The sequence below is a fragment of the Oncorhynchus gorbuscha genome, linkage group LG06, assembly GCF_021184085.1.
Source record: "Oncorhynchus gorbuscha isolate QuinsamMale2020 ecotype Even-year linkage group LG06, OgorEven_v1.0, whole genome shotgun sequence".
Taxonomy (NCBI): Eukaryota; Metazoa; Chordata; class Actinopteri; order Salmoniformes; family Salmonidae; genus Oncorhynchus; species Oncorhynchus gorbuscha.
This window is the reverse complement of record NC_060178.1, coordinates 66692004-66836182: the sequence shown is the minus strand read 5'-3', so window position 1 is coordinate 66836182 and position 144179 is coordinate 66692004. Positions and strand designations below refer to the sequence as shown.

The 144179-nt window shown below is 43.0% G+C and overlaps 2 protein-coding genes across 2 annotated transcripts; one reads left to right on the top strand and one right to left on the bottom strand.

Annotated features, from left to right (window-relative positions):
• Nucleotides 1-35913: 35913 nt before the first annotated feature.
• LOC124037225 (zinc finger protein 436-like) lies at nucleotides 35914-40567 on the top strand. The gene is made up of 2 exons (XM_046351892.1): nucleotides 35914-36637; nucleotides 38901-40567. The coding sequence occupies exons 1-2, from the start codon at nucleotides 36262-36264 to the stop codon at nucleotides 39725-39727; spliced, it is 1203 nt and encodes a 400-aa protein (XP_046207848.1). The 5' UTR covers nucleotides 35914-36261; the 3' UTR covers nucleotides 39728-40567.
• Nucleotides 40568-46772: 6205 nt separating this feature from the next.
• On the bottom strand, nucleotides 46773-107565 carry LOC124038250 (apoptosis-stimulating of p53 protein 2-like). The gene is given in 22 exon segments (XM_046353875.1): nucleotides 46773-48651; nucleotides 48782-48981; nucleotides 49147-49313; nucleotides 49524-49657; nucleotides 49995-50132; nucleotides 51225-51326; nucleotides 51328-51527; nucleotides 51640-52065; nucleotides 54492-54897; nucleotides 55110-55234; nucleotides 55470-55580; nucleotides 60515-60710; nucleotides 61352-61399; nucleotides 71374-71415; nucleotides 71656-71820; nucleotides 73296-73477; nucleotides 73612-73774; nucleotides 75566-75667; nucleotides 76373-76443; nucleotides 79317-79430; nucleotides 84077-84224; nucleotides 107052-107565. Coding segments are annotated over 22 exon segments (3309 nt in total). The 5' UTR covers nucleotides 107079-107565; the 3' UTR covers nucleotides 46773-48609.
• Between the last annotated feature and the right edge of the window lie 36614 nt (nucleotides 107566-144179).

Genomic DNA, 144179 nt, shown 5'->3' with positions numbered 1-144179 from the left:
GAACTGGGATTCCTGGGAGTGCATTCCCATGAAGATCATCAAAGGTAAGTGACTATTTATAACTCTATTTCTAACTGTTGTTGACTCCACAACATGGCTGGTATCTGTATGGCTTGTTTCTATGGTATCTGTGGCTGAGCGCTGTACTCAGATAATCTCATGGTGTGCTTTTGCCATAAAGCTTTTTTGAAATCTGACACAGCGGTTGCATTAAGGAGAAGAGTACCTATCATCAACGTTTATGATGAGTATTTCTGTAAATTGATGTGGCTCTCTGCAAAATCACAGGATGTTTTGGAGGCAGAACATTACTGAACATAACGCTCCAATGTAAACTGAGATTTTTGGATATAGATATGAACTTTATCAAACAAAACATCCATGTATTGTGTAACATGAAGTCCTATGAGTGCCATCTGATGAAGATCATCAAAGTTTAGTGATTCATTTTATCTCTATTTCTGCTTTTTGTGACTCCTCTCTTTGGCTGGAAAATGGCTGTATGGATTTGTGACTAGGCGCTGTCCTCAGATAATCGCAATGTATGCTTTCGCCGTAAAGCCTTTTTGAAATCGGACACTGTGGTTGGATTAACAAGAAGTTTATCTTTAAAATTGTGTATAATACTTGGATTTTTGAGGAATTTTAATTATGACATTTCTGTTGTTTGAATTTGGCACCCTGCACTTTCACTGGATGTTGGTCAGGTGGGACGGTAGCGTCCCATCTAGCCCAGAGAGATTTTAATAGCGGGAAGTACCAGATTTTCTCGCATAGTCTGTATTCCAAGTAAGGCTTCTCTCAGAAACATGTTTTCTTTTTTAAGTTCTTTAACGTCCGTTTCAATGGTTTCAATGTTATTGACTACCTTTCCAGCTTGTTTATTTCTTTTTCCATTGTCATGGCTGGAGCTGTCACTACTTTCTTTTCACACACGCCTTGAAAGCTCTTGCGTTATTTAAAAAATAATAATTTAACTAGGCAAGTCAGTTAAGAACAAGTTCTTATTTACAATGACGGCCTATGCCGGCCAAATGCGGACGATGCTGGGCCAATCATGTGTCACCGTATGGGACTCCCAATCACGGCCGGATGTGATGCAGCCTGGTGTGTGTGTGCACCTGTGTTTTTTTCAATGGCATGATGTCCCCTGGCTTTCTCAGATTCTACATGGCCTCATTGTGGGTTTACCCTTCAGACACCACCCTCTGTCCATCTGTCTGTGGGTCTGATGGAAATGAGATACAGAAGGTGCACTAACAGAAGAGGCTCTTACTGGTCACTGTCTCTCTGTGACTCAGGGCCTACCTGACCATGGCACGGGCTAGCACTGGATGGTAGCAAACACTATAAGCTCTCCAATGTACACTGAGCGTGAAAAACATGAGGAACTCCATCCTAATATTGAGTTGCACCCCTTTTTTCCCGCAGAACATATTTAATTCGTCGGGGCATGGACTCTACAAGGAGTCGAAAGCGTTCGACAGGGATGCTGGCCCCTGTTGATTCCAATGCTTTCCACAGGTATGTCAAGTTGGCTGGATGTACTTTGGGTAGTGGACCATTCTTGATATACAGGGAAATGTTGAGCATGAAAAAACCAGCAGCATTGCAATTCTTGACATGCTCAAACCGGTGCACCTGGCACCTACTACCATACCCCTTTCAAAGGCACTTAAATATTTTGTCTTGCCCATTCACTCTCTGAATGGCACACATACACAATCTGGTCTCAATTGTCTCAAGACTTAAAAATCCTTATTTAACCTGTCTCCTCCCCTTCATCTGCACTGAATGAAGTGGATTGAACAGGTGACATCAATAAGAGATCATAGCTTTCACCTGGATTCACCTAGTCAGTCTGGTCATGTCATAGAAAGAACATGTTTTGTACACTCAGTGTTTATAGTGGCTTTATACAAAACATTAGGACAAAACATTAGGAATATTTGCTCTTTCCATGACACAGACTGACCAGGTGAATATAGGTGAAAGCTATGATCACTTATTGATTTTAAGAAATTGTAAAGCATGCCCTGACGAATTGAGGCTGTTCTGAGGGCAAAACAGAGTGCAACTCAATATTTAAAAAGTGTTCCTAATGTTTTGTACACTCAGTGTATATTACTTTGCACTTTTTTGCTATTCTTGCTATTGAACACCACTGTAAACATTTTACCTATCAAACAAAGGTATTTTCGTTTTCAAGTGACTTATAGTGTTACATTTCAGGCTGTGTAGAGGTTTCTTACCAACCTCCCAGTCTGCAATTTTTAGGCCTTTCATATTGGCTCCTCAATTTAAATCCTTAAGTGTCTATTGACGCACCCGTGTGTCAATCTAAATAACATAATACAAAAATCCCTATCAAAATCCGTAAATTTGAGCTAGCTATATCTGTTTTTTTGTTTTGCATAGGCTTTGTCTCATTCTACCACATCCGCTAAGTCAGACTTCCGCACTGTTTGTCTGCCCAGGAGACGTCCCGAAAAGCCAACGGTTTGGCCTACTAACTAATATGACCCCACTATGGAAAGATGAGACTGAATGGAAGTATGGAGGTAGTTTTGTGCCAACAAAAAAGGGTTTAAATATGTGTCCAAAAAAATAAAATATTTTTTAGCTTTCTTTTTTCTCTTAAATATAGGACAGACAATTAAAAACCTTATTCCTTATTATTTATTTTTTCACTCTTTAAAAAAACATTTATGAATGTGTTATGTGATGCTTTTCTATGGTCTATAGTTGTAGTAAAGGCCAAATCGAATATTTTATCAAATAATAATCGCTAAATGATCCATGGTATGACCATCTTAAAAAATGCAATATGTTAGGGTAGTAGAACCCCGCCCCCTAAAGGCTTAGACTTTTGGAGTTAATTTAGTAGACCCTGCATTGTCCAGAAATACAAGCAAAAAGAAAAGAAACCGACAATGAACTGTATTGTATTGGCTACATTCAGTCCAATTTTTGTTTGTGCAGACACTGTATAATCTATCCAATATTTCATTTAAAGATGCATCCTCCCCTTGTGGACACAAACACAGAGGGATGTAATGTCACTTCAAATAAACCATACATTATCCATGAGGAGGCCAATAAAACTAAGGGCTGGGTTGTGTCTGGAGATGTTGAACAAGGATCCCATTTCTCACTCCCTGGCTGAGATGGGGAAGGACACACAAACCAATCAATACAAGGACCATTAGGCTTAACAAACCCAGCTCCCCCACAAACTGCCATGCAAAAGAGTCTGTAAATGAACATCAGATTACCCAGGGACAAAAGGTTTACTCATACAGCTGGAACATGAAGAGCTTGGTGCTGTAACAGTGTAACAAATCAAATCCAATTTTATTTGTCACATACACATGGTTAGCAGATGTTAATGCGAGTGTAGCGAAATGCTTGTGCTTCTAGTTCCGACAATGCAGTAATAACCAACGAGTAATCTAACCTAACAATTCCACAACTACTACAGTATTCACACAAGTGTAGAGGGACAAATACTATGTACATAAAGATATATGAATGAGTGATGGTACAGAACGGCATAGGCAAGATGCAGTAGATGGTATAGAGTACAGTATATACATATGCGATGAGTAATGTAGGGTATATAAACATAAAGTGGCATAGTTTAAAGTGGCTAGTGATACATGTATTACATAAAGATGGCAAGATGCAGTAGATGGTATAGAGTACAGTATATACATATGGGATGAGTAATGTAGGGTATATAAACATAAAGTGGCATTGTTTAATGTGGCTAGTGATACATTTTTTAAATCAATTTCCATCAATTTCCATTATTAAAGTGGCTGGAGTTGAGTCAGAATGTTGGCAGCAGCCACTCAATGTTAGTGGTGGCTGTTTAACAGTCTGATGGCCTTGAGATAGAAGATGTTTTTCAGTCTCTCGGTCCCTGCTTTGATGCACCTGTACTGACCTCGCCTTCTGGATGATAGCGGGGTGAACAGGCAGTGGCTCGGGTGGTTGTTGTCCTTGATGATCTTCATGGCCTTCCTGTGACATCGGATGGTGTCGGTGTCCTTGGAGGGCAGGTAGTTTGCCCCCGGTGATGCGTTGTGCAGACCTCACTACCATCTGGAGAGCCTTACGGTTGTGGGCGGAGCAGTTGCCATACCAGGCGGTGATACAGCCCGACAGGATGCTCTTGATTGTGCATCTGTAGAAGTTTATGAGTGCTTTTGGTGACACGCTGAATTTCTTCAGCCTCCTGAGGTTGAAGAGGCGCTGCTGTGTCTTCTTCACAACGCTGTCTGTGTGGGTGGACCAATTCAGTTCGTCTGTGATGTGCACGCCGAGGAACTTAAAACTTACTACCCTCTCCACTACCGTCCCGTCGATGTGGATAGGGGGTGCTCCCTCTGCTGTTTCCTGAAGTCCACAATCATCTCCTTTGCTTTGTTGATGTTGAGTGTAAGGTTATTTTCCTGACACCACACTCCGAGGGCCCTCACCTCCTCCCTGTAGGCCGTCTCGTCGTTGTTGGTTATCAAGCCTACCACTGTAGTGTCGTCCGCGAACTTGTTGATTGAGTTGGAGGCATGCATGGCCACGCAGTTATGGGTGACCAGGGAGTACAGGAGAGGGCTAAGAACGCACCCTCGTGGGGCCCCAGTGTTGAGGATCAGCGGGGTGGAGATGTTGTTACCTACCCTCACCACCTGGGGGCGGCCCATCAGGAAGTCCAGTACCAAGATGCACAGGATTCTATAGGATTCTATAGGGCACTTTAACACCTAGATTGTTGGAGGTGTTTTAGCGTAGTTTGCAGGTATTATTTAGTTCATTTGGAAGCCTATGTGAATTATGTAGTGATTATGTAACATGCATTATGGGGCAGATCAAAAACACTAATCATTGTCTAGATGTTCTCTCTGCGTGTGTGTGTGCGCTGTATTGTATTGTATTTGTTGTGCCTGTTTGTCAGTGCATGCCTAGCTGTCACCCAGGATGTGACATTAGATGAGGGCATGTTTCTCCTAATGAGTAGCTGTACTGGACCTCAGTATTATCAGCAGCAGCCTGGCAACAAGCTCTCTGTACGACAGAGATATGAGGCTAATGGAACATATTAATTGATTTTGAAGAAAAATGCACTTAAATTAAACCACCCTGGCTTCTGTTTAGGACTCCTACACTGTACATCATGTTCCACGGTTCAGAGGAGTAGTAATTGTGTACCAGCTAATCTAATTATGGATTCTATAGAAAGAACACATGCAGGGTGCAACCATGTTTAAATAAGAATGTAGTCAGTTCAGAGTTTTTACAATTAAAATATCCATTGCAACAAGCACAGCATTGAATTTGAATGTTCATTTTATTTTGTATTTATCTAGCCCTTATTTTACCAGGTAAATTGACTGAGAACACATTTTAATTTACAGCCACACCATGATGGGTAGTTACAGGAGAGAGGAAGGGGATGAATGAGCCAATTGGAAGCTGGGGATGATTAGGTGGCATGTTGGTATGCCAGATTGGGAATTTAGCCAGAGCATTGGGCTTAGGCTCATTATATAATATGTAGTTAAGTTATGGTGCACTATACTGACCGTACAGGCTACACTACCTCTACAAGTAGGCTGGGAAATTAAATATAAGTCACAGCTACATAAGCACACACTTTGGCACACACACGAGCACCTACACACACCACACTCAATCTGTCTTTCTCTCACAGACAGAGGCATAGTCACATGCACAATTTTGTTTCACCCCGTAATTGCCTTAATTAGCATCACTGCTTTTGCAATGGATAAATGGTTGTCATGACAAATACTAGCCGACACTGAGCCGAGACACAGAGCGCTGCAAAACCACAGTGGCCACAAAGGAACTAAAATACCATTGGAGTGACAGGGCCAATTTCTGATGGAAACATGCCACGTCCCCACAGCTAAGTGGATGGAAATAATGAACTATTTCTTTCTGCTCTCCCGTCTCCCCGGTAATCTGTAAATCCATTTAAGGGGAGGCATGGCGAAAATGAAGGGTAAAACCAAAGCAGTACCATAGCCTTTCCGCTCTGCACACAATGAAACAGTCCTTGACTAACAGCCATATCGCTTGACATTAAGACTCAATTCAGACTAGATTCAGCGGGAGAGGAGAGTCCTCACACTAGAGAAACTTCCACCTGATGCTTAGGAAAGTGCCAATGCTATCATGCATATTCATGGGAAATTATCCCACTTGAAAAATAACTCCTAAATTGAACTCCATTTTGGGTTCAGTGAGATGTCAGGGTATTGGTGTGAAGAAAATGCCTGGTGGATCATTATACTTCTCATTGCTCAGTGCATAGTATCTTGAATTGAACAGTATATCTAAAACCTGAAGAAAAACCTGCCGATGAAAATGACATGTTGTGACACATCAATTTGCTTAGATACTATACATCAACTCTATTTATCTCAGGGCTCCCGAGTGGCGCAGCTGCCTAAGGAACTGCATTTCAGTGCTGGAGGCATCACTACAGACCCTGGTTCCATTCCAGGCTGTATCACAACCGGCCGTGATTGGGAGTCCCATAGGGAGGCGCACAATTGTCCCAGCGCCGTCCGGGTTAGCGTTTGGCCGGGGTAGGCCGTCATTGTAAATAAGAATTTGTTCTTAACTAACTTGACTTGTTAAATAAATGTTAAATAAATACATTAAATTAAACATTCTCTCTCTTACACACTCCCATCAAGGATCTGGAAGGATTCTTTATGGAGGAATGGTTTAAAATCCCCCCCAACATGTTTTCCAAAAATGTAAAGGCTCAGTGCTCTTTTCCACCCAAGGTGAGGTATTAAAAGGTATTGAAAACAGGGGTGTCAATAATTTTGACCTCTACCTTTTTGAGAAACAAAATATTACTTGTATTATTATAAAATGATACAATTTCCCACTTTTTATGAGCAATATACAATATAGCTCAGTATTTGAATTATTAAGGTTATACAGTCACTTCAAATCAAAGTTTATTTGTTACATGCGCTGAATACAACAGTGAAATGCTTACTTACAGGCTCTAACCAATAGTGCAAAAAAAGGTATTAGGTGAACAATTGATAGGTCAAGAAATAAAACAACAGTAATATATATATATATCTCTACTGTATATATACAGTAGAGAGACTATAAAAGTAGCTTGGCTACATACAGACACCGGTTAGTCAGGCTGATTGAGGTAGTATGTACATGTAGATATGATTAAAGTGACTCTGGGTAGCCATTTGATTACCTGTTCAGGAGTCTTATGGCTTGGGGGTAAAAACTGTTGAGAAGCCTTTTTGTCCTAGACTTGGCACTCCTGTACCGCTTGCCATGCGGTAGTAGAGAGAACAGTCTATGACTGGGGTGGCTGGGGTCTTTGACAATTTTTAGGGCCTTCCTCTGACACCGCCTGGGGTGGAGGTCCTGGATAGCAGGCAGCTTAGCCCCAGTGATGTACTGGGCGGTACGCACTATCCTCTGTAGTGCCTTGCAGTCCGAGGCAGAGCAATTGACATACAAGGCAATGAAGGGTACTTTTGCTCATCTTTATCAACCAAATGATCAATATTCTGAGCGGGCTGTCCCACTGGGCACAATCTGGTTGAATCAACTTTGAATTGACATCTGTGCCCAGTGGGGTGTGTCACATGCTGACCAAACCGCTTGTGTGCGTGCAACAGTGCGTGCCATCACATACATGTTGATTTTGTAACCCCATACCAGACACAATCAGGACACGCAGGTTGAAATATCAAAACAAACTCTGAACCAATTATATTAAAAGGTCTAAAAGCATTAAACATTTATGGCAATTTAGCTAGCTAACTTGCTGTTGCTAGCTCATTTGTCCTGGGATATAAAAATTGGGTTGTTATTTTACCTGAATTGCACAAGGTCCTCTGACAATTAATCCACAGATAATACATTAAACCAAATTAGTCTCTTGTCATCCTCTTTTTCTTCTTTGGACTTAATATGGTGGTTGGCAACCAACTTTACAGTGCATTACTACAAACGACTGGAGTGTGGACGTCAGTTCATCTTCAATCAACCACGTGGGTATATTCTCCTAAAAACCAAAGAGGAGATTTGAGAGGCAGGACATACAGCGCGTTTAGCATAACAAATAGAACCAAGCTCTATTTTAGCACCTGGCCACGCAGATGCTCAATGTTGATCACAAGTAGAGTGGGTGCAATTATTGAATAACATGTATGTGTACATTTATTTTGCAACACTTGCGTACACGACGTGTCCAGTATGGTTAGCGTGTCAAGGTTGTGAGATGTTACCTGTTGTGCAGTCAGATTCGGTGTGTGATGTGTGTGCTACCTTGGGTGGACAGAGCCTCGCTCCTTCAACACACTCCTTATTGACCGACAGGTGCAGTAATTTCTCCTCACCTGTCACACACACACTGTCCTTCAGGAGAGAGACCGATTACAACAGATCATGATTACCTCAAACAGCCAAAGCACTGAGACTGAGGCCAGTTCTGTTTGCCTCTTTATACAGTGCCTTGCAGTATTCAACCCTGTCACGCCCCGACCACAGTGAGCCTTGGTTAGGTCGGGGTGTGACAAAGGGGGGTGTTCCTATCTAGGTTGTTTGTATTTCTATGATGGCCTGGTATGGATCCCAATCAGAGACAGCTGTTTATCGTTGTCTCTGATTGGGGATCATATTTAGGCATTGTGCTTTGTGGGATCTTGTTTTTGTGTAGTACCTGTGAGCAGTCCATTACTTCACGTTTCATTTGTTTCTGTATTGTTTTGGTGAGTATCAATAATTAAACATGTGGAACTCTATGCACACCGTGCCTTGGTCCATTTATTCATTAAACGATCATGACAAATCCCCATTGACGTTTTTCCTATTTTGTTGCATTACAGCTTGTAATTTAAATTCATTTTTATTTGGATTTAATATAATCGATATACACAAATAGTTTAAATTGGTGAAGTGAAATGGACAAAATAACTTGCTTCAAAAAAATAAATACTTGTTTTAAATGAAAATTGATGTGTGCATATGTATTCACCCCCTTTTCTATGAAGCCCCTAAATAAGATATGGTGGAACCAATTACTTTCAGAAGTCGCAAAATTAATTAAATAAAGTCCACCTGTGTGCAATCTAAGTGTCACATGATCTGCCACATGATCTCAGTATATATACACCTGATATGAAAGGCCCCAGAGTCTGCAACACCACTAAGCAAGGGGCACCACCAAGCAAGTGACACCATGAAGACCAAGGAGCAGTCCAAACAGATCAGGGACAAAGTTGTGGAGAAGTACAGATCAGGGTTGGGTTATTTTTTTTTAAATCCTGAAACTTTGAACATCCCACAGAGCACCATTAAATACATTATTTAAATAATGAAAGAATATCGTGCCACAAAAAACCTGTCAAGAGAGGGCCAACCACCAAACGCACAGACCAGGCAAGGAGGGCATTAATCAGATAGGCAACAAAGAGACCAAAGATAACCCTGGAGGAGCTGCAAAGCTCCACAGCGAAGATTGGAGTATCTGTCCATAGGACCACTTTAAACCATACACTCCACAGACCATGTCTTTACAGAAGAGTGGCCAGAAAAAAGCCATTGCTTAAAGAAAAAATAAGCAAACACGTTTGGTGTTCATGTGGGAGACTCCCCAAACATATGGACAAAGTTAATCTGGTCAGATTAGACTAAAATTAAGCTTTTTGGCCATCAACGGAAACACTAATTTTGGTATGAACCCAACACCTCTCATCACCCCAAGAACACAATCCCACAGTGAGGCATGGTGGTGGCAGCATCATGCTGTGGGGATGTTTTTCATTGGCAAGGACTGGGAAACTGGTCAGAATTGAAGGAATGATGGATGGCGCTAAATCCTGTGAAATTCTTGAGGGAAACCTGTTTCAGTCTTCCAGAGATTTGAGACTGGGATGGAGGTTCACCTTCCAGCAGGACAATGACCCTAAGCAAACTGCAAAAGCAACACTTGAATGGTTTAAGGGTAAACATTTAAATGTCTTGGAATGGCCTAGTCAAAGCCCAGACCTCAATCCAAATCAAATCAAATCAAATGTTATTTGTCACATATACATGGTTAGCAGATGTTAATGCGAGTGTAGCGAAATGCTTGTGCTTCTAGTTCCGACAATGCAGTAATAACCAACAAGTAATCTAGCTAACAATTCCAAAACTACTACCTTATAGACACAAATGTAAGGGGATAAAGAATATGTACATAAAGATATATGAATGAGTGATGGTACAGAGCGGCATAGGCAAGATACAGTAGATGGTATTGAGTGCAGTATGTACATATGAGATGAGTATGTAAACAAAGTGGCATAGTTAAAGTGGCTAGTGATACATGTATTACATAAAGATGCAGTAGATATAGAGTACAGTATATACATATACATATGAGATGAATAATGTAGGGTATGTAAACATTATATTAGGTAGCGTTGTTTAAAGTGGCTAGTGATACATTTGACATAATTTCCCATCAATTCCCATTATTAAAGTGGCTGGAGTTGAGTCAGTGTGTTGGCAGCAGCCACTCAATGTTAGTGGTGGCTGTTTAACAGTATGATGGCCTTGAGATAGAAGCTGTTTTTCAGTCTCTCGGTCCCAGCTTTGATGCACCTGTACTGACCTCGCCTTCTGGATGATAGCGGGGTGAACAGGCAGTGGCTCGGGTGGTTGTTGTCCTTGATGATCTTTATGGCCTTCCTGTGACATCGGGTGGTGTAGGTGTCCTGGAGGGCAGGTCGTTTGCCCCCGGTGATGCGTTGTGCAGACCTCACTACCCTCTGGAGAGCCTTACGGTTGTGGGTGGAGCAGTTGCCGTACCAGGCGGTGATACAGCCCGACAGGATGCTCTTGATTGTGCATCTGTAGAAGTTTGTGAGTGCTTTTGGTGACACACTGAATTTCTTCAGCCTCCTGAGGTTGAAGAGGCGCTGCTGCTCCTTCTTCACGATGCTGTCTGTGTGGGTGGACCAATTCAGTGTGTCTGTGATGTGTACACCGAGGAACATAAAACTTACTACCCTCTCCACTACTGTTCCATCGATGTGGAGATTACAACAGGGGGGTGTTCCCTCTGCTGTTTCCTGAAATCCACAATCATCTCCTTAGTTTTGTTGACGTTGAGTGTGAGGTTATTTTCCTGACACCACACTCCGAGGACCCTCACCTCCTCCCTGTAGGCCATCTCATCGTTGTTGGTAATCATCAAGCCTACCATTGTTGTGTCGTCCGCAAACTTGATGATTGAGTTGGAGGCGTGCGTGGCCACGCAGTCGTGGGTGAACAGGGAGTACAGGAGAGGGCTCAGAACGCACCCTTGTGGGGCCCCAGTGTTGAGGATCAGCGTGGTGGAAATGTTGTTGCCTACCCTCACCACCTGGGGGCTGCCCGTCAGGAAGTCCAGTACCCAGTTGCACAGGGTGGGGTCGAGACCCAGGGTCTCAAGCTTGATGACAAGCTTGGAGGGCACTATGGTGTTAAATGCCGAGCTGTAGTCGATGAACAGCATTCTCACATAGGTATTCCTCTTGTCCAGATGGGTTAGGGCAGTGTGCAGTGTGGTTGAGATTGCATCGTCTGTGGACCTATTTGGGCGGTAACCAAATTGGAGTGGGTCTAGGGTGTCAGGTAGGGTGGAGGTGATATGGTCCTTGACTAGTCTCTCAAAGCACTTCATGATGATGGAAGTGAGTGCTACGGGGCGGTAGTCGTTTAGCTCAGTTACCTTAGCTTTCTTGGGAACAGGAACAATGGTGGCCCTCTTGAAGCATGTGGGAACAACAGACTGGGATAGGGATTGATTGAATATGTCCGTAAACACACCAGCCAGCTGGTCTGCGCATGCTCTAAGGGCGCGGCTGGGGATGCCGTCTGGGCCTGCAGCCTAGCGAGGGTTGACACGTTTAAATGTTTTCCTCATGTCGGCTGCAGTGAAGGAGAGTCCGCATGTTTAAATTGAGAATCTGTGTCAGTGGCACTGTCCATTGTCCTCAAGTTGGTAGAGCGGGCAAAAAGGTTGAGAATTGAGAATCTGTGGTATGACTTAAAAGATTGCTGTACATCAGTGGAACCCATATTAACTTGAAGGAGCTGAAGCTGTTTTTTTCCCTTGAAGAATGGGCAAAAATCCCAGTGGCAAGGTGTGCCAAGCTTATAGAGACATACCCCAAGAGACATGCAGTTGTAATTGCTGCAAAAGGTGGCTCTACAAAGAATTGACATTGGGGGGGCTGAATAGTTATGCACGCTCAAGTTTTCTGTCTTTTTGTCTTATTTCTTGTTTGTTTCACAATTAAAAAATATTTTCCATCTTCAAAGTGGTATGCATGTTGTGTAAATCAAATGATACAAACCCCCCCAAAATTTGAATTCCACGTTGTAAGGCATCAAAATAGTAAAATGCCAAGTGGGTGAATACTTTCGCATGTCACTGTAGCTTTTCTGATTGATGTGCTGTTATACACCTGAACTTTACATGATTTTATGAAATACTTTTTCATGTCTTATCTATTTAAAATAATTTATTCTCTATGGTTTCCCATTGAATGCGTTATTCTATTGCTCCAGGCAAATGTGTGGCCAAATAGCCTCTCGTTTTCATTCCATTGTTCTTAAGGTCTTATATTTTCAGCACATGACTTTTAACCTTTCACTCTTGGTGACCTCATTACCACAGGCAAAGACAAATGTTGCTGCATCTCTGAGTTAAAGACTGAATGGCCAGCATTGTTAATGGCTGTAAATGGAAAGCAGGAGAGCCTTCCATTATTGGTCTCTGGCCCATTTCCTTTCCACAAAGCACTCACCTTAAACCACACCCCCTGCTGCCAATGCATTGAATCATTATGGTAACCATGGGGATGATTCATAACAGAAAGACTTGGTTGGGAGCCGGGGGTTCATGTCTGATGCAGTTTCATCAGGTGTGAAATAGTTTACTGTTCATCAAGAAACCCATTTGATAGATGAGTAAGAGAAATGGCCACGACACAATTTAAACCCTTACACTGACATATGGACACACACTCACTCAATCACTTCATAGATGCACTCTACGCTCTTAGAATTTGTGGTAACTCGAGGAACACCGGAGTTCCTCAAGGAAACATTGCTAGTCATACAGTTGAAGTCAGAAGTTTACATACACTTAGGTTGGAGTCATTAAAACTTGTTTTTCAACCACAAATTTCTTATTAATTAAGAAACTGTAGTTTTGAGAGGTTGGTTAGGACATCTACTTTGTGCATGACATAAGTCATTTTTCCAGCAATTGTTTACAGACAGATTATTCCACTTATAATTCACTGTATCACAATACCAGTGGATCAGAAGTTTACATACACTAAGTTGACTGTGCCTTTAAACAGCTGGTGCACTTCACAAAATAGATGGCATCATGAGGGTGGAATATGATGTGGATATATTGAAGCAACATCTCAAGATATCAGTCAGGAAATTAAAGCTTGGTCGGAAATGGGTCTTCCAAATGGACAATGACCCCAAGCACACTTCCAAAGTTTTGGCAAAAGTTCTTAAGGACAACAAAGTCAAGTAATTGGAGTGGCCATCACAAAGCCCTGACCTCAATCCTACAGAAAATGTGTGGGAAGAACTGAAAAAGCGTGTGTGAGCAAGGAGGCCTACAAACCTGACTCAGTTACACCAGCTCTGTCAGGAGGAATGGGCCAAAATGTATCCAACTTATTGTGGGAAGATTGTGGAAGGCTACCCGAAACATTTCACCCAAGTCAAACAATTTAAAGGCAGTGCTACCAAATACTAATTGAGTGTATGTAAACTTCTAACGCACTGGGAATGTGATGAAAAAAATAAAAGCTGAAAGAAATAATTCTCTCTACTATTATTCTGACATTTCACATTCTTCCAATGAAGTGGTGATCCAAACTGACCTAAGACAGGGAATGTTTTACTAGGATTAAATGTCAGGAATTGTGAAAAAAACTGAGTTTAAATGTATTTGGCTAATGTATATGTAAACTTCCGACTTCAACTGTATATATATATATATATATATATATATATACAGTATGTTTATTTGGCCACTGTTAGAGTAAATGTTATTCCTCTGCTCTGTTGTATTGTCATCACATGTTAAGGTTGAACACTGACAGCTTTGGGGCTTGAATGAGACTGACAGGTGTATGAATTCCTCAATAGTCTATGCAAATCCCAAAAGTTGGAATAGTTATCACATTTTTACTGTATGTAATCAGCAATGGTTCATGTTAAATTAGAATATGTAATATACGTAAATACTGAAGGAACACAGTGAACAAACTTAACATCATGAACAAGAATGACATTTAACCTAACGTGTGACCAAAAATAACTATCTCAAAGCCACACCTCCAATAAGCTACATCTCAAATCTGATAGGCTATCTCTACAATATACAGGATATTCAAAAGCTTCAAAATGTAACACCTCTCGTTACATACATTTTTTTATACAGGAAGGTTTCTGCTGGTGTGGCAACCCAAAAGGTTCTTCCAGAGGCACCTTTACTTCTAAGAATCTAGGTGAGAAATCATTATCGTCATGGTGACAGCTATGCCGTTTCCAAACACTGGAAAAGGAAAGTTGATGTCACGTTAGGTGGTGATTTTCAGATATCTAGTTGCCATTTTACATCAACAAGGGAAAACTCTAAAGGTCTTCACTCCAGACAGCAAATGGCTCACAAGAATTGCAAGGAAAAGTATGTATAATGCTTTATGGAAGTGTTGGAAGTGGATAATAAACTATAATTTTCCATAGAGAGGCTCCTGAAAGCAGCAGGCTTATGTTCATTTTCACAGTCAATTTATCTAATGTTGACCACAGTCAATTTCATCTTATTAAACTGCAGTTCATGGTAATAACATGACAGCATCAACAATGCCTTCTTTGTGTGTTTCCAAAATGAGTGTGAAAAGACCAACGAAACATCAGCCAACACACTTGTGAGTCAGTCTACTACACCACACAGTCTACTACACAGAGCATTCTATCATTTCAAACTGACCTGTCTCATAACCTCTGTAAACATCCCACTCTCCTACACCAGATAATTGTCAGTGAGCCTACAAAGCTACTGTGAAGTGCCTGATTTTTCCTCAGGGAGCTCTGATCTGTTTACTCTATTAGTTTTGTGTGGCTGACTTATTGTCTTGTATCTATGAGCACATAATAGCATTATGTTGCTCAGGGAATAGCTATTAACTGTTGAGCTAGCTGTGCACATTGTCTTACGGCAGCTAGCGCGACGAATACGCCTGCCGGGTGAGGGAAGGGAGTGACTGCCACATGCAGGAAGACAATGAGCTGTGCCATCAAAGAAGAGGCGATGAAAGAGGCTTGACTCCGCCCCAAAATCTGTTGCACAAAAATACAGCGTTGAAGATGTGTTAAGGTTTGGTAGAATTTGGCCAGTAGTATTGAAAGTGGCACTCACGAGTCAAAACTGGTCCCCCAAAATTGTGCACAATTGTGTACAACATCATCCATTTCATATAACATGTTACATCCTGCCCCCCAAAAATTCATAATAATAAACCTGAATTCGTATAATACATTATGAATTCCAATTTGTACAATATGTTGTGAATTTGTAAGTGCTTAAGATCTTGTTCAATCTCTTGAACCAGAGGAAGTCGGGATTTTTTTATGGAGGTCAATGAAAGTGTCGAACTTGGTTAACATTGCTAATTTGAAGCTTATTTGATCAAACAGAAGTTTAGTAATGCTTAGATTGAGAAAAAATATTATATATCGGAACTGTATCTGCCCTCTCATTGGCTAGAATGTTCCTGCCTGATCATGCCTCCTCCTGCCAGCCACATTTGCGTAAATGTATTCCATTTGGTTAGTCAGTAAATAGATCATGTTTGGCTGCAGTACTTCCATGAAGATGATTCTGTGATAATCATCGAAGTTCAATGTTACAGCGCGATTAAAATTTAAAGCCAATGTTCGTGGAGGCTGCAGTAAATGCTGCATATGTCGGCTCAAACGGAAATGACCTTTACATTTCGATAGCGCTATAGCTATGAACATTCATGATACGGATTGAATCGAAACCTTTGGCTATTTACCAGCAAACTGGGAACATTCCCTGGACATTAGCTAACATTCCCATTAAGTCAGGGTTTGAGCTAACATGAAGATGAGAACATCCCACTGTAATAATGGAGCTGTGAGTCAGGAAGCAGGTGCAGGTGAAACATTTAATAAAAGAACAAAACCAGTAACGAGACATTTACATAAGGCTACACGCCGGTACAAAAGAACAATACTAACTGGTGAGAAAACATAAGGGAGTGACATATGAAGGGGAGGGAATGATGAAGGTAATGAAGTCCAGGTGTGAATCATAATCATTAACAGGTGCGCGAGTGATGAGTGCCAGGTGTGCATAATGATAATCCCAGGATCGGTGGTTAGTATTCTGGCGACGTCGTACACCGGAGGGGAGGAGCAGGAGAAGATGTGACAGTACCCCCCCCCTGATGCGAGGCTCCAGCTGCAGGACGAAACCGGCCAGAGGGACGACCCCGAGGACTAGGAGCGGGTCGGTCCGGGTGGCAAAGTTGGAAATCACAAATGATGTTGGGGTCCAGAATGTCCTCCACCGCAACCCAACACCGCTCCTCTGGGCCATACCCCTCCCAGTACACCAGATACTAGAGCCGGACCCACGACATCGGGAGTCCAGGAGGGATATGACAGCGTATGCCGGACCCCCCTCGATGTCCAGGGGGGTGGGGGACAGTATCAGCTAGGGGACCAGGAACCACCAGCCAGAAGGGAGATGCGATAGTGACTGGGTAGTTGTAACATGTATATCACCTAGCTGTTGACCCTCCGGAGAACATTGAACGGCCCCTTAAACCGGGGGCTCAGTTTTTTGCAGGGCAGGTGGAGTGGGAGATTCCTGGTAGAGAGCTAGATAGGTGCCCAGGATGGAAACACAGGGGTCTCTGGTTCCTTCTGACAATGGACAGCGCACTAGAGTCTCACGTGCACATCTCTCCACAGCTCCTCCTCGCTCCCGAACTGCTCATCTACCGCAGGTGCAGCGGTCTGGCCCATGGTCTACGGCAATTCCCTCATTCTTCTGACATTACACATTCTTAAAATAAATTGGTGATCCTAACTGACCTAACTAGGATTAAATGTCAGAAATTGTGAAAAACTGAGTTTAAATGTATTTGGCCAAGGTTTATGTGAACTTTGTACTTCAACTGTATATATATGTTTATAGGTATGTTTTGTGTATTTGATGTATTGATGTATTGCTCACGCCCTTCTAAAATAAAGGTTAAATAAGTTGAATTGTAAACTTGAGTTTTAATCATTTAAAAAAAGTCCTCAGTAATGGTAGAGAGTAAGATGACCTGTGGGAGCCAACTTCAAAGACACCACATTTTTGTCCTCAGTCCCCCACTCATTCAAATGTAGGAACTGGCTTCTCCAGTCTGAACCCTCTGCTGTTTCTGGCTCCACACCCACCCCCCACCCGGCCATCTAAAGGTGTGAAGGTTAGCACCTTTTATGTAGGGAAGATAATGATCCATCATGTATGACATTCCTGGGAGTGTGTAAACTTAAATGTTTTATCATAGCATTTTTGTAGGTTCTCTGTAGTTATGTACTTTGGCCACTTGGGTACATTTAGGCAAACTCGTGAGGGACACATGGGAAACATGATACACAATTTTATGTAGAGCTTTGGACACACACTGCTGCCCTCTTGTGGACATATAAATTACACCCAGCTTTCTTAGTCAATGTATGGCCTTTCTTTTGGATTTCAAAGACAATGCAACAACAAAAAATACAAAGAAAACGCATGTTTTTTTGTTTGTTTTATATTTTACCAGATCTAATGTGTTATATTCTCCTACATTCATTTCACATTTCCACAAAGTTCAAAGTGTTTCCTTTCAAATAGTATCAAGAATATGCATATCCTTGCTTCAGTTCCTGATTTACAGGCATTTGAATTTGGGTATTGCATTTTAGGCAGAAATTGAGATGAAGGTTCCGATCCTTAAGAGGTTGATATATACCCACAGATTTTTGAACAATATAACTTGTGAATACCTCATGAGCTTAATGCAACTGTCGTACCCCATCGGAACCCAAAAGCTTTTTTCCTCCATTGTTTTTTAAGAATGTAATTGTAATTATAGAACTCGTGGGTCTAATCCTGAATGTTGACTGGTTAAAACCGCATTCCAAATGGTGTCTATTTCATAAGTTTCCACTGACTAAATATATGAAGTTGAAATGCCTATTTACTCTGCTCCATATCACTGCGTAATCCACTGTCTCAAGAACCCTGCCAGGAAATGTATAAACTTGATCTCCACTATAAAAATCATCTAGACATTATCTCCTATTTCTTTTAGACTAGCATTTGGTTTTCACCAGCAGAGATTAGTATAAAACCTGCTATCTTTCTCTCCGACCTTTTCAATATTGTTTCAGTATTGAATTGCGATCTCCGCTGAACGACACTGACAGCAAATTGAGCTAGTTGTCATAGTAACATACAAAACTTATTTTCAGTTGACTGGCTAAATCGCTACTTTGTTGCGTAAACTCAAATGGATGAGTGGAACATTTATTTTTATATTTTTGACGGCATGACTATGTATAAATGGACAAAAGAGATGGCGATAATACACGGGCATGCAGATTTGGGGAATACTGCATTGAATGACCTTGAGAAAAACAGTGACAACTAAAAACACAGTTAAGAATACAACGGGGCTGTGCGTTGCATCGAGGGCTGGCTATAGTGAGAAGAAAAAAGTTGTTGACTTCAAAACTGTCACTTAAGAAGAGTTTAAAATCCTTCTCTGACTGTTTTATGGAAATGTATGAAATGGGAAAGGGGAGCAGCATAAGTAGCTACCTGGCATTCCATAGTGAGCTCAACCGGTTTCTAAATGATCCACCCATCGGTCGCAGCTGGTGCCTTATGAAGGACACTGAATTTACCATCTCAAATCATGTATTTCTGGGCAACATCAAACAGCTAAGAAGGCAAGGAAAAAATATCACAAACAGCCACCCTCCTATCAACGATAAGGAAATGGTCCAGCTCCAAAACTCCCAGGCTCTGAATCCTGGTACACCAAGGGGTCTGCACTTGTGAAGGTGGTAAATGACATTTTAATGGCATCGGACCGAGGCTCTGCATCTGTCCTCGTGCTCCTAGACCTTAGTGCTGCTTTTGATACCATCGATCACCACATTCTTTTGGAGAGATTGGAAACCCAAATTGGTCTACACGGACATGTTCTGGCCTGGTTTAGATCTTATCTGTCGGAAAGATATCAGTTTGTCTCTGTGAATGGTTTGTCCTCTGACAAATCAACTGTAAATTTCGGTGTTCCTCAAGGTTCCGTTTTAGGACCACTATTGTTTTCACTATACATTTTACCTCTTGGGGATGTTATTCGAAAACATAATGTTAACTTTCACTGCTATGCGGATGACACACAGCTGTACATTTCAATGAAAGTTTATTTAGTGCTTTATCCGGGTAGCCGTAAAGTAGAGCATTGCAGTAGTCTAACCTAGAAGTAACAAAAGCATGGATTAATTTTTCTGCATCATTTTTGGACAGAAATTTCTGATTTTTGCAATGTTACGTAGATGGAAAAAAGCTGTCCTTGAAACAGTCTTGATATGTTCGTCAAAAGAGAGATCAGGGTCCAGAGTAACACCGAGGTCCTTCACAGTTTTATTTGAGACAACTGTACAACCATTAAGATTAATTGTCAGATTCAACAGAAGATTTATTTGTTTCTTGGGACCTAGAACAAGCATCTCTGTTTTGTCCGAGTTTAAAAGTAGAAAGTTTGCAGCCATCCACTTCCTTATGTCTGAAACACAGGCTTATAGTGAGGGCAATTTTGGGGCTTTAGCCATGTTTCATTGAAATTTACAGCTGTGTGTCATCCGCATAGCAGTGAAAGTTAGCATTATGTTTTCGAATGACATCAAAGAGGTGGTATGACCTCTTTCAGAAGGTATGTATTATGATGAGATCATGGTAAAACATGCATTCATCTAAAAAACATACTGTATTACGAGAAATACCTGTCATTCAATTTAGGCCTTTACTACTAATGAACATAAACTTTATTATAATATTTGGCCATCAAGTTGTCATTGCATATTGTAAGAAAGAGTATGTATACACATTGTCAAAGTCCTAAGCTGTGATCTTGTCAACCAATCACAACAGTTTAGGGAAAGTTCCAGAGAGAGTTAGAGTTCATAAGCCCTAGAGTCACAGTGTCAGGAATAGATAGTGGGGTGAGCTTCTTGAGAGTGGTGTGAAATGGCAAGGTCAACGGCAGGGGACTTCCTAACACAGGCCTCCTTATGCATTGTTACAGATAGAGAATTGTCTCATGCAGGTCCGTGGACAACTCTGCTCGGGATAAGATACCATACTCTTTTGTTTTCTGTATTTTCCACCTTATATTTTAAGCAGGTCTCTACCAGGGCTCCACCAACACCTGCCTCTGTGTCTGCTGTTCAGAATCCTCCATTGAGGACTGCATTGAACTTGTTAATGGTAAATAGATCATTATTCTCAACTACTATGGTTTTGCTGCTATGATGGAACACTGATTCAGATCATCCTTTTGACAGGTGACTTGGTTCCCTACTCTGTTCATTCTGACTATTTGGTTTTTAACTCTCTTTTGCAGTTCAAATAGAAAAGGTTTTGGAGGCTCGTGTGTCTGCAGCAAGAATAAACCTTAACTTGTCATGTTTTGTCATTGATATTCATGTCTTGTCTCTGTGCTTCCCTTCTATTCGTTTCCCTCTGCTGGTCTTATTAGGTTCTTTCCCTCTTTCTATCCCTCTCTCTCCCCCTCCCTCTCTCCCTCTCTCGCTCTCTCTCTCTATCGTTCCATTCCTGCTCCCAGCTGTTCCTCATTCTCCTAACTACCTCATTTACTCTTTTCACACCTGTCCCCTATTTTGCCCTCTGATTAGAGTCCCTATTTCTCCCTCTGTTTTCCGCTTCTGTCCTTGTCGGATCCTTGTTTGATGTTCGCTGTTCTGTGTCCTTGTTCCGCCCTGTCGTGTTTTTACCTTCTTCAGATGCTGCGTGTGAGCAGGTGTCAATGTCAGCTACGGCCGGTGCCTTCCCGAAGCGACCTGCAGTCTGTGGTCGCGTCTCCAGTCGTTCCTCTCTACTGACGAGTGGATTTCAGTTTTCCTGTTTTTGCATTTACCTAGATAATATCCAGGATTATCGCTTTTGTTTAAGACTGGAATAAAGACTCTGTTTCCGTTAAGTCGCTTTTGGGTCCTCATTCACCTGCATAACATAACTTGGCAAGGAAGCGTGCTCCAGTAAATACAATACAGGCTAACCTGTCAGAAGGTTGGTTTGTATTGATCTGTTTTAATAACAGTATTATATCATCTTAAAGCAACTACAGATTTTTTTACAGACACAACATGTCCATTGCCCATCTGTGAGTGCCCCAACCCGCTGTCTGTAAGTGGCATTTTACCTACTACATCATGCATCATGTTTTCATTTTAGAACTAATATCTAGAACTTACATCAATCAAAACACGGAGAAAAAACTATTGAGTGTCATGTTTTAAATATCACGTGATCGTATTGTCAGTATTCATATTCATTTTTGTCTTTATGTCCTTAATCATTTCAGCATGATGTGCCTAAGAATCCTGTTCAGGTAAATATTATATAACTTAACCTGTCAAGAGCTTTGTTTGATTACATATTTGTTTTTAATACGGTTTGCCCTAAAATAATTTTCATATTAGGTCATCTTTTACCATTTCCCCTTTCTCCGGGCCTCTCTCCAGCCCTGCTACTGGCCTCTGTGAAGACCACCTCAACTTTCTCCCAGACCCCCGCTGCTACAGATTTTGTGAAAACCACCACTGCCTTTGCTGTCTCTCAGAGCACCGCTAGCTTTGCTCGAGCCTCTAAGTACTCTCCTATTGCTATAGCCTCGAAGAGGAACCTCATTACCTAAAACTGTCATGCAGGTGAAAGAGGACCCAAAAGCGACTTGGCGAAAACAGAGTCTTTAATCCAGTAAAGTAAATACAAACAAAAAACACAACTTTCACTCGAAATGACGAGGACAAACTGGAGACTCGATCTTGAACAGCAGGTGAACAGCAGGTTGCCTCGGGAAGGCACTTGAACCAGACAGACTCAGACACCTGCTCACCACGCAGCATCTGAGGAAAACACGACACGACAGGGCGATACACAAACACAGCACGGTGAATTCTAGACAAGGAACCGACAGGACAGGAACGGAACACAAAGGAAGAAATAGGGACTCTAATCAGGGGAAAGGATCGGGAACAGGTGTGGGAAGACTAAATGATTGATTAGGGGAATAGGAACAGCTGGGAGCAGGAACGGAACGATAGAGAGAAGAGAGAGCGAGAGAGTGAGAGAGGGAGGGGGAGAGAGAGGGATAGAAAGAGGGAAAGAACCTAATAAGACCAGCAGAGGGAAACGAATAGAATGGGAAGCACAGGGACAAGACAAGATAATAAATGACAAAACATGACAGTACCCCCCCCACTCACCGAGCGCCTCCTGGCGCACTCGAGGAGGAATCCTGGCGGCAACGGAGGAAATCATCAATGAGTGAACGGTCCAGCACGTCCCGAGACGGAACCCAACTCCTCTCCTCAGGACCGTAACCCTCCCAATCCACTAAGTATTGGTGACCCCGTCCCCGAGAACGCATGTCCATGATCTTATGTACCTTGTAAATAGGTGCGCTCTCGACAAGGACGGGAGGGGGAGGGAAGACGAACGGGGGTGCGAAGAAAGGGCTTGACACAGGAGACATGGAAGACAGGATGGACGCGACGAAGATGTCGCGGAAGAAGCAGTCGCACAGCGACAGGATTGACGACCTGGGAGACACGGAACGGACCAATGAACCGCGGAGTCAACTTACGAGAAGCTGTCGTAAGAGGAAGGTTGCGAGTGGAAAGCCACACTCTCTGGCCGCAACAATACCTTGGACTCTTAATCCTGCGTTTATTGGCGGCTCTCACAGTCTGTGCCCTGTAACGGCAAAGTGCAGACCTCACCCTCCTCCAGGTGCGCTCACAACGTTGGACAAACGCTTGAGCGGAGGGAACGCTGGACTCGGCAAGCTGGGATGAGAACAGAGGAGGCTGGTAACCCAGACTACTCTGAAACGGAGATAACCCGGTAGCAGACGAAGGAAGCGAATTGTGAGCGTATTCTGCCCAGGGGAGCTGTTCTGCCCAAGACGCAGGGTTTCTGAAAGAAAGGCTGCGTAGTATGCGACCAATCGTCTGATTGGCCCTCTCTGCTTGACCGTTAGACTGGGGATGAAACCCGGAAGAGAGACTGACGGACGCACCAATCAAACGACAGAACTCCCTCCAAAACTGTGACGTGAATTGCGGGCCTCTGTCTGAAACGGCGTCTAACGGGAGGCCATGAATTCTGAATACATTCTCGATAATGATTTGTGCCGTCTCCTTAGCGGAAGGAAGTTTAGCGAGGGGAATGAAATGTGCCGCCTTAGAGAACCTATCGACAACCGTAAGAATCACAGTCTTCCCCGCAGACAAAGGCAGACCGGTAATGAAGTCTAGGGCGATGTGAGACCATGGTCGAGAAGGAATGGGGAGCGGTCTGAGACGACCGGCAGGAGGAGAGTTACCCGACTTAGTCTGCGCGCAGTCCGAACAAGCAGCCACGAAACGGCGCGTGTCACGCTCCTGAGTCGGCCACCAAAAGCGCTGGCGAATAGACGCAAGAGTGCCTCGAACACCGGGATGACCAGCTAACTTGGCAGAGTGAGCCCACTGAAGAACAGCCAGACGAGTGGAAACAGGAACGAAAAGGAGGTTACTAGGACAAGCGCGCGGCGACGCAGTGTGCGTGAGTGCTTGCTTAACCTGTCTTTCAATTCCCCAGACTGTTAACCCGACAACACGCCCATAAGGAAGAATCCCCTCGGGATCAGTAGAAGCCACAGAAGAACTAAACAGACGGGATAAGGCATCAGGCTTGGTGTTCTTGCTACCCGGACGGTAAGAAATCACAAACTCGAAACGAGCGAAAAACAACGCCCAACGAGCTTGACGGGCATTAAGTCGTTTGGCAGAACGGATGTACTCAAGGTTCTTATGGTCTGTCCAAACGACAAAAGGAACGGTCGCCCCCTCCAACCACTGTCGCCATTCGCCTAGGGCTAAGCGGATGGCGAGCAGTTCACGGTTACCCACATCATAGTTGCGCTCAGATGGCGACAGGCGATGAGAAAAATAAGCGCAAGGATGAACCTTATCGTCAGACTGGAAGCGCTGGGATAGAATGGCTCCCACGCCTACCTCTGAAGCGTCAACCTCGACAATGAATTGTCTAGTGACGTCAGGAGTAACGAGGATAGGAGCGGACGTAAAACGTTCTTTTAGAAGATCAAAAGCTCCCTGGGCGGAACCGGACCACTTAAAACACGTCTTGACAGAAGTAAGAGCTGTGAGAGGGGCAGCAACTTGACCGAAATTACGAATGAAACGCCGATAGAAATTAGCGAAACCTAAAAAGCGCTGCAACTCGACACGTGACCTTGGAACGGGCCAATCACTGACAGCTTGGACCTTAGCGGAATCCATCTGAATGCCTTCAGCGGAAATAACGGAACCGAGAAAAGTAACGGAGGAGACATGAAAAGAGCACTTCTCAGACTTTACGTAGAGACAATTCTCTAAAAGGCGCTGTAGAACACGTCGAACGTGCTGAACATGAATCTCGAGTGATGGAGAAAAAATCAGGATATCGTCAAGATAGACAAAAACAAAGATGTTCAGCATGTCTCTCAGAACATCATTAACTAATGCCTGAAAAACAGCTGGCGCATTGGCGAGACCAAACGGCAGAACCCGGTACTCAAAATGCCCTAACGGAGTGTTAAACGCCGTTTTCCACTCGTCCCCCTCTCTGATGCGCACGAGATGGTAAGCGTTACGAAGGTCCAACTTAGTAAAGCACCTGGCTCCCTGCAGAATCTCGAAGGCTGATGACATAAGGGGAAGCGGATAACGATTCTTAACCGTTATGTCATTCAGCCCTCGATAATCCACGCAGGGGCGCAGAGTACCGTCCTTCTTCTTAACAAAAAGAACCCCGCCCCGGCCGGAGAGGAAGAAGGCACTATGGTACCGGCGTCAAGAGACACAGACAAATAATCCTCGAGAGCCTTACGTTCGGGAGCCGACAGAGAGTATAGTCTACCCCGAGGAGGAGTGGTCCCCGGAAGGAGATCAATACTACAATCATACGACCGGTGAGGAGGAAGGGAGTTGGCTCGGGACCGACTGAAGACCGTGCGCAGATCATGATATTCCTCCGGCACTCCTGTCAAATCGCCAGGTTCCTCCTGAGAAGTAGGGACAGAAGAAACGGGAGGGATGGCAGACATTAAACACTTCACATGACAAGAAACGTTCCAGGATAGGATAGAATTACTAGACCAATTAATAGAAGGATTATGACCTACTAGCCAGGGATGACCCAAAACAACAGGTGTAAACGGTGAACGAAAAATCAAAAAAGAAATAGTCTCACTGTGGTTACCAGATACTGTGAGGGTTAAAGGTAGTGTCTCAAATCTGATACTGGGAAGATGACTACCATCTAAGGAGAACATGGGCGTAGGCTTCTCTAACTCTCTGAAAGGAATGTCATGTTTCCGAACCCATGCTTCGTCCATGAAACAACCCTCAGCCCCAGAGTCTATCAAGGCACTACATGTAGCACCCGAACCGGTCCAGCGTAGATGGACCGACAAAGTAGTACAGGATTTTGATGGAGAGACTTGAGTAGTTGCGCTCACCTGTAGCCCTCCGCTTACAGATGAGCTCTGGCTTTTACTGGACATGAATTAACAAAATGTCCAGCAACTCCGCAATAGAGGCACAGGCGGTTGGTGATCCTCCGTTCCCTCTCCTTAGTCGAGATGCGAATCCCTCCCAGCTGCATGGGCTCAGACTCTGAGCCAGAGGAGGGAGATGGTTGCGATGCGGAGCAGGGAAACACCGTTGATGCGAGCTCTCTTCCACGAGCCCGGTGACGAAGATCTACCCGTCGTTCTATGCGGATGGCGAGAGCAATCAAAGAGTCCACATCTGAAGGAACCTCCCGGGAGAGAATCTCATCCTTAACCACTGCGTGGAGTCCCTCCAGAAAACGAGCGAGCAGCGCCGGCTCGTTCCACTCACTAGAGGCAGCAAGAGTGCGAAACTCAATAGAATAATCCGTTATGGACCGTTCACCTTGGCATAAGGAAGCCAGGGCCCTAGAAGCCTCCCTACCAAAAACTGAACGGTCAAAAACCCGAATCATCTCCTCTTTAAAGTTCTGGAACTTGTTAGAGCAATCAGCCCTAGCCTCCCAGATAGCTGTGCCCCATTCTCGAGCCCGGCCAGTAAGGAGTGAAATGACGTAAGCAACCCGAGCTCTCTCTCTAGAGTATGTGTTGGGTTGGAGAGAGAACACAATCTCACACTGCGTGAGAAAGGAGCGGCACTCAGTGGGCTGCCCGGAGTAGCAAGGTGGGTTATTAACCCTAGGTTCTGGAGGCTCGGCAGGCCAGGAAGTAACAGGTGGCACGAGACGTAGACTCTGGAACTGTCCAGAGAGGTCGGAAACCTGAGCGGCCAGGTTCTCCACGGCATGGCGAGCAGCAGACAATTCCTGCTCGTGTCTGCCGAGCATGGCTCCTTGGATCTCGACGGCAGTGTAACGAGCGTCTGAAGTCGCTGGGTCCATTCCTTGGTCGGTTCCTTCTGTCATGCAGGTGAAAGAGGACCCAAAAGCGACTTGGCGAAAACAGAGTCTTTAATCCAGTAAAGTAAATACAAACAAAAAACACAACTTTCACTCGAAATGACGAGGACAAACTGGAGACTCGATCTTGAACAGCAGGTGAACAGCAGGTTGCCTCGGGAAGGCACTTGAACCAGACAGACTCAGACACCTGCTCACCACGCAGCATCTGAGGAAAACACGACACGACAGGGCGATACACAAACACAGCACGGTGAATTCTAGACAAGGAACCGACAGGACAGGAACGGAACACAAAGGAAGAAATAGGGACTCTAATCAGGGGAAAGGATCGGGAACAGGTGTGGGAAGACTAAATGATTGATTAGGGGAATAGGAACAGCTGGGAGCAGGAACGGAACGATAGAGAGAAGAGAGAGCGAGAGAGTGAGAGAGGGAGGGGGAGAGAGAGGGGATAGAAAGAGGGAAAGAACCTAATAAGACCAGCAGAGGGAAACGAATAGAATGGGAAGCACAGGGACAAGACAAGATAATAAATGACAAAACATGACAAAAACACTGTCATTTCTAAACTAATATCATTATGTCCATTAAAACATGGCAGAAACAAAACGGTCAGTGTTTTGATTTGATGAAGACATTGTGAGTAATCATATCTATTTCTGTCTTGTTTTGCATTCTGTTTGTTTAAAAAAAAAAAATTGTATTTGTCACATGTGCCGAATACAACAGGTGTACAGTCGTGGCCAAAAGTTTTGAGAATGACACAAATATTACATTTCACAAAGTCTGATGCCTCAGTTTGTATGATGGCAATTTGCATATACTCCAGAATGTTATGAAGAGTGATCAGATGAATTACAATTAATTGCAAAGTCCCTCTTTGCCATGCAAATGAACTGAATCCCAAAAAACATTTCCACTGCATTTGAGACCTGCCACAAAAGGACCTGCTGACATCATGTCAGTGATTCTCTCATTAACCTCTTGCTCCTACCTGACACGCAGGCGTCCCATCTAGACATCTGTAAATGCAAATGCGCTATGCTAAATGCTAACAGTACTAGTTAAAACTCAAGTTTCATTAAAATACACATGCAGGGTATTGAATTAAAGCTACACTCGTTGTGAATCCAGGCAACAAGTTAGATTTTTTTAAATGTTTTTCGGCGAAAGCATGAGAAGCTATTATCTGATAGCATGTAACACCCCAAATAATTAGCATAGTCGGCGCTACACAAACCGTACAAATAAAATATAAAACATTCATTACCTTTCACCATCTTCTTTGTTGGCATTCCTAGATGTCCCATAATCACTATTGGGTCTTTTTTTCGATTAAATCGGTCCATATATAGCCTAGATATCGATCTATGAAGACTGTGTGATAAACAAAAAAAATAGCGTCTTATAACGTAACTTAATATTTTTTAAATCAAAAAAGTAGACGATAAACTTTCACAAAACACTTCGAAATACTTTTGTAATGCAACTTTAGGTATTAGTAAACGTTAATAAGCGATCAAATTGATAACGAGGCGATGTGTATTCTATAGGGGTACGTCTGGAAATAATGTCCGGGTAAATCTCAACCAAAATATCCGGTCCGAGACCTGAAGAAATGGGCTGTCTCTTCTTTGTTTGACCAAGAAACAAAGCCTAGGGCAAATGACAAGACTGTTGACATCGTGTGGAAGCTGTAGGAATTGCAATCCCGGCTCCAGGTAATTTGCTTTCCCATAGACAATACATGCAAGTGGCGCATTGATATATTTTCCCATTTTCAGTGATCAGATTTTCCTGCGCTTTTTGATGAAACACACGTTTTGTTATAGTCACAGCTGTGATTTAACCAGTTTTATAAACGTCTGAGTGTTTTCTATCCACATATACTAATCATATGCATATACTATATTCCTGGCATGAGCAGCAGGGCACTGAAATGTTGCGCAATTTTTAACAGAATGTTCGAAAAAGTAGGGGGTAGGAGTAACAGGTTAACACAGGTGTGAGTGTTGATGAGGACAAGGCTGGAGATCATTCTGTCATGCTGATTGAGTTTGAATAACTGACTGGAAGCTTCAAAAGGAGGTTGGTGCATGGAATCATTGGTCTTCCTCTGTCAACCATGGTTTCCTGCAAGGAAACACGTGCCGTCATCATTGCTTTGCACAAAAAGGGCTTTACAGACAAGGATATTGCTGCCAGTAAGATTGTACCTAAACCAACCATTCATCGGATCATCAAGAACTTCAAGGAGAGATGTTCAATTGTTGTGATGAAGGCTTCAGGGCACCCAAGAAAGTCCAGCAAGCGCCAGGACCATCTCCTAAAGTTGATTCAGCTGCGGGATTGGGGCACCACCAGTACATAGCTTGCTCAGGAATGGCAGCAGGCAGGTGTGCGTGCATCTGCACGCACAGTGACTTTTGGAGGATGGCCTGGTGTCAAGAAGGGCAGCAAAGAAACCACTTCTCTCCAGGAAAAATATCAGCGACAGACTGATATTCTGCAAAAGGTATAAAGATTGGATTGCTGAGGACTGGGGTAAAGTCATTTTCTCTGATGAATCCCACTTCCGATTATTTGGAGCATCCGGAAAAAAACTTGTCCGGAGAAGACAAGGTGAGCGCTACCATCAGTCCTGTGTCATGCCAACAGTAAAGCATCCTGAGACCATTCATGTGTGGGGTTGCTTCTCAGCCAAGGGAGTGGGCTCACTCACAATTTTGCCTAAGAACACAGCCATGAATAAAGAATGGTACCAACACATCCTCTGAGAGCAACTTCTCCCAACCATCCTGGAACCGTTTGGTGATGAACAATGCAATTTTCCAGCACGGTGGAGCACCTTGCCATAAGGCAAAAGTGATAACTAAGTGGCTCGGGAAACAAAACATCGATATTTTGGGTCCATGGCCAGGAAACTCCCCAGACCTTAATCCAATTGAGAATTTGTGGTCAATCCTCAAGAGGTGGGTGGACAAACAAAATCCCACAAATTCTGACAAACTCCAAGCATTGACTATGCAAGAATGTGCTGCCATCAGTCAGGATGTTTCCCATAAGTTAATTGACAGCATGCCAGGGCAGATTGCAGACGTCTTGAAAAATAAGAGTCAACACTGCAAATATTGACTCTTTGCATCAACTTCATGTAATTGTCAATAACAGCCTTGACACTTATGAAATGCTTGTAATTATACTTCAGTATTCCATAGTAACATCTGTCAAAAATATCTAAAGACACTGATGCAGCAAACTTTGTGGAAATTAATATTTGTGTCGTTCTCAAAACTTTTGGCCAGGACTGTAGACTTTACAGTGAAATGCTTACTTACGAGCCCTTTCCCAGCAATGTAGAGTTGAAAAGTAAGAAAAGATTTGCAAAAATAAAAGAATTGTGACACAGTAAAATAACAAAAACTACGTTATATACAAGGAGTACCGGTACCGAGTCATTGTGCAGAGGTACGAGGTAATTGAGGTAATATCTACATGTAGGTCGGGGGTTAAAAGTTTCAAAGCAATCAGGATAGATCATAAACAGAGTAGCAGTAGTGTATGTGAAAAGTGTGGAAGTGTGTGTTGGTGTGTCACCAGCCCTTTTTATCTTCTTTCAAAAAAATTAGGGGCTTGATTAATTCAGATTGAGCATTAACCCGCAGTTGTGCTTGTGTCACAATCCACTCCTTTCCTCCCCACTGGGCACTGGCTGAATCAACGTTGTTTCCACATCCATTCAATTAAATTATGTTAAACCATCGTGGAATAAACGTTGAATTGATGTCTGTGCCCAGTGGGTTGTTTTCCTTTTAAAGTTCAAAACGGATATAGAAAATGGCGGCTATTGCATAGTAGTTATATTAATTTGGATCAGGGGATTTAAAGCCTATCAGTCGAATTTAGAGTAAGGTCTATAGCCTACAATAGAACGTCACGCATTCAAGTGTTTGTACTTGTAACGCGTGTGCAGAAACTTCTGACATGGCTGCATGGGATGTATTGGATATAAAGTCGTGTGGTTTCGTTGCATCCAATGGCAGTGTAGGTGATAAGGTAACACAAGGAGCTGCATGTAGATTTGAACGCAGTTTCGACAGCGACAAAACAACCGCTATGCATGCTGGTGTCGACCGATGTTAATTTGATTGAATCGAGCCCTAGAACGTTCCGATGGAATTTTTTCCTCTGTTTGCATGGATGTTTAATGTTTGGATCCTGTTGTGTTATTGTCTCAGAATCAGTCAGTTGCCATAGCCACTTATTAGCTTGGGCCCCTAGGGGCTGTGTGTGTACGTGCCGTAACATTTCACATTTGTCATTAATAAACATGTTTCTATATTTCGCGCCCTGGCCTTATCTTTGTTTTCTTTATTATTTTGGTTAGGCCAGGGTGTGACATGTGTGATGTATGGTTTTAGTCTCATCAAGGGTGTTTGTACTGTCTAGGGTTTTTTGTAGATTTATGGGGTTGTGTTTGTGTAAGTCTATGGTTGCCAAGATTGGTTCTCAATCACAGGCAGGTGTTTATCGTTGTCTCTGATTGGGAACCATATTTAGGCTGCCATATTCTGTGGGTACTTGGTGGGTGATTGTTTCCTGTCTTTGTGTTCTCTGCAGCAGATAGGACTGTTTCGGTTTTGCCACGTTTGTTATTTTGTAATTGTGTTCATGTTTAGTTTCACTTATTAAACACCATGAACTCTAACTGTATTTTGGTCCTCCTCTCCTTCCCAGGAAGAAAGCCGTGACAGAATCACCCACCAAAACAGGACCAAGCAGAGTGGTGACAGGCAGAGGCAGGAGGAGCAGTGATGTCAGGATTATTGGACTTGGGAGCAGTATCTGGACTATACAACTTGGGAAGAGATAGACAGGTGAGCGGTCGACCCAGGGAGAGTGCCGGAGCCCGTCTGGGATTCGCTGGAGCAGTGCGAGGAGGGTTACAAGAGAATGGAGTTGGAGAAACGAGCACGGCGGCGCGGTAGGAAGCCTGAGAATCAGCCCCAAAAATGTATTGGGAGAGGAACACAGGGAGTATGGCGAAGCCAGGTAGGAGACCTGCGCCAACTTCCTGTGCTTACCGGAGAGCGAGAGGGACCGGGCAGGCACAGTGTTATGCTGTGGAGCGCACAATGTCTCCAGTGCGGGTACATAGCCCGGTGCGGTACATTACAGCTCCTCGTATCAGCCGGGCTAGAGTGGGCATCAAGCCAGGTAAGGTTGGGCAGGCTCGGGGCTCAAGAGCTCCAGTGCACCTGCACGGTCCGGTCTATCCAGTGCCACCTACACGCACCAGCCCTCCGGTGGCAGCCCCCCGCACCAGGCTTTCTGTGCGTGTCCAGAGCCCAGTACTCCCTGTTCCTCCTCCCCGCACTCGCCATGAGGTGCGTGTCCTTGGCCCAGTACCACCAGCGCCAGCACCACGCACCAGGCCTACAGTGTTTAACGCCTGTCCAGAGTCTCCCGCCTGTCCAGAGCCGCTAGAGTCTCCCGCCTGTCCAGGGCAGCTAGAGTCTCCCGCCTGTCCAGAGCCGCTAGAGTCTCCCGCCTGTCCAGAGCCGCTAGAGTCTCCCGCCTGTCCAGAGCCGCTAGAGTCTCCCGCCGGTCCAGAGCCGCTAGAGCCGCCAGACTGCCAGGAGACGCCAGAGCCGCCAGTCTGCCAAGAGACGCCAGAGCCGCCAGTCTGCCAGGATCCGCCAGAGCCGCCAGTCTGCCAGGATCCGCCAGAGCCGCCTGTCTGCCAGGATCCTCCAGAGCCGCCAGTCTGCCAGGATCCGCCAGAGCCGCCAGTCTACCAGTATTTTGTGGGTGATTGTTTCCTGTGTCAGTGTTTGTGCCACACTGGACTGTTTCGCTGCCAGTTCACTTTATTATTTTGTATTTGTGTTCATGTTTAGTTTTTCTTACTAAAAACCATGGACACCTACCATGCTGCGTATTGGTCCTCCGATCCTTCTCGCCTCTCCTCTTCAGAGGAAGAGGAGGAAATCTGCCGTGACAATTTCAATCAACCCTTTGAATGACTTTTGATTGTAGTTCAATCATTCTTCACTTTTAATTACTAAAATGTGAATCAGAGTAAATTGTCATAGATTTTTAATTTCTATTAAATTAAATGTTTTATTTCAATGAAATTACATTGAACCAATGTGGAATAGACGTTGAATTGACATCTAAGCCCAGTGGGATGTGATTTATTAATAATCATATCAAGTAATATGCTGTCCACAAGAAACCGCAAGAGAACATTTCTTCCCCCTTAACATGCTGTTTTTCTCCAACTTTGCCACTTGCAATTATGGCGCTTGTGATTATGATGACTTATATTTGAGAGGGCGAAACAGGCAAAAATGCTTGGACCCCAGGTCATTGCTGCTTGCAGCTATATTTATTATCATTTTGATGGCCTCCAAGTTTTTTTTAAATGTTGTGAAAACTGACTTCTGGTGATTGAGGAATCTCGTTCTAGATTAAACCTCATACAAAAGGTTTTATTATGTGGAGGTTGTCACGACCATTGTAAGGAGGAGACCAAGGTGCAGCATCGTATGTGTACATTCCTCTTTAACAAAGAAAGAATCACTGAACAAACTAACAAAATGATACGTGAAGCTAATATGGATGGTGCAGACAGGCAACTAAATATAGAACAAGAACCCACAAATATCCAAGGGAAATGCCTACCTAAATGTGGTCCCCAATCAGAGACAACGATAAACAGCTGCATCTGATTGGGAACCATAATCAGGCCAACATAGACATACAAATACCTAGCCCTACTAAACCCCTAGACTTACAAAAACCCTAGACAATACAAAACTTGCATACCCACCCTCGTCACACCCTGACCTAACCAAAAATAATAAAGAAGACAGGGATAACTAAGGTCAGGGTGTGACAGAGGTTTTATTCAGGTATCTCTGGTTATCTAAATACTCTGTTTGTGTTCAGTAGGAGAGAGACCAGGCTCTTGCTCTGACAGCTGGAGGAGTCCTTCAAAGGATCCAGACCCAGAGACATCCAAACCAGCAAAACCACACCACTGCTCCCACTGTGGAAAGAGTTTTACTAAGATATGGAACCTAAAAGAGCATGATAGGCCATACACAAAGGAGAAAAGCCTTTCCAAAGGTCCCAGTATGGAAATAGTTTAATCTGGTTAAGAGCCCTAACTGGACATGACAGGACACACACAGGAGGGGATAAGACCAACCACTGCTCTCAGTGTAGAAAGAGGTTTACAACATTAGGGAGCCTGAAAATACATAAAGGCATACATTTACATTACATTTAAGTCATTTAGCAGACGCTCTTAACCAGTCCAGAGAGAAGCCTTACCCCTGCTCACTGTATGGAATTACTTTTTACCTGGTTAGGGAGGATGAAAATGCACAAGGTCACACATACAAGAAAAGCCCTACCATTGTTCCCACTATTCAAAGAGTTCTACCTGGTTAGGTGGCCTGAATGAGCACGAGTGAATACCCTGCGGAGTGAAGCCTTACCACTGTTACCATTGTAAAAAAATGGTTTTAAGTCATTAGGGACCCTAAAAAGGCATGAGAGGATACATACAAGAAAAACTCTACCAACATACAAACACAACACATTTTCCAAGTCAGAGGACCTGCAATCACATGCGATTAGAGAGGCTGTGTCCTGACTTGTGTTTTAGACTGAGAATGTGTTTTTGTTTGTGCCACAAGAAATCAAATTGTATGTATGAAAGCTTACTCAAAAATAGGTCTACTTCACTGGTGTACCAGACATCTCTGGGTGCTGTGCTCCTGTCATCCATGTCTATTTTGATTTATTTAATAAATCATTGACAGTAATCCTCCAAAAAGGCATTCATAAAGTTTTTAATTTCCACATGTACTTGGGCTTCAGGACTGTGATTGAAAAGGTGAAAAATAAACTGATTGAAAGTATGAGGGGCTATAAGTGAACAAATGCCTGTGGTTCAGGCTATGCCAGCGCCAGTGCAAAGAGTGGAGCATATTCTGGTATTTTAAAGCGCAGCCCGAGAGCCTAATGCTTATTATGGTAGTTCTGTATGAGTTTTAGCTTAGAAAACAATCTCTCCAATGAAGCCACGGTTACAGGGATGGGAAAAAAAACAGTTTGATTGCCGTAGCAACATCAGGGAAATTGGGCAGAAGTGAGTTGTGCTTAAAATACAACAGTTCTCCTTAATTGCCGGCCTCAACACCTTATGGACAGATAAACTGTATAAGAAGCTGTAGGTTCGTCTGGATACTGGACAGCTAATAAATTGGCAGATTTGAACAAAAAATGCCGTTTGCGATTTCGTTTATACATGGTGAACCCGGGTTTGAGTTGAGTGGTTGCATATCAACAGTCCTTTATCGCTGGTGTAGTTAAAATGTTGTGCAGCGCAATAGTCGGACCCACAACCTGGACCTTTACAGGTAGTGGTGAAAACATTTGAAGCCTATTTGTGTAGGTTACTAGCCAGACAAAACCCGCTGAGTTCAACAGTAAATTGTGGCAATAAATATCCACAAGACAACATTTTTTTCCCCCTTATTGCTAGGCTATTTGATGTCCTTTTATTTAAAAAAGTGATGTTCTGTTTTATAAAAAGTGTATAAATAGTAGCCAAATACTGTATACTGTAGGTAGAAGATCCTCCCGTGTATGATAGTTTTGAATTAAATAGTGTGTGATAATGACATACAGGTGTGTGAACAGGTGATTAGAATTCAGGTGATTTGGGATCTGGAGAGTGAGCTGCGTTCAGGGGATCTACGTGTTTGAGAGAGTGAGTTGGAAGCAGACGTTACAATATAGGAAAAAATTATAATCCGCTACTGCTGGCTGGGTATTCCTGTTGTTCACCTCAATAGTCTGAATTGTCTTACTCTTCTCGTCGTTGCATCCATAACTCAGGACTGATTAACACTTGCTTCATTTTGTACGTTTCCAAATAATAATTTTATTTAATGAAACACTTTTTGTCAGAAAATAAATACATATAAATTACCTACTGCGTTACCCACTCTAGTCAGCAGATGGCAATGTGCGTCTTTCAGGCGATGCTGATAGTCTGACGTATAATCTAGTGGACGGGACGATTCTTCAACAACAACTAAATCTGGTCAACCATCTAGGTAGCTTGCTAGCCAACATACCCGAAATATTGGAGCTATTTAGACGCTTTCGATGATTATTAGCCACTGTGTTTGAAACATTTCCGTTTTATCTACTAGTTGCCCCATTTGATTGCAATTGTTGTTGTTAGTCAGCTAATTTAACTGTCGGATTAAAGTAGAACTAGGCTAGTCGCTAGCTAACTAACATCATCGACCATGAGCTCACTAATGTACTACCCGCCTGCTAAAGAAGAGGTCTGTTGGACGGCGAAAGAAACAATCGTGAAAGTGGAGAACGAAGAAGAAGCCGTCACCGTAAAAAAAGAGGTAGAGAGTGAGTCCGTTACAGTGAAAGAAGAAGAGAAAGAAGTTGCGGTGAAAGAAGAGGACGAAGCTTTCCGAGTGAAAGAGGAGGTCGTTACTGTGAAAGAAGAAAAAGAGGAAAATAAATATGAGGTTGCCGTTTTTGGAGTTAAAGAGGAAGAGAATGATATGCCTGTCGCAGTGAAGGAAGAGGAATACGTTTTTGGAGTGAAAGAGGGGGAGATTACTGTCACATTGGAGGAGGAGACTGGCGATCTGATTAGCACCAGTAAGTACTGTCTCAGACTGCAGTTGTTGAATGTGTGGGTTAAATTGTCATTCTACTGACGTTTTACTGTACTATTTTGTTAAAGCTACAAAGAGTGGGGACCACCAACAAAACATAACAATGTATCAAATACATACAAAATAACACTTTATGCTTTCTATGATAAAGGTAGCTATCATATTTGAATTCCTGCACACTGTATGAATATAATAGTTGTTTATTCATACTAGTTTAATTTCTATGTACCAAAACGAGGGTGATGTTCATAGAATATTACACATGCTACGTGTTAGTATAAAGCCAATACCAGACGTGGTTTTCATCTGTTGCAGTTTATCTTTGTCGTAGTGAAAAACTTGGACTCAGATTATTGAGGAATCTGATTTGGATTAAACTTCACAGGAAGACAGGTTTATCATATGAATGTTTCATTCAGGGTCATATTCATTAGTGCACAACGTAGCAAAACGTTTTGCAACTTAAAAGGAAAACAAGCATTTCTTATTAGACAAGATCAGGTAGTTGCCCCCCCTCCTCCCCCATTTCGGTCTGTTTGCTTCCGTTTACACAACCCTGGTCTCTCTGGAGTCATTCCACCTTAAAAAAAGCACAAGAAATAGGATTTCGACCTCCACAATCTCAGATTGTTCTGACTCCATTTCTGCAGTTAGAAACAGACAAGTTTAGCATTCCTAAAACCATTTATTTTGTTTAAATATAATATGATCTCTGAGGAATCAAATCAAATGTTATTGGTCACATACACATATTTAGCAGATGTTATTGCGGGTGTAGCGAAATGCCTGTGTTCCTAGCTCCAACAGTGCAGTAGAATCTAACAATTCACAACAATACACAAATCTAAAAGTAAAATAATGGAATTTAGAAATATTAGGACAAGCAATGTTGGAGTGGCATTGACTAAATACAGTTGAATAGAATACAGTATATACATATGAGATGAGTAAAGCGATATGTAAACATCATTAAAGTGACTATTGTTCCATTCCTTAAAGTGGCCACTGATTTCGAGTCTATGCCTATAGGCAGCAGCCTTTAATGTGCTAGTGATGACTGTTTAACAGTTTGATGGCCTTGATATAGAAGCTGTTTTTCAGTCTCTTGGTCCCAGCTTTGATGGACCTGTACTGACCTCGCCTTCTGCACGATAGCGGGGTGAACAGACTGTGGCTCGGGTGGTTGATGTCCTTGATGATCTTTTTGCCTGTGACATCGGGTGCTGTAGGTGTCCTGGAGGGCAAGCAATGTGCCCCCGGTGATGTGTTGTGCAGATCGTACCACCCTCTGGAGAGCCCTGCGGTTATGGGCGGTGCAGTTGCTGTACCAAACGGTGATACAGCCCGGCAGGATGCTCTCAATTGTGCATCTGTAAAAGTTTCTGAGGGTCTTAGGGGCCAACCTGAATTTCTTCAGCCTCTTGAGTTTGAAGAGGCACTGTTACGCCTTCTTTACCACAATGTCTGTGTGGGTGGACAATTTCAGATTGTTAGTGATGTGTACGCCGAGGAACTTGAAGCTTTCCACCTTTCCACTGCAGTTCTGTTGATGTGGATAGAGGCGTGCTCCCTCTGCTTTTTCCTAAAGTCCACGATCAGCTAATTGATTGCACCCAGATTGATTCCACACAAATTGGCCATATTAATTTATGCGATTCTTATCTTGTAATCTTAAATAAATATAGTACCTAACATCTGATTTGGACAATGAGTAAGACATGAGGAATCCAATAAAATGATCAATAGCCCTCCCCCAACAACCAGTATACAGTATCAGTTCTCTGTCTCTGACAAGTAGTATGGAGCTGCAGCTTGAAGTATTGCCTTTTCAACCTTCGTAATGTATCCCCTGTGAATCTGGTGATGTTTTTCCCTCTGTTCAGAGAAATTAGCCATTGAAGTTGCTTGCATTCTTTACCGTAAATATGTTTGAAAGTACCATGTTTTGCACACTAGAGGCTACTGTTCCTTCTACTGCCACCACACCCTTTTATCCATTTTGCTTGTCTCTTGTGTTTATTAAATGGATCATCACATTTTCTTTGCAACTTTGGGTGAAAAAACAATAGCTTTGGCTCGTTTCTCAGAGATCAAATTATATTTTAAAAAAAAATATGTTTCAAGAATGCTAAACTTATCTGCACAGAAACGATTTCAGAACAATCTGAGATGGTGGGCGACATGGCTTGCTGAAAAGACATGGAATGACCCTCTGTTTAACTAAATACTCTGTTTTACTTTGGCAGGGGAGAGACCAGGCTCTTACTCTGAAAGTGGGACGAGTCCCTCAGAGGAACCAGACCCAGAGGCGTCCAAACCAGCAAGACCACATCACTGCTTTCAGTGTGGAAAGAGATTTATCCAGTTAGGGCACCTGAAAGAACATAAGAGAATGCACACGGGGGAGAAGCCTTACCACTGCTCCCAATGTGAAAAGAGATTTTCCTCATCAGGGTCCCTGAAATCACACGAGAGAACGCACTCAGGAGAGAAGCCTTTCCAATGCTCCCAGTGTGGAAAGAGTTTTACCCGGTTAGGGAGCCTGAAAAAACATGAGAGAATACACACAGGAGAGAAGCCCTATCAATGTGCTGAGTGTGTAAAGAGTTTTAGCTGGTTAGAGCATCTAGAAGAACATAAAAGAATACACTCATGTGAAAAGCCCTACCAATGCTCCCAATGTGGAAATAGTTTTACCCGGTTAGGGCATCTGGAAGAACATAAAAGAATACACTCAGGAGAGAAACCCTACCAATGCTCCCAGTGTGGCAAGAGTTTTACTCGGTTAGGGAGCCTGAAAAAACACGAGAGAATACACTCAGGAGAGAAGCCCTACCAATGCTCCCAGTGTGGAAAGAGTTTTACCCAGTTAGGGAACCTAAAAGATCATAAGAGAATACACACAGGGGAGAAGCCTTTCCATTGCTCTCAGTGTGGAAAGGGTTTTACCCAAGCAGGGTACCTGAAGTCACATAAGAGGACACACACAGGAGAAAAGCCTTACCATTGTTCCCAGTGTGGAAATCACTTCTCCACATCAAGTAACCTGAAAAAACATGAACGGATACACTGAGTAGAGAAGCCATTCCACTGTTTTCATTGTGAAAAGAGTTTTAAGAAGTTAGGGAAACTGAAACAACATGAGCAAAGACACACAAGCGAGAAACCTATTTCAACTGCTCCTCCTGTGGATTGAAATGTATCTGTTTAAAGCAACTGCAATCACATAAAATAATCCACACGAGAGAGAAAATGTATCAATGCTCCCAGTAGCTAGGTTTCCATCCAATTTGTGACAGATTTTCATGCGAATATTCAGAAATATGCATGAAAATATTCACATTTTCCCAACAGAGGTGCATTTCCATCAAACTGACTTGTTGCAAATAAAAAGCTATACGTGATGACATAGTGCACATAAAAAGCACTAAGTCGTATAACTTTAATTTTAGGCCTACCAAATACATTTTTAAAAGTTAATGTTTCCATCCCATTTTTATCTCAAGATCATATTTATTTGTCAATTGGCAGCCAAGCACTGATCATCATGTCGCCAGCATACAAATTAAGACACTCAATATTTATTGGACAGCATCAAGCTCATCACCATGCACTTTCACCACCATGGGAATACAATCATAACTTATTTCATGTGTAGCTTAATAAATTGCATGTTTTTTGAAGTCGTGATGGGAGGACCGCACAACATATGTCACTGCAACTTTGCTTCGACATAATGGTTATTCTATCAATATTTGTGCATAAGTGTTTTCACTAGAATTGTTCCGTAGTTCATTTTACAGACACAAAAAATCTCACCAAGTTGAACGAACAAGTTGTCCATCGGCATTTATGAAATTGTACCAACACTCCCTGTTTCTATCACATCTGTTTTGAATTTGTTTTTATACGGCATGACTTTACTCGCATAAAAATATTGGATGAAAACATTGTTAGTGTGGAATTATATTTACCCAGTGAACCTAAAAGAGCATGATGTAATAAACACAGGGGAGATGCCTTACCACTGCTCCCAGTGTGGGATGGAATATATCACATCAAATGGACTTCAAGTTCATGAGAAAACGCATATGCTGCTCCCACACTTATCACATATTTTTGACTGAGAAATTGTGCTTTTGTTGATGTCACATGAAATCAAATTGTATAAAGCGGACTTAAAAATGCAGCTGTATTTTATTTATTTTTGAAACATGAACAAAATATGGAGTATGTCAGTTTGAATGTCAGTTTGAACGGCCTCCCGCGGTCTTATTTTATTGAGTTTCAATGGACTGTGTCATTCCAGTGAGTGTGCATAAAGTCGGTGTAAGAGAGTTAGTGCAAAAAAGGGTCAATGCAAATAGTCCGGGTCGCCATTTCATGAACTGTTCGGTAGTCTTATGGCTTGGGGTTAGAAGCTGTTCAGGTGGCTTTTTGTCCCAGACTTTACACTGGTTCCCCTTGCTGTACGGTAGCAGAGTGAACAGTCTATGGCTTAGGTGGCTGGGATCTTTGACACCATCTGGTATAGAGGTCCTGGATGGCATGGAGCTTGCTCCCAGTGAAATACTGGACCATCCACACCACCCTCTGTGGTACCTTGCGATCGAGGGTGGTGCAGTGGCCATACCATGCGGTATTATACAATGCATTCTGAAACTATTCAGACCCCATTTCTTTTTACAGATTTTGTTATGTTAGTAATATTCTAAAATAGATTTTTTTGTTTTAATTCCTCATCAATCTACACACAACCCCATGATGATAAAGCAAATGTTTTATTTTATCAAATGTTCTGAAAGACAATAACACTGAATTATCACATTTACATAAGTATTCAGGACCCTTTACTCAGTACTTTGTTGAATCACCTTTGGCAGCAATTACAGCCGCGAGTCTACTTGGCATACATGTATTTAGGGAGTTTCTCACATTCTTCTCTGAAGATCCTCTCAAGCTCTGTCAGGTTGGATGGGGAGTGTCATGGCAAAGCTATTTTCAGGTCTCTCCAGAGATTTCGATCGGGTTCAAATCCGGGCTCTGGCTCGGCCACTCAAGGTCATTCAGAGACTTGTCCCGAAGCAACTCCTGCGTTGTCTTGGCTGTGTGCTTAGGGTTGTTTTCCTGTTGTTGGGTGAACCTTCACCCCAGCCCTGAGCACCCTGGACAGGTTTTCATCAATGCTCTCTCTGTATTTTGCTCCGTTCATCTTTCCCTCGATTCTGACTAGTCTCCCAGTCCTTGCCGCTGAAAAACATCTCCACAGCATGATGTTGCCATCACCATGCTTCATCGTAGGGATGGTGCCAGGTTTCTTCCAGACGTGATGCTTCGAATTCAGGCCAAATAGTTCAATCTTGGTTTCATCAGACCAGAGAATCTTGTTTCTCATTGTCTGAGAGTCCTTAGGTTCCTTTTGGCAAAGTCCAAGCGGGCTGTCATGTGCCTTTCACTGAGGAGTGGCTACCGTCTGGCCATTCTACCATGAAGGCCTGATTGATTGGTGGAGTGCTGCCCTCCAGGACACCTACAGCACCCAATGTCAGAAAGGCCAAAAAGATCATCAAGGACAACAACCACCCGAGCTACTGCCTGTTCACCCCGCTGCCATCCAGAAGGCGAGGTCAGTACGGGTGCATAAAAGCTGGGACCGAGAGATTGAAAAACAGCTTCTATCTCAAGGCCATCAGACTGTTAAACAGCCATCACTAGCACAGTAGAAGCTGCTGCCTACATACAGACTTGAAATCATTGGCCACTTTAATAAATAAATAAATTAGTCACTTTAATAATGCCAATTTAATCATGTTTACACATCTTGCATTACTCATCTCATATGTATATAGGGTATTTTATACCATCAATTGCATTTTGCCTATGCCGTTCGGTCATCGCTCATCCATATATTTATATGTATATATTCTTATTCCATCCCTTTAGATTTGTGTGTATTAGGTAGTGTTGGAGAATTGTTTGATTACTGTTAGATATTACTACACTGTCTGAACTAGAAGCACAAGCATTTTGCTACACTCACAATAACATCTGCTAACCATGTGTATGTGACCAATACAATTCGATTTGATTTGTTCTGATAACATTGAAAAGTTTACATGAAAAACATTCACTAACTCATGTATATTCCCATCATTAATATTATGTCAGAGAGAACTTGTGCTGATTGTAAAAAAGGATTTGAATACTGGAGTATTTTTATCTGAATATAAATAAATGCAATATTTTTGTGTTAGCCACTAATCAATGTTTATTTTATGGGGATTTCTATGTAAAAGGACCCATGAGCACCAACATGAAGTTTATAGGAGCATATCAAATTTTGTGTCAAATGAAAGCGAAGAGTCTATATTTTGGGGGTATTAGAAATGCCTCAAAACATTTTGAAGTAAAGGCCCCGGCCAACTTAATATCAACATTTATATTTAATTTTGCATCAATTATTTTCCTTCTGTAAGTTTAAGAAATATTGCGTAGTGTCGTGTTACCAAAAACACACATATCTTTTAAGATATTCTCTAATTTATGTCCCTCACGAGGGAGGATTTCACAGAAGTAAAGATAGATAGACCATCGAATTAGCTCGTGTTTTTACTGATAACAATTTTGTTTATGAATTATTAAGTGATTCAAATGTGTCATTCTGGTACAAAATTGGTAACAGAGTGACCGAAAAATCTGTAACTGAATGACTGCAACTGAATTGGACGCAACGGGTATTCACAAACCACAGTTACAGTACAGTACAGTAGAGTACAATTCAGTAAAAAGTAGAGTATATTTAAGTACAGAAGACTAGAGCACGCATGAGTAGTGCAGTATAATGTAACATACTCTACTCGTCTGTACTGAACTATACTCTTTACTGTACTGTACTCTACTGTGCACTACTGTACTTTTCTCTACTGTTCTGTACTGTAAAAGAGACCTTGGTCTCAGCATGACTACTTGTCAAAATAAAGATTCAATAAAATATTCTACTCTATTTTACTGTACTCTACTGAACTCTAATTTACTTTGCTGTGATGGCCAAACTTGTGAAACATAGATGTCTATGATTGGTACAGATTTGGTCCTGTTACTACAATAATAGCCAGTGTGTAGAATAATATAATAATAATATATGCCATTTAGCAGACGCTTTTATCCAAAGCGACTTACAGTCATGTGTGCATACATTCTACGTATGGGTGGTCCCGGGAATCGAACCCACTACCCTGGCGTTACAAGCGCCATGCTCTACCAACTGAGCTACAGAAGGACCTAAACATGCAAAAGGAGGATATAAAATGGTTTTACATTTGTGTACCTATTCAGGACACATCACCATGAAGAGAAGGGCATTCATAATTATGCATCTCTGTTTAGTACGGATCAAGGACCCATGACGTGAGTCTCAGCGTTTACTCTGGTACTGTGAAATTGTCTATATACTGTGCCTTCAGAAAGTATTCATACCCCTTGACCTATTCCACATGTTGTTGCTACAGCCTGAACTCAAAACTGATTAAATTGTTTTTTTCTTATCCATCTACACACAATACCTCGAAGTGAAAACATGTTTTTAGACATGTTTGGTAATTTATTGACCATGAAATACAGAAATATCTCATGTATATAAATATTCACACCCCTGAGTCAATACTTTGTAGAAGGACCTTTGACAGCGAGTCTTTCTGGGTATGTTTCTAAGAGTTTTCCACACCTGGATTGTGCAACATTTGCAAATTATTATTTCCTAAATTATTCAAAGCTCTGTCAAATTGTATGTTGTTCATTGCTAGACAACCATTTTCAGGTCTTGACATAGATTTTCAAGTAGATTTAGTGTAACTTGGCCACTGACAAACATTCACTGTCTTCTTGGTAAGCAACTCCAGTGTAGATTTAGCCTTTTGTTCACTGTTTTTGTCCTGTTGAAAGGTGAATTCCTCTCCTAGTGTCTGGTTGAAAGCAGACTGAACCAGGTTTTCCTCTAGTATTTTGCCTGTGGTTAGCTCCATTCCGTTTCTTTTTATCCTGAAAAACTCCTCAGTCCTTAACGATTACAAGCATACCAACAACGAAATGCAGCCACCACTATGCTTGAAAGTATGAAGAGTGGTACTCAGTAATGTGTTTTATAGGATTTGCCCCAAATATAACACTTAATATTCAGGACAAAAAGTGAATTGCTTTGCCACATTTTTTGCAGTATTACTTTAGTGCCTTGTTGCAAACAGGATGCATTCTTTATCTTGGCCAGGTCGCAGTTGCAAATGAGAACTTATTCTCAACTAGCCTACCTGGTAAAATAAAGGTGAAATACAAACATGTTTTGGAATAGTTTTATTCTGTGCAGGCTTCCATTTTATCAATCTGTCAATTAGGTTTAGTATTGTGGAGTAATGACAATGTTGTTGATCCATTCTCCGTTTTCTCTTATCACTGCCATTAAACTGTAACTGTTTAAAAGTCACTCTCCAAAGTGTAATTAAATCTCCCTCATTCACTTTCATTTCACATCCAGAGCTCGGTCTGGCGGACATCTCACTCTGTCTGTACTTGACCGCAGTCTTCTTCCACACATCATCTCCCTTTTTATCGTAATTTTCATCAAATTCAGATTCAACTTCTGCTTTCCTAATTCTCCTCGAACACTTCTTCCTCCTCTTTCGAAATCCACCTTTTCATGTCCCTGTCCCAATATTCCTCTTCTCCCGGCTTTGCGGCATACCGATTTAACACTTATCTCATAATCGTCCCATCGTCTAGGATTGATGTGCATTCCTGATAATACACTCATATCCCCCATGGACCGGTTCATACATACGCAAGGAAGTTCAACATCCTACATTTTCTGAAAATCCAAAAATGGCGGTTGAAATTGTTTATTAAGACAGTACATATATTTGGTATGTATTTTTTTTCAGCGTCTAGCCATTAAAGCTAGCTAAGGAGGAAACATATGCCTATGCAGCCTGATTGGAGGATGCTTTATGTATGAGCCTAGTATTACCGGGAATGACATTCAGCGATTGTCATTCGGTCTATACTCCTGTAGTCTGAATGAATTGATGAGTCTTACTGACAAAATTACCGTTTTATGTAGAAAGAAAAATTTGGATTTTAGCGGGACTCATGTCTCATTCAGGTGGTCTTGTTCTCTCCAGCAGGTGGCAGCAGCTTAACAGAGAGTGAAGTCCCTCGAAATGACAAACCCAGGCCCAGTTCCATTTCAGTCCCTAGTACCTACGTCTTTTGGGGTTACTGATCTGGGAGGACTGGTATATATTATAATAATAAGAAGAAGAAGAATAGAACGGGTAGGGTTAAGGTGAAAGGGTAAGGTGCAGAAATGTATTAGTACCAATCTTGTTCTTTTTCATTGCGCAGGCTCTGCTGGCTTAATTGTTACCAGTGAGGAGGTATTCTAGACAAAGGCAGATTGTTATTTTTGATTATCTGAAAAACTTAACTGACCAAAAATAGAAATGCAATATGTAGTGTTAGTCCCATGTTTAATAAGCTAATATAAAATATCCCAGAAATATTCCATATGGACAAAAAGCTTATTTCGCTCAAATGTTGTGCACTAATTTGTTTACACCCCTGCTTAGTCATGTGAAATCCATAGATTAGTGCCTAATGAATTTATTTCCATTGACTGATTTCCTTATATGAACTGTAACTCAGTAAAATGTTTGAAATTATTGCATGTTTATTTCTGTTCAGTATATAACAGCCTGCACTAGCTCAGTGTTCCTGTGTATTCTAAAGTTTATGTAGTCCACTGCTTCATATCTCATGTAAACTTCTATAACAATAGTCTTACCTGGAACCAATTCACAGGCGATTAAGATACTTACATATTTTTAAGAATGCAGAGCACTATTTCATCTCACAAAAAGAGGATAGAATCATTCTAATGGTAGCACACAACTTTGAGACCGTATGCATCGAGCATCTCAGAGTAGCAGTGCTGATCTAGGATCAGCCCCCCCCTGTCCATGGAATCTTGGTCATGGTGATCTAAAAGACTAAATGTATCCTAAACAGCACTCCTACTCTGAGACGCTTGATACATATGGCCCCGGGTCTAGAAGACACAGTCGCAGCCATTAGTTTGCAAAGTATTTTTATTGTAAATGTTTACAATTCTCCACGTGAGGTTATAGTTTTGACGAGACAAAAAGAAATGATATTAAGGTAACAAAAATAAATACATCTGTTGAGTAAGACAGTGGGAAGGGTGGAGGCGAGTTGATGCAGAATTCCTTACTATGAATGAGCAGATTAACCGAGTTTTCATTCAATTAAACCTGCTTGAGAGATTTGAAAGAAAGACATCCTTGTCTGCCATTGTAACCATGAATCTTTTGCCATCTCTTACTCTTCAATCAAAAGCTACACAGGTATAACAGGTGAAAAATGTCTCTTGAAGTTTAGTCTCATCCTTCCTACATGGCTAAATGGTCCAAATGAATTGTGTGGACATCATTTCAGCAACAGAAAACATGGATTCGACAAGTGAGTTAGTTTCAGAGGAATGCTCATTGTGACAATAGCACAACCGCAGTACTATTAGGTTTGTTATATCTCAACCATAAAGCCAGTGTAGAGAAACATAATGAGCGATGCTAATAATCTGCTCACATAGAAAACATATCACAGGCTATATTGGCATCATAAAAGAACAAGAGTCAATAGCAATTGCTAAATCAACAGTGGCATAGGCTAAATTTTGCCAACCATTAGCATTATACACCCCCCCCAATTTGATAAGCTGAACAGTGGTAATAGCGCCACACACACACACACACACACACACACACACACACACACACACACACACACACACACACACACACACACACACACACACACACACACACACACACACACACACACACACACACACACACACACACACTTGCCAATACAGTAGGGTCAATGCTGAAACATGGGTTAAACATTTTAGTTGCACAGAGGGACACGGCCACTAAAAACAGGAAATGACAAGCAGACCGAGCCCCCACAGGGATTGTCGAGGTAACAGAATAACTGTTCAGACAGAATGTCACACATCACCAAACATTACACTCATTCATTCACTCACCTAATACTCTCTTCAGCTCCAGCTCTTTCTAACAGGGTTCAAATTAAATATTAACCCAGAAGAAAACACAGTTTGAAAGACTGTTTTAGAAGTGTAAAAATCACCTTTCTACATAAAAATACTGTTTGTTCCATTTATCCCCAGAGTTCCGATCAATATAACTGCAGATACTTAAATCTGACCTGAAAATAATATGACTAACATGTAGAGAAACATAATGCCTTTAGTGCCTTATACACACATAGTGGTCTGAAAAATACACGTGGAAAACCTCTTCTGCTGGTATATAAAAGTGCCACAGTCGGGCCATAGAGTCAGTGGTTATAGGCCCGCCTGACAAGTAGTGTTCATAGGTCAGTTTAAAATCCTTCAAGTGGTTTGGTCTTTCAACGCTTCTTCATGTGATTGTTGGCCTGTCCTTGTAAAGTCCTGTTAAAGCCTGCATGGATCTCCATATCAATTGTTGTCTCGACTGGCTCCCTTCCCTTGCCTCATTTCATCCATCCTCACGGATGTGAAAGAGCTGGCAAAGTGAGATCAAATTACCCTGGAACCTTCTAACATATTACTAGTACCCATCGTGACATGACAGGTCAGAGCAGATGAAGCAGAGAAAGACGAGGAGAGGAGACGAGGAGCGAAAGCTACTGTGGACCAATTAGGTTGCATTTAGACAGGCATTTGTCTTCACCATTTGGTCTTTTGACCAATCAGATCAGCTCTGAAAAAGTTCTGATGTGAAAAGATCTGATGTGACTGGTCAAAAAAATATTAGAATTGGGATGCCTATGTAAACATAGCCTAAGATGCAGACCGTGTCCAGTTCAGGATGAGCCGGTCTAAGCCAGGCTTCTCTGTCTGGGCTTGATTCTTGGGTAAAGCTGTTGAGAAAGATACACATACTGCTTATTAGATACATTGGAACATTATCAAACAATAATGAACCTCTTAATGCAAAGTTATTCAGTAAGGTTTAACTTGAGGAAACTCAGTTGTGACACTGGGACTCACCCCCAGAAGGTTCCGAGGGATGTACCCCTCGGTGTCGCCCATGCGCGCCCACCACCACTCGATCTCGTCCTCGTCCTCCCGGCGAACGATGGTCATGCAGTCACCCTCGCGGAACGCCAGCTCATCAGAATTGTCATTGGAGTAGTCCCACAGGCCGTAGACTACGGCCCTGTTCATAATGCCCATCTTCTCCTGCACTCCTGAAGGAAAGAGGAGAAAGAGGGTTTAGCAGAGCAAGGACACATACACTCATACAAAAATGTACAAAGCATACACACACAGAGATGTATGCACGCATACACACAAACTTTCCCCAGACATAACACTCAAGGCTATAGGATCAGTAGATATGTTGAGCTACTAACCGTAGAGGAACTGGGAGCACTGGATGTATCCCTCCTCCATCTCCTCACACTTATCTGCTGCCGTCTGCATGTCACTGTAGGTCATAGCAAACACCGCTGCTCCGGACTCAACCAGGAACTTACACACCTGCACGTTATTACAGGAGGCCGCGCAGTGCAGCGGAGTCCTGAGAGAGAATGAGAGAGAGGGAAAAGAAGAAAGATAAATGGAGGAAAATGGAGGAAAAGGGAGTGTGATATTAAGAGAAAAAATATATATATATATTCCAAAATACTTTCAAGTAAGAGTTCAAGTTGGACTGCAGTTTACAACACTCCTGTCACTGACTGCGATAAGAATCACAATCAGAGGTGTTGGTAGTATAGGGTCCACTCACCATCCATCACTGTCGGCTGCGTTGACGTTGACACCAAACTGCACCAAGAACTTGACGATCTCCGTGTGTCCGGCACAGACTGCGTTGTGGAGGGCTGTGATCCCCTCATCATTTGGCAGACTAGGGTCCTCCACCTGAGAGGGGAGAGAGAGGTGGATACAATTTCACAACTCGCTTTACACATAGAATATTTTACACCCACTTAATAAAAATTATAATCAGCTAAGACTACAAAACAAACATTAAGACCACAGTACTTCACTTTGAGAGGGATGGTTTACCAGCTGCCATTCTACCTGCTATTACAAAAACAACTTTACACATGTTCCTTCACTACACACAAGCCTGTTAAAAAGCACTTGTAAACATTGTTCGTCTATGAAAATCTTTGCTTACAAAATACCTTAATAGAGAGCCACTGTAGGGAATAATATACAGTATACATCTATACATACACAGACATAGTCTTACCTCGTAGATGATCCTCTGGACCAGGTCAAACTCTCCCTCCAGAGAGGAGTCCAGGAGCAGGGCCAGGGGGTTAAACTTCACCCTCATACCGTGGTCAATCCTTTCTGAGCCAGTCTTACGCAGGTTGGTCCTCTTCCCCTAATACAGACACACGGAGGTGACTACACTTTTCAAACAATGTCATGCCTTGATGAAGTCCCACAGCCACTGACACACACTCACAAGGAAATGTCTACGGATTTTAGCTAGTGCCCGGTCCCATCTGTGCTCAAACAGATAGAGAGATGATATATGGAGGTCCTTGAGCCACATTCCAAATCAATGCTCAGTTCATATGAATGGCCCACAATGCAACACCATGCTAAAGAATAATAAACACGTTGCAAAAACGATTCGATCGAGCATCCAGAGTATCCATTGAATGTGAATACCCTGGCTTGAAAGAGAGAAATGTTATGAGTGACCTGTTCCTTCAGCTCCTAGCTCAGTACTGAGCTTATTGTGAGATGACCAAATCAGTGAAAAAACAACTGGTTTCACTAAGTAACCTGATTATTACTCACCCAGATTATGGTTATTACTGGCACCATGAAAGAAAGGGCCCCTTTTGGGTCTTAACAGGGGCCCATTGGGTTCAGTGGAAGAGAGCAGGGACTGGGAGGCAAAAATGGATCAGACCATTCATCCACACTCCTAGGGTAGGACCTATTACTGACCTATTACTGGGTAGTATACCGTATTTTTACAATTTACAGGTAGTGATGCACAGACAGGTTTGGGTTTTTACTTTACCTTCTATAACGGTATATGAATGTTTGTTTAAATGTGGTACGTTGTGTATAACGTCAATTTTTATAGTTTACTTCACGCTTTTCACACAGACCTAGCCTTGTCCCGTCACTCAAGGAGCACATTTGTTGTTCCTCGACCACGAGGAACAAGGAGTCGCTAGAGCGCGATTGTAAAGCGACGAGCCTTGTAAATCGCAATTGCAACATTTGGTTAAAAATAAGGCTTGGATTGTTTGCCTACATCGTGCAGCCCTACGTGGCAGTGTGGAAATGATCTCAACTAAGTGCAGGAAATGTAGAAATTGAAATACGTAGAGTGGATGTGTTTGATCTGCTACTGTTGTTAAATGTGTCTGATCGCGAGCTGATGTTTATGAATGTCACTTAAAATGAAATGTATCATCATCATTAAGACAACAGTGTAACTTAGGTTTCTTACAGGTGGCAATGTGACCTGTCCGGTGACCTCTGGTGCCTGCATGCTGAGAGTGTCCTCCCCTAGGCTCTCCTGTCCAGCCCCGCTGGGGTACGGTGGTGGGGGGGTAGGGGGGGAACTCCTCCGTGAAAGTCTCTGGAGGAGGGGTCAGGCTGGGTGGACTGGGCTCCTCCATGCCAACAGCAGCAACAGGGGGCGGTGCGGGGAACAGGGGCTGGTCAGGTCGCGGTGCAGGATGGGCCGGATGGGGAGGCGGAGTGAACTCCTCTCGGTCTTTCTTTGGGATGGCTGGTGGGGGAGTGTGCTCTGCGGGGAGTGGGGGGGAGGAGGTTAGGGGAAGGGGGCAGGACTTCACAAGCCTCAAGTGTTGCACTCTCCGGTTGGCTGCTATCCCCACCAATCTGGGCCCCTGGAACACCAGGCCCTGCCCCTCCCTCCTCCTTCACAGCCTCGGGTGTGGTGGGCGTGGTGAGGACGGTCTCCATAGCAGCCAGTGTGGTCTTCTGGTATAGCAGTTTCTGGATGTTGGGCCCCGCGGGGCCCTCGGGCTCTGTGATAGAGCTGCGTTTCTTCAAGGGCCGTGGGGCGTTGTACAGCTTCTTCCTGAGGGCCTCCAGGTCCCCGTCGCTCTGGTGGCGGTAAGGGTTGGAGATGAAGGGCAGCAGCTTGGTGGGGCTGAGGGGACGAGGGGTGCGCTCTGTCTCCCCCTGCTGGCCCTCGGTGGGGGGGACATGGGGGGCCCCGTGGTCCACCTCAGAGTGCTGGTCTGGGGAGTGTCGCTGCTCGCAGTAAGGGTTCTCTGGGTGCTGGGGGCCTCCGCTGGGGATCACGGGCTTACCGTACACTTCACACACAGAGAGAGACACAGAAATAAACAGAGAGAATCGGTTAGGATTTAAAGCAAGCTTTATAAAAACAACAAAGAGACAACCTTTTTTCCTGCTAATAAACAATGACACACCAGGACCAGAGTTGGAGAACATGTAACATTTGAATAAACTTTTAAGAATATCATCCAGGCAGTATATAAAATAATTAAAAACATGAAAAAGATATGTTTTATTGTCACACACACAGGTGTAGTGAAATGTGTTGTTTTACAGGAAAGCCATAGTAGTATGTCGCCTCTTGAGCAAATTAGGGTTAAGTGCCTTGCTCAAGGGCACACTGACAGTTTTTACATGCCACTGGACCCGGCCCCTATCTGTTAAGGACCATGTGGTTGCTGCCCTTGTACCAGTCTCCCGACATTAACAGAAGCACCGCTGGGCCCCGAGGGACCCCCTTCAAGCTAATGAGCAGTCATTCTGACTGCAAAATTTAAAAACTTGGACATGAACTCACTAATAAAAACAGCAGCTCTGCTGTATTCTTTGACAGTCTCTCTCTGGTCATGGTTTTAAAAGTTATGAAATCTCACATATGCCAAACTTTGCTGTGGCCGAGGTCATGATTTGAGCTATTCGATTGATCAGCGCAGTAGGCACACTCAATTTAGCCACAGATCTCCCAGTCTGCCGGGTAGGTGGAGTGAATCTTTTCAGACAAATGAAATGCATCAAAATGGGGACACTTTGCCTACCTAGTGCGCAGGTCTTCTGAAACAAGTGCACCTACTGCCAACAGCGCAAAACACAAATAACACGGACAAAAGAGCACAAGCCTTTACGCCTTCATCATTGGCTTTTCTACAGAAATGTTTATTGATCGACTAGGAGTGCCTTGAAGATTAACCAGTCGATAGTGAATAACCGTTTGGTGACCACTGTACTAGCATCTTTTTCCTCCTCCGTTCTTCTCCCCTTTGTCCTCTGTACACATGCTGCTTTTCCTTCAGAAAAGCATGCATCACTACTTTGTTCAATTGCACAATGTGTCTTATTCACTTTCACTTGTAAATGTCCATCCACACTCACAAACATGACATGAGGTAGCTACTAGCTATGCTTGTATAACTTTAGGAACTGGATTTACCCATTTTTGCAATAAGTTTGTTCATTTTCGCTCGTTAGCATTTAGCTAACAGCGTGCATGTGATTTTTCTATTAGTTTGTGATAATTGTTAGCATTCTGGTAACAGAGGGCCAATGGGCTTTCTTGTATTTTTAGCACCCCGCCACATACATGCCCTGCTCCTGAAGATCTGGGACAAGGAAAAACTACCCAAAGAGCTCATGGATGCTCTTAGTGACCATCTTCAAAAAGGGAGACAAGGCAGAGTGTGGGAACTACAGAGGCATCTCCCTCCTGTCAACCACATGCAAAGTAGTTGCACATGTCCTTGCCAACCGACTGCTAGGCCAGTCTGAGGAAGTACTCCCAGAATCGCAGTGTGGCTTCCGCCCATCCAGTGGAACTGCAGATATGATCATCACAGCACGCTAACAACAGAAATGGTGGGAACAAAATCTGCCATTGTAAATGGCCTTCATAGACCTGTCTGTCGGCCCTGCATTAACCTGTTTGGGATAGGGGGCAGCATTTTCACGTTTGGATGAAAAGTGTGCCCAGAGTAAACTGCCTTCTACTCAGTCCCAGTTGCTAATATATGTATATTATTAGAATATTAGGATATAACACACACTGAAGTTTCTAAAACTGGCTGAATGATGTCTGTGAGTATAACAGAACTCATATGGCAGGTGATAACCTGAGAAATATCTAACCAGGAAGTGGGAAATCTGAGGTTTGTAGTTTTTGAAGATTTATGTTAAAAACATCCTAAAGATTGATTCTATACATCGTTTGACATGTTTCTACGGACTGTAACGGAACTTTTGGACTTTTCGTCTGCTCGTGCGTCATGAAGTTGGATTACTGGGCTGAACGCGCTGACAACAAGGAGCTATTTGGACATAAATGATTAACTTTATCGAACAAATCAAACATTTATTGTGGAACTGGGATTCCTTAGAGTGCATTCTGATGAAGATCAAAGGTAAGTGAATATTTATAATGGTATTTCTGACTTCTGTTGACTCAAACATGGCGGATATCCCTTTGGCTTGTTTTGTCGTCTGAGCGTCGTACTCAGATTATTGCATGGTTTGCTTTTTCCTGAAAGTTTTTTTGAAATCAGACACAGCGGTTGCATTAAGGAGAAGTATATCTATAATTCTAGTACTCTGGTGTTCAGTGAAATGCTTTGGAGCCATGGTTCACACATCTTTCTTGATTGACAAAGTCTTAAGACAAATAGCCAAATGACTCCAGACAGACAGTAGCCCTGATGAAGTCAGGAACAGAAGAGGAAACAGAAGGTAGTCTTACCACTGACAAATCCGTTGCCACGGCTCTGGCTCCTGTTGAGAGCCCCCTGCAAGGCCGGTGGGAAGGGCTTGCCTGGGGTGGGCTGCTGGGTGTACATGGAGTAGATGGAGCTGGCTGTCAGGGTCTGGGGCTTGATCAGGTCTTTAGGCAGCTCTGGGGTGAAGGGTCTGACGGTGGCGGCCGGAGGGGGGTCCTGCTTTGAGGGCAGGGGCAGGGTCTGGCTCTGGGAGGGGGGCAGAGAGACATGGGCCTGTGGGCCCCCCTGGGATTGCTGGTGCTGGATGGGAGGCTTGGCCTTGGGGAAGGTGCCTGTGTTGAAGCCTGGCTTGCCATAGGGGGCACCACTGTGTGCTTTGGGTTTACTGGCAACGGGTGGGGGAACCTTAACTGGGGGTTTAGCAGCAGACTGGGGAAAGGAGGATAGAGAGGAGCTGGTTAGACCACAGAGGAATGGCATGCACACACACACACACACACACACAACTGATCAAGGACAACTCCTGATGTTAAGTGTTCATGTTTAATACATGTTCAGTTTTCTGACATTCTGGGCACCATCCATTGGGTCTGCAGTAAAAATAGCTACGGGGCATTTTTGTTGAGATTAACAGTTCTGACCTGGGAGTCTCTGACCAGGTCGTCACTGCTCTGGTTCTTGCGGAGGGAGGCGGTGGGCACTTCAGTGGGCTCAAACATGGAAAAGGGACGCACCCTCCTGTCCTTCTTCATCTCCTCAGTCTCATCTACACACAACAACACAGGTGTAAAACATAACTATGCAAACATACAGGGAAAACAATAGCAACACCATATCTGAACTGTGTAAGTAATTAAGTGCATATTCAAGGGAAATGGCGATTTGAGTCTTCATGTTTGGGTGGGTTCGCGTATATGATTTGGCCACTACATATCTGGTCATCATGTTGTTGAGTCTACAGTCATACTTATGTGTGGTTGTTGTGGTGTGGGGGTGGTTACCTTGCTCTGTGTTGGGGTTGGGGTGAGAGGTCATTCTGGGCAGTGTGGAGGATGACCCATGAATACTGCTGTTGGGCTCTGGTCCAGAAGGGCCCCACTCTGACAATTTAGCTGAGAGAGGGGGGTGAGGGTGGTGGTTAGGAAGTTGTGGTTTAAGGGGAGTTTTCTAAAAATACTTTCAATTGAAACCAATGGAAGGCAAAATAGATTTAGAAAGGGTCTGGCCAAAGTGGGCTATATAGGAATACCCTGTGGCTATATAGGAATACCCTGTGGCTATATAGGAATACCCTGTGGCTATATAGGAATACCCTGTGGCTATATAGGAATACCCTGTGGCTATATAGGAATACCCTGTGGCTATATAGGAATACCCTGTGGCTATATAGGAATACCCTGTGGCTATATAGGAATACCCTGTGGCTATATAGGAATACCCTGTGGCTATATAGGAATACCCTGGGGCTATATAGGAATACCCTGGGGCTATATAGGAATACCCTGTGGCTATATAGGAATACCCTGTGGCTATATAGGAATACCCTGTGGCTATATAGGAATACCCTGTGGCTATATAGGAATACCCTGTGGCTATATAGGAATACCCTGTGGCTATATAGGAATACCCTGTGGCTATATAGGAATACCCTGTGGCTATATAGGAATACCCTGTGGCTATATAGGAATACCCTGGGGCTATATAGGAATACCCTGGGGCTATATAGGAATACCCTGTGGCTATATAGGAATACCCTGTGGCTATATAGGAATACCCTGTGGCTATATAGGAATACCCTGTGGCTATATAGGAATACCCTGTGGCTATATAGGAATACCCTGTGGCTATATAGGAATACCCTGTGGCAGGATCTTCTCTTTTCTCAGCAGAATTAGGACAGTACAGGAGCGCATAATGTGGTAGAAATAGCTAGTTCTTTCCATCTTTCTAATTTCCTCAGTAACTGATTTAGACCTGATCGGGCCAGCCGAAACCACATGGTTGTCAGACTGTCACTTCTTCTGGAGATAATGTGTTCGTTCCAACGGACCCATTTAGAATGCTGCCGAATCCAGAGTGGAAGGAGAATAGCAACAGGCACCGTTTAATTCAACCAACAGGCAGTATTGCCTCACAGCAACACATACAACAACAGGGATCTGGCAGAAAGAGAGATGACAATACTAAAGAAAAATGTTTCTTCCATAACAAACATATTTTCTCTCTCTCTCTCTCTCTCTCTCTCTCTCTCTCTCTCTCTCTCTCTCTCTCTCTCTCTCTCTCTCTCTCTCTCTCTCTCTCTCTCTCTCTCTCTCTCTCTCTCTCTCTCTCTCTCTCTCTCTCTCTCTCTCTCTCTCTCTCTCTCTCTCTCTCTCTCTCTCTCTCTCTCTCTCTCTCTCTCTCTCTCTCTCTCTCTCTCTCTCTCTCTCTCTCTCTCTCTCTCTCTCTCTCTCTCTCTCTCTCTCTCTCTCTCTCTCTCTCTCTCTCAACAAACCGCAGTGTTAAAGATTCGGTCCGTTATAGGCCAGAGAAGGGGGCCCAGTGTGGGCATGGTGAGGGGTGCAGGTATGGCTGGACGGGGCCAGGCAAGGACACTCCCCGTCGATGGAGGAAAGCTCTAGAGGGTTTTGAACCGGCTACAGATTCACCTCTTTCCTCCCCTAGGTCTCCCTATTTTTTTCCCAGATTACTAAGAATATACACCAGTTTCATTTAAGGACCAACAGATGTACAGCCGTGCCACATAGATTGCAAAATAGTTGGGAAGAGATTTTCAGCTTTTCTTACCCACCGCATATTGGCTCATCACGCAGAAGTGATTGCATGTAACATCACGGCAGACTGGGGAAAACCTGTTACTTTAACTCCTGTTTTTCCCTCATTTTGCACTGAAGAGGACATGTAAAGGAAAAGATGGACAGATGAAATGACTAGTTTTGAGTTCATATCATAAATGTTTATTGATGCCTCTCCCTGACACATGTGCACTTGCACACACACACCTCCTACCAGGGGAGTTCTTTAAGGCGGACTGAACGAGTGAGTGTTCAAGTGCATGAGTAAGGCCGAGTCATTCTGTAGATAATTAAAAAAGACCAACCAATGCGCTTTAACTGGTTTTGTGTGTCATTAGTGTGGCATTTATGCAACCTGACTGAATCAAAGCTCTTATTGTCAGTGTTTGGGTCAATTTCCTTACATTTAAGTAAATTCAAAAAGTGAATGAAAATTAAATTCATGAGTTAAAAAGACCTCATGGGAAATAATCGGTTGACTGAATATGAAATGGAAATTGAGGACAATATCTCCCCCGGTATTCTATTCAGCCCAACAATTGAGTCAAATCCATTTCTCACTTGTGAGTAAAATAGTACCGGATTTGTCATTCCTACTCAGAAGCATTGTAGAATTTGGCTAGGGTAATCTGACCATCGTATCAATTTGCACTACTCTCCCCTCTGGTGGAATAAGTATGTCATTACAGGAAGGAATGACTACTCTACTAAAGGCTTCCTTCCACATGCCAAGAAAAATGTAATTGAAGAATCCCTACTGTTGACCAATGACTGACGAATGGGTGTAGACTTCGGCTACCAAAATTTGTTTGCATGAACAGCCGAACAAAAAACCTTGCTGAAGACCAAAACCCAGCTAGCACAGTGGATCTGGGCCGATTCCGGCTGAAAGTCGGAGCACTCGGCTGAGAGTCGGAGCACTCGGCTGAGAGTCGGAGCACTCGGCTGACGTTATGTGGCCTGAGTCTGGGCCGCCTTTGGCAGTATTACTTATGGCTAAGATGTAGGGATTCAGCTCAGGCCGATTCCAGTGATAGTTATCTGGCCCAAATGTATTACTTGGGGCTTGGGCTGATTGGGGCTACTCTCTGGCAGATGATTACACAGGCTGCTTTATATAATTAATTAGCATTTAATCAATTAATTATTTTTCCACATTTTCCTCATTGTTTCTGTGATCATAAAATACAATTAACATTTAAATGAAATTCTTTAACAGTCCTGTGTAGTGTTTTAGTATTTTGATACTTGTGCAAGGCAATTGATGAGCAGTAAAAACTTTGTGGATGGAACTTCCTGAGTGGCGCAGCAGTCTGTGACACTGCGTTGCAGTGCAAACTGCGGTTCTACAGATGCTGGTTCGAGACCCGTGCCGGCCGCGACTGGGATACCCATGAGGGGACGAACAATTGGCCCAGCGTCGTCCGAGTTATGGGAGGGTTTGGCCGGCCTGGATGTCCTTGTCCCATCACCCTGTAGTGACTCCTGTGGCAGGCTTGGCGAATGCACGCTGACACGGTCACCACGTGTATGGTGTTTCCTCCAAGACAAAATGTTTTTTTTTTGTGGATGGGTATAATTTATATGTATAAAATGTATAATAGTACTATTTAAAATGACTAAATCCGGTAATTTTGTATACATTAAATTTGCACCGGGTCGCTTCTGGGGGGGATTCTGGTAAGATGCCAGCAAAGTCAGCTGAATTCTGGTAGACTGAAACAGCCCGATGTACTTGGGACGATTCTGGGCAGTCATTCATTTTGATTCCGGGCCGAGTCTGACACCGGGCTGATTCAATCAGTTCCGGCTCCCCGGAAGAGGGCCGCTTCTGGGTGTGGAAGGAACAGAAACATCACAGAATGGCATCATAATATATGCACAAATAGTTCTGAACTGTTTCGGATGGGATTCATGTAGATGCCTTTAGTGCCAATGTAAAGGTAATAGCCAAAATAATGGAAACACAAGTACATTAATGATACAACGTTTTGGAAAGCAGGTGCTTACACACAGGTGTGGTTCCTGAGTTAATTAAGCAATTATCATCCTATCATGCATAAAATGTTGGGCAGGCCATTATTTTGGCTATGCCCCCATAGGATGACAGTGCCCCCATCCACAGAGCACGAGTGGTCACTGAATGGTTTGATGAGCATGTCAACGATGTAAACCATATGCCATGGCCGTCTTAGTCACCAGATTTCAACACAAATGAACACTTATGGGAGATTCTGGAGCTGGGCCTGAGACAGAATATTCCACCACCATCAACAAAACACCAAATTATGGAATTTCTCAGGGAAGAATGGTGTCACATCCAACAGTGTTCCAGACACTTGTAGAATCTGGGCATTGAAGCTGTTTTGGCCCCTCCTATTAAGACTATGTTGGTGTTTCCTTTATTTTACCTGTAGATTAGGTAAATTCATAGTAGCTATCTGACCAATCTGAAGAGGATACTACTGAGGTTTCCCTGGTTCAACCTCAATGCACAATCACACAGCAACATGAGGGCTGGTATTCCACCCTGGCAGACACAAGTCACCATTTAGTGGTGGAAGAATTATGGATAAGGAGAAGGTAGGCTATCATCTCAGACGGGCACCACAACACAGCAACATAACCACTGATTCAAGGTCTGGTATCTTTTCAATCGCCTGAATGGTTCAGGTTCAAATTAGCAGGGTAATGGGATACTAGATCTTTGGTTAGGGGCATTGGTAGAGGAAGTAGCCACACCAGAGCACCAAGTCCATAGGTTACCTTCGGTTGTAAAAGCTCAGAGTCACTTTACAACTGGAGCCCATCTACCAACCGGGGTATCTCAGAATCCTCAGCTCCTGTTCAGGGTGGGGAACTCAGTCACATGTCAAACTTCTTACAAGCTGGTCATCTGGATTTTATGCATCACTCAGCTGAGGTGGAGATATAGAGTACCTTCATTAAAAGGAAACTGTGAGCGTAAGAGGTGGAGTGGAGACTTGTCAGAAGAATTGTCAGGCAGACGTTTGCCAGGGCCAAGAGGTAGGAAGTGAGAGGGGAAAGGTGAAATGAACATGTGTAAGGTTAAGGTGGTCCTTCTGTAGCTCAGTTGGTAGAGCATGGCGCTTGCAACGCCAGGGTAGTGGGTTCGATCCCCGGGACCACCCATACGTAGAATGTATGCACACATGACTGTAAGTCGCTTTGGATAAAAGCGTCTGCTAAATGGCATATATTATATTATTATTATAAGGTCACTGTCACACCTGTGTTGGCCTTGCCCTGGGGATCTGGTTGTGCAGGCATGTTAGTGGTGGCGTCGGGGTAGACAGCAGGTTTGACCAGCAGCTCGTGTCTCACTGGGCCGCGAGGCATGGTGGACGACTGGATGTACGGGCCGACAGCCGCCACACGAGAAGGACCCTGATGCTGCTGCTGACTCCCCGGACAATCAGAGGGCAGCTAGAGTGAGAAAGAGAGATGGAGAGAGGAAGAGAGAGTTAGACAGACAGTTCAGAGCAAGCCAAACAGACAGATCCAGCTTGTCATCAGTGTGGAGGAACAACAGGGTCACTCACTGACAGATGTAAAAGAGTGAAAAGTACAGCACAAAAACAGAAATAATACATTTTTTTAAGCATCTCCCTCAGCTTAGTAGTAGATTAAGCTGTTAGTCTATTTGCCACTATCCTCAATACACAAGTTATGGATGAAAATATGATAAAAGCTCATTTAAGGGGGCTAAACAGTGTTGAAAAATACTCCAACTCCCCACATAAAGCCTGATCAAGTTGAACTCTGAAACATTTAGAAATAAAACACAGACTAAACTATCAGCTCTCTTTTACGTTCCAATATAACCTAAGTCTTTCGCTGAAAGTTTTTGGTTCAGAAAAAAACTTTAGCAGTTGTGTAAAATGAAGTCTTACGCAACAGAGCAGATTAAATAAGTCAAGCCCTTTAAAACAAGATCAAATCAACTGCACTCCGCTACTGGAAACAGAAATGCAGATAATCCTACGGCTGCTGCTGCTCTACCAAGTCATGCTGAAGAGATCAGTGTGTGTCTATGTCAGGTCCAGCTCTGCCATTAGTTACTGTACCTGGGGATGAGCGTCTTTTGAAGCCCTCTCCTTACCAGGGTAGCCATTCTTGAGAAAAACAAAAACACAAAATGCAACAGCAGTTGAACACACTAGTAGTCAAACCCCATACAAGAACATAAGTCGCTATTGATCAGTTCCTCCCATATGTTCAGACAGAGCGAGGTGAGGTGATTCTAGGCTGGCGTTTCGCAACCAATGTGTTTGAAACATGCCTTCCAGGTGATGTCAGACAGACCCTTGCTGTGTCGTTGGCCAGAGAGAAGGGTAAATGTAACAGCTCTTTGTGGCCGCCTGAAAAAGCCCTGCTCATTATAATTCGGGGCAGACTGTCACTAAATCCCCTCCTCAAAGAGTCCTGCTCTATTCAGCCTTCAGCTTCTTTGCTTTCATCTGTAATAACTACAGTACATACATATTACACTTTAACCTCTTCAGATCTCTCCCTTTCTTTACCTCAGCTCTTCCCTTCAACATAGGAGGACTTCAAAAGATGGTGGACTTCTTTAATAATGTATTACATTATTTTCTACTGGTTGTAACTGACAATTAACCTGTCAGTCTATGTTGTTGTTTTTTGCTTGAATTGCTTACGTGTTCGCTATGTGGGGGAAATGGTAAGACAAGCAGAACTACGTGTAACGGGGATTATTATCGTAGCAACACACTTGTCGAGTGAATGCAATCCCACGCTGGGTTATGGCTATGTCTTCGGGTGTAGTTCGTAAAGGTTGAAGCGTGTATGTTAGGATTGTAACGTTATAATAATTAAGGATGAAGCGTACATTCATGCCAGGAATAAAACATTTTTTGATTTTCTCCCTTCTGTAATAAGCAGCCAATTAAGTATTTTTCCTTTGTATGTAAGCACTTCAGTGTTATATCAAGCTAATAAGTGACTCATAAGACAGTTGTAAGAGTGTGCGTAACTGTATTTTCATTTATTTTATAGTTCTCATGGAAGGTGATAATTCTGACTAAAACTACAGAATAAAACCGCCAGTTAAAATCAAGGAACGGTTGTGCTCGTGGTTACTGGAGGGAGCTACAGTGAGAACTCAATGCTCTTCACGAGCAAGAGAGAAAGAAGAATCTCACCCAGCTGTAAAACGTCTACAAGATTCCCAAATCCTGGTAGACCCTGTCATCTGCCAGATAAGAGTTTTGCACCTACCTGCAACCTAAGAAGAAAATCTCCACATAAGGAAGTGTCGTGAAGCAGCATAAGGTCAATGCTAACAGGAAGGTCAGACAAGCAAGTACAAGTCAAGTTGTTTGAAGGTGGTCCTAGCCTTCTGAACAGCTAATAAGAGGCTAAGTTTACAATTCGTAAAGGAGATAGTTGTGCATTTCATCAAGACTTGCTGGTATTATGCATCTGCTCTAGCTATCTGAATGTATCACTGGTATTACTGGAAAAATATTATTTGATACTTACTAAAGAATATATATATAGCTACAATACATTAAGAGTTAGCGTACACCTATTAATTATATTTTCACCTGTAAGTTAGGTGTAATTGTTTGGTAAAGTGTTTGTTCAAGCTTTTGTTACAAGCGTTATAAGTGTTTATATCATGTAACGAGGTTTAAATGACAGTGAATTAGAGTATTCTTTTAAATTTTACCTTTATTTAACCAGGCAAGTCAGTTAAGAACACATTCTTATTTTCAATGATGGCCTGAGAACAGAGGGCTAACTGCCTGTTCAGGGGCAGAACGACAGCTCGGGGTTTGAACTCGCAACCTTCCGGTTTCTAGTCCAACGCTCTAACCACTAGGCTACCCTGCCGCCCCGGCATACTTATCCAAACCTTATCTAGAATGTCAGTAAGAGGTAGTTTCACTAAAGGTGACAGGGGATGAGATGGGTCAAGTTGAGCAGCAACACCTCGGGAACATCAAACCTTCATCACAACAAACAGAGCAGCAGGAAGAGATCCAGACCAGTGTGGAGTCATGGCTGCCAGCGAATGATGATACAGAGGCTGCTAATGAGACATCACAACAAGAGCCACGAAGAGGTGAGAGGGTCCGCAGGTTAACTGAAACAGGCAGAGAACTGAGTGACGAAAGGTAGAGACAGCTTTGACGTCGTTTCAGGGTCAGCTATGAGAAATGGAAGGCTCTGGTAAAAGGAGGCAAAACGGTCACTGACAGGCTGTTGCTCTGAAGACCTACTACAAGATCTCCTAAGAAATTGTAGCCATACCTCTACAGAGCTAAACCTTGACTATGTAAATTTGCGTCAAATCGACATTCCCGACAATGATATACGCAGCAGAGTTGATACTTGCGAAGCAATTACAAGGTCTATTATCAAGAATGTAAGGTGTCAGTTAGAAAGCAGGGAAGAAGGTCAAAGTAACCAAATAGAAGAGCTGCGGTGGAATGAGAGCAATTCCTTGTGCATGTCCGAACTCTCACATAAGTCAAGTCTCAACTATCAGCACTCAATTGCTTTCTCCCAGTCTCAAAGCAACTCAAAAGGTCACCTCCGGATGCTCAAGTGTGTCATCTGTCAAGAGACAAGAGGCTGCGGCAGAAGTTGCTGCTAACCATGCAGCTTTAGAAGTAATGGTTAAGCAAGAATGCCAACTAGTAGAGCTTCAGAGACTTGAAGATGAAGATAAGAAGAGGACAGCGGAGTGTACGAGCAAGATGAATACTCAGAGGAAGAGAAGAGAGAACTACTCTAACTGCAAATCTGTGAAAGAGAAAGAAGTCATGCACAGACGTTGTTCATTTCAGAGTCTCTCACCACAACATGTTGTGACAAGCAGACAACAAGAAAATGGCACCAAGACCATGGTCAGGTTACGAACGGAATCCATCAGAGTAAGCCGCCTCCCCAGAACCAGAACCAGTAACATTCAACGGAGAACCACTCTCTTTCACCGACTGGAAGGTCTCTTTTTAGACTCTGATAGACAGGAAGAACATACCAGCAACTGAGAAAATATACTACTTAAGAAAATATGTTGGTGGGCCTGCCAAGAAGACCACCGTAGTTACTTTCGGTTAGGAACAGAGTCAGCCTACCATGCTGTGTGGACGATTCTTGAAGAAAGGTACGTAAACAAATTCCTTATCGACAAGTCCTTCAGAGATTAGCTCAAAGCATGGCCTAAGATAGAAACCTTGTAGACTTTCTTCGCAGCTGTGAGGCTGCTATGTCTCAGAATAAGGGCCTTGGGGTGCTTAATGACTGTGATGAAAACCAAAAGATCCTCGCTAAACATCCAGATGGCCTAACTTCAAGATGGAATACAAAGGTCATAGACATCTTAGAAGAAACTGAGACCTTTCCTAGCTTCGGCAAGTTTGTGAAGTTTCTCACGAGAGAAGCCAAGATCGCTTGCAATCCTGTAACATCCCTATACGCTTTGAAACCAAGTGAAGATGTGAAATCTAAGACGCCAAGGATTCAAAGCCCTGGAGCAAGGGTATTAGCAACTAATTCTGATGAAAAAGGTACTGTTACTAGTTGTGTCTTCTGTGAGAAGTCAGGTCACAGTCTCCACAAATGTTGGAAGTTCTTGGATAAGCCCACCACAGAGCGACAGAAGTTTGTTCAAGGAAATAAATTGTGCATCGGCTGTTTAAGGCCTGGGCATCGTTTGAAAGATTGTGATAACAGGAACACCTGTGACATGTGTCAGAGGAGGCATCCATCCTGCATGAACAAAGATCGTAGTAAAGAAAGGTCAAGGGATAAGAAAGAGCCCCCACAAGATAAGGAGACAAGAGCGTCAAGTGAGGCCATATCTAACAGAGTCGTAAGGGACATTAACACCACTCAAACCTCCACAATCATTCCAGTATGGGTGTCAACCACAAGCGAGCCAGATTGTGTAGTTCTCATGTACGCACTTCTTGACACCCAGAGCGACACCACTGTTATCCTTGAAGAGACAACAAAAGCTCTCAATACAAGGAAGGAGCCAGTACAACTGAAACTCTCTAGAATGGCTTCAGGGAATACCATTGTGCCCTGCCAGAAGCTGTCTGGTTTGCAGGTTAGAGGGTTTTTCTTGGAGAAGAAAATCCCTCTGCCAATGACCTACTCGAGAGTTTATTACCGCAAACAGAGATCATATTCCCACTCCAGAGACTGCAAGAACACGGTCTCATCTTGAACACATTGCAGAGGAGATTGCTCCTCAACAGAACTATGATGTCGGCCTCTTAATTGGCTACAACTGCTCCCAGGCTTTCCTTATAAGAGAACGTGTGTCTGTAAGGGAAATCAGCCTCTTGCTCAGAGAACAGACCTTGGCTGGAGCATAGTCGGCCGTGGAAAGCCATGCATCAACTATGGCGATGCTATTGGAGTGAGTCATCGGGTTATCGTTAGACAGGTGATGCCAAGACTTCAATCTTCTTCCAACCTCACAAATTAAGTACACTATTTTTGTAGAACACACGTAAGAGAGGTAATGACAGCACTGGACATTATCAAGACGCTTGAATCTGACTTCAACATGAGAGCCGCAGAAGAGGACCTCATATCTCAAGAGGATATCTGGTTCCTGACAAAAATGAAAGCAGGCATCAGATGCAAGGACAATGGACATTACGAGATGCCTCTGCCGTTTAAGGAAGAAAGACCCAACCTGCCGAACAATAAGACATGTGCAGTTCACTGTCTCAAGTGCCGTGAAAAGAGGATAAGGAGAGACAAGTAGTATTACAAGGACTACACAACCTTCATGGAAGAGACCATAGGTTGTGGAGATGCTGAGAAGGTCTCCGATGATGAAATTAACAAGCATCCGGCATGGTACATCCCGCACCATGGGGTTTATCACCCACAAAAGCCTGGGAAGATACGAGTCATCTTTGACTGCTCAGAGAAGTTTAGAGAGACGTCCTTGAATAACCATCTCCTTACTGGTCCAAAGTTGACAAACACATTGCTGGGTGTCCTTTGCCGTTTCCGTAAGGGTCCAGTCACAATCATGTGTCACATGGAGCGCATGTTCCACCAGTTTCATGTGAAAGCAGAAGACCAAGATTATCTGCATTCCCTTTGGTGGGAGAACAGAGATCTAGAGTCTCAAATCTCAGTGTATCGTATGAAGGTCCACTTGTTCGGCACAGCTTCATCTCCTGGTTGCGCCAACTACGATCTCAAACATATTGCTGCCAAAGGATGAGGAAGCTTCAGCGAGGAGTCTATCCAGTTTATAGAAAGGAACTTTTATGTTGATGATGGGTTGATAAGCGTATCGTCTGTAGCTGAAGCGGCCCAGCTGGTGAAAGAAGCAAGGGAGCTTTGCAGCATCGGCAAACTTCGGTTGCACAAGTTTATCTCCAACAGCAATGAATTTATAGCTACAATTCCCAAAGAAGAACGTGCAGAGGGTATCAAAGACCTGGATATGGCTCTGGGTGAACCACACACGGAGAGAGCACTTGGTGAACTCTGGTGTGTCGCATCAGACAAGTTCCAGAGTGCTCATACCTCAGAACAATCAGCACAGCAGGATAAGTCCATTGCTCCCTAGTTATGGGGAAGTGGAGAGTCGCCCCTTCCAAGGTTATGACCATACCACGACTGGAACTTTCAGCAGCGGTGGTAGCTGTTCGAACAAGTGTCATGCTCAAAAAGGAGCTAGAAAAACAAGGTCTACAGGAATACTTCTGGACAGAGTTTTAGCACTGCAGATTGGAGGGAGGTCTAATGGCATAGAATGTGTTTTGCTTAGTATACACTTTCATCCAAAGCAGTTTACAAAGCAGACTATTTGTGACTTGTTTCAGGAAACTAGGCGTATGTCGTACGTCACTACTTCACAGCATTTGAATGTAAACATTTATTTTTGATCAGAATGCGTTTTTTGTCAGAAATGCCTTGATAACAAACTTGTATTCCATCAATAAATATGAAAACAATTATTAAATTACGAGCCTAGTTGGTTTAGCCACGGATACATACAGTAACCTTCCTGCTAGCCATGATTGGCTGAGATAATGAATGGGCTGGACATGTCGAGAGATGAGTTTGGATTGGTCTGCCATGTAGCATGCTTCTGTCTATAACATGAGTGTTGACACTTTTTTTTTTCTTTTCTACCTCACTGTTTTTGAAATAAATAAAGTTAGCCATTGAGAACAAAAGTTTCTACTTTCCTCAACAACATTGATGCTCTGAATTTCCAACAGATCAGTTGGAAAAAGTGATGGGCTACTTTCTGCACACACCACGGTCAATGTGAACCGGAGTGACTTGACACAACGCTGGTCAAACAATATGTAGCTACAATTAAAATGGAGTTAAATGGTTCCAGTCTGCCGTGAAGCATTCATCCATGAAAACAGGTAAGAGTCTAGCTATATTTTCAGATATGTTTATAATTTTGTCAGAAAGTAATTTTTAATTGCAAGTTAAGGCATACTGTTAGTTAGCGAGGAAACGTTAGCTTGCTGGCTCACTAGCTAACATTACTTGTATGATATGTGTAGTGATATTTTTAAAATCAGAAACTCATTTGCATTGCTAGTAATAGCCTAATGTTAGCTAGCTAACATTGAACCTACTTTGTTAGCTTTAGCTGCCTACAAATTCATACTACATCTATGACAATGTTTGTATTGGTAGTAGTATGAGTTGGGATTATGCAGGTTCGTTGATTAGCTAGCTAGCTACCTAGCCAGCTACATGTCTAAACAAAAAATCTCCACTTCAAATGGATTATTACATGACCCATTAAATTAGCCAGGTGTGTCTGGGGTTGATTGCGGCCATCTACTGGATTTCATGAACATGTGTACATGTCTAGACAAGTGTAACCCATCCATTTAGCTAGATGTGTATGGGGGGTGGTTATAGCATTTCCATCAGATGACCCATCAATTTAGTGTGTCGGGTAAGCGTAATCTATTAATAATAAAATATTTATAAAATATTTTTATCTGGACACTTCTGTTTTTGATATTGCTACTATGCAAGTAACCACTTCACTGTACCGCTGACACCTGTATCCTGTGCATGTGACAAATTAACATATATTTTATTTGATTACCACATGGCCTCACATGTGAATCCTTAAAGAGTTGGGTGGGGCTTAAGAGGGTGTGAACGATACTGAATGGGTTTAGACAAAGAGATCTCCAGTAGTTGTACCAAAACATTCAAGGGACATTTTCTCAAAAGTGGGGTTACAAGTTTATCAACTTTAAAACCAGAATTACTTTCCTATTGTTCCTCAACTGCAGTGTACGATATACCATGCTCTAGCTCTGAGTTTATTTTATCTAATGTAAAAAAACACACACTTTCTAATGTTGCTACATAAGACCGAATCAAGGCAGTCGGTCACATTTGCACATATACAGCTTAATATATACTTTATGACATTCTCTATGCAAATATCATATGAACCAGGGAATATTGTGATCTGTATCATGCACACTTTTAAGGAAACATTTTCAACTACATCATCTCCAGCACCATACCAAAATGTGAAAATGGTGAGTTTCTATGTTAAGTAAAAAATAAATAAAAAATTAAGTGTTTCTGGTGACACCATCTGTGTGTCACTGCATCCTGTGATTTAACCGACTATGAGTAGGCAAAGGTTTGCAGTAGTTGGTTAAAATCACATAATACACACCAGATGGTTTTCCGATGACATTATCTAAAAACACTGTGTGTATCTTTAGGACTACAACACATAGAATCCTGGCATTTTCACATAATATGATGTTGCTGTTTGGGTGGTGCAGGAGATTAACATTTGGGAAATGTCCCTTTAAATTATAAAACTTGGATTAGTAGGCATAAAGTTACTCAACTGGACAGATAAAGTGCCTTCAGAAAGTATTCACACCCATTTACTTTTCCCACATTTTGTCGTGTTACAACCTGAATTGAAAATGGATTCAATTTAGATGTCTTTGTCACTGGCCTACACACACAACACTCAATAATGTGGAATTGTGTTTTATGACATTTGTTACAACTAAGTTAAAAATGAAAATCTGAAATGTCAACCCTTTGTTAAGGCAAGCCTAAATATGTTCAGGGGTAAAAATGTGCTTAACAAGTTACATAATAAGTTGTGTGTGCAATAATAGTGTTTAACATAAATGTTGAATGACTACCTTATCTGTACCCCACACATACAATTATCTGTAAGGTCACTCAGTCATGCAATGAAATCAACCACAAAATACCAGGGAGGGTAGCTACAGTATTGGTCGATGGATAAAAAAAACAGATATTGAATATCCCTTTGAGCAAAGTGAAGTTATTAATTACACTTGGGTTGGTGTATCAATACACCCAGTCACTAAAAAGATACAGGTGTACTTCCTAACTCAGTTGCCGGAGAGGAAGGAAACCGCTCAGGGATTTCACCAGTTTATAGGCTGTGATTGGAGAAAACTGAGGATGGATCAACAACATTGTGGTTACAAAGTGTTATGTTTGGGGCAAATCCAATACAACACATTGCTGAGTTACACTCTCCATACTTTCAAGTATGGTGGTGGCTGAATCATGTTATGGGTATGCTTGTAATTGTTAAGGACTGGGGAATGTTTCAGGATTTCTTTAAAAAGAATGGAGTTAAGCACAGGCAAAATCCGAGAGGAAACCTGGTTCAGTCTGCTCACCATCTGACACTGGTAGATTAATTCACCTTTCAGCAGGACAATAACCTAAAACAAAAGATCAAATCTACACTAGAGTTGTTTGCAAAAACTTGACTTGGACTTAAATCTACAAGAAAATCTAAGACCTGAAAATGATGGTCAAGCAATGATCAAAAACCAATGGCAGAGCTTGAATAATTTTCAGAGGAATAAATGGGCAAAGATTGCACCTTCCAGGTGTGGAAAGCTCCTTAAGACTTACCCAGAAATACTCACAGCTGTAATCGCTGCAAAGGGTGCTTCAACAAAGTATTGACTCAGGGGTGTGAATACTTATGTAAAGTAGATATTTCAATATTTCATTTTCAATACATTTGCCAACATTTCTAAAAACATGTGTTCAGTTTGTAGTTATGGGGTATTGTGTGTAGATGGGTAAAAAATATATATATATTTAATTAATTTTGAATTCAGGTTCTAACAACAAAATGTGGAATAAGTCAAGGGGTATGAATACTTTTGGAAGGCACTGTAAATCTAGACTCCCCACATTAAGTTAGTTTGATTGAGATCCAACATGTTAGAGTTAAAGGAGGAAAGTAAAGGGTGTTGGCTATTCATTTGACAGTGGTTTTGTTTCTCTATTAAAATACCATTGATCGAGGATAGATTTTGTAAATTGCCCACCACATGAAACATGTAAAATCATAATAAATCATGCCTGGAATTTACTAACACAATTTAAGAATTTGAGTGCCTGAGCAAATCATCCACAACCACTCTGAGTTTCTATTTGACGTGTTCTAGTACACTAATAGCTACAGCAAATCTCCTGTGTCCAGACAATTTCCTCACAAAATCTTTCAAAGACAGATTAAAAAGTTCCATGTTTACATAGATTAAAAGGTGCAGTGGAAACCACAGGAGTCAAAAACAATTCAGAGGAAGAGGGGCAGAGAGATACCAGGCAGTGATACCATCTCCTCTGGCATTCCTGTCTGTCTGCCTGCCTAAGCTCTAGTCTCCTCCCCTCTCCTGGAGTTGTTTTTGCCAAGTTGGGCTGAAGAGATGGAATGTTGAATGTAAACTGAGATAGAACAATCAAACCCGTGACAAGGATCAAAACAATGATTCATTCCATGCCATTCATGTCCTTCAATCCTGATCTTTGGGAGCCACCGGGGTGCAGGCTTTTGCTCCAGCCAAGCACTAAAATATCTTAATCAGGTGTTAGTACTGGGCTGGGAAAAGCATCTCCCCACTATGTGGGTCCCAGGGACGAGGGATGAAGAACGCTGAATAGAGAGAGATTGAAAAAGTGAACTGTGGAAGGAGATATCCGAGTGTATTTCAGTCCTGTGGGTCAGTGATTTGTTTGTCAGTGCAGAAAGGCAACAAGAGACAGGTTTGAGGCGTCTTACTTTTTTGATAGAGGCCGGCTCTGAGGGCCAGGGCATCTGGGGCTTTCAGAGGTAAACAAAATACAGTTGTGTTTATACTCTGCAGCCCCAAGGGGGCGCTCAGGTTATCAATTTTGATAGGGTGTGCTTCACAATAAACATTTCCATTTCTTTCACAAAGTCTTGAGATGTCAAAGCAGTAGTTCTGCACTCATCTGTGCGCATGTGTGTGTGCGAGTGCACATGTGTTTGTGCGTGTACAGTATGTGCGCATGTACACTATGTGCGTGTGTGTACACTCACAGGCAGGTTCTCTTTCTGCTGCAGAGCGGCCTTCTTCTTCCAGAGGCGGTCTCGGAGCTCACTGACCCTTTTGTCCATAGAGGCCACCTCCAGGTTGCGCTTGTTCAGACTCTCTCTCTGATGCTGCAGCTTTGAGTTCTGCTCCTGGTTCAGCTTGTTACGCAGCTAGAGGGGACAAGAGATGACATGTCAGAGAGCTGAACTCGGATGGAGGACAGGGTAGAGGACATACAGTGTGCCATCAGAAGTATTCATACACCTTGACTTATTCCACATTTTGTTGTGTTACAGTCTGAATTAAAAAATTGCTAAAATGTATTTTGTTTCTCACCCATCTACACCCAATACCACATAATGACAAAGTGAAACATGTTTTTAGAAATGTTAGCAAATTGACTGAAAATTAAATACAGAAATATATGATTTACATAAGTATTCAGACCACTGAGTCAATAAATGTTAGAATCACCTTTAGCAGCGATTACAGCTGTGAGTCTTTCTGGGTAAGTCTCTTAAGAGCTTTGCACACCTGGACTGTACAATACAATTGCACATGATTCTTTTAAAAATAAATCTTCAAGCTCTGTCAAGTTGGTTGCTGATCATTGCTAGACAGCAATTTTCAAGTCTTGCCATAGATTTTCAAGCCATTTTAAGTCAAAACTGTAACTAGGCCACTCAGGAACATTCAATGTCGTCTTGGTAAGCAACTCCAGTGTATATTTGGGCTTGTGATTTAGGCTTTCCTTCTGAAAGGTGAATTTGTTTCCCAGTGTTTGTTGGAAGGTAGACTGAGCTAGGTTTTTAGGAAGGACGCCTGTATGTTTGTAGTGACTGAGTGTATTGATACAGCATCCAAAGTGTAATTAATAACTTCACCATGCTCAAATGGATATTCAATGTCTGCTTTTTTTTGTTTTGTTTTACCCATTTCCCAATAGGTGCTCTTCTCTGCGAGGCATTGGAAACCTCCCTGGTCCGTATTTGAAATGCACTGCTCGAATGAGGGACCTTACAGATAATTGTATGTGTGGAGTATAGAGATGAGATAGTCATTCAAATATCCTGTTAAACACTCTTATTGCACAAAGAGTGAGTCCATGCAACTTATGTGATTTGTTAAGCAAATTATTACTCTTAAACTTATTTAGGCTTAAAAATGAGCTGAAATGTCTTGAGTTAATAAGTATTCAACATACTTATTAACTCAAGACATTTCAGCTCATTTTTAATTCATTTGTAAACATTTCAAAAAACATTATTCCACTTTGACATCATGGGGTACTGTGTGTAGGCCAGTGACCAAAAAAGAAAATAATAAATCATTTTAAATTCAGGCTGTAAAATAGCAAAATGTCGAAAAAGTCAAGGGGTGTGAATACTTTCTGAAGGCACTGTATGAGGCTATGAACCAGTGGTTCTGATGGCTCAGTTGATTAGTTAGGGCATGGTAGTAAAGATAGTTCAGGGTTTGAGTCCCACACAAGCCACATACAAAATGTACGCGATTTGAAATCAGACCTGGGCTTAAATAGCCTGCATATGTAAAAACCCTTTCTAACAACTGAGCTCCTGGGATTTAGTTCAAGTACAATGGAATTTTCAATTGTCCCTCATCTGCAAACTCCAATCATACACACCTGTAGCTCCTTGTAGAGGAGGTCCAGTTCAGCCACAGAGCTCTGGTTGTCGTGGAAGGAGTCCATCTTGCCGTTCTTGAGCATCTCCAGCTGTCTGCTGAGCTCCTCCACCTTGGACACAGCCACCACCAGCTCCTTCTGCTTCTGTTGGAACAGACGGTTCATCTGCTCTATCTCCTCCACTAAAGACGAGAGAGGAGAGGTCTGAACCAATCGATCAGTCAGTCATCCTACACAAATCCACCAATCAATTCACCGCTCAATCAATCCGAACAACAACCAATCCCTTGCCCATTCATAGCAGCACTGTGCTCACCTAGCTTGCCGTTGCTGAGGCGCTTTTGCTCCACCTGGCCCTTGAGGGCCCGGACCTTCTTCAGCCTGGTCTCCTGGTTCTCCACATTCTCCTTGAGACGCTGCAACTTCTCCTGCTCGGACGCTTGCTGCTGCTGCTGCCTCATGTAGCGCAGACGCTGCTCCTAAAGACAGGAGGAGTAGAGAGGAGAGATTGCTTTATTACAGTGTTTTTGCTGCCTCTGCTGTGGCTTCAGGTAGCAGACACTGCACCTGTGGAGGGGAGAGTAAGAGAAAAGAAAGAGGATGGTTACGGAGGCCTGTTGTTTGATAAACCATAGCAGCTGCTCTGACACCTTCCCCGAACAAAGTCTTTTTTTTTTTACTTCATCATTTAATTGACAGCCTACTATATATAATTGTACATGTATGTACATTTTGGTGTATCTATAACCTGTTTTCATACAGTACCTGTCATTGGATATAATTGAACATTTTAATATCACTACAGTCAATGTTTAACAATGAACTACTCATTGTGCCATAAACGTGCCATGTATTTCCTGAGAAAGGTCATACTTTAAAACAGTAGTGTATTTTCCAGCAGGGCATGTTAACTTGGCCGCTCTCCTGGTTAATCAAATCAAATCTATATTTATTCTTGCAGCTCATTTCAGACATGTAATGCAGTAAGGCATGAATGAGATGCAGAAAATAGTCAAAATAAAGAAAAACCCTTGAATGAGTAGGTGTGTCCGAACGTTTGACTGGTGCTGTACATGCCAACTTGCTCTCTCAGAATAGCATAACGGACCTGCAACTTTGACTTTCTTCACTTCACAGTAACATGTTGGATAAAATCCATAGAGCTCAAAAGATTCATACGTTCAATGGCCTTGGAGTCAGTCTCTTTGTCAACATGAATATTCAAATTACTCAAGACAATGACTTTGCCATAGTTCTTAAGGACAATAGACAATAGTTCAGATACATCAGTAAAGAAAGTGGGTTAGTGCCTTGGCGGCCTATACAGGGTGATGGCCAGTACTGGTGGCTGACATTTAAACAGTAAAACATGATGCTTAAAACACCCAAAGTTGCCAAACAAAATGTCCTTACAGCAGAGAGCATTAGTAAAAATAGAGGCTGACCCCACACCCTTTTCTGTTAGAATATGAAAAGCTGTAAATTCAATAAGAGCAGCACAACAGTCTGATGACAGCCATGTTTCAGTGAGACACATGCAATAAACTTTGCTCAGTAATGGAGGTCATTCACAAGAAAAGGTTTTAGTTGTGATTGCTCTAACATTTAAAAGCGGCATATTCATTGAGTGTCGAGGGAACCAATGGAATAACAACCAAATTATTAATGTTACAACCACGTTTTCTGACAGTCTCCAATCTATCAAAATGGTAGGAGATTAGTTTTTATAAACTCACTCGGACCCCCAAGCCATAAGACTGCTAAATAGTAAAATAATTGTTACCCAAACTATCTGCACTGACCCAACGCACACTCACTAGACTACTGTATATGCTGTATACACACAATACACGCACAATACACACACACACACACACTTGCATACAGATTTTCCTGTTTGTTACCTTCTCCATCACTCCACCTGCTCAAGGCCATCCCATGAACCAGATGCTTCATCAAAAGGGTTATATCTTGCAATCTCTTCCTATTCCTTAAAAAAAATTCTCCCTGATGACTCCCCTTCTCAACTTTTCTCCATCACTTTGTTCTCGTCTTTAATAGTCCCCTCCCTCTGTCTCACCCCATCTCTGATTTTAAATCTCTCCATTTATTTCCATCACTTTACCCACCCTCTTTCACTTTCTCTTGCTCTCCGCATCTCCCTCTTTCATCTGACCCCACTTGCTCTCTCTTGGTTTCCTTCTTCATCCATGTCTCATTAGCCCCTTTCCACCCCCCTCTCTTTCTTTCTACCCTCCCTCCCTTGTTACCTTGGAGGCGAGGAGTTGTTGCTGTGCATCTATCTGCTGCTGCTGTCTGGCAGCCATTTCCTGCAGCTCAGCCAGAGTCATGTCCATCCGTGGGGCCGGCACCTGCACAACAGACAGAGAGTCAGTTACACACACACACACACACACACACACACACACACACACACACACACACACACACACACACACACACACACACACACACACACACACACACACACACACACACACACACACACACACACACACACACACACACACACACACACACACACACACACACACACACACACACACACACACACACACACACACACACACACACACACACACACACACACGAGAGTTGGTAATGTAAGACAAACACTGAATAGTCTACGTACAAACACCCTCTCTCTCTCACTCCAAACCAAGAGAAATATGTGTTTTGCATCTGTCAGGACAGGCCTGAAGCCAAGTAGAACAAGTACAGTCTATGCATGTGGGTAAATAGCACAAGCTCAAATATAGGGATTTATTTTTGTGTGATTGGTGACACAGGAGTAACCAAACCGGTTTTTCTCGCTCCTTGTCTTTGGAAGCTATAGCTGTTACAGGTTCAAAAGTCTGAAACTAACACCAGCATACCAAGAGCAGGGAGAGGAAATGGTCAAACATAGCCCAGTCCAACGAATCATAGGATAGGAAATGTACATGTACACTGTAACTGTATACAACTGTATACTGCACACGGTGAGTGACTGAATGAAAAACTGTTTTAAAAAGGTCTCCAAGTGTTTGTCTAAAGTCAATGGTTTCTGAACTCACCCCGTTCTCCATCCGTCTATCTGAGGGGCTCTTCACTCCATTCCTCTTTGAGTCTGATCCTCGGGAGCCACCTGAAACACACCAAAACCTCAGTCAAAGACACTCGGAGAGAAGAGTAAAGTAGCAGAAGTTTCTTGGGGGACTGGAAACATTAAAAAGCCACCAAGTCTGCTTAGGAAACTATGAGAAACTCTCGCAAAGTGTTTGTTGGAATTAAAGCTGATATGAGTGACTGAAAATGCGACTGCTCGCTCAGATACCATACACTGACACACGATCTGCAAAAGGTTCCTACAGCTGGAGAGTAGGGTTCACAAGGAGGTTACACAAATACAGACTGGCCAGCATTAGCAACGAGCTAAACCACTCAGCCAGCACAAAGAGATCAGTGTCGCCAGAGACAGGTCATAATCTCCAAATTTACTACAGCACTCTGGGTTTCTGAGGAGCTGCTCATGGAGTCAGAATGTGTGTAGGTGCACATGCGTAGCGTATTTGTGTGGTTGGGGAGGTTTTAGGGGGCCAATGAACCTGATCTAATCCCTTGAGCACCGGCCCAAGATAAAGCCTTTACCAAGTAACTTAAATAAAAGTTTTGGACAACCTCTGTTACAATCATGGGCTATGCCTGGGGACTACTCTGGGGCAAAATAATACGCTAAAACTAACTCTGGACAAATAATTAGCCTACAAGGTAATGATATCACATTGGCAAATTAACTTAATAGGCTACTTAGTTAACTTAATGGAGCAAACAGCCATCTCTTTTGGTAGCTAGCTAAGCTCATTTTATGGGAAAGAAGAAAGGAGATGGGAGAAAAAAAGGCTAAGCCCTCTCTATAGGAGAAAAACAAATGCTTAGTTAGCGGATTGTATCACAAGGCTAACTAACAAGGCTAACTAACTCTATCGGAAAGAACGCAATGTGAGCCAACTACGAAGACATGGCCTAAGTACAAACAAGCTAACAGTGTGGGGGAAAAAAGAACAGGCTAAAATGTCAAGAAAGGAAAACAGCCATCTAATCCCAGAGCCGGATCCAAGCTGTGAGGGGTCAAGGGCTTAGTAGTTACGCAACGAGGGGCTGAGAGGATCCCCACCACCGGAGGACTAACTCATTTATAGAGATGTGATTTGAACACCCCTTCACAAAGACAGCCCTGGAGCATTGGGTCAATGAAGGCTTGTCTGGAATTTGAAGACTTGTAATAGCAATCTGTAGGCATATGTGGATCAAGGGGGTGTTAGGCTTCTGTTGTACAATCCATGTCTTGTGGGGAGGGAGGGCCATCCGAGTTTCTACTTTCTAACAACTTGTCACGTAATTGATAAGAGGGCTGTGTCTTTACACTGTCTCGTTTGTTTATGAACATGTGTATATGCAGTACAAGTCAAAAGTTTGGACACACCTACTTATTCAAGGGTTTCTTTATTTTTACTATTTTATACATTGTAGAATAATAGTGAAGACGTTAAAAAACACATATAGTAACAAAAGAAAAAGTGTTCAACAAATATATTTTACATTCTTCAAAGTAGCCACCCTTTGCCTTGACAGTTTTGCACACTCTTGGCATTCTCTCAACCAGCTTTACCTGGAATGCTTTTCCAACAGTCTTGACGGAGTTATATGCTGAGCACTTGGCTGCTTTTCTTTCACTCTGCGCTCTAACTCATCCCAAACCATCTCAATTGAGTTGAGGTCGGGTGATTGTGGAGGCCAGTTCATCTGATGCATCACTCCATCACTCTCGTTCTTGGTCAAATAGCCCTTACACAGCCTGGAGGTGTGTTGGGTCATTGTCCTGTTGAAAAACAAAATAATAGTCCGACTAAGCGCAAACCAGATGGGATGCCGCATCGCTGTAGAATGCTGTTGTAGCCAAGCCATGTGTGCCTTGAATTCTAAATAAATCACTGACAGTGTCACCAGCAAAGCACCACTACACTATCACACCTTCTTCTCCGTGCTTCACGGTAGGAACCACACATGCAGAGATCATCCGTTCACCTACTCTGCGTCTCACAAAGACATGGCGGTTGAAGCCAAACTCATCAGATCAAAGGACAGATTTCCACCGGTCTAATGTCCATTGCTCATGTTTCTTGGCCCAAGCAAGTCTCCTGTTCTTACTCATGTCCTTTAGTAGTGGTTACTTTGAAGCAATTTGACCATGAAGCGCTGATTCACACAGTCTCTTCTGAACAGTTGATGTTGAGATGTGTCTTTTACTTGAACTCTGAAGCATTTATTTGGGCTGCAATTTCTGAGCCTGGTAACTCTAATGAACTTATCCTTTGCAGCAGAGGTAACTCTGGATCTTCCTTTCCTGTGGCGGTCCTCATGAGAGCCAGTTTCAACACAGCGCTTAATGCTTTTTGCATCAAGATTGACTGAACTTCATGTCTTAAAGTAATGATGGACTTTAATTTCTCTTTTCTTACTTGAGCTGTTCTTGCCATAACATGGACTTGGTCTTTTGCCAAATAGGTCTATCTTCTCTATACCACCCCTACCATGTCACAACACAACTGAGGGTCTCAAACGCATTAAGAAGGAAAGAAATTCCACAAATTAACAAGGCACACCTGCTAATTGAAAAACATTCTAGGTGACTACATCATGAAGCTGGTTGAGAGAATGCCAAGCGTGTGCAAAGCTGTCATCAAGGCAAAGGGTGGCTACTTTGAAGGACCTCAAACATAAAATTGATTTTGATTTAACACTTTTTTTGGTTACTACATGATTCCATATGTGTTATTTAATCGTTTTGATGTCTTCACTACAATTATACAATGCAGAAAATAGTTTTAAAAATATATATTTAAAAAACCTTGCATGAGTAGGTGTGTCCAAACTTTTGACTGGTACTGTATGTGTGGTGTGTGGCATGCTTTTGTTCTTCTGTATCCATCTCATCCTGTTAGGTGGTTGGAAACTAACCCGATTCTCTGCTGGGCGCTCGGTCATGACGCAGGAAGAAGCGCACCTCTGCCCTGTGCTGTCCCCAGCGCTGAAGCACGTCCAGCATCCGCTCCCCATCTCCCACAGGTCGCTCTGATGGGGGAGTGGAGGTGGGGAAGAGAAGAAGGGGTTAGACTAGAGAACGCACACACACAGATTTAGGATGTTATGGAATCGAGTTATTGTTTCCCCAAGCACCACTAAACCATAACAAATCATTGCATCCCCCCAAAATTTGGAAATAATGACATGGGCACCTACTATAAAATGTAAATAAATAAAAAAGTTTAAACCCACTATCATCCCAAAAAAGATCTGTTTAATTCTAACCCTGCCTAGCAGTATCGATGTGTTTTATGTTGTTGATTTAAAGTGACAAGAGTAGAAAAAATGTACACGCATGCGACTGCCAATCCAGCATCCATACATTGGACAAACATACATCTATAAATGTTAGTAATTTAGTCTCAAAAGAAAAGCAGTCAATGTGTGTCGTATGACGTGTGTCGTATGACACGTGTCGTGTGGTTTGTGAATCCGATCAGACCACACTGACTGACTGGGGGAGGCTAGTCTACATTTTGAGGATATGCATTTAAATCAAGACTTAAGTAGCAAAGCTTGAAATTGTGTTTTTTCTATACATTGGATAAAATTGGAGACTCGGAGATATAAAATGGAACATCATACACTACAGCTGAGGAACACTGGGAAAGTAATTCTGCTTTGAAAGTTGAAAAACATGTAACCCACTTTTGAAAAAATGGCCCTTTGTCATGATTACACAGGGAGTCCTGGAAGCAGGTGCAGAATAAGAGTTTAATAACAATGATGAAAGGCAAATTAAGAAAACAGGAGCTGCGTACTGAACATGAAAACCAACCAATACTGCCTGAAGACTGAGGCTACTGAGGGCTAAATAAAAGGGGATGTAATCAAGGTACAGATGAAGTCCAGGTGTGCATAACGATGGTTGCCAGGTGGGAGTAATGTGGGTTGCATAACTGGTATATTTTGACGACAATAAACCCATCAGTTTGAACATGAATTTAGTATATGTCTATCTAGCAAACCTGGCAACAAAATGCAACTTTCTAAGCAATGTTTTGGTTTGTTTCTAGCTTGTTAGCTAGCTAGCAAAATGTTAAGTTAGCAGGCTAGCCAATTCAAATAATGACCATATTATATAGCTGACAATGTCTTAACTTCAGCTAATTTGTGTTCATTGTTACAGGAAAACAACCTCACAACAAGATCATTATTTACAACTTGATAGCAAGCAAATGACAGAAAATAGCTAACGGATGTGATCATGATGAAATAAAAACAGGGCATTCTCCCGGAGAATTTTAGAACTTGGCCTAAGATGGTATCCTAATTTGAATTTGTTGCAGGTCATGTTGTTCTTCACATTACTATCTCTGGTAAACACACATTATATCAACTAAAATCTAAATGCATTTGTCACAGGATACAGAAGGTGTAAAAGGTACAGTGAAATGTTACCTTGCATAGTGGAGTATTTTGTTTAGACATGTAGAAATTCAAATGGCCCTGAGATACAAATAATATTACTACACAGATCATACATGTAACTTTAGCTAGCGAGCCAGCTAGGTCATGTTAACTAGGTAGCTGACAGTATGCTTTAACTTGATGGAAACTAAATTTGACGGACAAAATTAGAGAAACTTATCATATCTGAAAATGTAGCTAACTAGACTCAATTACCCATAACCATGGATGAACTCTTCTCCCTCTCTGTCACGGATGCCATGGTTGTCCTTAGTTTGAAGATGTAATCCGGAGACAGGTGTTTTATACAACTGCCTTAGTGTGTTCCCTTTGACTCCCTCCACATATTTGAAATCAAACGCCAGAATGTTCTCCATCTCCTTAGCTATCATACTCTGTTTCCACCGGGCATTTCACTGATTTCAAAACTGTCCTCCAGAAAGTGGAGAGCAACACTTTTGTAGTTAATTGTGATATCTTAAAAATAAGCTGTGTTAGAAAGGATTACCTACACATAGAGTAGCCCTTTGTTATTAGGCAAAGCATGCTACATAGCAGACCAATCCGAACTCATCTCTCGGCATGTCCAGCCCATCCATTATCTCTACCAAGCTTGGCTAGTGGGAAGGTTCCTGACTTTTACAGTGGCTAAACCAACTAGGCACATAAATGTAACAACTGTATTTGTATTTACAGATGGCATACACGTTTCTTATTAACTTCTTATGGCTGCAGGGGCAGAATTGAGTAGCTTGGATGAAAGGTGCCCAGAGGTGCCCAGAGTAAACGGCCTGCTCCTCAGTCCCAGTTGCTAATATATGCATATTATTAGTATTGGATAGAAAACACTCTGACGTTTCTTAAACTGTTTGAATGATGTCTGTGTGTATAACAGAACTCATATGACAGGCAAAAACCTGAGAAGAAATCCAAACAGGAAGTGGGAAATCTGAGGTTGGTCGATTTTCAACCCAGCCCCGATTGAATACACAGTGGGATATTGGTTATGTTGCACTTCCTAAGGCTTCCACTAGATGTCAACCATCTTTAGAAACTGGTTTGAGGATTCTACTGTGAAGTGGGACCAAATGAGAGAGGAATCAGTCAGGTCTGCCATGAGCTGACCATGCTCTGACCATGTGCGTTCACATGAGAGGGAGCTCTGTTCCATTGCACTTCTGAAGACAATGGAATGTTCCGGTTGGAACTTTATTGACGTTTTATGTTGAAAACATTTAAAGATTGATTCCATACATCGTTTGACATGTTTCTACGGACAGGAACGGAACTTTTTGACATTTTGTCTGCAACTAGGGAACGCGCTTCATGACTTTGGATTTGTTTACCAAACGTGCTAACAAAAGTAGCTCTTTGGACACAATTGATGGACATTATCGAACTAAATCAAACATTTAATGTGGAACTGGGATTCCTGGGAGTGCATTCTTATGAAAATCACCAAGGATAAGGGAATATTTATAATGTCATTTCTGATTTCTGTTGTCTCCAACATGGTGGATAATTGTTCGTTTTTTTTCTGAGCGCCGTCTCAGATTATTGCATGGTTTGCTTTTTCCGTAAAGTTTTTTTTAAATCTGACACAGCGATTGCATTATGGAGAGGTATATCTATATTTCCATGTCTAAAAATTGTATTTTCATCAACATTTATAATGAGTATTTCTGTAAATGATGTGGCTCTCTGCAATATCACTGGATGTTTTTGGAACTAGTGAACATAACGCACCAATGTATACTGAGTTTTTATTTTTATATTTTTTTTTATTAACTTTTTATTAACTTTATCAAACAAAACATACATGAAGTCCTATGAGTGTCATCTGATGAAGACCATCAAAGGTTAGTGATTAATTTAATCTCTATTTGTGCTTTATGTGACTCCTCTCTTTGGCTGGAAAAATGGCTGTGTTTTTCTGTGAGTTGGTGGTGACCTAACATAATCGTCTGTGGTGCTTTCACTGTAAAGCCTATTTGAAATCCGACACTGTGGTGGGATTAATAACAAGATTACCTTTAAAACGGTATAGGATACATGTATGTTTGAGGAATTTTAATTATGTGATTTGTTGTTTTATATTTGGCGCCCTGCACTTTCACTGGCTGTTGTCATATCGATCCCGTTAACGGGATTCAATTCATTAGAAGTTAAGGCAGTTCCCGTTCCAGAAGGCATTTCTACCAAAAACCGCATTCTGATAATAAAAAAAAACATGTTTATATTCAAATGCCTCACCAGTGAAGTAGTGACATGTGACATACGCCTAGCTTCCTGAAACGAGTCACATTTTCACTTCATGTCCCGGAGAGGTGGTACCTCAGGGAAGGACAAAGATATGTTGTTGATGTTTTCAGCTGAGCTGGTTCTGATCCAACAGGCCTATTAGTCAACCACTCCAACCTTTAACACCCTCATCCATCTTCTCTTCATTACACAGAAGTACTAATCACATAGTTGATTATTGCACCAATGTAGTTAGACTGTTCCAACCACATCGATCATGTTGTCACTCTTAACAAAAAATGACAGTCAAATAATCAGGTCATTACACACTAGGGTAGGGCAGTATCCAGATTGTCATACCGTTTCTGTATCATACCGGGTCATACGGTATTACCGGAATTGCACACAAGGTGTGCTAATGTTTTTGACAAATAAAACCATTTAGGCAACAGGGATCTTGATCCAGGAGGTGTTTGAATGTCTCTGCTGTAACCAATAAGCTTAATCTTGACATCTAGCCACTCAGCTAGCAAGTTAGCAAACCAAATAATTTCTGAAAAAAAACAGTACAAACAGTATATATCTTCCAAGCCTAGAACGCAGACAGTTTCACATCAGTGCAGACCGCAAAACAGTATGCAACTGTTTTTTTAGGGAATAACACACCCAGCTTATTAGCAACGGAGACACAGACAAAGTTGAGCTCTTCAGTAGAAGCATCAAGTCTGGCCAGTTGGCACAGTCAACACACCTCTCTTCTTTGTGTGCTTTCCAAAATAGTATTTTGTCTCAAAACTCTCCCTATTTATGTTTCATATGCTCTTGAAGTTTGATTAGAAGATTAGCCTAGATGTGTTTTCCTCAAGTAATCACTAGATCATAGGTATTGTTACTGGTCCAGGTTCCTTATTTCACACAGGCCTCTACAGGTGTTAGTTGTCAGATTGACAGGCATCTGCAGGTGTAAAGGGGAGAATGCTCACCAGATCCGCGCCACATCTCAGCCAGGTGGCATTCTGTCTCTCCGGGCTCCTTACACAGCTCCACCACGTCCCGGCACAGAGTATCCGGGGTAACGGGCACCTCGGTAAAATGCTGGTCATTGTTACTGAGGTACACTGTCAAGAACATCTGGGGGGCAGAGAGAGACAAAGACAGGATATTAACATGATGACATCCTATAAAAGAGATTCCAAGTATTTTTGTATCGTTTTTTAGCCAGTAGTTCTGAAAGTAGCGCTCACAAACCAAAATAATGGAAAAACAATTAAAATACAGATAATTAGTATATTGAAAGCAGGGGCTTCCACACAGGTGTGGTTCTTGAATTAATTAAGCAAATAACATCCCATCATGCTTAGGCTCATGTATACATATTCTGGGCAGGCCATCTTAATAATAATCTGAGATCTACTGCAGCCCTCATCCTCCACGTACAACACCCGTTCTGCCAGTCACATTCTGCTAAATGTCCTCAAAGCACACACATCCCTGAGTCGCTCATCTTTTCAGTACGCTGCAGCTAGCGACTGGAACGAGCTGCAACAAACACTCAAACTGGACAGTTCTCTCAATCTTTTCATTCAAAGAATCAATCATGGACACTCTAACTGACAGTTGTGGTTGCTTTGAGTGATGTATTGTCTACCTTCTTTCCCTTTGTGCTGCTGTCTGTGCCCAACAATGTTTGTACCCTGTTTTGGGCTGCTACCCTGTTGTGTTGCTACCATGCTGTTTTGTCATGTGTTGCTGACTTGTTATGTTGTTGTCTAAGGTCTCTCTTGTTGTGATGTGTGTTTTGTCCTATATATATAAAAGGAGGCCTTTTGCTTTTTGTTAGGCAGTCATTGTAAATAAGAATTTGTTATAAACTGACTTGCCTACTTAAAAAAAATATATATATATATCAAAATAATGGATTGGCTTTATATAGCGTCTTTCTACCTACTGAGGAACTAAAAGTGCTCAACATTGTAATTTTGACCATTATTTTGGCTTCCATGGCTATGCTCCCATAGGATGACAATTCCCAGATCCACAGGGCAAGAGTGGTCACTGAATGGTTTGAAAACGATGTCAACCATATGCCATGGCTGTCTCAGGTTACAAATGTAAACCCAATTGTATGCTTATGGCAGAATCTAGAGCGGTGCTGGAGATAGTATTTCCACCACCACCAACAAAACACTAAATTTTTGAATATCTCGTGGCAGAATGGCATCGTATCCCTCCAATAAAATTCCAGACACTTGTAGAATCTATGCCAAGGTGTTTTTAAGCTGTTCTGGCTCGTGGTGTCCCAACGCCCTACTAAACGTACTTTAAATTGGTGTTTCCTTTATTTTGGCAGTTACCTGTGTGAGCGGGCACACACACAGTGCAAGTCAAAAGTTTGGACACACCTGCTCATTCAAGGGTTTTTCTTTATTTTTACAATTTTCTACATTGTAGAATAATAGTGATGACATCAAAACTATGAAATACCACATATGGAATCATGTAGTAACCAAAAAAGTATTAAACAAAATATATTTAAAATGTGAGATTCTTCAAAGTAGCCACCCTTTTCCTTTATGACAGCTTTTCACACTCTTGGCATTCTCTCAACCAGCTTCACCTGGAATGCTTTTCCAACAGTCTTGAAGGAGTTTCCACATATGCTGAGCACTTGTTGGCTGCTTTTCTTTCACTCTGCAGTCCAACTCATCCCAAACCATCTCAAATGGGTTGATGTTGGGTGATTGTGGAGACCAGATAATCTGATACAGCACTCCATCACTCTCACTCTTGGTCAAATAGCCCTTACACAGCCCGGAGGTGTGTTGGGGCATTGTCCTGTTGAAAAACAAATGATAGTCCCACTAAGCGCCAACTAGACAGGATGGCGTATCGCTGCAGAATGCTGTGGTGGCCATGCTGGTTATGGATGCCTTGAATTCTAAATAAATCACTGAAACTGTCACCAGCAAAGCACCCCCACACCATCACACCTCCTTCTCCATGCCTTACGGTGGGAACCACACATGCGGAGATCATCCGTTCACCTACTCTGCGTCTCACAAAGACACACAGTTGGAACCAAAAATCTAAAATTTGGACTCATCAGATCAATGGACAGACTTTCACTGGTCTAATGTCCATTGCTCATGTTTCTTGGCCCAAGCAAGTCTCTTATTTTCATTGGTTTCTTTTCAGCAATTTGACCGTGAAGGCCTGATTCACACAGTCTCCTCTGAACAGTTGATGTTGAGATCTGTTTGCTACTTGAACTCTATGAAGCATTTATTTGGACTGCAATCTGAGGTGCAGGCAACTCTAATGAACTTACCCTCCGCAGCAGGGGTAAGTCTGGGTATTCCTTTCCTGTGGCGGTTCTCATGAGAACCAGTTTCATCATAGCGCTTGATGGTTTTTGCAACTGCACTTGAAGAAACTTTAAACCTTATTTTCCAGGATTTACTTTTTCCAGATTGACTGAATTTCATGTCTTAAAGTAATGGACTGTCATTTCTCTTTTGCTTATTTGAGTAGTAGCTCGGTCCTCCCCTCCCGCTCCGTGGCTTGACGACTCAATGCGAGCTCACAGAACAGGGCTCCGGAAGGCCGAGCGGAAATGGAGGAAAACTCGCCTCCCTGCGGACCTGGCATCCTTTCACTCCCTCCTCTCTACATTTTCCTCCTCTGTCTCTGCTGCTAAAGCCACTTTCTACCACTCTAAATTCCAAGCATCTGCCTCTAACCCTAGGAAGCTCTTTGCCACATTCTCCTCCCTCCTGAATCCTCCTCCCCCTCCCCCTCCTCCCTCTCTGCAGATGACTTCAACCATTTTGAAAAGAAGATCGACGACATCCGATCCTCGTTTGCTAAGTCAAACAACACCGCTGGTTCTGCTCACACTGCCCTACCCTGTGCTCTGACCTCTTTCTCCCCTCTCTCTCCAGATGAAATCTCGCGTCTTGTGACGGCCGGCCGCCCAACAACCTGCCCGCTCGACCCTATCCCCTCCTCTCTTCTCCAGACCATTTCCGGAGACCTTCTCCCTTACCTCACCTCGCTCATCAACTTATCCCTGACCGCTGGCTACGTCCCTTCCGTCTTCAAGAGAGCGAGAGTTGCACCCCTTCTGAAAAAACCTACACTCGATCCCTCCGATGTCAACAACTACAGACCAGTATCCCTTCTTTCTTTTCTCTCCAAAACTCTTGAACGTGCCGTCCTTGGTCAGCTCTCCCGCTATCTCTCTCAGAATGACCTTCTTGCTCCAAATCAGTCAGGTTTCAAGACTAGTCATTCAACTGAGACTGCTCTTCTCTGTATCACGGAGGCGCTCCGCACCGCTAAAGCTAACTCTCTCTCCTCTGCTCTCATCCTTCTAGACCTATCGGCTGCCTTCGATACTGTGAACCATCAGATCCTCCTCTCCACCCTCTCCGAGTTGGGCATCTCCGGCGCGGCTCACGCTTGGATTGCGTCCTACCTGACAGGTCGCTCCTACCAGGTGGCGTGGCGAGAATCTGTCTCCTCACCACGCGCTCTCACCACTGGTGTCCCCCAGGGCTCTGTTCTAGGCCCTCTCCTATTCTCGCTATACACCAAGTCACTTGGCTCTGTCATAACCTCACATGGTCTCTCCTATCATTGCTATGCAGACGACACACAATTAATCTTCTCCTTTCCCCCTTCTGATGACCAGGTGGCGAATCGCATCTCTGCATGTCTGGCAGACATATCAGTGTGGATGACGGATCACCACCTCAAGCTGAACTTCGGCAAGACGGAGCTGCTCTTCCTCCCGGGGAAGGACTGCCCGTTCCATGATCTCGCCATCACGGTTGACAACTCCATTGTGTCCTCCTCCCAGAGCGCTAAGAACCTTGGCGTGATCCTGGACAACAAACTGTCGTTCTCAACTAACATCAAGGCGGTGGCCCGTTCCTGTAGGTTCATGCTCTACAACATCCGCAGAGTACGACCCTGCCTCACACAGGAAGCGGCGCAGGTCCTAATCCAGGCACTTGTCATCTCCCGTCTGGATTACTGCAACTCGCTGTTGGCTGGGCTCCCTGCCTGTGCCATTAAACCCCTACAACTCATCCAGAACGCCGCAGCCCATCTAGTGTTCAACCTTCCCAAGTTCTCTCACGTCACCCCGCTCCTCCGCTCTCCACTGGCTTCCAGTTGAAGCTCGCATCCGCTACAAGACCATGGTGCTTGCCTACGGAGCTGTGAGGGGAACGGCACCTCAGTACCTCCAGGCTCTGATCAGGCCCTACACCCAAATAAGGGCACTGCGTTCATCCACCTCTGGCCTGCTCGCCTCCCTACCACTGAGGAAGTACAGTTCCCGCTCAGCTCAGTCAAAACTGTTCGCTGCTCTGGCTCCCCAATGGTGGAACAAACTCCCTCACGACGCCAGGACAGCGGAGTCAATCACCACCTTCCGGAGACACCTGAAACCCCACCTCTTTAAGGAATACCTAGGATAGGATAAAGTAATCCTTCTCACCCCCCTTAAAATACTTAGATGCACTATTGTAAAGTGGTTGTTCCACTGGATGTCATAAGGTGAATGCACCAATTTGTAAGTCGCTCTGGATAAGAGCGTCTGCTAAATGACTTAAATGTAAATGTAAATGTAGTTCTTGCCATAATATGGACTTGGTATTTTACCAAATAGGGCTATCTTCTGTATTCCACCTCTACCTTGTCACCGAATAACTGATTGGCACAAACACATTAAAAAGGAAAGAAATTCCACAAATTAACTTTTAACATGGCACACCTGTTAATTGAAATGCATTCCAGGTGACTACCTCGTGAAGCTGGTTGAGAATGTCAAGGGTGTAGAAAACGGTCATCAAGGCAAAGGGTGGCTACTTTGAAGAACCTCAAATATAAAATAGATTTTAATTTATTTAACACTTTTTTTGGTTACTACATGATTCCATGTGTTATTTCATGTTTGTTGTGTGTTCACTATTACTCTACAATGTAGAAAATAGTCAAACTAAAGAAAAATCCTTAAACGAGTAGGTGTGTCCATATAAACACACTGAAAATAAATAAAAAACATTAGGAACACCTTCCTAATATTGAGTAGCACTCCCTTTTGGGTCTTACAACAGCCTACATTTGTCGGGGCATGGACTCTACAAGGTGTCAAAAGCATTCCAAAGGGATGCTGGCATATGTTGACTCCAATTCTTCCCACAGTTGTGTCACGTTGGCTGGTGGACCATTCTTGAGACACATGGGACACTTGAGTGTGAAAAACCCAGAACTATTGCAGTTCTTGACAAATTCAAACCAGTACACCTGACACCTACTACCATACCCCGTTCAAAGGCACTTAAATATTTTGTCCTGCCCATTCAACCCCTTTAACCTGACTCCGCCATTTCATCTACACTGATTGAAGTGGATTTAACAGGTGACGTCAATAAGGGATCACAGCTTTCGCCTGGATAGTCTGTCAATTGATTGGCCATGATTTGGAAAGGCACACACCTGTCTATATAAGGTCCTACAGTTGACAGTTCCCATAAGAGCACAGATGTGACGCTTGGCATTCAGGCCAAATAGTTCAATGTTGGTTTCATCAGACCAGAGAATCATGTTTTTAGTTGCCTTTTGGCAAACTCCAAGCAGGCAGTCATGTGCCTTTTACTGAAGAGTGGCTTCTGTCTGGTCCCTCTACCATAAAGGCCTGAGTGGTGGAATACTGCAGAGATGGTTGTCCTTCTGGAAGGTTCTCCCATCTCCACAGAGGAACTCTGGAGCTCTGTCAGAGGTGACCATTGGGTTCTTCGTCAGTTTGCCCGGGCTGCCAGCTCTAAGAAGAGTCTTGGTGGTTCCAAACTACTTCCATTTAAGAGTGATGAGGCCATTGTGTTCTTGAGGACATTCAATGCGGCAGAAAAATGTTTTGGTACCCTCCCCTGATCTGTTCCTCAACACAATCATGTCTCGGAAACTCTAAGGACAATTCCTTCGACGATTTGGCTTGGTTTTTGTTCTGACATAAACTGCCAACAGTGGGACCTTATATTGACAGTTGTGTGCCTTTCCAAATCATGTCCAATCAATTGAATTTACCACAGGTGGATTCCAAGTTGTAGAAAAATCAAGGATAAACAATGGAAACAGGATGCACCTGAGCACAATTGAGTCTCATAGCAAAGGGTCAGAATACTTATGTCAATACGGTATGATTCTTTATTTATTAGCATAAATTTCTAAATAACTTTTTGCTGTGTCATTATGGGGTATTGTGTGTAGAATGCTAGGGATAAAAATAAAAAAATTGAATAAGGGTGTAATGTAATAAAATGTGGAAAAGTCAAGGTCTGAATACTTTCCGAAGGCACAATGTTCAAAGGAGTGGGCTACACACATGTCACTGCATCTCAATGGTCTAAAATGGGTTCCTGTCCTTGTGTGGCTTTATGTGAGAGCACCAGAACGGTTAGAGAAGATTCCAAAAAGGCATCAACTACATTCCATTCACTTATTCTGTCTTTTCAGAACACTGACATTGTCCTAACTAGGTAGCTATACTTCTAATAGTCCATTCTAACCATAAATGTTCTCTCTTTTTAAATATGCAGGTGTAAGTCATCAAAAGCAACCGCCCAATACAAACAATTAAAATCACAGCTGATGATGCAGATAATCTAGGTGGTCCAGACCTAACCAGTAGCTTTGGTAAATTAGGACGCAAAAGTACACTTTATAAAACAATTAGGTAATAAACCATAGCTCATGCTTGGCTTACAACAGTAGGGTGATGGGGGGCGGGTTGTAAATGAAAGGGTCACAGTGGTTTCAGTGATTCAAGCCAACCCTACAAAGTACCACCCCAGATAAAGAGAAAGGGTTAACATTGGCAGACAAATCTTTCACAAACGTCACCTAAAAGGGGAGCCCCCTGCCCTCATTAAGTTCCTCAACACTGAATAGTTTTAGTTGCTGTTGTTATTTTGTGCTGGTCCTAGATCTGTGCTTAAAGCTTATCCAAGATCTGTGCCAAATAACTGGGATCAGCCTTTGCTTAGAAGGGAAACCTCAACCTCGAGCCAGCACTCCACTTCTTTACATGCATTACACTACAACATCTGCTAAATGTGTGTATGTGACCAATAAAATTAGATTTTTGAACCACTGGACTACAGTGTGTGTGGATCATTCAACAGCTCTAGGAGAGTAGAAGCTTCAGCTTTGTAGGAGGGCTTTGCCAGATTTGCTCTGCAAGGTTTCAAATAACAGTGACCCAGATACATGATTGTTTATGGCTGCTTGGTTGTTGTGTTGGGCAACAAATCATGTAAGACAAGCATGGAGTTCCCTTTGACTCTTCAATGCAATAGATTAGCTCTTTTTTACAAGAGGGCTTTAAATCCCAGCAGGACAGGAAAAGTCACCCAGAAATCACTACAGGCAGCAGTTGACAACATCAGCTCGTGCAAAGAATGTAGGACATCCAGAGGACCCTGTTAATGTTAGGAGAGAGGGAATAGGGAGGGGGGAGAGAGTGAAATGAGAGAGAGAGAAAACGAAAGAGTTGTGACATAAGGTAAAGCCCTCTGGGGCTCAGCACTAAAGTTAATGATCCAGACAGACCATGCCATTGCGCTCTCTTTCAGCCTACACTGGATGAGTTGGCACTTGGTGGCTTCTCCTCCTGACCTTCATCCACCTCCCTCCATCTCTCCCTCCCTTTCACACAAAATACATAGTATGTAAAATACTTCTGAATATATCACGAGAGAGGAAGAGGAGATTAGAGAGGAGTGGTGGATACTAAAAATATACAGTACTGCATATTATGGCCAGTATATTACCCATTTGTTGCCAACAAGTAGCACATACAGTTAACTTGCAAAATTAAAGGAAACACAAGTAAACGAGGGAGACAAAGTATATTGAAAGCAGGTGCTTCCACACAGTTGTGGTTCCTGAGTTAATTCAGCAAATAACATCCCATCATGCTTAGGATCATGTATAGAAATGCCCAGTTACCCATTTTTTGGGCAACCATGGCTAGGATAGATCTGTGACTTTCAAAGAGGGGTCTCAAGCGTAGCCTAGTGGTTAGAGCATTGGACTAGTAACCGGAAGGTTGCAAGTTCAAATCCCGAGCTGACAAGGTACAAATCTGTTGTTCTGCCCCTGTTCCTAGGCCATCATTGAAAGTAAGGATTTGTTCTCAACTGGCTTCCCTAGTTAAATAAAGGTATAAAAAAAGGACCATAGGGGTTTAAAGTGTGTGTGTGTGTGTCTCAATCACCAGATCAACCAAATTGAACAGTTACGGGAGATTCTGGAGCAGCGCCTGAGACAGCACTTTCCACCACCATCAACAAAACACCAAATTATGGAGTTTCTCATGGGAGAATTGTGTCACATCCCTCCAATAGAGTTCCAGACACAATCATTTATGCCAAGGTACATTGAAGTTGTTCTGGCAGCTCGTGGTGCCCTATTATGTCAAGTTGTTAGCATTTCCTGTCCTGATGAAACCATATTCTCTCAGGTCAACATGATCTATAATAATGTTGAAGTTAATAGAATCGCTAGAGCAGAACGGCAGAGTGGAAGTGCAGTAGAAAATTGCACTAAAGTGTGGAGAGTGGTGCTGAGACACTACCCCAGAGCTCATTAAAATATGAATTAATGCCACAGCCGGAGAAATAAGCACAGGTCAATAAAAACCTAATGAGTCGATTAAGAAATAACAAAAGAGGATAACAGCTGTTTAACAAAGCATAGCAAAACATATAGACACTTTCACCCAAGCCAGAGTGCAGCAGCTACAGCATCACCGTAGATCTCCAGTAACACATAGGCCAAGGGTACCACGTGGCCTGAATGGAGATAAGACACGTCAGGGACAAACACCTGCACAGGTCAGCAATCAGGAGCAATGACTAAGATACACTAGTTATACACTATCTAAAACATAGCCAAGTATAATCAGCCCTGAAAGTGAAGGTTTAGTTTCAGTATCACATCCAAAAAAAGGGGGGGTTGAAACCAATGTTGTGCTGCATTACCCGCTTGAGGAATATGGGTGTATTCTAATAATGTCCTAAAAGAGTGTGCCCGCTGCCAGTCAAATTATAGATAGCAGGTGCACACAATATCCTGTTGTGACTAGACAGGCATGGGTCTGTCTGATGAAAGCCGCTGGTAGCAGAACAACATCAAACCCTGTCTGTGTCTGTCTGTGATTCATTTTATGAAAGCACTTCTGAGAGCAGGAGAGCAGCCACAGCTGATGACACTACCGTACCCTCTCAACACACACACACACACACACACACACACACACACACACACACACACACACACACACACACACACACACACACCTTGTAGAGTCATGATGACCTAGCCCAATGGGATTGAGGTATTGACTGCCCTGATCTGAGATCAGACTGGTCTACTCCCAATCCTAACGTTAACCATTAAGGCAGATTGCTGGGGGAACTTATCAGGCCTTTCCAGTTGTTTAGGCATGCTTTCAGATCTACTGGGTTTAAAATCGCCAATTACAAGAAGTAGGACGAGGGCAGTGTGTGTGTGTGTGTGTGTGTGTGTGTGTGTGTGTGTGTGTGTGTGTGTGTGTGTGTGTGTGTGTGTGTGTGTGTGTGTGTGTGTGTGTGTGTGTGTGTGTGTGTGTGTGTGTGTGTGCCACTCCCACTCAAACAGAATTAACACGTTACCTATGGCATGTGGTGCTGCAAGAGAAATATGATTTGTGTAGGCTACACTGTCCCGCAAAATAAGGCTCAATACTACTGTATGTTATTCTCCTTTAGTACAAAGTCAATATCTATTTTGTTGAGTTACCATGAGAGAAGGTGGGGGGGGGGGGTTATCAAAACTGTCCCCTTAGCAGTTTCCATTATCAGATCCCCAGGACTAAACATGAGGCAAAGTAAGAGCTATAGACTTCAATGTCAAAGTAACTAAAGGCCTGCTTAGAGAGCAAACATCAATACCACCGTGTGCACCAAGTCAGAGTTACCTACAACATGCTGCCAGGTCCCACACGCACATATGCAAGCGCACACAGTCTCTGTCCATGACATATATTCTGGGGTGATAAAGCGCTCCAGCTAGGTCTTGTTGAGCGAGCCCCCTCTAAGGAAGCCAATAGACCGCATCAAGACAGGCTGCATCGCTCGGTGTGTGCATCTGTTTTTCCGTCCTCTCTGCAGAACTCTGGGCCTGAAGACTTGGCTCTGCTCCAGCTGGGCAGTCCTTCAAAATGAATTGCAAAATAATCGATACATTATTCCTTTTCATCTACTCATGGCAGAATACTCTGTGCATTAATCTTGTTCCTCTACCTACACTAAAGGGGAAGAGGGAGGAGAGAAAGTCACTGGTGAGAGCGGTAGCTAACAACTTGTGCTGTAGTCTGCAGTTAGGCGACGTCACTCCCTACTTATATTCAGCATAACCTCCAGTCTCTGTCTGCACTGCACCATGTTTCCCTCCAAACTCCTCCTTTCATGGTCTCTCCATTCGGCATATTATATTGTGATGTAGGAGGCTCATAGTTGCCTCACAAGAGAAAAGAGAAATGGGATCCAAATTAATCAGAATGAGCCAACGAACAAGAATGTCATTCTTCCCTATCCTAGACAAACTGTTTTTTTTATTTTATTTAACTAGGCAAAAGAGTTGAAAGGACAAGGGAACCTCTACGGGATGGGTTGAGCTGACGTGCACTAATGTAATTAGCATGACATTGTAAGTAACAGAAACGTTTCATGGACATGTCTTATATGGGCAGAAAGCTTAAATTCTTGTTTATCTAACTGCACTGTCCAATATACAGCAGCTCGTACAGTGAAACATTTCCATGTTATTGTTTGAGGAGAGTGCACAACAACAACACATGTATCATGGCAACTGGTTTGATACATTCACCTCTGAAGGATAATAATATACTTGCATACAGTAATCTTGCTCTGATTTGTCATCCTGAGGGTCCCAGAGATAAAATGTAGCAGAGTTTTGATAGATAAAATCCATTTTATGTTCAAATATAAGAACTCGGTTCTACGGTTTGAATCCCTGCTGTCTCTGGCTCCACACCCACCACGCTGACATTCCTGGTAGTGTGTAAACTTACATCTTGTATTACCATATCATGTTTGTATGTTCTCTATAGTTATGTACTTGAAAGCGTATCAATTGACCAATTCAGCACAAATATGGTCCAGTATTGCAACGCTTCACTGGATCAATCTGAAACATTGCGCACAAATCTAAATTGCGCCTAAACTACAATATTATAGTATGGCCTTTTTCTTGCATTTTAAAGATGGGGGAAAAAATATATATATATTATTTCTTTGTATTATCCTTTACCAGATCTAATGTGTGATATTTCTCCGACATTAACTTCACATTTCCACAAACGTCAAAGTGCTTCCTTTAAAATGGTATCAATAATATCCATATCCTTGCTTCAAGTCCGGAGGTACAAGTAGTTAGCCAATTCTGTCATTTTAGGCGAAAATTGAAAAAAAAAGGGTCAGATCCTTAAGAGGTGTTAACGTCTTTATTAAACCGAATTTGGAATGAGCAGGATAAAGTATAACGAGATCATTGGCACAGGTGAGTGAGTGTGGGGACCCAAATTCCTCTGACCAACCTTGGCTGTTGTATAGGTCCATCATCTTTTCTACATGCTTTATATTTGTTTCAGTCTTTTACGTTTACACTGACAGTGTTTTTCTGTCCCAAAATGTCTAGGGACACTCAACGAGGGGCTATGTTCTCTGGAAAATAGTACTAGACGTGGAAGGTGTGTTCCACAACGCCATGACCTTCCATGGCATTGCATTCTTTTCTAGAGAACACAGAGCCCTGAGGTGATTATCCCTTTGATACCATCGCTATAAATTAACATATTTGCCGTTAGAATTGTATTCATTTGCCATACTAGCTACTGAAGTAGCTAGTATGTTTACTAGCTAGAGTAGTTGCCTTGGTAACCATACAAACAGACTTGCTAGTTCAGCTAACAAATCATCATCCTCCCTTGCTAATATGAAAATCGAAATAACATAAGCACTTCAAAACCATACAATTATACCGTGAATTAAATGGAAATAATGCACGCTCCAGAATGCCCTTCAAGCCCATCAGAAACTAGTATTCACAAATGCCACGTTATATGTCAGCCTTTAAAACAAAAAAATGGGTCACGACGCAAAGTGGGTCGCAAACCTGTTAATGGTGGGTCGCAACGTGTTACAATAAATGTATAATTATTTCATGAATTACTGGAATTGATTTTGGCCAAGTGCAACTGCACTCTGTTCCAGTGCGCTCTCAGCTTAGCAGCAGTGTCTCTGCTCAGCTTGGCAGCTGCGGGAGTGGGTGGAAGATGCCGGTGTGCTTCGGTTTACCACATCTTTTTTTCTGCAGTTTTCTTCAGCAGCAGATGATGCGCTGTCAGCCACTGGCTTGTCATTCCCACTCGCCATCATGCAATGGACTCAAGTTAGCCACAAGTTCTGACTGAGCTCAATTGTCATGAAACCTGTACATAGCCCACCTATAATTTAGCCCAAACAACTACCTCTTTCCCAACTGTATTTAATTTATTTTGCTCCTTCTGATGACCAGGTGGCGAATCGCATCTCTGCATGTCTGGCAGACATATCAGTGTGGATGACGGATCACCACCTCAAGCTGAACTTCGGCAAGACTGAGCTGCTCTTCCTCCCGGGGAAGGACTGCCCGTTCCATGATCTCGCCATCACGGTTGACAACTCCATTGTGTCCTCCTCCCAGAGCGCTAAGAACCTTGGTGTGATCCTGGACAACACCCTGTCGTTCTCAACTAACATCAAGGCGGTGGCCCGTTCCTGTAGGTTCATGCTCTACAACATCCGCAGAGTACGACCCTGCCTCACACAGGAAGCGGCGCATGTCCTAATCCAGGCACTTGTCATCTCCCGTCTGGATTACTGCAACTCGCGGTTGGCTGGGCTCCCTGCCTGTGCCATTAAACCCCTACAACTCATCCAGAACGCCGCAGCCCGTCTAGTGTTCAACCTTCCCAAGTTCTCTCACGTCACCCCGCTCCTCCGCTCTCTCCACTGGCTTCCAGTTGAAGCTCGCATCCGCTACAAGACCATGGTGCTTGCCTACGGAGCTGTGAGGGGAACGGCACCTCAGTACCTCCAGGCTCTGATCAGGCCCTACACCCAAATAAGGGTACTGCGTTCATCCACCTCTGGCCTGCTCGCCTCCCTACCACTGAGGAAGTACAGTTCCCGCTCAGCCCAGTCAAAACTGTTCGCTGCCCTGGCTCCCCAATGGTGGAACAAACTCCCTCACGACGCCAGGACAGCGGAGTCAATCACCACCTTCCGGAGACACCTGAAACCCCACCTCTTTAAGGAATACCTAGGATAGGATAAAGTAATCCTTCTCACCCCCCTTAAAATATTTAGATGCACTATTATAAAGTGGCTGTTCCACTGGATGTCATAAGGTGAATGCACCAATTTGTAAGTCGCTCTGGATAAGAGCGTCTGCTAAATGACTTAAATGTAAATGTAAATGCTCCTTTGCACCCCATTATTTTTATTTCTACTTTGCACATTCTTCCATTGCAAAACTACCATTCCAGTGTTTTACTTGCTATATTGTATTTACTTTGCCACCATGGCCTTCTTTGCCTTTACCTCCCTTCTCACCTCATTTGCTTATATTGTATAGACTTGTTTATACTGTATTATTGACTGTATGTTTGTTTTACTCCATGTGTAACTCTGTGTCGTTGTATCTGTCGAACTGCTTTGCTTTATCTTGGCCAGGTCGCAATTGTAAATGAGAACTTGTTCTCAACTTGCCTACCTGGTTAAATAAAGGTGAAATAAATAAATAAATAAAAACGCAAATACAGCGATGTGTTTCTCTTGGTTTAATACAAACTTTGAGAAATAACGAGGAGCGCCCACAATGTGTTTTGTACAGGGAAGTGCTTAGTAATGAGTCTCTCAAAACAAACATATTAAAATGACAGGTCCTGACCAAACATCCACAGTATGACGGTAAACCCAGAGTTCTTTCAGAACAGGGCAGAATTCAGGAAACAGTGCTTCGACAGTGGAAAAGTAAATCAGCTGGCAAGGCATTTTTGTCATTTTGTAACAGGTGACGATAAGCAGAAGGGAGTACTATTTCTCATAGTAGTCGATGCGAGTTTATCTTTCAAACAATCCCCTTGTACACAACTAATAGCTAGCTACCTAACGTTATCCAAAGCAAGCTATCTAGCTACTGCTAGTGTTTCACTAAGTAACAGTACAGATGAAGATGGGAAAAAACTGTTGCTGTTAAAATACAAAATATTATTTTTTTTCTGAACTGGAATACACTGATTGACGCAAGATGCTTTTTGAGGCAAACACGCACAGTCCTGGGTTGCTCATCTACAGCAGGAAGCAGTCTCCTGCCTAGCTGAGAAAGCAGTAGATGTTCTGATCCAGTTTGGCACCAGAAACCTATACGAGTCAAGGTTCTCAACTCTGACATAGTTAAGAAACAGACTCCATGCTGAGCATGAACTCAGAATTGCACTGTCAAAACCTGAGCACAGAATATTCCTGCTTGTTGAAAACTTCAACCAGCTACACACACACCTCTCATTAGGACTGTGAGTGTGTCTTCTGGTCTACGTCTGATTGATGTGATCAGTCAGTTAGGAATTGTAATTATTTATTGTATTTTAACAGCAACAGTTCCAACCTAGACAGATATGTAAGAGTGTTTTTAAGGGGGAAAAATAAACATGAATAGCTATTTCATTTAAAAAATGAAATAAATTCACCTTTATTTAACCAGGTAGGCTAGTTGAGAACAAGTTGTCATTTGCAACTGCGACCTGGCCAAGATAAAGCATAGCAATGTGAATAGACAACAGAGTTACACATGGAGTAAACAATTAACAAGTCAATAACACAGTAGGAAAAAAAGGGGAGTCTATATACATTGTGTGCAAAAGGCATGAGGTAGGCGAATAATTACAATTTTGCAGATTAACACTGGAGTGATAAATGATCAGATGGTCATGTACAGGTAGAGATATTGGTGTGCAAAAGAGCAGAAAAGTAAATAAATAAAAACAGTATGGGGATGAGGTAGATAAAAATGGGTGGGCTATTTGCCGATAGACTATGTACAGCTGCAGCGATCGGTGAGCTGCTCAGATAGCTGATGTTTGAAGTTGGTGAGGGAGATAAAAGTCTCCAACTTCAGCGATTTTTGCAATTCGTTCCAGTCACAGGCAGCAGAGAACTGGAACGAAAGGCGGCCAAATGAGGTGTTGGCTTTAGGGATGATCAGTGAGATACACCTGCTGGAGCGCGTGCTACGAATGGGTGTTGCCATCGTGACCAGTGAACTGAGATAAGGCGGAGCTTTACCTAGCATGGACTTGTAGATGACCTGGAGCCAGTGGGTCTGGCGACGAGAGCATACAAGTCGCAGTGGTGGGTGGTATAAGGTGCTTTAGTGACAAAACGGATGGCACTGTGATAAACTGCATCCAGTTTGCTGAGTAGAGTGTTGGAAGCAATTTTGTAGATGACATCGCCAGAGTTGAGGATCGGTAGGATAGTCAGTTTTACTAGGGTAAGTTTGGCGGCGTGAGTGAAGGAGGCTTTGTTGCGGAATAGAAAGCAGACTCTTGATTTGATTTTCAATTGGAGATGTTTGATATGAGTCTGGAAGGAGAGTTTACAGTCTAGCCAGACACCTAGGTACTTATAGATGTCCACATATTCAAGGTTGGAACCATCCAGGGTGGTGATGCTGGTCAGGCGTGCGGGTGCAGGCAGCGAACGTTTGAAAAGCATGCATTTGGTTTTACTAGCGTTTAAGAGCAGTTGGAGGCCACGGAAGGAGTGTTGTATGGCATTGAAGCTCGTTTGGAGGTTAGATAGCACAGTGTCCATGGACGGGCAGGAAGTATATAGAATGGTGTCGTCTGCGTAGAGGTGGATCAGGGAATCGCCCGCAGCAAGAGCAACATCATTGCTATATACAGAAAAAAAAAAGTCAGCCCGAGGATTGAACCCTGTGGCACCTCCATAGAGACTGCCAGAGGACCGGACAGCATGCCCTCCGATTTGACACACTGAACTCTGTCTGCAAAGTAATTGGTGAACCAGGCATGGCAGTCATCCGAAAAACCGAGGCTACTGAGTCTGCCGATAAGAATATGGTGATTGACCGAGTCGAAAGCCTTGGCAAGGTCGATGAAGACTGCTGCACAGTACTGTCTTTTATCGATGGCGGTTATGATATCGTTTAGTACCTTGAGCGTGGCTGAGGTGCACCCGTGACCGGCTCAGAAACCAGATTGCACAGCGGAGAAGGTACGGTGGGATTCGAGATGGTCAGTGACCTGTTTGTTGACTTTGCTTTCGAAGACCTTAGATAGGCAGGGCAGGATGGATATAGGTCTATAACAGTTTGGGTCCAGGGTGTCTCCCCCCTTTGAAGAGGGGGATGACTGCGGCAGCTTTCCAATCCTTGGGGATCTCAGACGATATGAAAGAGAGGTTGAACAGGCTGGTAATAGGGGTTGCGACAATGGCGGCGGATAGTTTCAGAAATAGAGGGTCCAGATTGTCAAGCCCAGCTTATTTGTACGGGTCCAGGTTTTGCAGCTCTTTCAGAACATCTGCTATCTGGATTTGGGTAAAGGAGAACCTGGAGAGGCTTGGGCGAGTAGCTGCGGGGGGGGGGGGGGGATGTTGGCCGAGGTTGGAGTAGCCAGGCGGAAGGCATGGCCAGCCGTTGAGAAATGCTTGTTGAAGTTTTCGATAATCATGGATTTATCGGTGGTGACCGTGTTACCTAGCCTCAGTGCAGTGGGCAGCTGGGAGGAGGTGCTCTTGTTCTCCATGGACTTCAGTGTCCCAGAACTTTTTGGAGTTGGAGCTACAGGATGCAAACTTCTGCCTGAAGAAGCTGGCCTTAGCTTTCCTGACTGACTGTGTGTATTGGTTCCTGACTTCCCTGAACAGTTGCATATCGCGGGGACTATTCGATGCTATTGCAGTCCGCCACAGGATGTTTTTGTGCTGGTCGAGGGCAGTCAGGTCTGGAGTGAACCAAGGGCTGTATCTGTTCTTAGTTCTGCATTTTTTGAACGGAGCATGCTTATCTAAAATGGTGAGGAAGTTACTTTTAAAGAATGACCAGGCATCCTCAACTGACGGGATGAGGTCATTGTCCTTCCAGGACACCCGGGCAAGGTCGATTAGAAAGGCCTGCTCACAGAAGTGTTTTAGGGAGCGTTTGACAGTGATGAGGGGTGGTCGTTTGACTGCGGCTCCGTAGCGGATACAGGTAATGAGGCAGTGATCGCTGAGATCCTGGTTAAAGACAGCGGAGGTGTATTTGGAGGGCCAGTTGGTCAGGATGACATCTATGAGGGTGCCCTTGTTTACAGATTTAGTGTTGTACCTGGTGGGTTCCTTGATGATTTGTGTGAGATTGAGGGCATCTAGCTTAGATTGTAGGACTGCCGGGGTGTTAAGCATATCCCAGTTTAGGTCACCTAACAGAACAAACTCTGAAGCTAGATGGGGGGCAATCAATTCACAAATGGTGTCCAGGGCACAGCTGGGTGCTGAGGGGGGTCGGTAGCAGGCGGCAACAGTGAGAGACTTATTTCTGGAGAGAGTAATTTTCAAAATTAGTAGTTCGAACTGTTTGGGTATGGACCTGGAAAGTATGACATTACTTTGCAGGCTATCTCTGCAGTAGACTGCAACTCCTCCCCCTTTGGCAGTTCTATCTTGACGGAAGATGTTATAGTTGGATATGGAAATCTCAGAATTTTTTTTTTGGTGGCCTTCCTGAGCCAGGATTCAGACACGGCAAGGACATCAGGGTAAGCAGAGTGTGCTAAAGCAGTGAGTAAAACAAACTTAGGGAGGAGGCTTCTGATGTTGTTCATATTACAGTGCCTTGCGAAAATATTCGGCCCCCTTGAACTTTGTGACCTTTTGCCACATTTCAGGCTTCAAACATAAAGATATAAAACTGTATATTTTTGTGAAGAATCAACAAGTGGGACACAATCATGAAGTGGAACGACATTTATTGGATAATTCAAACTTTTTTAACAAATCAAAAACTGAAAAATTGGGCGTGCAAAATTATTCAGCCCCTTTACTTTCAGTGCAGCAAACTCTCTCCAGAAGTTCAGTGAGGATCTCTGAATGATCCAATGTTGACCTAAATGACTAATGATGATAAATACAATCCACCTGTGTGTAATCAAGTCTCCGTATAAATGCACCTGCACTGTGATAGTCTCAGAGGTCTGTTAAAAGTGCAGAGAGCATCATGAAGAACAAGGAACACACCAGGCAGGTCCGAGATACTGCTGTGAAGAAGTTTAAAGCCGGATTTGGATACAAAAAGATTTCCCAAGCTTTAAACATCCCAAGGAGCACTGTGCAAGCAATAATATTGAAATGGAAGGAGTATCAGACCACTGCAAATCTACCAAGAACTGGCCGTCCTTCTAAACTTTCAGCTCATACAAGGAGAAGACTGATCAGAGATGCAGCCAAGAGGCCCATGATCACTCTGGATGAACTGCAGAGATCTACAGCTGAGGTGGGAGACTATGTCCATAGGACAACAATCAGTCGTATATCGCACAAATCTGGGCTTTATGGAAGAGTGGCAAGAAGAAAGCCATTTCTTAAAGATATCCATAAAAAGTGTTGTTTAAAGTTTTCCACAAGCCACCTGGAAGACACACCAAACATGTGGAAGAAGGTGCTCTGGTCAGATGAAACCAAAATTGAACTTTTTGGCAACAATGCAAAACGTCATGTTTGGCGTAAAAGCAACACCCTGAACACACCATCCCCACTGTCAAACGTGGTGGTGGCAGCATCATGGTTTGGGCCTGCTTTTCTTCAGCAGGGACAGGGAAGATGGTTAAAATTGATGGGAAGATGGATGGAGCCAAATACAGGACCATTCTGGAAGAAAACCTGATGGAGTCTGCAAAAGACCTGAGACTGGGACGGAGATTTGTCTTCCAACAAGACAATGATCCAAAACATAAAGCAAAATCTACAATGGAATGGTTCAAAAATAAACATATCCTGGTGTTAGAATGGCTAAGTCAAAGTCCAGACCTGAATCCAATCGAGAATCTGTAGAAAGAACTGGAAACTGCTGTTCACAAATGCTCTCCATCCAACCTCACTGAGCTTGAGCTGTTTTGCAAGGAGGAATGGGAAAAAATTTCAGTCTCTCGATGTGCAAAACTGATAGAAACATACCCCAAGCAACAAAGTATTAACTTAAGGGGGCTGAATAATTTTGCACGCCCAATTTTTCAGTTTTTGATTTGTTAAAAAAGTTTGAAATATCCAATAAATGTTGTTCCACTTCATGATTGTGTCCCACTTGTTGTTGATTCTTCACAAAAAAATACAGTTTTATATCTTTATGTTTGAAGCCTGAAATGTGGCAAAAGGTCGCAAAGTTCAAGGGGGCCGAATACTTTCGCAAGGCACTGTAGTCTATGTTGAATTGTTAATGGGCATAAGGGCAATGAAATGTAGATATAGTTGCATGTTTTTGAAAACTTGGGTCCTAGGAAAACACAGAATTTCTAATTTGGGTCTCAGGCTTAAAAATAATAAATATATTTATAAAACTGTGGTTGGAGCACAGTATACTGACTGGTTGAAAGCCGTGGTATATCAGACCGTATACCATGGATATGACGAAACATTTATTTTTACTCTTCTAATTACATTGGTAACCAGTTAATAATAGCAATAAGGCACCTCGGGCTTGTGGTATATGGCTAATATACCACGGCTAAGGGCTGCTTCCAGGCAGAACAGCCCTTAGCCGTGGTATATTGGCCACAACATACCCCCTCGGGCCTTATTGCTTAAATATTGTAGACTGTTTGGACTAAGACAATATAAATACATACAGCAAAGTAGAGCAGAGCTGCCCACATCATTACCTAATTTTCCCACCCTTATATCACCACAATGCTAGTTTGATGTGGTTGTTGTTTTGGTTGATTAAGACAATATGTTTAAGTCAACATTGAACACTTCATTGCTGTTTAGGAACAAATGTGTATAGGTTTAAGAACTCATTGTAACAGTATACATTTTTATATAATTCAACATGAGATTTGGCCAAAAAAAGAAAGTTAGGCTAACCAGAGTATTACCTCTGTACCCTCAAACTGTAACATGGTACTAACCTCCCTAAAAGAAACCTGCAGAAAAACAAGCTTTGACTACAAAACTGTGTACACAGCTCAAGACCAAATGTGTTAATCACTGCTAGCTGTGAGAGAAGGTAAATCAGAGTAAAACTATTGTGTGCAACTAGCCTACACCCACAATGGGCCAACAAATGGAGAGCATCTCTTTTCATAGCCCAAAAAGACACACATAATCACCTATTCCATACTATCATAAAGAGACGCTGCCCATTGTCTTAAGAAAACAGTGACCCCCTTTATCACCCTCCCCCACTCAAGCCAGCCACAATGCTGCTACATTCTAACTCCCAGAGAACTTTACAAGCACAGACCATACCTCATGTTCTGTGGCTATATTGTGATAGGGATTATGGTGATCGTACTAATAGCACAGAGTAGATGCTAACACACCAAAAAGACGTGCACATACAGACACACCCCAGTGGGCCCACCTCAGCGGGCCAAAGGTCTCCTATGCCTATAAAGAGCTACATGGTATGGTAAGAATAAGTATATATATATATATATATAGATCTCCATGTGAATGGAGGTTGGTGATAAATGGCTGGGTGTGAATAGTGGCGCTAGGTCATATGTAGCAGACGGGAGTCATCCTGAGAGTACTCGGTCACTGCTGCCTGACAACATGAATCATTCACTCACTCATCCAGTTACTGGAAAGAGAGGAATGAGGGGGAGAGATGCACACACTGCAGGATACCTGTCTGTATAGTAAGTAATACTCTATTTTAATAAAAGTGATGAAAGATGGAGCTCAGCACTGCAGCATAAGGAATGGATCTCTCATGTTGGCAGGGGTCCACATTACCAACTGGTATGTGTGGGAATGATCACTTCATCCCATTCCTGTCAGCAGCTTTTTATTCCGTACCCGCTCACTTTTTGTCCAACTCCCACCCGCGCCCGAACCCAACCACAGTCCTGCAATGTTATTTTAGGTGTATGTGACACAGCTCACTTGCCAACCATGGTCCCAGCAATTTTGCACCCTAAGGGCAAAACGTGCTAACAGTAGGTTAGGTTAAATTAGGTTAAATTACCAGAGATTCTCACGTGGCCCAATATATTAGGCTATCGGTATTACTGGGCTATATCAGCCAATAGGCTAGATGCAGTTTGAAGAGAGCAGAGTTAGAGAGAGAACGGACACTTGCACTTTCTCTTGAGATAGGCTATATGCAAAACTTGTCTTTTAGTAGTGGGACGATTTTCAGATGGGGATCAATATTTATTTCTAGGCAATGTAGTTCACTATTGCCTAATCATTTGTTTAGTTAATTTCCTTTGAAAAGATAACTGCCACCTGATTCTACACCCATGCATAGACAAAGGCAGCCTACTCTTTCATATAGCCAGAGGAGAGGCAAAGCAAGAGGGTTCACTCTGTCCACTTTAAGCAGATAATTATTAAGCAAGCAGTTTTTGTATGGGGTGGGGGCTGTTGGAATTTGAAGTTGTCTTTGCATATTCAGAAAGCTAGCATAACATCTCACTCTCCAAGGAACACAGACAGATGACGTCAACACCCCTCACCGAATATAAACAAGTATTCAAATGACAGGATGTATCTAACAATTCCAAGCTAGGAGTAGGTGTGCCCTTGACAGCCCGCCGTTCCGCTCGGTGGTCAACAAATTCCATTCTTAGGGCGGAGACACAATCATCTCGTCAGTATCTGTTATAGCCGCACTCTAGGAGCTCCGATGCAATAATTGAATAACCGATGTTTCGACAGACAAGCTGTCTTCGTCAGGCTATAATGGCTACCTGAACTTGACGCAGCCAATTCTGACTCTGTGAATAAAGTAACAGAGCTGCTTTAAAACAATAGGTAGAAAAAAATAGTTTCATCCCAAAGTTCTGTCTGACCGCCCGCAGCATGTAAAAAAAAAGACCCCGCGGAAATGATCTGTTGGGACCTGCACTTAAATGTCGGGAATGCAGCCCTCTACTACAGAGTTGGTTGGTGACTTGTTCAAGGAAAAACAATAACTGCCACGTTCAAAATTGTGTATCTGTGTCAAAACTATCCGATTAATGAGCTTTTGAACAAAGATCGATGAGAAATGCTCAATCTCCTATGGACATAAATGTAGACACTCGGGTGATTGATTATGCATTAGGCTTCTCTGTAAGTCCTTAGTGCTGTGGATGGGTTTTTACAATGTAAACAATAATAATAGCTTCCTAGTGAATAAATAATTAAAATGCTTCCCACCATAAACGTTTTAGCCTAGCAGGCTCTACAAAAACATAAAGACTTGCCGTTTTTAAAAGAACGAACACTATCTGAAAATCTGTTAAATGTCTATAATTTGTCATGAATTAGGCAGCCTACCATTAAATTGAATCAACCCTACAGAAAGAAAGCCACACACCAATATATACATGCATAGAACACGGTTTAAATTGTAATGTATAATGTGTAATGCAACTTGACTTTTTCTTTATATCTGAAAACACATTGGTGGAGATCACAACAATGTAACCAACAGTATGGCTAGGCCCCATGTGTCAACTTAATGCCCGACGAGAACGCTACAATGTTGAGTTAGATATCTCTAACATAGAAGCAAATAGGCGAGTATAGTGACAACTTTTTTCAAGCAATTAAAGGCAGAAATTCTCACCGGCATCATTTTAGCCTCGTACCGCATTTAACCAGTTAAATAATTCCTTGGATCGTAGTATCTAGGAGAGCTGGTGGCGTTGTAGCTCAATGTATTTTTAATCCGGATCCTGTCCCGTAGCCTGTCCGATATAATCGTGTAGATGAGTTCTCTTCTTGTTGTTCAATTGTAAAAAAGGCCAAAGATAATACAATGTATTTCGTTGTCTAATAGCCTAATCAGTCTCCTCTCTTCCTATTCCGTGGACCTGTTGTAACAAAATGCAAGGCCTTCTGGAAAATAAAGTTTTTAGTGGCGATTGTATTGCTTAGAAGTTGGTAGTCGTGGACGGAAACGCATTGCGTTCGAATCTCAAATTATCACCTGACCATTACCCAAACCGATCAAATAACACGGATATGTGCGATAATTTTTTATATATATATTTTGCAATAGTTTTCCGAGGCCGTAGGTGCCTATCCAGCCCTGAAACACCGCTGACAGCGTACTAGTTCGGCGGAGTGCTAGCAGCCTATCCCAGAGTGACGTAGCAGGAGGAAACTCATCCAACTCATCCCATTGGAATTTAAGCCCCGCCTCGTTTCGGACAATGGTGGAGTTCGATTAAGCTGAACCGGGTGCGAGCAGTGAGGAAGCACACTGCACCAAATTCCCTAGTTTCAGACGAATTATCCTTAACCCTCGGAAGACTCTAGCACCTTCCATGCCAGTCGGAATAACGGAAGTGTTATCTCTGAACACTCAAGTTGGTTTCTCCATCGACTGTAGGATAAGGGGAACATGGTGCTAAAAATCAAAGCAAATCAAATTTGATTGGTCACATACACGTGTTTAGCAGATGTTAGTGCGGGTGTAGCGAAATGCTTAGCTTCAAGCTCCAACAGTGCAGTAATATCTAACAAGTAATAATTAACAAATTACACTACATATTCCCAATACACACACATCTAAGTAGGAATGAATTAAGACTATATACATATATGGATGAGTGATGTCAGAGCAGAACGGACTAAGATACTGTAGAATAGTATAGAATACAGTATATACAAATTATGAGAAATGCAAGATATGTAAACATTACTAAGTGACTAAGATACCATAGAAGTATAGAATACAGTATACATATGAGATGTGTAATGCCAGATATGTAAACACTATTAAGTGTTCCATTCCTTAAAGTGGCCAGTGATTTCTAGTCTATTCCTATATGCAGCAGCCTCTAATGTGCTAGTGATGGCTGAACCTCTTAAGGATTGGACCCCTTTTTTCAAATTTCACCTAAAATGACATACCCAAATCTAACTGCCTGTAGCTCAGGCCATGAAGCAAGGATATGCATTTTCTTGGTAATATTTGAAAGGAAACAATTTGAAGTTTGTGGAAATGTGAAAGGAATGTAGGAGAATATAACACATTAGATCTGGTAAAAGATAATACAAATAAAAAACAACTGTTTTTTTATTGTTTTTGTAGCATCATCTTTGAAATGCAAGAGAAAGGCCATAATGTTTTTCTTCCATTTTTTTAATCATAACTTTTCATGTTCAAAACTGTGCACTCTCCTCAAACAATAGCGTGGTATTCTTTCACTGTAATAGCTATAGTAAATTGGACAGTGCAGTTAGATTAACAAGAATTTAAGCCAATATCAGATATGTCTATGTCTTGGGAAATGTTCTTGTTACTTAAAACTTCATGCTAATCACATTAGCCTACGTTAGCTCAACCGTGCTGCAGGGGACCCACCGATCCTGAAGAAGTTTTAGGAGTCTGATGGCCTTGAGATCGAAGCTGTTTTTCAGTCTCTCGGTACCAGCATTGATGCACCTGTACTGTCCTCGCCTTCTGGATGATAGCGGGGAAAATAGGCCGTAGCTCGGGTGGTTGATGTCCTTGCTTATCTTTTTGGCCTTCCTGTTAATACTCTCTGGAGACTAAAGATCCTAGCTGACAATGTGTCCAGCTTGAGACAGGTCGTTATTTTCTTCTCCACACTCACACCTCACCATAATCATGCTTTTATTTGTAAATTAAAGTATATTGAAATACAAATCTATAAAATGAAGTGTACAAGATAACATAAGGATGGAAGGATGGAATAAAACAAATATTTCCAGGACAATTATTTAACTCATTGGATATTTATTTTTGTTCAGATATTCACTAAAACTTATTGTTTAAAATGATGGTCTCTCAGGTTGTTGATTCAGCTGTTGATAACACATTTTTGATAAATGATATGCCCAATGTCAAAACAAAACTTAAGTTTAAAATGATGCAGTCGTTGATTCAGTTTTAAAGTGTTCAAATCAATGGTGAGCTGCCGACTGGTAAGTGAACATCGGAGAGTGACATATAAAGGGGAGGAAATGATGAAGGTAATGGAGTCAAGGTCTGAATCATAATGATTAACAGGTGCGCATAATGATGAGTTCCAGTTGTCCGTAATGGTGAATCCCAGGACCCGTGGTTAGTATTCTGGTGACGTCGTACACCGACCGGATGTTCTCAATTGTGCATCTGTAAAAGTTTGTGAGGGTTTACGGGGCAAAGCCACATTTCTTCAGCCTCCTGAGGTTGAAGAGGCGCTGTTGCTGTTGTGCCTTCACCACACTGTCTGTGTGGGTGGACCATTTCAGATCGTCAGTGATGTGTATGCTGAGGAACTTGAAGCTTTCCACCTTCTCCAATGCGGTCCCGTCGAATAGGGGCGTGCTCCCTCTGGTGTTTCCTGAAGTCCACGATCAGCTCCTTTGTTTTGTTGTTGTTGAGTGAGAGGTTATTTTCCTGGCACCACTCTCTCAGGGCCTTCACCTCCACCCTGTAGGCTGTCTCGTCATTGCTGGTAGTCAGGCCTACTACTGTTGTGTCGTCTGCAAACTTGATGGTTGAGTTGGAGGTGTGTGTGGCCACACAGTCATGGGTGAACCGGGAGTACAGGAGGAGGCAGAGCATGCACCCTTGTGGGGCCCCTGTGTTGAAGATCAGCAAAGGGGAGGTGTTTTTTCCTACCTTCACCACCTGGGGGCAGACTGTCAGGAAGTCTAGAACCCAGTTGCAGAGGGCAGGGTTCAGACCTAGGGCCAGAGCTAAATGATGTGCTTGGAGAGTACTATGGTGTTGAATGCTGAGCTATAGTCAATGAACAGCATTCTTACATAGGTATTCCTCTTGTCTAGATGGGATGGGACAGTGTGCAGTACGTTGGCAATTGCATCGTCTGTGGATCTATTGGGGTGGTAAGCAAATTGAAGTGGGTCTAGGATGTCAGGTAAGGTAGAGGTCATATATCCTTAACTATCCTCTCAAAGCACTTCATGATGACAGAAGTGGGTGTTACGGGGTGATAGACATTTAGTTCAGTTACCTTTGCTTTCTTGGCTCCAGGAACAATGGTGAGCTTCTTGAAGCAAGTGGGGACAGCATAGTGGGATAGGGAGATATTGAATATGTCTGTAAACACACCTAAGGACAATTGCCTTACGCCCTTCCAGAAAAATTGTAAAATGGTAACCACATAACACAACCATGTCTTTCCAGGAGATGTGCAGTACCAGAAAATTTTCTGCAAGAGGTCCAAACAGTTGGTGGTTAAGGCCTTACACAACTTTAGGCAGAATCTTATCCAGCTGGCCATAAACCTCAGACAAGACCATTCGCCACAAGCACAAAGAGTGTCAGCTTCCACAGCCCACCATGCCAAACACCATTGCCAGTGTAGCGAAGCCGGATAAAGGACTATGGCTGTGTTTACACAAACAGCCCAATTCTGATATATTTTCCACTAATTGGCCTTTTGACAAATCAGATCAGTTCTGAAAAAGATCTGATGTGATTGGTCAAAAGACCATTTAGTGGAAAAAATGTAAAAATTGGGCTACCTGTGTAAATGCAGCCAGTATGGTTCACGTAGAACCAACATAAAATTTGTATGGATCTTTTCTATCAACCTTCGAAAGTTGTCTGCCTTTATAGATTCACAGAATATATTTATATAAGCTGTACAGGGCTCTGTAGCATTGAATAAATGATAGACATTCAAATACATACATGTATGTCCAAATAATGTCTGTGAAAATCTAAAATACAGGAGAGTGTACACTATTTAATACTAACTCAAAAAGAGAATTGGGTATTCAACAAGAATGTTATATGGGAAAAGTAACTCACAAAAAACTACAGTATGAACATTGTAGTACAGTTCAGTGAGTTTGAGTGTGTCTCAGGTGTAGCAGAGAACTGTAGCTACAGATTGTTGTACCAGATAATGTGATTTAACCAAAGATTTTTATTGATCGAGGCGGGTGTCAGTCATCATGACATGCAACACTTTGGGGTGGACACCCACCTGTGTTGATCAATGAGAGAAGACTTGAAATAGACAAGATGGTGGGGTACACATTGTTGGATTACTTAATGGAGTATGATCCATCAGCATGATCTTCAAATAGATACAGTTCAAGGGATACTGTTCTGCTTCGATGACACACGCAGGCAAAGGAATTCTGTTTTCATCTATATAGAATCCACTGCAGGAAGAAGCCCAGGCACCACACAGTATTGTCTGAAAGGCAAAATATATATATATATTTTATACAGTGTGAATGACAGTTGAACTGTGTCAGCATAACATCAACATTAGGGTATAATAGTTGACCATGCATACATGTGCACAGGCACAGAGATTAAATTTAGAATGATAACTAGGCTAATAGAAAGAAATATGGCATGCTTATGAAAATATTTTTTTACTCTGGTTGAAACATGTATTGAATGTCACCATGTAGCTAGTAGTACATAAAAAATTACTCCAATGTCAGATTTGTGGTGATGAGAGGAATCATTTGAAGCCATTGCGGTCTGTCCGCATCCCTTTCAAAAAGGCCCACATTATGGGAGGGACCAGGCCAGAGCACGAAGCACCACCACACTCCAGTTGTAGTCTTTCAGAGAGTGGAAAAACTGTGTCAGCTTGTATATTTAGCAATGAATTTGTTGATAGGAACATCGCTGAAAGACGTCCAATGGGTCTATCAAACAAGGACAACCATATCTACATGCACAAAAAGGTATAGTGCGATCTGTTTAACACAGAGCATTCGCAAAATACCACAAAGCGTGATTTTTCTCTCTCCAGATGTCGCCCCCCCCCCCAATACATCTAGTATTCACATCTCTGAAAGCTGAACTGTGAGGTGGACAGTTGTTGTTTTGGGAAAGTAGTCTAAAAAACAAACAAAAAATAGGCTGTAAAGTTTTGCATATGCTACATATCAAAACACAAGGAATAGTGCTTTTGTAATTTGTTATAGCTGTTTTTAAGGGAACATAAATGTGGCTCATTTGGCCAACATCACTTGTTTATTGATGGAGCTGGTTGTGTCAGGACGGATCTGAATGTATATGGATGTCTCAAAATTTCTCAAATGTGCCGAAAAGGAAAATCTTTGTGTATCTTTATGTACTGTATGTATTTCTTTAAATGACAAATAAAATCAGTCAATCCAAACTGCGCAGCGGCCAAATGATGAATGGAAAGAGACCTCTGTAAGAAATAAACATACAAGTTTAATGACATTCGTAGATTGCCAAGCCTTCGACACTGGGTAAGCCTATAAGGTAGGGAGGAGATGTTTTTTTTCTGTTTGTCGAGATTTGATTTGATTTGGATCTCTTTTAGTCCCCATTTGGACTAATCTTCCAAGAGTCCTTAAACATTCAAATACAATTTATAATACAAACACACTTTCACATATAACACACTATTACAAACATACATAATATACTGTATATATATACATACACAATGGTGGCGTCTGGTTTGCTTAATATAATTTATACTATTGATACTTAAGTATATTTGAGTAATTACATTTACTTTTGATTCTTAAATATATTTTAAACCAAATACTTTTAGACTTTTACTCACGTTGATTTTACTGGGTGATTTGTACTTTTTTCCAAAAGTGTATCTGATGTTGTATTCTCATTTGAGCCTTGTTGTGTTTTTAAAATAGATGAAAGTGTATTTAGATAAAACATAAATCAAACAATTTTCAATTGTAAACTGGTTGTGCTTTTAGATGGTTGAAGCATAGTGATAACACATTGGGAATTATTTTTGAGTGGGTGAATAAATACATCTCATTGATTAAAGTCTCAACCAATTATTACCTAAATTTCAACATTGAAATGATGACATGTGCCCAGTGGGTAGAGAGTTTGAAAATTAACTCTGCATTCTACGTCCTGTGCACCCCAGCTCGTGTGATAAAATCAACAGTACAAAACCAAAGATATTGATCTGTTTTAAGAAATCTATCTTATGTCATTGTGATGACGATACTGTAAACTGTTATGCTAATCACTAAAGGATGTGTAATGTTGGAGTTATTAATGTAGTTCAACTAGTAATTAAATTACACTCAACCAAAAAATAAATACAACATGTAAAGTGTTGATCCCATGTTCCATGAGCAGAAATAAAATATCCTAGAAATTTCCCATATTCACAAAACGCTTATTTTGAAAGAATGTTGTGCACAAATTTGTTTACATCCCTGTTAGTGAGCATCTGTCCTTTGCCAAGATAATCCATCGACCTGACAGGTTTGGTATATCAAGAAGCTTATTAAACAGAATGATCGTTACACAGGTGCACACCAAGACACTCGTGAAGAGGGCACGACAAATCCTATTCACCCCCAGGAAACTAAAAAGATTTGGCAGTCCTGAGATCCTCAAAAGGTTCTACAGCGGCATCACTGCCTGGTATGGCAATTGCTCGGCCTCTGACCGCAAGGCACTACAGAGGGTAGTGCGTACGGCCCAGTACATCCCTGGGGCTAAGCTGCCTGCCATCCAGGACCTCTACACCAGGCGGTGTCAGAGGAAGACCCTAAAAATTGTCAAAGACCCCAGCCACCCCAGTCATAGACTGTTCTCTCTGCTACCGCATGGCAAGCGGTACCGGAGTGCCAAGTCTAGGACAAAAAAGCTTCTCAACAGTTTTTACTCCCAAGCCATAAGACTCATGAACAGCTAATCAAATAGCTACCCGGACGATTTGCATTGTGTGTCTCCCCCCCAAACCCTCTTTTACGCTGCTGCTACTCTCTGTTTATCATATACGCATAGTCACTTTAACAATACATTCATGTACATACTACCTCAATTGGGCCGACCAACCAGTGCTCCCGCACATTGGTTAACCGGGCTATCTGCAACCATATCTACATGTACATACTACCTTAATCAGCCTGACTAACCGGTGTCTGTATGTAGCCTCGCTACTTTTTATAGCCTCGCTACTGTATATAGCCTGTCTTTTTATTGTTGTTTTATTTCTTTACTTGCCTATTGTTCACCTAACACCTTTTTTGCACTATTGGTTAGAGCCTGTAAGTAAGCATTTCACTCTAAGGTCACTGGCGCATGTGACAAATAAACTTTGATTTGATTTGTGCTGGAGGCAATAAAAGGCCACTGCAGTTTTGTCACACAACACAATGCCACAGATGTCTCAACTTTTGTGGGAGCATGCAATTGACATGCTGACTGCAGGAAAGTCCACCAGAGCTGTTGCCAGAGAATTCAATGTTAATTTCTCTACCATAAGCAGCCTCCAACGTTGTTTTAGAGAATTTGGCAGTACATCCAACCAGCCTCACAACCACAGACCATGTATATGGTGTCATGTAGGTGAGCGGTTTGCTGATGTCAACGATCTGAACAGAGTGCCCCATTGTAGCAGTGGGATTATCGTATGGGTAGGCATAAACTACGGACAATGAACACAATTGCATTTTATTGATGGCAATTTGAATGCACAGAGATACCGTGATACCACAGGTATCTGTGACCAACAGATGCATATCTGTATTCCCAGTCATTTGAAATCCATAGATTAGGCCCAATACATTTTTTTTTCAATTGACTGATTTCCTTATATGAACTGTAACTCAATAAAATCATGTTGCATTCATATTTTTATTCAGTATTGTTTTCATTGGAACATATTGGCCACGTATGGAAGCAGATTTGAGTGCCTCTGACACATTATTTAGCATGTAGATTAAAATGTTCATCAACCATGTAAAAAGGATAGGCTTACATGTAATATCGCGTCTTTTTTACTGCTACTGGGTTGAGTATTATGAATCTCACCTTTCCATGAGCAGTCATCATGACTCATCTTCACAGCCACGTAGTCAGCTGAGTTGGACGACGAACCCCTATGGTTGGACCACCTTGACCTCCCTACTTGATCATTCCTGCAAAACAACACTTTTCTTTGACAGATGGTCTCAAATATCAGAGAGACAGACAGGACACGTAAACACTCTCAGAAATCATGGATTCCAACGATGACAGTCCATAATTGACATGATTTGAGTGTCAATTATGAGTGTCAATTTGACATATTTTGAGGCTATTGTTAACAAAGACAAAATACAAAAAAAGTATGTTTTGGGTTGTGATATTGCAATATTGTTGTACTGAAGCTCACGAGGCACAATCTTCAGTAATCAATTATACATGTAAAACCGAAGATTATTGAATACCAGGACATGTCTCAAATTGTGGTGGGATGTATATAAGAGCGTCTGCTAAATGACTTAAATGTAAATGTAAATGTAAGTAGAAAAGGAGGCTACAGTATATGTTTTGAGACTGCAGTAGAAAATAGATAGAAACAGATTTTTCCATTAACACGTCATGTAGAAACTTTTGAAATTTACATTTACATTTACATTTAAGTCATTTAGCAGACGCTCTTATCCAGAGCGACTTACAAATTGGTGCATTCACCTTATGACATCCAGTGGAACAGCCACTTTACAATAGTGCATCTAAATATTTTAAGGGGGGGGGGGGGTGAGAAGGATTACTTTATCCTATCCTAGGTATTCCTTAAAGAGGTGGGGTTTCAGGTGTCTCCTGAAGGTGGTGATTGACTCCGCTGTCCTGGCGTCGTGAGGGAGTTTGTTCCACCATTGGGGAGCCAGAGCAGCGAACAGTTTTGACTGGGCTGAGCGGGAACTGTACTTCCTCAGTGGTAGGGAGAAATGAGGGGAATAGTGTCTTGGTAAAGAGAGACACCTAGTGGGGAGACTAAGGAATGACCTGTATAGTTGAGAGTTGAAAACATCACAAACCACATTTTTATTTATTTATTTATTTCACCTTTATTTAACCAGGTAGGCCAGTTGTTAACACGTTCTCATTTACAACTGCAACCTGGCCAAGATAAAGCAAAGCAGTGCGACACAAACAACACAGAGTTACACATGGAATAAACAAACGTACAGTCAAATACATTGGATTTGAAAAAAAGTAATCAACGTCATTTTGAGGGTTAAATTTCAACCACAGGATTGTAATCATGGTAACCAGAGTTCAACATAGACAAACTTTGTAAAAAAGATGTTGGCTTTGTACCTTTAAAACAACTTCAGCTCTTCAACGTTATAGCCACTGTCAGAAAAAAATCTATAGGCTGGACAGCACCGACTGGAGAATTGATGTATCTAGAGCTACCCTTTGGGGTTTACCTCTACAGGATCGGTCCCCCCCTCATGGGATGGTTAAGCTAACGTAGATGAATGTGATTAGCATGAGGTTGTAAGTAACATGAACATTTCCCAGCACACTGTCACATTCTGACCTTAGTTCTTTTGTTATGTCTTTGTTTTAGTATGGTCAGGGCGTGAGTTGGGTGGGTTGTCTATGTTGTTTTTTCTATAATTTGGGATTTCTATGTTTGGCCTGGTATGGTTCTCAATCAGAGGCAGCTGTCAATCGCTCCACAGGTAGTATAACTTTTTCATTACATTTCATTATAGTACAACGGTTTGATTTGTCTAATCTTAGCAATTTCTTCTTAGCTAGCTACATAGCCGTCTTTGTATCAAAGATAATTGCATAATTATCGTATTTCGTCGTCCTAACGTAGTCTTCACTGCTATTTGCCCAGCAGCTAGCCAGCTAGCCAGCTAGCAAACGCCCACCGATTAGCAGCACTGTTGAAACTATTACACTCAACTGAACGACTTGATTGGTGTAGTGTTAGCTAGCTACATAGCTGTCTTTGCTGTCTTCGTATCCAAGATAATTGTGTAGTTTAGAGTGTGTAGTCTTAGAGTGATTATCTTAATTTACCGAGGTTAGCTAGCCAGCTATTTGTCGTCCTTATAACGTAGGAGACTCTGCTAGCTAGCCAACAGCTAGCCAACTGCTAGCCGACAGCTAGCCAACCGAATAGGACTCAACAACCCGGTCGCATTCACAGGTAGTATCACATTTTCATTTCATTTCATTACAGTACAACGGTTTGATTTGTTTGATCGTAGCTAGCTACATAGCTAGCTACATAGCCGTCTTTGTATCAAAGATAATTGTGTAGTCTAGAGCGATTTTCTAGGTTAGCTAGCCAGCTATTGTCGTTCTTTTAACGCAACGTAACGTAAACAATACTGCTAGCTAGCCAGCTAGCCCCCGAATAGCTGCACTGCAGAAACTATTACACTCAACGGAACAACTTGATTAGTGTAGTGTCAACAACGCAGCCACTGCCAGCTAGCCTACAAAGTCAACAACGCAGCCACTGCCAGCTAGCCTACTTCAGCAGTACTGTATCATTTTAATCATTTTAGTCAATAAGATTCTTGCTACGTTAGCTTAACTTTCTGAACATTCGAGACGTGTAGTCCACTTGTCATTCCAATCTCCTTTGCATTAGCGTAGCCTCTTCTGTAGCCTGTCAACTATGTGTCTGTCTATCCCTGTTCTCTCCTCTCTGCACAGACCATACAAACGCTCCACACCGCGTGGCCGCGGCCACCCTAATCTGGTGGTCCCAGCGCGCACGACCCACGTGGAGTTCCAGGTCTCCGGTAGCCTCTGGAACTGCCGATCTGCGGCCAACAAGGCAGAGTTCATCTCAGCCTATGCCTCCCTCCAGTCCCTCGACTTCTTGGCACTGACGGAAACATGGATCACCACAGACAACACTGCTACTCCTACTGCTCTCTCTTCGTCCGCCCACGTGTTCTCGCACACCCCGAGAGCTTCTGGTCAGCGGGGTGGTGGCACCGGGATCCTCATCTCTCCCAAGTGGTCATTCTCTTTTTCTCCCCTTACCCATCTGTCTATCGCCTCCTTTGAATTCCATGCTGTCACAGTTACCAGCCCTTTCAAGCTTAACATCCTTATCATTTATCGCCCTCCAGGTTCCCTCGGAGAGTTCATCAATGAGCTTGATGCCTTGATAAGCTCCTTTCCTGAGGACGGCTCACCTCTCACAGTGCTGGGCGACTTTAACCTCCCCACGTCTACCTTTGACTCATTCATCTCTGCCTCCTTCTTTCCACTCCTATCCTCTTTTGAACTCACCCTCTCACCTTCCCCCCCCCTACTCACAAGGCAGGCAATACGCTCGACCTCATCTTTACTAGATGCTGTTCTTCCACTAACCTCATTGCAACTCCCCTCCAAGTCTCCGACCACTACCTTGTATCCTTTTCCCTCTCGCTCTCATCCAACACCTCCCACACTGCCCCTACTCGGATGGTATCGCGCCGTCCCAACCTTCGCTCTCTCTCCCCCGCAACTCTCTCCTCTTCCATCCTATCATCTCTTCCCTCTGCTCAAACCTTCTCCAACCTATCTCCTGATTCTGCCTCCTCAACCCTCCTCTCCTCCCTTTCTGCATCCTTTGACTCTCTATGTCCCCTATCCTCCAGGCCGGCTCGGTCCTCCCCTCCCGCTCCGTGGCTCGACGACTCATTGCGAGCTCACAGAACAGGGCTCCGGGCAGCCGAGCGGAAATGGAGGAAAACTCGCCTCCCTGCGGACCTGGCATCCTTTCACTCCCTCCTCTCTACATTTTCCTCCTCTGTCTCTGCTGCTAAAGCCATTTTCTACCACTCTAAATTCCAAGCATCTGCCTCTAACCCTAGGAAGCTCTTTGCCACCTTCTCCTCCCTCCTGAATCCTCCCCCCCCTCCTCCCTCTCTGCAGATGACTTCGTCAACCATTTTGAAAAGAAGGTCGACGACATCCGATCCTCGTTTGCTAAGTCAAACGGCACCGCTGGTTCTGCTCACACTGCCCTACCCTGTGCTCTGACCTCTTTCTCCCCTCTCTCTCCAGATGAAATCTCGCGTCTTGTGACGGCCGGCCGCCCAACAACCTGCCCGCTTGACCCTATCCCCTCCTCTCTTCTCCAGACCATTTCCGGAGACCTTCTCCCTTACCTCACCTCGCTCATCAACTCATCCCTGACCGCTGGCTACGTCCCTTCCGTCTTCAAGAGAGCGAGAGTTGCACCCCTTCTGAAGAAACCTACACTCGATCCCTCCGATGTCAACAACTACAGACCAGTATCCCTTCTTTCTTTTCTCTCCAAAACTCTTGAACCGTCCTTGGCCAGCTCTCCTGCTATCTCTCTCTGAATGACCTTCTTGATCCAAATCAGTCAGGTTTCAAGACTAGTCATTCAACTGAGACTGCTCTTCTCTGTATCACGGAGGTGCTCCGCACTGCTAAAGCTAACTCTCTCTCCTCTGCTCTCATCCTTCTAGACCTATCGGCTGCCTTCGATACTGTGAACCATCAGATCCTCCTCTCCACCCTCTCTGAGTTGGGCATCTCTGGCGCGGCCCACGCTTGGATTGCGTCCTACCTGACAGGTCGCTCCTACCAGGTGGCGTGGCGAGAATCTGTCTCCTCACCACGCGCTCTCACCACTGGTGTCCCCCAGGGCTCTGTTCTAGGCCCTCTCCTATTCTCGCTATACACCAAGTCACTTGGCTCTGTCATAACCTCACATGGTCTCTCCTATCATTGCTATGCAGACGACACACAATTAATCTTCTCCTTTCCCCCTTCTGATGACCAGGTGGCGAATCGCATCTCTGCATGTCTGGCAGACATATCAGTGTGGATGACGGATCACCACCTCAAGCTGAACCTCGGCAAGACGGAGCTGCTCTTCCTCCCGGGGAAGGACTGCGCGTTCCATGATCTCGCCATCACGGTTGACAACTCCATTGTGTCCTCCTCCCAGAGCGCTAAGAACCTTGGCGTGATCCTGGACAACACCCTGTCGTTCTCAACTAACATCAAGGCGGTGGCCCATTCCTGTAGGTTCATGCTCTACAACATCCGCAGAGTATGACCCTGCCTCACACAGGAAGCGGCGCAGGTCCTAATCCAGGCACTTGTCATCTCCCGTCTGGATTACTGCAACTCGCTGTTGGCTGGACTCCCTGCCTGTGCCATTAAACCCCTACAACTCATCCAGAACGCCGCAGCCCGTCTGGTGTTCAACCTTCTCAAGTTCTCTCACGTCACCCTGCTCCTCCGCTCTCTCCACTGGCTTCCAGTTGAAGCTCGCATCCGCTACAAGACCATGGTGCTTGCCTACGGAGCTGTGAGGGGAACGGCACCTCAGTACCTCCAGGCTCTGATCAGGCCCTACACCCAAACAAGGGCACTGCGTTCATCCACCTCTGGCCTGCTCGCCTCCCTACCACTGAGGAAGTAGAGTTCCCGCTCAGCCCAGTCAAAACTGTTCGCTGCTCTGGCCCCCCAATGGTGGAACAAACTCCCTCACGACGCCAGGACAGCGGAGTCAATCACCACCTTCCGGAGACACCTGAAACCCCACCTCTTTAAGGAATACCTAGGATAGGATAAGTAATCCTTCTCACCCCCCCCCTTTAAGATTTAGATGCACTATTGTAAAGTGACTGTTCTACTGGATGTCATAAGGTGAATGCACCAATTTGTAAGTCGCTCTGGATAAGAGCGTCTGCTAAATGACTTAAAAGTAATGTAATGTAATGTAATGATTGAGAACCATACTTAGGTAGCCTGTTTTCACCTTTGAGTTGTGGGTAATTATTTTCCGTGTCAGTGTTTTGTTTCGGTTTAGTTTTTTCACGTTGTCGTTTATTGTTTTGTTCAGTGTTCATTATTCTATTAAAAACCAAGATGAACACTTACCACCCTGCGTATTGGTCCGGTCCTTGCTACTCCTCCTCAGAAGAGGAAGAGGAAAGCCGTTACAGACACAGACATATCTGATATGGGCAGAAAGCTTCAATTCTTGTTAATCTAACTGCACTGTCCAATTTACTATAGCTATTACAGTAAAATAATAACATGCTATTGTTTGAGGAGAGTACACAATTATGAACTTGAAAATGTATTAATTAACCAATTAGACATGTTTGGGCAGTCTTTGGGCAGTCTTGAACAGATATGCAGTGGTTCATTGGATCAGCCTAAAACTTTGCACACACAATGCTGCCATCTAGTGGCCAAAATCTAAATTGTGCCTGGGCTGGAATAATACATTATGGCCTTTCTCTTGCATTTCAAAGCTGATGGTAAAAAATAAAAATATGTACGTTTTTCTTTGTATTATCTTTTACCAGATCTAATGTGTTATATTCGCCAACATTAATTGAACATTTCCACAAACTTCAAAGTGTTCCCTTTCAAATGGTATCGAGAATATGCATATCCTTGCTTCAGGTCCGGAGCTACAGGCAGTTAGATTTGGGTATGACATTTTATGCGTAAATTGAAAAAAAGGGGCGGATCCTTATTAACTTGTCGACAAGTTAACAAATATATATGTTGGATTCAGATCCCCAACTCAACCAAATATAGCAACTAAATAGGAAGTTCAGTAAAGAAAAATGGGCGGATCACTTTTGTCAAGCCTTCAAAATGTGTTGCATTATGGGGATAAAAATGTCAGACTTTGCCTACATGTAGTCTGCATATACTTTACATAAAATTATATGATCAAGGGTCATGACATTTTGACTGCAGTCGACTGCAAGTTTCTGCAGTTGCTCATCACCAATTTTATCCTCTAGCCATTGCCTGCTTTGTAGGGGGCTATATTATCAACCAATCATTAGGGTGTTTTTGTATCACCCACGCTAACGTAACCAAAGACATGACTGAAACAGGAACCAACTTTGCTGCAATTCATGTATCCATGCATTTGAGCAAATTAGTGTGATATTTGAGGCTTTCACTATCTCACCAATTTTTTTTTTCATTCAGCATGTATTAGTGATACATTCTTACTTAAACAACTCGGGAAAAACTAACTCCAACTGGGAAAAATCGTTTTGAACGGTCATCCAACTTGGGAACTCTGGCCTCTTTCTAGCGCTCCGACCTGAAAATCACTGACGTCATGATTTGATCTCATATTCTTCAGAGTTTTCAGTTGTTTTGAACGTGACATTACCTCTCCTTTATGGCCAGTCAGTTTTAATTTCACTATTAGCTGCAAATGCATGTTCGACACTAGTTCAAAGGCCGGCAGATGGCGATATTGAGCTGGTATTGATGGTTTCATCTACCTTCCAAAGGTATCGTATGCAGCTGGCAAATAACTGGTATCCCCATGGATCGGTTTGTACCTAAAACCGTCTCCATTCAGGCTGCAAGGTGTTGATTTCCTCTAATGGCGGAAATAAACATAGAAAATATGAGTACTTTCTTTATGAAACACCATCTTCCACCATGATGCTAGTAAAGATTTTTATAACTGAACCAAGATAGACCACAGCCTGTCGTTTCCAATGGGAACAAATTAGTCATAGTGGGCAGAACAAGCCAGGTGGGCAGAGCCAAGCACGAGCTAGCAAGATCCTATTAGCCTGTTCTAGCAGACATCGATATATTTCCGTTAGGGAATGCCTACTCTGAAGAGTGTGTGTGCAAAAACTAAATTTGATTTGCACTCCTAAACAACAACATTTGTTTTTTAAAGTACAATTTTGGCAAAGATTGCACTACTTTTTGTAGACTTTAATCTGTTCATTACAGATTCTAGTTTTAGATTCTAGTTTCTAGTTACTGGCCCAACGCTCAAAACCACTAGGCTACCTGCCAATCCAGCATGTCATGTCATGTTCATAACAGGGGCACTCTCTATTTGGAACAATGTTTCCCAAATTTTGAGAGTTGTTGCAGAAACAAGTCTACCTGCAGGACATCTGACAAGGTGTTGTGTGAGGCTAATATCCAGTTCCATTGGATCTGGCTCCCACAGGTTTGCCACAGATAATACATTCTAAATGGATGCATCTATCACCATTATCACCAAGCCAAGTGGCGGGAAGAGGAAGAAGACGGAGCTAGATGAAACTTGTCCGACATTCTGCTTACCTCCTCTTCGATGAAACATTAGATCTCAATACAGTTATGTTCCCAAAACTAGAATCTGTTACAGACAGGTTCCACTAGGATCTTACGAGCTCATGCTTGGCTCTGCCCACCTCCTTGCTTGTTCTGCCCACTATGCTTAATTTGCTTCCAATTAGAAACAACACTGGTGGTGTTGGGTTAGTTACTAGTGTATTTAGGTTTACTTTGGCTAGGCCTACATTCGGTAGAGACAGAAGTTGGCTGCTCTCTCCTTCATACAGCAGGCTGAGAGAGAGAGAGAGAGAGAGAGAGAGAGAGAGAGAGAGAGAGAGAGAGAGAGAGAGAGAGAGAGAGAGAGAGTCAAAACAACCCTCTGTGCCAAGCTAGCCTTCTTGCCAAGCTTTCTGTACCAAGACAGAGAAAATCATGCCAGTTCAGAGAAGCCATCTCCTCTGTGTCCTCATCATGAGACCTGTCTACTGTTCCTGTCATTGCCAACAGGTGGTGACAGAAACCCATTAACTCTGAGAGTCAGGGGATTGACGGAGGCTCAATCTGATGCTCTCAACCAAACAGTACTTTGTGTTATCCATAATACCACTGCACTTAATTTTCTTCAGGTGACAGAAGTAGCCTAGTAATTTGGTCTGAGAGGATATCTATGAATTCTATTTATGGATACAGGCTCAGGTGCCTACATTCACCGCATCATATCGAACCGAATCTCATCGTTTCGTTCCTCTAATGAAACCAAATCGACCGCATCGTTTCGTTCCTTTAATGAAACCAAATCGACCGCATCGTTTGGTTCCTCTAATGAAACCAAATCGACCGTATCGTTTCGTTCCTCTAATGAAACCAAATCGACCGACTCACTTTGAAATAAAACGTATCATTGATGTATCATATCGGAGCCCATATATCTAGATGTGTATCAAATTGTCAGTGAAAGGGAAGGTGTACACCCTAGTGTGTATGCATGTGGCATTCTTGCTTGTAGAATATGCACTGCATGTGCTGTGTGAGTTCCTGCAGTCCTTAACTAATCTGAACACGGCTGGTCTTCTGTGCAACCTAACCTCGTCCCCAGGCTATTGCGCACAAAATCCTGGAAAATCAACAATTAAAAAGTGGCCTTAGTTGGACCATAGAATTGTATTTCAGTGACCTTACTGAGTAAATGATTTGTCTTTCATTTTAGCGAATCACACGACAGCGAGGCGAGCTCCAAATGGAGGCAGAAACTTGTGGTGCGCAGAAGACACATACTTGAGAGGGTTAGGGGGAAGCCGATTTTTAAGCCAATGCCTATGCGTAGGGAGTTCATCCCTATCTTTCTGTATTGGCCAGTTTGATGCGTTGGTCCACCAGACCTATTCGCCCATTTGGGTGGAAATGTCTGGGAACGAGATTAGCCACGACCTAACCTGGACTGTACAGCATCCAGCCCCCACCAGGGAGCAGCAGAGCACTGTTCCTCAGCACTAGAGGTAGAAGTTGTCCCCTTAACCACAGTTCTAGGATCAGATAGGCATGCCAATCATCAAATCATGGGTATGACAAAAATATCGAGCCTAAACCTGGTTGAGTGGTTGAGTGCAACTTTATCTACAGCCACTTGTTCTTCAAGCACTTTCAGTGTGGATTTAATTATTGACAGCTTTAAATAATGGTCTCACAGATAAGGCCAGTAGTAAGAAGCTCCTGAGACAACCTGTCAGTGTCTTCTGGAGAACTGTCTGCTACCCCCGACGGCCATCAGCTCCCCTGTAACACACACACACACACATACGTATGTAAGGCCCTGTCCTCTGGTTGACGGTAGGGGCTTTAATTTCAAGCTCGACTGCCTGTTACCCCGAGTTGGAAAGAGCCACTGTCACTCATTGAGCCTCCAGTGCCCTGTGTGTGTGTTTTAGTGGATGTGTTTGTTAGGTTGGCTGATTTTAGGTTCTGTAATCTGTCTGTGGATGATCTATGGCAGGGGGTTCTGACAATGGCCTAATCAATGCTCTTCAGACAGAACCACGCTTAGTTGAAGGAATTGGTGTCAATGCTGGACTGTAACAAAATCGTTACCAGAATAATTACTAAACTCAGCAAAAAAAGAAACAGCCCTTTTTCAGGACGCTGTCTCTTAAAGATAATTTGTAAAAATCCAAATAACTTCTCAGATCTTCATTCTAAAGGGTTAAACACTGTTTCCCATGCTTGTTCAATGAACCATAAACAATTAATGAAGGTTCCACAGGTGCATGTTCATTAAGACACTAACAGCTTACAGACGGTAGGCAATTTCTACTGACTCTGAAAAACACCAAAAGAAAGATGCCCAGGGTCTCTGCTCATCTGCGTGAACGTGCCTTAGATATGCTGCAAGGATGCATGAGGACAGCAGATGTGGCCATGGCAATACATTGCAATGTCCTTACTGTGAGATGGCTAAGACAACGCTACAGGGAGACAGTACGTACGGACAGCTGATCATCCACACAGTGGCAGACAACGTGTAACAACACCTGCACAGGATCAGTATGTCCGAACATCACACCTGTGGGACAGGTACAGGATGGCAACAACAACTGCCCAAGTTACACCAGGAATGCACAATCCTTCCATCAGTGCTCAGACTGTCCGCAATAGGCTGAGAGAGGCTGGACTGAGGGGTTGTAGGTCTGTTGCAAGACAGGTTCTTACCAGATAACACCGGCAACAACGTCGCCTATGGGCACAAACCCACCGTCGCTGGACCAGACAGGACTGGTCAAGAGTGCTCTTCACTGACGAGTCGTGGTTTTGTTTCACCAGGGGTGATGGTCAGATTTGTGTTTATCGTCGAAGGAATGGGCATTACACCGATGCCTGTGCTCGGGATCGATTTGGACGTGGACGGTCTGTCCTGATCTAAGGCGGTGTGTCACAGCAGCATTAGACTGAGCTTGTTTTCATTGCAGGCAATGTCAACTGTGTGCATTACAGGGAAGACATCCTCCTCCCTCATGTGGTACCCTCCCTGCAGTCTCATCCTGACATGACCATCCAGCATGACAATGCCACCAGCCATACTGGTCATTCTGTGCTTGATTTCCTGCAAGACAGGAATGTCAGTGTTCTGCCATGGCCAGCGACGTGCCCGGATCTCAATCCCATTGAGCACGTCTGGGACCTGTTGGATCGGAGGGTGAGGGCTAGGGCCATTCCCCCCAGAAATGTCTGGGAACTTGCAGGTGCCTTGGTGGAAGAGTGGGGTAACATCTCACAGCAAGAACTGGCAAATCTGGTGCAGTCTATGAGGAGGAGATGCAGTTAATGCAGCTGGTGGCCAAACCAGATACTGACTGATACTTTTGATTTTGACCCCCCCTTTGCTCAGGGACATATTATTCCATTTCTTTTAGCCACATGTCTGTGGAATTGTTCAGTTTATGTCTCAGTTGTTGAATATTGAAATGTTCATACAAATATTTACACATGTTAAGTTTGCTGACAATAAACGCAGTTCTTTTTTTTTGCTGAGTTTATGTGTGTCTGTGTAGGCCTGCGATGGGCATGATGGAACCTGGGCATGCACATCTCCAGAGTCAAATCTGTCAACCTGGACCAATGGACCCAAGAACAGATCCAGATAAAATGGGAATGCGTGTATGGGGGTATGTGACGGACAGTGTGGTCTGTGGATAGTTTTGGGGGTGTTCAGTATGGGAGGATGTGAGGCAGTGTGAGTAAGACCAATGGGGGGGTGTGAGGGTGTCACGGCTGTTGAAGGAAGAGGACCAAGGTGCAGCGTGGTGAGCGTACATATTATTTTATTTCGAAAAGACCCCGAACAAAACAATAAACACTACAAAACAAACCTTGAAGCTAGGCTATGTGCCATGAACAAAGACAACTTCCCACCTAGACAGGTGGGATAGGGCTACCTAAATATGGTTCTCAATCAGAGACAACAATAGACAGCTGTCCCTGATTGAGAACCATACCCGGCCAAATCATAGAAATACAAAATCATAGATAACAAAACATAGAATGCCCACCCCAAATCACACCCTGACCAAATCAAATAGAGACATTAAAAGGCTCTCTAAGGAAAGGCCATGACAGAGGGGGGAAAAAATAAAATAACTGTGCACGCAAATGCAAAATGTAGGCCTATCTGTGGTTTGTTGAAGAGCGTGCATAGCTGTTATCTGTGGGGATAGATAGAGCGTGAGTCTCTCTCTCTCTCAATGTTAATTGCTAACCCTGATTATTTCCTGATGGATGATTATTCCAACTCCAACTCATTCATTCCTTCTCCCAACGCCACCATCCTCATCTGTCTGGTGTGTGTGTGTGTGTGTGTGTGTGTGTGTGTGTGTGTGTGTGTGTGTGTGTGTGTGTGTGTGTGTGTGTGTGTGTGTGTGTGTGTGTGTGTGTGTGTGTGTGTGTGTGTGTGTGTGTGTGTGTGTGTGTGTGTGTGTGTGTGTGTGTGTGTGTGTGTGTGTGTGTGTGTGTGTGTGTCATTACCAAGTACAAACTGCCTAGAATGTGATTATATAATTTCAAAGCAGTCAGGTTGTGACTTTTTCAGTTTCTCTTTATTCCATTTGTTTTGAAGACCTTGCCGGCCATTTGAATGTGAGTCATTTTACCTTAAAAGCACAAGAGGATTTCAACACCCACCATGCTGAAATTGTTTCTGTAGTTCAATATAGATATGATTATTTGATTTAAGTGTTATTTCATCTCTGAGAAATTAAGCTAATTGATTGCATCCAAATTGTCTCTTTTTATTTGATAGGATTCATATAATGTTCAATAAATATAGTACTTAACATCCGTTTTGGACCATAATTCTTCCTAACAATGAGTAAGATGAGGATCCACTAAAATGATCAAAAGCCACCCACCCCACACCAATCCCAATCCAACAGCCAGTAGGCAGTATCAGTTCTCAATGTCTAACAAGAAGTATGGAGCTGAGGCTTGGAGTAGGCTATTGCTTCTTTACCCTATGTAATGTCTTCCCTGTGAATCTGGTCATGTATTTTTGTCCCCCATTTGCTATTGAAGTCGATTACATTATTTACCATAAATGGGTGTGAAAGTAACAGATTTTGCCCGCTAGATGCTGCTATTCCTGCAACTGCCACACCCTTTATCCATTTAGCTGGTTTCTTGTGTTTATTAAATGGATCACAACATTGTCTTTGCAACTTTGGGTAGAACACAAATAACTTTTGCTCATGATGAAAATAGATTGTGTGTGTCCTTGTGTTTTCTACCTGAAGTTGCAAAGAAGATGTTGTATTCCATTGAATTAACACAAGAGATGTTATGCAGGTGAATGAGGACCCAAAAGCGACTTGGCGAAAACAGAGTCTTTAATCCAGTAAAGTAAAATACAATCAAAAAACACAATTTCCACTCGTAATGACGAGAACAGACTGGAGACTCGATCTTGAACAGCAGGTTGCCTCGGGAAGGCACTTGAACTTAGCAGACTCAGACACCTGCTCACCACGCAGCATCTGAGGGAAACACGACACGACAGGGCGATACACAAACACAGCACGGTGAACAATAGACAAGGATCCGACAGGACAGGAACGGAAAACAAGGGAAGAAATAGGGACTCTAATCAGGGGAAAAGATAAGGAACAGGTGTGGGAAGACTAAATGATTGATTAGGGGAATAGGAACAGCTGGGAGCAGGAACGGAGCGATAGAGAGAAGAGAGAGAGGGAGGAAGAGAGAAAGAGGGGAACGAACCTAAAAAGACCAGCAGGGGGAAAACGAACAGAGGGAAAAGCAAAATGACAAGACAAAATAAGACAAAACATGACAGTACCCCCCCCACTCACCGAGCGCCTCCTGGCGCTCTCGAGGAGGAACACTGGCGGCAACGGAGGAAATCATAGATCAAACGGTCCAGCACGTCCCGAGAAAGAACCCAACTCCTCTCCTCAGGACCGTAACGAAAAACGATAAAAAGGGAAACTAGGGTACTACTCTAAAAAAAAAAAAATGAGACACGGGTAGAGAACTGAAAGCTTTAGAGCAAACAGGACCAAACAGGCCAGGAGAGTAACAACTAGGGACAGACTGAGACACAGCAAGGGCAGGAACAAGAACAGGAGAGATACGATGGCAGGGAACAGACTGAGACCCAGCAAGACCAGGAGCAGAAGCAGAAAAAAAATTACCAGACTTCTGCGCGCAGTCTGAACACGCAGCCACGAAATGGCGCGTGTCACGCTCCTGAGTAGGCCACCAAAACCGCTGGCGAATAGAAGCAAGCGTACCCCGAACGCCGGGATGGCCAGCTAACTTGGCAGAGTGAGCCCACTGAAGAACAGCCAGACGAGTAGAAACAGGAACGAAAAGAAGGTTACTAGGACAAGCGCGCGGCGACGCAGTGTGCGTGAGTGCTTGCTTAACCTGTCTCTCAATTCCCCAGACAGTCAACCCGACAACACGCCCAACAGGAAGGATCCCCTCGGGATCGGTAGAAGCCACAGCAGAACTAAAGAGACGGGATAAAGCATGAGGCTTGGTGTTCTTAGTACCCGGGCAATAAGAAATAACGAACTCGAAACGAGCGAAAAACAACGCCCAACGAGCATGACGCGCATTCAGTCGTTTGGCAGAACAGATGTACTCAAGGTTCTCTTGGTCAGTCCAAACGACAAAAGGAACGGTCGCCCCCTCCAACCACTGTCGCCATTTGCCTAGGGCTAAACGGATGGCGAGCAGTTCGCGGTTAGCCACATCATAGTTACGTTCCGACGGTGACAGGCGATGAGAAAAATACGCACAAGGATGGACCCCATCGTCAGTATCGGAGCGCTGGGACAGAATGGCTCCCACGCCCACCCCCGACGCGTCAACCTCAACAATAAACTGTTTAGTGACGTCAGGTGCAACAAGGATAGGAGCGGATGCAAAACGCTTCTTGAAGAGAACAGGACAACAATCATACGACCGGTGAGGAGGAAGGGAGTTGGTTCTGGACCGACTGAAGACCGTGCGCAGACCATGATACTCCTCCGGCACTCCTGTCAAATCACCAGGTTCCTCCTGAGAAGAGGGGACAGAACAAACAGGAGAAATAGCAGACATTAAACACTTCACATGACAAGAAACGTTCCAGGAAAGGATAGAATTACTAGACCAATCAAAAGAAGGATTATGACACACTAGCCAGGGATGACCCAAAACAACAGGTGTAAAAGGTGAACAAAAAATCAAAAAAGAAATGGTCTCACTATGGTTACCAGATACAGTGAGGGTTAAAGGTAGTGTTTCATATAATATACTGGGGAGAGGACTACCATCCAAGGCAAACATGACCGTGGGCTCCCCTAACTGTCTGAGAGGAATGTCATGTTCCCGAGCCCAGGCTTCGTCCATAAAACAGCCCTCCGCCCCAGAGTCTATTAATGCACTACAGGAAGCTGCCGATCCGGTCCAGCGTAGATGGACCGGTAAAGTAGTACATGTACTTGACGGAGAGGACCGTCTAGTAGCGCTTATCAGTCGCCCTCCGCTTACTGATGAGCTCTGGCCTTTAACTGGACATGAAATGACAAAATGACCAGCGGAACCGCAATAGAGACAGAGGCGGTTGGTGATTCTCCGTTCCCTCTCCTTAGTCGAGATGCGAATACCCCCCAGCTGCATGGGCTCAACACCTGAGTCAGTGGGGAAAGACGGTAGTGTCGGAGAGAGGGGAGACACAGTTAACGCGAGCTCTCTTCTATGAGCTCGGTGACGAAGATCTACCCGTCGTTCAATGCGAATAGCGAGTTCAATCAAAGAATCCACGCTGGATGGAACCTCCCGAGAGAGAATCTCATCCTTAACCTTAGCGTGGAGTCCCTCCAGAAAACGAGCGAGCAACGCCTGCTCGTTCCAGTTACTGGAGGCAGCAAGAGTGCGAAACTCTATAGAGTAATCTGTTATGGATCGATTACCTTGACATAGGGAAGACAGGGACCAGGAAGCTTCTTTCCCAAAAACTGAGCGATCAAAAACCCTTATCATCTCCTCCTTAAAGTTCAGATAATTGTTAGTACACTCAGCGCTTGCCTCCCAGATAGCTGTGCCCCACTGCCGAGCCCGACCAGTAAGGAGTGATATGACGTAAGCAATCCGAGCTCTCTCTCTTGAGTATGTGTTGGGTTGGAGAGAGAACACTATATCACACTGGGTGAGAAAGGAGCGGCACTCAGTGGGCTGCCCAGAATAACATGGTGGGTTATTAACCCTAGGTTCCGGAGGCTCGGAAGAACCGGAAGTAGCTGGTGACACGAGACGAAGACTCTGATACTGTCCTGAGAGGTCGGAGACCTGAGCGGCCAGGGTCTCAACGGCATGCCGAGCAGCAGACAATTCCTGCTCGTGTCTGCCGAGCATCGCTCCCTGGAACTCGAGAGTAGAGTAGAGAGAATCCATAGTCGCTGGGTCCATTCTTGGTCGGATCCTTCTGTTATGCAGGTGAATGAGGACCCAAAAGCGACTTGGCGAAAACAGAGTCTTTAATCCAGTAAAGTAAAATACAATCAAAAAACACAATTTCCACTCGTAATGACGAGAACAGACTGGAGACTCGATCTTGAACAGCAGGTTGCCTCGGGAAGGCACTTGAACTTAGCAGACTCAGACACCTGCTCACCACGCAGCATCTGAGGGAAACACGACACGACAGGGCGATACACAAACACAGCACGGTGAACAATAGACAAGGATCCGACAGGACAGGAACGGAAAACAAGGGAAGAAATAGGGACTCTAATCAGGGGAAAAGATAAGGAACAGGTGTGGGAAGACTAAATGATTGATTAGGGGAATAGGAACAGCTGGGAGCAGGAACGGAGCGATAGAGAGAAGAGAGAGAGGGAGGAAGAGAGAAAGAGGGGAACGAACCTAAAAAGACCAGCAGGGGGAAAACGAACAGAGGGAAAAGCAAAATGACAAGACAAAATAAGACAAAACATGACAAGAGACTAGCAAAATGTATAAAAGGCAGCAGCATCTAGTGGGCAAAACCTGGCACTTTCACACTTAATAATAATAATAATAAATAAAGAAATGCAAGTCATTTAAATGGCAAATTTCTCTGAACAGGGGGGAAAAACATCACCAGCTTCACAGGGAATACATTAAATAGGACGAAGAAGCAATAGTGCAAGCCGCAGATCCATATTACTTGTCGGACATAAAGAACTGATACTGTGTACTGGTTCTTGTGATGGGATTGGTGTGGGGTTCTGTGGGTGGCTTTTTACCATTTTATTGCCTTCCTCATGTCATACTCATTGGTAGGAAAATGTTTGGTCCAAATTGGATGGCGGGTACTATATTTATTGAACATTTGGTCTTCATGAGGTCCGGAAGGCCAAACTGAAAATGTGTTATTTCCTCTTTTTTTCTCAAAAAGAGTCCTCTATCCAACATTTTTTGGAATTTCCGATGATCCGTGACTGTCTAGTGATTATTAGCTAGTGTTCAATTTGGTTTTGGTAATTTTAAAGTTTATTGAATTTTACAAATCAAATCAAATGAAATGTATTTATATAGCCCTTCGTACATCAGCTGATATCTCAAAATGCTGTACAGAAACCCAGCCTAAAACCCCAAACAGCAAGCAATGCAGGTGTAGAAGCACTGTGGCTAGGAAAAAAACCCCAGAAGGACCAAAACCTAGGAAGAAACCTAGAGAGGAACCAGGCTATGAGGGGCGGCCAGTCCTCTTCTGGCTGTGCCGGGTGGAGATTATAACAGAACATGGCCAATATGTTCAAATGTTCATAAATGAACCGCATGGTCAAATAATAATAATCACAGTAGTTGTTGAGGGTGCAGCAAGTCAGCACCTCAGGAGTAAATGTCAGTTGGCTTTTCATAGCCGATCATTAAGAGTATCTCTACCACTCCTGCTGTCTCTAGAGAGTTGAAAACAGCAGGTCTGGGCCAGGTAGCACGTCCGGTGAACAGGTCAGGATTCCATAGCCACAGGCAGAACAGTTGAAACTGGAGCAGCAGCACGGCCAGGTGAACTGGGGACAGCAAGGAGTCATCATACCAGGTAGTCCTGAGGCATGGTCCTAGGGCGCAGGTCCTCCAAGAGAGAGAAAGAAAGAGAGAAAGCAAGAATTAGAGAGAGCATACTTAAATTCACACAGGACACTGGATAAGACAGGAGAAGTAATTCAGATATAACAAACTGACCCTAGCCCCCTGACACATAAACTACTGCAGCATAAATACTGGAGGCTGAGACAGGGGTCAGGAGACACTGTGGCCCCATCCGATGATACCCCCCGGACAGGGCCAAGCAGGAAGGATATAACCCCACCCACTTTGCCAAAGCACAGCCCCCACACCACTAGAGGGATATCTTCAACCACCAACTTACCATCCTGAGACAAGGATGGTAAGAGTATAGCCCACGAAGATCTCCGCCACGGCACAACCCAAGGGGGGGGGGGGGGGGGGTGGGTCGCCAACCCAGACAGGAAGCTCACATCAGTGACTCAACCCACTCAAGTGACGCACCCCTCCTAGGGATGGCATGAAAGAGCACCAGTAAGACAGTGACTCAGCCCCTGTAATAGGGTTAGAAGCAGAGAATCCCAGTGGAAAGAGTGGAACCGGCCAGGCAGAGACAGCAAGGGCGGTTCGTTGCTCCAGAGCCTTTCTGTTCACCTTAACACTCCAGACTACACTCAATCATATGACCCACCGAAGAGAGACCGAGTTTGCGTCTCTCACATGGGTAGGCGGACCATTCCATAAAAATGGAGCAGCCATATTTAGCACTAACTGAAGTTTATTTAGTGCTTTATCCGGGTAGCCGGAAAGTAGGGCATTGCAGTAGTCTAACCTAGAAGTAACAAAAGCATGGATGAATTTTTCTGCATCATTTTTGGACATACAGTTTCTGATTTTTGCAATGTTACGTAGATGTAAAAAAGTCTTGATATGTTCTTCAAAAGAGAGATCAGGGTCCTGAGTAACACCGAGGTCCTTCACAGTTTCATTTGAGACGACTGTACAACCATTAAGATTAATTGTCAGATTCAACAGAAGATACCTTTGTTTCTTGGGACCTAGAACAAGCATCTCTGTTTTGCCCGAGTTTAAAAGTAGAAAGTTTGCAGCCATCCACTTCCTTATGTCTGAAACACAGGCTTCTAGTGAGGGCAATTTTGGGGCTTCACCATGTTTTATTGAAATGTACAGCTGTGTGTCTTCCGCATAGCGGTGAAAGTTAACATTATGTTTTCGAATGACATCCCCAAGAGGTAAAATATATAGTGAAAACAATACTGGTCCTAAAACGGAACCTTAAGGAACACCAACATTTACAGTTGATTTGTCAGAGGACAAACCATCCACAGAGACAAACTGCTATCTTTCCGACAGATAAGATCTAAGCCAGGCCAGAACCTGTCCGATTGACAAATTTGGGTTTCCAATCTCTCCAAAAGAATGTGGTGATCGATGATATCAAAAGCAGCACTAAGGTCTAGGAACACGAGGACAGATGCAGAGCCTCTGCTATAAATTAAAAGGGCCAATTTGGATTGCAATCAATTCGCCTAATTTCTCAGGGATCAAATTAAATAAGATTAGCGTTCCTTCAACATTATCTACAGGAACGATTTCTGAACAAGAAGGACAAATCTACAGGAAGATTATGATGGTTATATTAACTGTAGAAACCAGGCAAGATACAAAATGGATAAGGCCAAATTCCAACATTATATAGACAACTTACATCAGCCTCGTAAACTGTGGAACATTTTAAAGGGCATTGGCTCATAACTCCCCATAAGGTAAAATCCTGTAGTATTGGCCTGGATATTGATGATGTTTTATGTTATGACCAAGCAAAGGTTGCAAGTTATTTTAACACATTTTTACCATTATAGCCTCATCTCTGGTTAAAAAGTTACCTACTTGCTTTGGACACTATGGCCAGTCCTTTATGAACAAATTTTACAATAGCAAAGGTTTTACAAATTAAAACCTTTTTTGATCTGTGCATGGTAACATAGGACAAAGTTTCCAATCTACTTTGCTTAATGAGCACAAACAAAGCAACTGGGCTGGATATAACCTTCCTGCAAGATTCATAAATTATAGTGCTTGTGTCCCTGCTAAAATTATAATGTATATTGTAAACCTTTCCATTAGTAGTGGTACATTTCCCAAGGATCTTAAAACAGCCTGGGTGGTTCCACTCTACAAGGAGAGCAGTAAAACAAATGTAGGAAACTACAGGCCTGTGTCTCCTCAGCACCTTATCCAAAGTTGTTGAGAGATGTTAGTTCTAATCAACTTGAGGGATACCTTCTCGAGCACAAACTTCTTTATGGACTACAATTAGAACAGCTCATTCTACCGATACTTGCTGTATCCACTTTTTTGACCACATTAAGCAGGAAAGTGAGAAGGGGAACTATACAGGTATGGTCATGTTAGACTTGCAGAAAGATTATTTTTATTTTATTTTTTATTTCACCTTTATTTAACCAGGTAGGCTAGTTGAGAACAAGTTGTCATTTGCAACTGCGACCTGGCCAAGATAAAGCATAGCAGTGTGAACAGACAACACAGAGTTACACATGGAGTAAACAATTAACAAGTCAATAACACAGTAGAAAAAAAGAGAGTCTATATACATTGTGTGCAAAAGGCATGAGGAGGTAGGCGAATAATTACAATTTTGCAGATTAACACTGGAGTGATAAATCATCAGATGGTCATGTACAGGTAGAGATATTGGTGTGCAAAAGAGCAGAGAAGTAAATAAATAAAAACAGTATGGGGATGAGGTAGGTAAAAATGGGTGGGCTATTTACCGATAGACTATGTACAGCTGCAGCGATCGGTTAGCTGCTCAGATAGCAGATGTTTGAAGTTGGTGAGGGAGATAAAAGTCTCCAACTTCAGCGATTTTCGCAATTCATTCCAGTCACAGGCAGCAGAGAACTGGAATGAAAGGCGGCCAAATGAGGTGTTGGCTTTAGGGATGATCCGTGAGATACACCTGCTGGAGCGCTTGCTATGGGTGGGGGCCCCACAAGGGTGCATGCTCAGCCCCCTCCTTTACTCCCTGTTCACCCTTATGACACTGGGATCATGATATTCTCTTGATGAAACTGAAATGCATGGGTCTAAATGATGTAGCAGTGAATTGGTTTAGGTCTTAGCTGACCAACAGAACACAAGTCCAGTTGTAGTCGAAGGTTTACATACACTTAGGTTGGAGTCATTAAAACTTGTTTTTCAACCACTCCCCAAATTTCTTATTAACAAACTATAGTTTTGGCAAGTCAGTTAGGACATCTACTTTGTGCATGACACAAAGTCATTTTTCCAACAATTATTTACAGACAGATTATTTCACTTATAATTCAGTGTATCACAATTCCAGTAGGTCAGAAGTTTGAGTCAGTATATCGACATAACCTGAAACGGTGCTCAGCAAGGAAGAAGCCACTGCTCCAAAACCACCATAAAAAAAGCCAGACTACGGTTTGCAACTGCACATGGGGACAAAGATCGTACTTTTTGGAGAAATGTCCTCTGGTCTGATGAAACAGAAATAGAACTGTTTGGCCATAATGACCACCTTTATGTTTGAAAAAAGGGGGAGGCTTGCAAGCAAAAGAACACCATCCCAACAGTGAAGCACAGGGGTGGCAGCATCATGTTGTGGTGATGCTTTGCTGCAGCAGGAACTGGTGCACTTCACAAAATAGATGGTATCATGAGGATGGAAAATTAAGTTGATGTATTGAAGCAACATCTCAAGACATCAGTCAGGAAGTTAATGCTTGATCACAAATGGTTCTTCCAAATGGACAATGACTCCAAAATGCCTTAAGGACAACAAAATCAAGGTATTGAGGTGACCATCACAAAGCCCTGACCTCAATGCTATAGAACATTTATGGGCAGAACTGAAAATCGTGTGCGAGCAAGGAGGCCTACAAACCTGACTCGGTTTCACCAGCTCTGTCAGGAGGGAGGAATGGCCCAAAATTAACTCAACTTATTGTGGGAAGCTTGTGGAAGGCTACCTGAAACGTTTGACCCAAGTTAAGCAATTTAAAGGCAATGCTACCAAATACTAATTGAGTGTATGTAAACTTCTGACCCACTGGGAATGTGATGAAAGGAATAAAAGCTGAAATAAATCATTCTCTCTACTATTATTCTGACATTTTACATTCTTAAAATAAAGTGGTGATCCTAACTGACCTAAGACAGGGCATTTTTACTCTTATTAAATGTAAGGAATTGTGAAAAACTGAGTTTAAATGTATTTGGCTAAGGTGTATGTAAACTTCCGACTTCAACTGTCTATAATGCTGGTGATATCCTGTCAGAGGCCAAAGAAATATCCCGTGGAGTACTGCAGGGATCAATTTTAGGGCCTCTCGCAAAGGTTTTCATTTGGACAAGTTTGTCTAAATAAGAGTTTGTCTAAATAAGAGAAACCACTCCACTGCCCCTTGTGCCCCCTACTGCTGGCCATGTGTATTTATTTGAAGGATCGATGTGATGTGAAATTAATATGGTTGATTTTTAAGGTTATGGAGAAGTGCAGTGAATTGTGCCACTTTAGGATGTCAATATAAATGAATGTATTTATGGTTGTTTGTAATTTTGTCTTGCCTTCTAATCAATATATGTGTTATTGTTTTTACCATCGAGGACCACTTTGGAGACAGGCATTTTAATTAATACTTTCAGGTGATATCCTCTGGATCCACATTGTACATTTAGTTGTATATGTCTGTTAACCAAAATAAATTCAACTGAACTAAATTACTATCGCCCGTATAACTCATTTCTGTCATTATGAAGTGCTTTTAGAGGCTAGTTTAGGATCATATAACCTCTACCTAGCCTTACCTGACACCCTACAGCCACTTCAATTTGCTTACCGTCCCAATAGATCCACAGACGATGCAATCACCATCACACTGCCCTATCCCATCTGGACAAGAGGAATACCTATGTAATTCATTGACTATAGCTCAGCATTCAACACCACAGAACCCTCCAAGCTCATAATTAAGCTCTGGACCCTGGGTCTGAACCCCACCCTGTGCAACTGGGTCCTGGACTTCCTGATGGGCCATCCCCAGTTGGTGAAGGTAGGAAACGCCACCTCCACTTTGCTGATCCTCAACACAGGGGCCCCACAAGGGTGCATGCTCAGCCCCCTCCTTTACTCCCTGTTCACCCAGAACTGCCTGGTCACGCACACCTTCAACTCAATCATCAAGTTTGCAGACAACACAACAGTAGTAGGCCTGATTACCAACAATGACGAGACAGCCTACAGAGAGGAGGTGAGTGGGAGTGTAGTTCCAAGAAAATAACCTCTCACTCAATGTTGACAAAACAAAGGAGCTGACTGTGGAAATCAGGAAACACCAGAGGGAGCACGCCCCTATCCACAACTACCTGCCCTCCAGGACACCTACAGCAACTGATGTCACAGGAAGGCCAAAAAAGATCATCAAGGACAACAATCACCCGGGCCACTGCCTATTCACTCTGCTATCATCCAGAAGGCTATGTCAGTACAGGTGCATCAAAGCTGAGACCGAGAGACTGGAAAAACAGCTTCTATCTCAAGGTCATCAGACTGTTAAATGGCCATCACGAGGCGGCTTCCACACGGTTACGTAACCCTGCACCTTAGAGGCTGCTGCCCTATATACATAGACTTGAAATCACTGTTCACTTTAATAATGGAATGCTAGTCACTTTAATCATTTTTACATATTTTGCTTTACTCATCTCATATGTAAATACAGTATTCGATTCTACTGTATTTTAGTCTATGCCACTCCAACATTGCTCATCCTAAAATGTATATATTCCTTAATGCCATTATTTTTCTTTTAGGTTTGTTTATTGAGTGTGCTGTTGTGAATTATTAGATATTACTGCGCTTTTGGAGGTAGAAACACAAGCATTTCGTTACACCTGCAATAACATCTGCTAAACGTGTGTATGTCACTAATAAAATTAGACTTGATTCTTTATTGCATTATTTTATGGCTGGTTACAGCACCTGCAAAAGTGTCAAAACCCACATTTATTCAAAGTCATTTTTTCCCTGCCAAGATTCCTTTCGTTTCAAAGTTTTTTTCTTCAATCCTTTGATGTAATTAAATATTTAGTCACGTTTTTGTTCATCATATATTAAATATATTGTAGAAATACACATGACACTGTCAAGGAGCATTGTGACCATCATAATCATATAAGCCAGATAGGCCTATCACGTACATGCCCTGATATCAGTCATCAGTCATCAGTCAAAAAGAGGGTGTCTTGTCCTGCTCCTGAAATCTGCCCTTGCATTCATCCCAGTCATCAGCAATAGAGCACCGAGGAAGATGAATGTCTGACATCAATGTGTGCGCAATTGCAATGACGATTTAATATGGCCAATTTCAAAGCATTTTATATAACATAGCCTACATGTCAACAGTATGTTTATGGTGTAATTAACGGTTTTGCCTTGCGTGGTAGGTTTTGTGGGTTTTTGACACTCTAATGTAGGTGTCATAACAACCGTAAAATATCGAGCGTGTTAGGTTTTGTGGGCTTTGACACTCTTATGTCGGGAGTCACAGCAGGTCTAAATATATGTAATGACAGTGTTAAGATTATATAACAGGTTGTCAGCTGTTATGACATATTGCATGGCTATGACACAGTGTCCAGTAAAGTGTTACTGTTATGACATATTGAAGACTTTAAGATCGCTCTCCCTGTGTGTGTTTGTGTGTGTGTGTAGAGAATAGCGGACATGGGGAACACCAAGGCCAATCAACTGTATGAAGCCCTCCTCCCAGACAACTTCAGACAGCCACAGACAGACCAGTGTCCTTTGTGTGTGTGTGTGTGTGTGTGTGTGTAGTTATAATAATGAATCCCTCTGTGTGCATCTGCAATTGACCACCACCCTACTCTACAAAACACAGTTCCTTTTCCCAATTCACTTTGGAACTAATATTATGATGAGACACACATTTGGACACAGCACCTTTTGAGTGCATAGTTATAACGCAGCATGACTGCATGGTACCTGGTCTGCCTGCTGTTCTGATAACGAGGATGGGACAGCAGTTCTTAATGACACATGTTCCTGTTCAAACTCGGACTGAATTCACACCGTCAGCTTGTGTCAAGATAGTTCTGTTACATACCTGATATCTAGCTTTTGTTTTGGTGTGGTCATCAGTTTTTGGTGGCTACTACTAGGTCTGACAGTAGCTCAAAGGCAGAAGAGGTAGAACAAATATGTAGGCCTATGTACAGTATATTCACTGTGTGGGTAGTTGGACAATTTAAAATGTAAGGCTGTGTGTTGCTTAGCTTTCAAGTTGTCCTTCAAATTCTTGTGTTGATGAAGTGCCATTCCCTTTTCATGGTTCCTTTGTCGGTCTTTCTTTTCTTCGCTCGCATCTTTCCCATCTCCTCCTCTTCTTTTACTTCTCTGTCAGATAGTTTCCCCCTATTTGTCTTGACACACACACACACACGCACGCACGCATGCACGCACGCACGCACGCACGCACGCACGCACGCGCACGCACGCACGCACGCACGCACGCACGCACACACACACACACACACACACACACACACACACACACACACACACACACACACACACACACACACTTCTGACTCATCTCATATAAATTCCAGCGTGAATAAAGATGTGCCTACATTAGAAGCACCCAAATAGATTCACACACTTTTTGTCAAGGGTCTGTATTCTTCCTGCTGCTCTGACAGTGTCCTCCTTTTATCTCTTGCTGTTCCGCATTGTGAATTTCAGTCTCTCCAATTCTTTCCTCCTTTCCTCCCCTGTCTCTCACTTCTCCCCTATTCCTCACGCCATTCCATCCTCTCACCTTTTGCCTCCTGTTATCCTCCTTCTCTGCCCCCTATCCATCGCCTCTTCCAGTTCCATCTCTCTTCTCTCTCCCTCCACTCTTCCTCCTGGTTCAGTAGTGGTGCTATTGTCTTATGATCAAAGTTTCTACCCCCAAGCCATAATACAATAAAGCTACTGGAGCGAGTGGTGTGTCTGTTGGTGTCTCTGTGTCTCTCTTTGTGCGTGTGTGTGTGTGTACCACAGTGTTATTCCTTAACTCCTGATCTCAGAGGAGTAGAGTTCTTCATCTGGGATAAGTATGAAAGGAGGAAATACTATGACCCAAATGGCCTCAAAACAGCTCCAGCAAGTGTACACACACACACACACACGCACGCACACACACACACACACGCACACGCACACGCACACGCACGCACGCACACACACACACACACACACACACACACACACACACACACACACACACACACACACACACACACACACACACACACACACACACACACACACACACACACACACACACACACACACACACACACACACACACACACACACACACACACACACACACACACACACACACACACACACACACACACACACACACACACTGATCTGTTACACAGCAATTGGCATGAATAATGGGCGTGTGTCTGTGCACATTGTGTGGGGGTAGCATTATTTGTGTGAGATTTGTAAGTGAATCCGCTGCGTATGGGAGTTATTTGTGTGGGTGGCTGCGTACTGGTATGTAAAGTATGCGTGGGTGATTGAATGTGTTTGTTTGTACTTATGCTCATGCTTGCATATGCACACATCTCTCAGATCACTGAGTGTCTAAAGACCATTTTCCACCTGAGGGGCCTTAACCCTCTCCCCTGTCCACTCACACCTGCTAGCTAGCATTCGCCTGATAGCTCATCTGACACACACACACTCAGTCATGACGTATGCACACTTTATGCAGACTCTCACATCATAGAGAGACATGTCTCTCTCTCTCAATTCAAAGGGCTTTATTAACATGGGAAACATATTTACATTGCCAAAGCAAGTGGAATAGATGATAAACAAAAATTAAATCTCCCTCTCTCTCAGGTTCTGCTAGTAGGCGTACACTGATCTAGTATCTGTCTTTGCCACCCACACAGACACTGCCTTTTTATATGTAAATGAATTATTAAAAATGACTCATTATTCATTTAAAGGGAAAGTTCACCCAAAAACACTACCGGGTCCTTTATAACAATTTCCTGGCTGTTCTCCAGACAGTTTTTATGTCCGTTACTTGAGTATTTAGATGCAGGTAATAAGCTGATACTACCCCTGCCTTTCCCATCAAAGTCACCATCAAAGTCCATCATAAATACCTCCCAAACACAACGCTCTCCCATGACCCCAATAGTCCTTTAAATTACTTTCTCTGCACAACTTTTCATCTATCTTATTTTAGTATGCTAAGATTTACCAGTATTTTGTTGTTTTTGACCAAGGTCGGGACATCCGAGGTGGGTGTGGTTGAAGGATGTAAACAATCGTCAATTCTAATTACAGTGAAGAATGTCAGACTAAGAATGAAGAGGGAATTGGAGACCTGCCTTGGTACTCTTGTGCCATATCGGTGTGAGATGGATTATTCTGAGGCTGAGTTTCATTTGCGGGCTGACTGAAAGAAATGAGGGAGTAGATGTGAAGGAGACACAGGCTCTTCCCAGAACGCACAGTGACTGCTGGTGCAGTTGCTGGAGATGCCAACCTCCACCAACAGACAGTGAATGACTCGGCTGTCGAGAATGGGACCAGCTTATTCCCATAATTGAGAAGGTAGAACATCGGACTGACGATGCAGCAGAAGATGGAGCATGTAACTAAACACAATTTCTTCTGTCTCATCAATCCTGGTGTGTTGGAGACGTTCTTCAGAATGCCCAGGAACAACTGGAAATGACGTGCCACACCTGCCATTCCAAATGGGAAGCTCTTTGAAGCGTAAGTGTTTTGGCTAATATTACCGACAGGATATTTATATTACTCTCTAAGATAATAAGTATTCTACCTAATGACACCCTTCCAACTGTATTTTTGAGTATCCTGCCTGCATCCCATAACGTGACAGGCTATTGTAGTCCCTCCCAAGTTTGTCTGACAATGATGACATCCTGGCTAGGTAACCAGTGTCCAGAACGAGTGGATGTGCACCATAGAAGTAGTATGTATGGGATGAGCACTTCACAATCTGGGTCTATATAACAATAATTTATATTACCGAACAGTGTAAGAAGTATAAAGTCAATATTTGTAGTAGAGAAGAACATGTTGCTTGCAGTTGCCAGCTTTTATACCAATAATATCCTAAAGAGCCTGTAAACCCACACACACGAGGAAGAAAAACAGCCTCACACTTGAGTTGGCTATACAGTCTTCAAGTATACAAGACCGAGAACTGTCAATTGTATTGCAGCAGCTAGCTCTTCGGTTCGAATCCCCGAGCCGACAAGGTGAACAATCTGTATGTGCCTATGAGCAAGGCACTTAAACTTAACTGCTCCTGTTAGTCACTCTGGATAAGAGCATCTGCTAAATTAGCTAAATGTATTGTAACATCATCAATGCGGCTTATAACTGACAATACCGACTGGTCCTTCGTCTGATCACCCTGGAGTGGATGCGGAGGGGGAGAACAGGCCAACAACGGGTACTCCCAGGTTCTGTGGTGGCAGCAATTACATCCAACCAACCTTACCCCAGGCTCATAGCCTCATATACAGATAACACTTTCAAGAAATAACATTCTAGTTAAACATTTTTTCGAAACCATTTAATGTTATTATAAAACAACAATTACACAGTTACTATTCCATTCACACCGTCACTCAGCATTAGTTAGACAGGGGGTTTACAAACATGTTCCTGGAGAGCAACCGTCTTGTAGGTTTTCACTCCAGTAGGTGAGCTTGATTAGGGTTGGATTGAAAACCTATGGGACGGTAGATCTCTAGGTACAAGGTTCG

What these genes read in the sequence shown, in the direction of transcription:
- LOC124037225 (XM_046351892.1), top strand. Translation starts at nt 36,262, where the DNA reads ATGAGCTCACTAATGTACTACCCGCCTGCTAAAGAAGAGGTCTGTTGG. An exon ending in TGGCGATCTGATTAGCACCA is followed by an intron (nt 36,638 to 38,900) that starts GTAAGTACTGTC and finishes TTACTTTGGCAG; the next exon opens with GGGAGAGACCAGGCTCTTAC.